The sequence below is a fragment of the Aedes aegypti genome, chromosome 2, assembly GCF_002204515.2.
Source record: "Aedes aegypti strain LVP_AGWG chromosome 2, AaegL5.0 Primary Assembly, whole genome shotgun sequence".
NCBI classification, from domain to species: Eukaryota; Metazoa; Arthropoda; class Insecta; order Diptera; family Culicidae; genus Aedes; species Aedes aegypti.
The window spans coordinates 400,055,812-400,177,707 of record NC_035108.1 but is presented as its reverse complement, the minus strand read 5'-3'; the positions used below and the strand labels follow the sequence as shown (position 1 = coordinate 400,177,707).

At 37.1% G+C, this 121,896-nt stretch overlaps 2 protein-coding genes across 3 annotated transcripts; one reads left to right on the top strand and one right to left on the bottom strand.

The window, feature by feature from the left end:
• Positions 1 to 1,459: 1,459 nt before the first annotated feature.
• Positions 1,460 to 13,264, bottom strand: LOC23687576 (DNA-directed RNA polymerase III subunit RPC2). Its single transcript, XM_011495422.2, has 3 exons — positions 13,001 to 13,264; positions 12,025 to 12,939; positions 1,460 to 3,955 (listed from the first exon to the last, which is right to left on the bottom strand). The coding sequence occupies exons 1-3, from the start codon at positions 13,067 to 13,069 to the stop codon at positions 1,535 to 1,537; spliced, it is 3,405 nt and encodes a 1,134-aa protein (XP_011493724.1). The 5' UTR covers positions 13,070 to 13,264; the 3' UTR covers positions 1,460 to 1,534.
• Positions 13,265 to 18,316: 5,052 nt separating this feature from the next.
• On the top strand, positions 18,317 to 69,724 carry LOC5577920 (chaoptin). 2 transcript variants are annotated; one of them, XM_001656655.3, is made up of 8 exons: positions 18,317 to 18,698; positions 28,275 to 28,755; positions 32,608 to 32,768; positions 51,089 to 51,411; positions 51,469 to 51,918; positions 56,198 to 57,809; positions 68,773 to 68,995; positions 69,193 to 69,724. In XM_001656655.3, exons 2-8 carry the CDS (start codon positions 28,631 to 28,633, stop codon positions 69,617 to 69,619), a joined length of 3,321 nt encoding a protein of 1,106 aa, XP_001656705.2. In that variant the 5' UTR covers positions 18,317 to 18,698; positions 28,275 to 28,630; the 3' UTR covers positions 69,620 to 69,724. The 2 variants fall into 2 exon arrangements, with proteins under 2 accessions (XP_001656705.2, XP_021702813.1); XM_021847121.1 differs by having other exon boundaries at positions 18,317 to 18,713.
• The last annotated feature ends 52,172 nt before the right edge of the window (positions 69,725 to 121,896 follow it).

The following is a 121,896-nucleotide window of genomic DNA, read 5'->3' as shown; positions in this document are numbered from 1 at the left end:
ATTCAGGTGTCAGCAAACTAGACTTCCAAACAGGGTGTCGCAATACTTGATGATGCGGTTCCATACTTGGTACACAGCAAATTTTCGATCTATCTTCCAGCAATTTCGTTTGCTGAAACCAATTCAGCAATGCACCATTTTACTGATATTCAGCACTTATGAAATTGTTTACTGGAATTCAGTAATCTAACTTGCTGGATACTTGTCAATACCATCGGAATTGCTGATTTTCATTAATATACATGACAGATGATTGATGACCAGCAATCGATTTGAAATTTTGCCGAAAACCAGCAAACATAATTACTGAACTTGCATCAGCAATTGTTTTATTTGCTGAAAACCAGCAAACAGTTTTACTTGTCAACCGATAAATATAAAACAGTCCCGCTTGTTTCATTGGCTTACCTGGCACGGAGTTTAACGAAAATTTAACCAACCAGCACATTTTTACATCCTTTAGAGTATCGTATTTGGTATGTACTATATTCAATAAAATACTAAGTATTGTAGAATTACTTAAGTGTTTATTTTTAGGATAGCAACGACAGTCGAACGGCAGGCGGTACTTTTCCTCTACCAATTGATCCTATTCGATTCCCCAACGGCGCAGAAACATGGTGTGAATGTATGGTTTTGTTAAATAAATATATATATATATATATATATATATATATATATATATATATATATATATATATATATATTTCCAATGAACAATAACTAAATTTTACACCAGCCAGGTGCAGGCGATCTGAAATTGCTGGAAAGCAGCAAGAAATCCCACTAGAATAACAAATAATCAAGTACTGATTAATCAGCAAATTCAAATTTATATTGCTGGATGGTCAGCAAACCAGCTGTCACCTTGATGAAAATTTGATTTGCTGAAAGATCCAGTAAATTTTGTTTTGCTGGATCGATTGCTGAATTTACAGCACAAAAAAAATCAGCAAAAAATTGCTGGTTTACAGCATTAAAAATTTGGTGTGCACCTCCTGTCAAGGACCTCGTCCTGTATAAGCTTAGCAGTAGCAGCAGCAGCAACGTAGAACACTGAAAAAAAAAACACTACGGGCTATGAAAAATCGACACCGCGATTTTTCCACTTCATCCAAATCCAGACTCCAGTAAAACATTCTTTCAACAATTCGAAAGCAAGTTATATAGAGTGACTTGTTGTATTTTCGGCAGCATTGTTCTCTTCGTCTTGGGTGGTTTTCTAAAAAATATTTGTGCTCAAATTATGCACCAATACTTTCACCATATAAGTGCATCTTACTGCCGAATTTCAGAAGTTTTGGTCGATAAAAACCCCCCATGACGAAGAGAACAAATCGGCCGATAATACGTAAGTTCCCCTAAGAAAATATTCCATAGAAGGGTTCTACGCAATCGAGCAGAAGTACTCAATGTAGCCCGTGTTTCTGACTGTTTCGGATAAATAAAAAACTAGTTATTTAATCTATAAATTCATTTTAGTTTCGTAAATGAACAAAGCAATCAACGGAAAGTGTAATAATAAAAGCTTACCTTAATAGTTCTTCAACTTAAGTCGGGGAACGATGTTCATGCTGGTCAGTTCTTGGAACAGCAGCTTACAAGCATAGGGCATGGAAATCTTCGACACACTGGCAGACGACCGGCAATTGTGACACCAAGACGAGTATGCCAGCCGACCGCACACGTTGCAAACGTCCACATCGAACGCATCGGAGGAAATCATCAACCGTTCCATGATCAGCATGGAAGCCCCGTAGGAAATCAAACAGTCCCGTTCCATTTCTCCGAGACGGAGACCACCTTCTCGACTACGACCCTGCGTCGGTTGACGTGTGAGTACGGCACGAGGACCACGAGCTCGAGCATGCATCTTATCCTGGACCATGTGCTTCAGCTTCTGGTAGTAGACAGGACCGGAATAGATGTACATCTCCAGCGGTTCGCCGGTAATGCCCGAATAGAAGATATCTTTGCCGAGGAAGTTAAACCCGTTCTTGAAGAGTTCATCCTGCAGGTCCTGGCACTTGGATCCACCGAAAGCGGTTCCGTAGTGGAATTTGCCTTCCAGGACTCCTGCCTTGCTGCCGAGAAGTTCCAGCGTTTTGCCGACCGTCATACGAGAGGGGAAACCGTGTGGGTTCATGACCATATCCGGCGACATTCCGAAGTCATTGAATGGGAGATCTTCCTGCTCGACTATCAGTCCGGTTACACCTTTCTGACCGTGACGGGAGCTGAATTTGTCGCCGATCTCCGGGCGACGAGTTTGACGGAGAAGAATCTTGACGAGGAACTCCTCTTCGTTGTTGGTGGAAACCATGACCTTTTCGATGTAGCTGGGTTCGGTTCCTTTGTAGGTGATTGGGACAGGGCTGTAGGTGATCGGTTGCTGTCCTGCTTCTTTTTGCTCGATGGGGTTTGTCGATTTGACTGCGGGCATCTCCTTGTTGACCATGGTTTGCTTGGAAAGGACTTTCTCACCGGGAGAAATGATGCCATCCGTATCGAGGCATTCGTGCTTGAAGATGATCTTGTTGGTGAGCGAATCTTTCATGGGACCCATGATACGATCGAACGTTTGATTGCTGTAACGTTTGATGGTACATTTGCTGTTCTTGTAAACCAGACAACGACCGTAACCGCGATCGATGGAAGCTTTGTTCAGAATCAGCGCATCTTCTATATCGTACCCGGAATAGCTCATAACGGCTACAGTGGCGTTTTGTCCGGCCGGAAGCTTGTCGAAGTTGGTCAGCTCGATTGTTCTGGAACGTACCATTGGTGTTTGGGGATAGACAATGTTGTACATCAGCGTGTCGATACGATTCTTCTGATTATAGCCAATGATTCCCATAGCTTGTTTACCCATAGCGCATTGATAGGTGTTTCGAGGACTCTGATTGTGATGGGGATACGGAACCAAACCTGCACAAACTCCCAGCAGAGTGAATGGTTCCACCTCCAAATGCGTCGTCTTCTCTGGGTCAATATCAACTTCCTGATACGCAATGAAAGAATCGTTTTCCTCATTCACATCTAGATATTCGATCAAACCATCGTGAAGGAAGTCGTCAAACTTCCGCAATCCGATTTTCAGCTGCTCGATGTGCTCCTGTTGGACCAAAGGCCTTCCATTCTGTACAATTATGTAAGGCCGACATAGACGACCTCCATCCGTGTGAATATACACACAACGCTGCGTAAACGATGTGTGAATCGACACGAACGATCCAATCAGACCCTTCCTTCTCATCATACGGAACACCTCAACCAGTCGCTTATACCCGATCGTAACTCCCAAGATGTTACCATTGATAAACACCATGAAAACCTTCGGATTATTGATGGTCTCTCCCCCAAGCAAACGGATGTCCTCCACCCCGGAATTATAAGCTAAGCGGATCACCGGCTCTTCATCCACCTCCGTCGTAATGTGGGTCATCAACGCCAGATTCTTCACCAACCCGCAAGCCTCTCCTTCGGGTGTATCCGACGGACAAAGCATTCCCCATTGACTTGGCTGCAGCGAGCGCGGCCCAGAAACCTTCCGCGTCTTCTCGAACTGAGAGTTAACCCTGGTCATCATACCAAGCGCCGATATGTAGCTCAACCTCGAAAGCACCTGCGTCACTCCGGCACGTTCCATCTTGAAACGCTTGATCGTCCAGTTCCCCGTCGAAATGGCCGTTTCCAGACCGGTGGAGATCAACGCCGCTCGCATGTGCTTCACCACGTCGAACTGGGCCGCCTTTATCTTGGGAATGTTCTTGTCGGCGATCATCTTCAGTTCCCAGTTGAAGCGCTTGAACAGATCCTCGAACATCAGCGAAAGCAGCGAACCGGCCAATTCCAGCCGTTTGTTGCCGTAGTAATCGCGATCGTCGACGGCCGATTTGTCCACCTCGGCGGCCATGACGCGACGGATCATCAGGGCCACGTAGATGGCCTTCACCTAGAATGAGAAAAGTTTTTTAGATTACATAGTAACATTTTTGGAAGACATCTCTTAATTTGTGAAGACATTTGAACAAATTCAAAATAGTTAGATGTTTTGTGAAAACTGTATTTAAATAATTAAATAACACTGCGGAACATATGTTTGTCTCAAGCACCAAAATACCGCTATTTACTCAATTAAGAGTTGCTGAATCCATTGCCGTTTTCAAAAATATCATAGCATATTGGCTGTGTTGGAAATGCATAGTTTGAATATTTCAACCAGCTTGCATGCAAGTTTTCCAGCTTGTATGGCAATCTATTTGCATAATTTCCGACAGAATTCAAACTTTATGTGTTTAACAATACCGTGATGATACAATATTTCGCGCACGCTCCTAGTTTCGCTCACTGCCATTTTATCCATATTTGTTGATACATATTCTGGCCATAACGGCATATTTGTCACATTCGACATTTTTAAAAATTTCAAGTTAATACCGGGAACAGTCATCAAATCATAAATACTTTCGATCAACTTACTGAAATCTGTGTGATTGTTCTAGAAAATTCGAAAAAAAAATACCAAGTTGTTTTGTCACATTGGCAATTGTAATCGCATAACAGTCACATAGAGCTTATACAAGAGCTTTAAAATGTAGTAGCAATGAAATTTCTATCAGAATTATTTTCTGACTATTCAACCAATCTTCTATCTATATAAATAAAAATGGAGTGGTGTTTGTATGTCACGAAATAACTTCAGAACGGGACACCCGATTTGCACAATTCTTTCACTGTTGTCTTCTTGAAGGGCTCCGACGTGTTCGTGTGACGAAAAAGTTTAGGGAAGTTGTGGGAAAGTTTGGTATAACGGGGGAGTACTAATATATCATGTTGTGTGAGAGGTTCCATGACATTTTTCAACAGCCTACTTGATGGCAAGACGAAGTTTGCCGGGACCACTAGTATGCAATATAAGCTGTACAAAATGTTAACCTCAAGTAAGCATTTTTGAGTTCTTGGTAATTTTTTGAAAATTTAGTTTCTTCCCATATGGGATGATCCGCCTAAAGGCTTCCATTACAGTCTCCTACAAGATTCACTTTTCTATGGCAAATGCAATGCTTCACAACGCCTACTTTCTACTTGTAAATTTTGAGAAAATGAAGCTGACATTAGATTATTTATACCGTTGTTATTTCTTTTTATGGCAATGTAAAAACCATATTGAAATAAAATTGTCGCCACTTATTTCTACTCAGTGAAACTACTAGTCATTTTCCTCAGAGTAATATTTCCTACGTTGTACATGATAACGATGTGTCTAGCTAGCTAATAGTAAGAGTGGCTACGGATCATTCTGGTTACCAAAAGGCAAACTGATCGTCACCAATAGTATTAATGTCCCTCTTCGAATAGATTCATTATTTGAAATGGGCATCAATTCTATCAATGACGCAGAATGTCCGTTGGATCACATCCGAGATATTAGTGCGTCTATACCATATGAATTATGACGCGGCTTTAAGCAAAAAAAAAAATGCCAAAATGTGATACCACCACTACAGGTTACGCCTTTGGTTTCCATCATATGGGCTAATGGATTATGCCCTCCAATCGCGGCAAAGTCGCATAACCAAGGGGAGGGATATTCACGTTCAAACAATTTTCGCATTTTTTTATGGGCCATACTGTATCTATGCATGAAGATACTTTTCAGAGAAATAGTCAGATGTGAAGACGAATATAACATGTTTAACTTGTTGTTGTTCAGTAAAGAACAGTGCGCGGAATTAGGGCATTATGAAAAAAGCCGTGACCTAATTCCGCGCAATACGTTTTTGGATAAAACTCAATATTTATGCTAATATTTGATAAGATTTCATAGAAGCATATCTGTAGCAAGTAGTTTAATGGAATATTGCATAACAAATAAAGCAATTTTATTATAGAAATTGCTTTTGTTTTTGTCCTACAGTCTTAGCATGGACGCTAAAGAAATTAGAAAATTTGCGTTTACTTAGGGCGAAGTAGTCCGTCATTGAAATTTGTACGCGTCGTTGATGATTGGTGCTAATTTCTCTCACGATTTCGAATCAAAGAAAGTCAGTTGGTTTTGCACTGACACAGCTGAAAAAGTATCAGCATATTTTATGCATGTTAGCGCGTACAGTGATATATTTTCAAGTCGATATAAACCATCAAGACTGAGTTTTATCACTTTGAATTGAAAGCTGAAAAGTCATCATTGATGCCAAAAGGAATGACGGGCTACTTAGCCTTAGAGGGCCTCCACTGATTATTTTTTTATACCGTGAAAAAGTGTCTTATTTGCTTTTCTTTGTGATTCAAACTTATTCTAGAAGAAAGAAGCATCAAATGGCATGAAAAGTTTGCTGCAATATTAATCTGTATTTCCATATATTCATAATTTTGTATGAAATGCGCGGAATTAGGCAATGCGCTGAATTAGGGCACTTTACGGTATATTAGGAGAAAATCGAAATAGAACTAGAAAGAACCGTTGTTCAATGTGTAAAATTTCGGCTAAGTGTCCAAAAATGATACAAGTCCTAACAATAATAATAATAGTCGCAAAACCGACAGACGTCAGTTTGACATCGATTGATCTTATTCAAATGCTTGTCGGGCAAAACCCATGAGAAGCCCAACAAATATGCTCAAAGATTGTTTTTAATTTAAGTTCAAGACACATCGACGTCAAAACTCGATTTTTAAGAGCACAAATCTCCGCGCGCGCAGAAATTTTGATCCTTTGTTTACCACCAGTGAGTGACCAACCGATCATGGTCAATTTTTTTTGATTTTCTTATTGTTTTGTTTCCATTTGGTCGATGTTCAGACAGACCGGACTAGATGATATTTTGGCTTCGAAAAAAAAGTCAATAACTCTATCAGTTCTGATTTTCAAAAGATATTTTAATACAGATGTTTTAACAAAGAGATAAGATTCAATATTACTGCAAATGATGCAAATATTTTGTTATTTCGTTTGGTTGGAGTACGTTTTCCTGAGACCACTAAAAAGCACATGGTTCAGTCAGACTTAACACTGATTTTTTGTATTATACGTTTATTTTTCTGGTGCTATAAATTGGACGCTTGATTCTTTCCTCGCAGGTAAGTCAGTCTCATTGCCATACCAGTTGTGATTGGCTTGTGAATGATATTTATCCATCGTTCTTTAAGAAGCCTTCAATAGTGATGTAGTGAGTAGTGATGGTCACTTGATTGTATTCATTTCTCCTGCGAGAGCTAGTGATGGAAACGAGATCACAATCGTTCGACGTGTAATGCGAGAGAAATATCCTGAATCCGGTTAGATGTGAGTACATCATGGATCGCAACACTGCCCATATTCGCATAACAGTCCCATGTTGACTTTTGACCAATTTGCGTTTTTTGCATAAATCAACTTAACATCGTTAGACGCTCAAGAAAAAATGATAAAATAGTAGTCTTTGTTCCTGACTTGTACAAAAACAAACCCCAATGGTGTTGTCCCATATTGCAAATAATCGCATAACAGTCACATTGTTAGTGATTCACTGAATATAAACGAAATGATACGGAATATTTTTTTTTCAAATGCCATATGATTACGATAATAAGATAATGCGACAATGCGTTGTTTCAGATATATTTTAGAAATTCATGAGTGTTTATTTTTAATTCTAATAACAGCATGTTCGATAATATGAAACAAAAAATAATTAAAGATTAATCACTTCCCGTCTGCTTCGAAGAATTTTTATGCTTCGATTTATGTTTCCTGGCGTTCTGGAATATCGATCCAAAACTTCTTTTGGTGTTCTTCGATGACTGGTAAAATTACCCTGAGAAGCGCTTGCTTGCGGGTGGGGCATATTCCAACAGGAACTTTTCGACGCGATAGGATGCTTTCCAACTCAAAACTATCATCGGTTACCGTCTTCATCTGCTTCTTGGAAAAAATACAGCAAGATGTCGACTCGACATCATCATCCAATGAGCCACTGTAGCTCATCTCGTAGCTGCCTTTTTTTAATTTGATCTTCCTTATATTTTCAATATACGGTCGAGGCTTACACTGGTTCAATAGGTATTGAGACACCGTCATTCTCAACTCGAAGAAATCAGTAGCTGCCATGTCCATCGCAATAACATTCTTCTTCGCTTTCTGGACTACGTCTTTGAATTCTGGAAACGCTGGCGATCCATGGCGCATACCTTTTTCTACGGCAGCGTGAAAGCTGTCAGCTGCCATAAAGGTATGGCCGGATTCGAAATATTTGAGGATTATTTCGTTTGATTTTACTTTTTCGGAGTTCAACAACAACGTCAAATAGAGGAATAAGTTCCAGTTCTTATTCTGACTGGAACAGTTGTCCAGCCAGAAAGTGATTTTTTCGAATTCTTGGCACCACAATACAACTTTGCCGAAACAGCTCGCAATATCGCCCGCAGATCTCCCTGAAGTTGATTCGTTCCATACACATGCAACGACCAGATATGTTTTAGCATATTCACCAACAGGTGCGAAAGTCTCATTAAAGGCTAACACACGTTGAGTGAACACAATTGATTTTAAGCCTTCAAGACGTGGTAGCTGGATAACCTGTAAAACGATGAAGAACCGAATAGTTTGATGTAATTTATTTATAGACAATTATTCAAAGAAATTTACCTTTTGCAGGTCCACTGAAAACACTATTTCTTTTGCCCGGATTTGATCCCCATCATGTTGGTAATCAGCTCGAGAAAGATTTTTCAACCGGGAATGTTCTACATGCGACTTACAAGTAGAACACACTGTAACGAAACGATCCTCTTCCTTGTGCCCTGATGAGTTTTGGTGTAGCGTTGCAGTAACACAAACCTCGCATTGTTCATGACCGAGTTTTACAAGTGAAATGTTCATCTTCGAGATCATACTGCAATAAAACTGGTAGCTGACTCGTAATGCGGGACTGGCTGAATCTTGGTATGCTTGATGCATTGAAGCCTCCGTCAAATCGGATGGAAGGTAGAATCTATGCGGCGCGTGTTCCCGACGATAACGCGAGACAGACGGATTGTAAGACAAAATGTGGGTCTTAACGGCTTCACGTTTTGCTTTGCTTCTCTCGTATTTCCCTCGTTTGGTCGGGTTTGGGTTTCCATCGAAATCATGTTCCAGGCATCGATAAATGATGTTTCTAAAAGATAAACAAGAGAATAATTACTCGTTTTAAAATATGCCATTTAAATTGAACTTACCCGCAGTTTTCTCCGTATCCAATGACAGCCAAAAAAAAACTTTCGACAGACTTTCAATTTTTCACCATTTATCAAACTGAGGTTGAAAGTATATGAAAAGTTTTTCTTAGGATGATTTGCTACGGTCCGGTACGTGCGTCTGGTTTGCACTGAGCTGCGGTGCACATTTTCCCGAATGAAATTGCATTGCTCATTGGGTTCTAGCTTCCAGAAACGGCTGTGGATATTTACGCGTTCGTCTTTGGAAAAAATCTGGTCACACTTTTTCTTGCATCCGCATTTTACAATGCGCAACTTGTGGCTGAGCCGTCGCCGTTTTGTGCGCTTTTCTTTTAATTTTTGCCGTTTTGTTTGTTTCCGCTTCCTTTTTTCTAATTGAAAAAAGCTTCCATCGGATCCCCGATCTTCCTCATCGCTGCCTGATAGATCGTCACGTTCTGTCCCGGATTCCATCTCCGCGCTATCCGATGGATGATTTTCCGGATGTCTCAGGTTGATAGCGGAAAGCGCATTCCACATCGCGGTGTGTTTTGAATTATTGGCCGGAAATTGGTCATCACTATCACCAAATCCGATGAATTCTTCATCGGAGGATTCACCCTCACTTTCACTTCCGTATACTTGTAATAATTTTAACGCGGACATTGTATAATTACTGAATTTCACAGCCTGAAAACAGCGAACAGCGAACTAAGCAACCGGTAGCCAAACAGTAGCTGTCAAACAAGACGATGATCACAATGGGACTGATATGCAATTATATTGGCATATTATATTGTATTTCTTCGCATGTCAGTCTCACTTTACTATTTGTACATTTTTAAACAGAGTTCCAGTTTTATTCAATAAAAAATTCTCAGGGTAGTTCGTGCACTCAACAAACAGTGATTATTTAAAAATATAACACATTTTAATTCAAGTGGAGACACGAGATGAAGCAAAGTTGTTTGTACATTTAAATCGTCATTTTCTCAGTTTGCCATTTTCCAACATGGGACTGTTGTGCAAAGAGGGGCAGAACACCACTCAAAGGTGAGTCCCAGATCCTTACATTATCTATGACAACCGTGGAGTTGCAAAGATATATTTGGTATCTAGGAACAATGGTTGTCTAACAAATATCCCTTCCGGTTATCAGGGAAGAACCGTACAGACGTGAACATTTGATGCCGATACCAACTAATCAACCAGAATTCCGGTAAAAATCATCACGCTTTTTGTTCGCTTGGATTTGCCCTACTAATCAATCTCAACAATATCAAAGAAACTGTTCTTGAACTCAACGTTGCAACTCGCATCTTATCTCGACACCCCTCGCATTTTTTAGAGGTGGTTGAATTGAACTCAATATGTTACTATGTACAACTAGCTGTCAATGATTACTTTCACACAATAGACATTATGTTCAAAATCAACGACTTTTCATTCCAAAGCCCAGTGCTAGAGATAATACAGGGTGTCGACTCAATTTTGAAAATAAAATTCCCTGACTTTCCCTGACCTTCCAGTCATTTTCCAGAAAAGTTCCAGACCACTGAGTTGGTTAATTTGAACCGAAATAAGTACGATTTTTACAAGATACATATTCGATGATTTTCATGATATTTATGTTATAGGTCGTATGAATAAACTGATCAAAAGCTTTTACTTCATTGAGATATATGTACTTGCCTAATTACTAATTACTAATATTTTTCAAGATGACACAGATTTTTTCCAAATTGTTTTCATTTTTTTTCTTAGAATGTCTGATAATTTTTCACGATGATTCGTTACAGGTAATATTTTAGGATTACGATTTGAATTACCCTTAGCTTTTCTCCCCGAAAAAATATCTAAATATTCTCAACGGAATGCATTCAGGGCTTGAACAATGCGCTGATTAGAAGGTTTCTAATGCTTCTCTTGAATTTGTCGTACTTTCAGCAATGCTCCAAGGAACTCTTCTAAGAATTCATCTACGAGTATCTCTAAGTAATATCACAAATTGTCAATAGATTATCAAGATTATTTCAAATGATATTCCTGAAATTTCTGCTTTTCAATGATTTTCTGGATTACTAAACGTAATCGAGGAACTTTGAGAATCGTCCTCAGCATTTCTGAAGAATTTTCTGGGTCCTGGTTCCTTAGTCGAGTGGTTAGAGTCCACGGCTACAAAGCTAAGCCATACTGACTCAGAAGATATATTGATTTAGCATGATTAATTACTTTGCAGACAATAAACTCGTTTGATGTTGTAGTATTGATATTTTTTCCCTGACCTCAAGTGAAATTCCCTGATTTTCCCTGACTTTCCAGGTCAAAAATAAATTCCCTGACATTCCCTGACTTTCCAGGTTTTTCCAGGTAGTCGACACCCTGTAATAGAGCTAGTCCAAAGTAAGGACTGTTCAAATCATAGTGATTGGTGTTTTGAATTAAACCAAGAGTTCAAACTCTGCAATGGAACGTGCTGATTTTTTACCATGATAGGAATGTAGCCGAGTGGTTATAGTCCACAGCTACAAAGCAAAGCCATGCTGAAGGTGTCTGAGTTCGATTCTCGGTTGGTATAGGATCATTTCGTAATTAAGGGGCTGTCCATTAATTAATTAATTGATTAACCCCTCCTCCCGCCATAACCCCTTACGTAATTAATGGACGGCTCCTTAGATGCGTAATTTATTTTGATTATTAAAATAATGAAAATTAAATCAAAAATCTAAAAAAATAATGGAAGAACCGCCGGGTGACTCAGGAAAAATACCAGGAGAAATTATTCACAATTCTTATAATTTTTAAAGAAATACATAAGTTATTTGACAATTCTAGGCTAAATACCTGAAAGTTAAAATTCGGCACCGGCACGTGCGCAAGGATGGTCGTCGCCAGCAAGTCCCGCGCTTCATCCGCCGTCGTTTTGTACTTGGTGGCCGCCGTGGTGAATCGTTTCGCTATCAGCTTCGAGCCCATGTACTCTAGGGCCCGCTGCTGAGTGTAAACCTTATGATTGGTCGCTTCTAGCAGCGAGGGCGCAAAGCGCTTTTGCGTTTCAGTATCAATGCCAACTAGTTGCATAATTTCCTGATCGGATGCGATTCCCATCGCCTTGAATATGATGGCAACCGGAATTTCCTCCGTCATCGAGTTGTGCTTCAGATAGTACTTGCCGTGCTTGGACAGCAGGATGGTTCGAGACTTCTTCTCGTGGGTCGAACTCGTTACCTGGCACTGGATCACATTGTTGTAGTCTTCCGTGATCATTTTGTTCCAGGAAACCTGCTCCTGAATCAGAATGACCTTTTCCGTTCCTCGAATGACGAAATAGCCACCGGGGTCCATCGGGCACTCGTTGACCTGGGACAGTTCATACTCGGACTTGCCAGTCAGAACGCAGTTGGACGACCGCAGCATGATTGGCATCCTTCCAATCAGAAGATTATTTCGAACCACTCGCTGAGTTCCCCGGGTGTATTCAATGTCCACGGTGATCGGAGCAGCGTAGGTCATATCCCGAAGGCGACATTCATGCGGGGTGGTGGACTTGGTATTGTTGAAGCCCTCCTCCACGTCCGGCATTCCGATGCTCACGTTCAAATACTTCAGATAGAAACACGGATCGGCATCGCTTTTGACCTCGTCGTTCGCCCGGACAATGTTCTTAATGTCCACGTTGATGAAGTAGTTGAACGAATCGATGTGCTGCTTGACGAGGCCCTTGATCTGCAGGAACGCCGGAACCAGCTTCCATTTGTCCTGTTCAAGATTTTCATCACATTAAGATCAAATCCAGAAAAATCGTATCCGCTAAACTCACCTCCAAGGCCTTTTGAACTTTTTTGTAGTTCTTGCCCTCCGCATCCCAGTGCTTCTCGCCGAGTCCCATTTTTGTCGAATAATTAAATCCTTTCTAGCTCGAAACCGACACCATTCACTGCTAATGCATTCCAGCACCCGACTTTAACACTATTTGATGAATTTCCGACGTATTTTTCAGAAAATACAGTAGATTTTTGAAACTGACGAAATACACGCGGCCATTCGTTCTGCAAAAGATGCAAATACGATGTGGTTTGTTGATTTCGTTTGACAGCTCCTCCTCGCTCGACCGATTGCGCGTGTGTTGGTGGTGGTGGTCAAAATGTTTGCACGCACACATGCGCGACTATGCTGCGGGTGGGTGGTGGGCGACATGTAAACAACTCACGGCTGTTGTTATGCTGGTGCAACATAAATACTAGGGTGGGTGTTAAAACATTACTGAAAAATTTGTGTAAGTTTGCAATGTGCCGCATTCTAGCAGAGAAAAGCTCCGATGTGAAATGAAATCTTTGATAAAAGATTATGTATTGCGTAATGTAAATACATATTATGAGATTGGGAGAAGAGATGTTAATAAATTTGTTTGTTATTATTTAGCTCCATATGGGAATTCAGCCCTGCAAACTGCAGAAAAAAATCCTAATAAAATGAGATCAAACTAGATTTGTTTCTTCAGTGACTTCCTTCATTGAGATTTGAATAACGAGTTTTTCTTATATCGAATTTGTACTTACATTACAGTACTAATGTGTTTGGTTCATTTTTCAATATATTTCAATATAGCTATTTCTCTCTACACATTTTATCTTCGGTATCAGTCCAATTTCTCTGAACAGCCAAAAATTGTAAGCAGGAACATTTTTTTTATTTGAGCCGGCTTCTACAACTCATGTTCCAAAGATTGTCAAGAAGCTTGAAATTTGTAAAAGTTCATAGTCGTGATCATTAAAATGAATTTCTGTTATTTATGTTCAATGCGTAAATTGAGGGGCCCAGATAGCCGTAGCGGTAAACGCGCAGCTATTCAGCATGACCATGATTCGTTGAAAATCTTCAGAAATATGACCATTTCCGTGAAACTGGTTCCGGAAAATATGGTCAGTCATGTTTGTATTACCAATCATGTAAATATTATTCGGAGCTATATCCAAGTGGCATCAGTCTTCAAAATGATGTTTCCAGCAGCATATTTGAAACCATTAGATGCACTGGCCACTCTATAGTAGGTTCCAGGTGCCCTGGGGGAAGTGGCCAATTGGGAACATATCTGGAACCATATCAATATGGGCACCATACTTCAATATTTTCAATGGTGATGCTTTGTTTACCCTAAGGAACATTAAACCAAAATATGTTTTAAATGGAAACAAATTGCAAAGGATGAGAGTGCTTTTAACGTTTTTATGTACATGGATAAATTATCTTTAGTGCTGAAAAGATGATAATTAGAATAAGTCTTTATGTAATACGTTTCTTGATCGATCTAAGAAATTCGTCATCAACGAAGTTTACCAAACTAACGTAACATGTTCTTTAGGGTTTTAGTCACCGTCTATTGTTATATTTGGAGATTGTTGATATTTTTCAGTGATTAGTAATCACTGATTACTATACATTTAAACACAATTATAACGTTTTCCTCAATTTGAGTTCGACATACGATAACAAGCCTAGGCCTAGAGTTGGACGAAACAAGAGCTTTCATGGTAGCCTGACTATCTAACATACTTCTTTGCAAGCAGATGCGATGATCTGATCTATTCTAACCATAGCCACTACCCAAACTTGAAAGGAATAAGCTTCTTACAATCTCAGCACGAAAAAGACCAGCAACGAAAACAAAAACAGATCGGTATCTCTAAAAAGTCGCCAAATGTGAAAGGCACAGAATACACTGTGTAGAACGCATAGTACGAAACCATAAAGGTGCAAATTCAAACTAAAATAAAACGTTTTTGTAATCCCACCCTTACATAGCCTCAGGATTAAGACTGAAGAAGGGCAGCCGATTATCTCGGAGAAACACAAGATTACCTGCACCATTGTTCCGGGTAGCAGAGAAAAGTCACAATACTGTGGAGGCAGCCTTGATACTCAACAGGCTTCGTTTTCGGTTTGAAGCCGCATTAATTAGGGGTCACCTGCGAGATGGACTTTTACCACCGGAACAGGCAGCCGGTAGTGTTAATTGGTCGCCGTTAAGTCAGAGGGGACCAAGTACAAAACTTGAGAAAATTGGATTATTCTCTCATTAGATGCAAAATTACTTTACCTCCGTTACACTTTGATCAGATTTGAAGAATGCTGTAAACTGCGAGAGATATGTAACAAATTTACTCTGGATGATCAATAAAAATCAATAAAAGTGTGCAGTCAGAGAGGACCAAGTGCTTATTATCATAACAGCGAAAATGATCAGCGCGCTTAGGAATGCGAGGAAATGAAAGACATTTCAGGAGATTTGTCAGATTTTTTTACATCGAATCATTCTTCTACTTATCCATCAATAGAAATTTATAAATATTACATGATTCGATGCATTTGATTTTGATTTTTGACCATTTACCATATTCGGATGGGTGGTCAGAAATTGCAACAAATTCTGTGCAGACAGAGCGGACCAAGTGTTGAAAAGCAAAAAAATGATTGATTACTGCATTTTTTGAGTCAATTTCAGAGTCCGATAGAAGTTTACGGTAGTTCTATGGTGTATGTATGGCATGTCCTACGATACGCTTATTGGACCAGCATATTTTGGTCGGTACTCAAGATTTTCACTTGGTCCACTCTGACTGAACGCATATTTGAATATTTCTGATCTTCAACGCCCTGACCCTGCAAAACCTTAATTTTCAAGCTATCGTAATGCCACTGATTTTGGTATTTACTATATGGGTTATTTAAGAATTTACGATACTGGTGTCGAAGGGCCTTGATAATCTGTTTATCTTAGAGATATGCACCCAATTTGACCATGCAAGCATTAAATGATTGTTATTTTTCAAGAAATTGTTCAGTCAGAGTGAACCAGCTCACTGAACGGTGGTCTTTGGTTCAGTCAGAGTGGACCAAGTACACATAGTCCATCAAAACAATCGTTCTATTAGAGGTTTGGATTATGATTTTTCATGATTATCACTTTACATTATATTGTTTGAAAGTAACATAAAGACGTGTAAAAATATTGAACCGAAATTTAAACGAGTTCAAAAATTACAGAGCGTTAGACTTTAAACCCATTTTTCTCAAAATATCAAAAATGTCACTTGGTCCACTCTGACTTAACGCCGACCAATTCTTAGTCAATTCAAACAATCGCTACCGACACTACTCGGCTAACTAGGCTGCTCGGGAAAAGGAAGCTAATATTGATGATTAACTCCTGACGTGCCCAAGCAGCCGTATGTATCATGTATTCTAAATACAGACAGTTTATATCAGGGCTGCCCAACGTACGGCCCGCGGGCCACATTTGGCTCGTGGCTTTGTTTGTGTGCCCCGCGAGAAGTTCAAAGGCATTTGACGTACGAACCAGGGATGGGGATGGGGTTGCATAAAGAAGAACGTTATCCTGATTTCAAAAGAAACATTTTTCCTCTAACTGAGTTTACGATACTATGAAAATGTTAGAATTGCTCGTATTCTAACAAAATTTGAACCACACCGTATAACATGATTTGACCGCTGTTCGAAATGAAATGCAGAACTGTCTAAAATAAAAGAGACAGTTCATTTGAAACAAATCTCTAAACAAAAATGATATTAAGTGGATATAATTATTATACACAAACATTATAGGGAGCCGGATCCTATTCTTATCACTTTTGATTCACCTCGGCAGTGGGGTTTTCGAATGCTACTAAGCTCATATTTGGCCACAATATGCGCCGTATTGAAGTACTTCTCATCGAAAAATTTCAGACAATTCAGTCAAGAAAAAAACCCCATGCCAAAGTGAATCATCAAGGTGCCCAAGTAGCTCTGTACCCTACATAATTCAAAACCATTGATTTGAGCAAAACAGTCTGTGAAATTGATCCTAAGATGTCAAAACTTGTATTAAAATTGTAATCATTCTTAATAGCTATAAAAATTGATTTTCTAAATAGCAATACGACTACAAATGGATCAGATAAATACTGACAATTCTTAAACGTGTTTCGGTAACTTCAACGTCCAGAACAAAAAGTACCGTTTTGACTCATACTCCGAACACTTAAGGTCAACAAGGACTTCAAATGCATCTGATAGGCGAATATTAGCTGATGTTTGTGTAAATTTCACTTTCTTCGCAGGTCTAACTGTGAACTGTTGGGTGTGCCGATAAAAGTGTTTATTGAAACTTATTTAGTATTGTATTTACGTAAAAGTATGGAAAAACATTTTGATTAAAATGCCGAACAATGTGTTCATTCTGTCTCATGTTCCGAACACCTTGATTCAAATTCCGAACAGCACGAATAAATCGTATTCAAATGAATAATTTCGCAAATAAATTTATCTGAGCCAGTTTTACTGGTCCAAAACTATAGAATAATCACTAGTCGCAAGTTAGAAAATAAATTGTAAGACGTTAAAATTAAATGGCAATTGACTGCCATTTCCTTGTTATTTGATGACATATTTCAGCGAAATATTTCAACCAAATCGCCATACAAAATTCGAGTGTTTGGAATATGAGTCTGTTCGGAATTTGAGACAAAACGGTACAAAAAGGAGACAGTATGGCAAGATGAGACGGTTTAAAGCTACTTATTGCTATTGGCTGTCAAACAATGGTCATCCTGAAATATAGGTACATTTAACGTGCATTTTAATTGTATAGTATTTTTTCAAATACTTTCAAGAGTCTAAGCCTATGTTTCGGGAGGGGGTGGTTGGCATTCCCTCCTGACCATGCTGATGGTGAAATTTCAGAGGCAATTCCATACAAACAAAAAGTTCTACAGTGAGCTCCATTTGAATCGACATTTCTGTGATCAAAGAAAAATGCTTTTCTTGAGCATTTCTTGCAAGAAATTTTCCACGCATCGAGATAGGCGATTACTTTTCTTTTCAGGTGCATAGTCCCCATGAGTTGGAAAAATTTGAGACTTTTCGGTGGAATATATGCAGCGTTATTAAGTCTCCCTTGGGAATGAAATCTACTCAGTTTCCTTTATGTTTCTTGTGTTTTGATAAATTGATAAGCACAAGTATTGAACAATAGCCGAAAATGAGTTAGATATATGTTGAAGACATAAAAATTGTTATAATTAACCAGGACAACCATCTTTCGAAAAACCGGTGATCACAAATCAAATCATTCATCTCTCTTGTTTCAAGCATTCATAACATCGCGATCACGATCGAAGAGAAGAGACCCCAAAGATCGCTTTGAAACCTCGAAGTGTCGCGTACAAAGTGTGAGAAGTAGTAGACGCAAACAGAAAAATACTCAGACAACCATACTGCATAGTCTCGTCCGATGCTTGGTCTTGGAGTTGGAGCTGTGTCTATACGTATGTTGAAAGAGTTTCTTGCTCGGCAACTATTCTTCGAAAGCCATACGCCAAACTTGCTTCGCGAGCTGATTCATAGACATTCAGTCTTACTTTCACATTCGTCGCGTTCGGTCGATCTTACCGCGGGTAGTTGGTGTTTATAACTCAAGTGCGCTGATCGTTTGATCGATTATAGATCATTTTTTTAGTGTACGTATTGGGATGGTGGGTGATCGTCGTCGTAGGTGGATCATTTGTCCGAGGCGGTCTCCCCCGCTGATAAATTGTTACATATTTCAATTGCACAATCCATCAAAATATAGGGCTTCTGCTATTTGTGTAGTGAGTGAAGGCCATGGCCTGTGGTGACTGATCGTTCGAACTAACCCAATTGAGGAAAACTATCGAAAGGAGACAATTCGAGGGGGAAAAAGGGATCAAAGTTGTTTGGGAATTGGATCACTCATTGGAAAATTCACGGCATACCAACGCAAAACGCTACACAATAATGTCATGCAATGTTTTGTAAGCGATCTTCGCTCTGGATTTTCAAACTTGCAAAAGAGGGGCTCTCGTCTCCAGTTTTAACCGTGGCGGTGATCGTTTTCACCACGCATCGATGGGGCAGGTTTCAGCCGAGAGTGTTTGGACGAATTAATTAAAAGCATCAAAAGGTGTGCATGTGAAGAAGCAAGATAAGCAAAACTGGCAAATTATGCTAAACCAACATGAAGAGTTGAGCTCCGTGACGGTGCTCGGAGGAAAATGTACGGAGCTGGTGATCATAAATGAATAATTTGTGTCGACGATCAGAGAAAGGAAAGACCGATCTAAATAATAATAATTTTGGCTCGTTTTCGATGCTGCGGAGCCAACTTTGGAGCAGTTGCCAGGCACTTGGACCGATGTGAAGTTGTGAACTACATAAGTCATGTAGGGTAGCTGAATGGTTCAGTGATTGAATTGGTGCTACACACGAAATGCGCGCATGCGGTTTGCGGGAGACTTAAATGTCAGTGGCGACGAACCTTGAATGCAGCCAAAGGAGCGGACAGTGGAGTGGATTAAGTGGAGCCGTGTGTTGATTTAGTGCTTAAAAATTAAAACACTGCTCGTGCTTTGCGACGCCCCGCACGATTAATTTTTGGGGGATATGAAGAGAGTCTCTCATTACGGTGCACGGATCTGTTTTTGTGCTTTAAAACGAGATACATATTCAGTTAATTAAACAATTCAGTCGCTTAATACATTTTAGCGGACCCATTGAGCAAATGGGTTGTTTCGAAAAAGCTATGTTGAAAGGTGTATGCGAGGAAAGCGTTGAAGTTGTGATGTAGTTTTAGGTTGTTCGGAAGTGCGGTATGTTGAGGTACATGGATTGCAATTGTACACGCCCTTGTACGTTATCGTTGAGTAAGTCATGTGAACGACCTCGGTCGGACATGTAGGTTCGATGGACCGATTATGATCGTTGATTGTAGATTAGGGCAATTCAAATTTTAAAAATGTTTGAAAATCCAATCTCCCATATGCTCCTTACCATCCTTACCATAAAAATAGTGTTCTGTGAAATTTTCAGCTTTCTAGGTGGTGATTTAAAGGTGGCCCAAAGACAATATAAGTTTATATGGAAATTACTATGAAGAAATTTAGAGAAATGTTCCAAACACTCTAGTACTGTAATGTAAGTAGAAACTTATCATCCCATATTGAAAACTCATTCTTCAAACCTCAATGAAGGATGTTGCTGAAGAAACAAATCCTTTTTGAGCTAATTTTGTTTGGGATTTTTGTACATGTTTGCAGGGCTATAATCCCATATTGAGCTTAATAATAGCAAACAAACTCATGGATATCTCTTCTGCTATCCTTCGGATTGAATTTCTCTCTTCAGCAAATTTTTTCATTATGGTTTGAAGAACGAGTTTTCAATATGGAATAATAAGTTTGTATTAATATTACAGAACTACCGTGTTTGGAACATATCTCAAAATTTCTCCATAGTAATTTCCATACAAACCTATATTGTCTTTGGGCCACCTTTAAATCACCATCTAGAAAGCTGAAAATTTCACAGAACACTATTTTCTATGGTAAGGATGGTAAGGAGTATATGGGAGATTGGATTTTCAAACATTTTTAAATTTTGAACCGCCCTATTGTAGATTGAAATATGAAAACTGTAATAATGGTTAATGACAATGCTCATGTTTTCATGATAGACATTTATCAGCAAATAAAGTTTTCACGGATTACTCTCTTTGGTTAAATTACCTATCTGGATATCTGGATAGCTTCATCCTAGAGCTTATAAAAGAGTTGCTTTCTAGTCTGTCTTAGAAGATACTTCTCAAGATGTTCAGGCCGTTTAGGATTTTCCGGACCTGCTCTACTGCATGCATCCAGATCTCTACATGCTTCCTAGCAGAATATCTTATTTCTCATTCAACATTCGTGTAAAGTGACCAGCCTCCTAAAGTCTACCAAATTTAATTTGTTGAATCATATTCGCTTTGTACACTTGATACAACTCGTGATTCGTGTTTCCGCATCATACCTGCCTAGTAATTCGTTGGCTAACAAGTAGCATCACGCCGTAGCAGAGTATGTTGTAGAGTTTCTTCTTCGATGAGATTTGGCGATACTTTCCCGAAGTTTTGAACGTAGCCGTCATCTCTACCAAGTTTCCTGAAGAATATAATTTTCACAATTCTTTCTTCTAAAATTCAAACTAAGTATATTAAACTGGTATCCGGTCAATTTGATGATAAAAGTTAGTTGGAAATTTTGCCGCCTTGGTGGCGCTGCGATGCAAACTTTTTTGTTTCTTGTCCTAGAGCTTTGGCGTCTCCGGAAAAGTTTTAGAAGGTGTAAAAATACGACAAGTTGTAGAAGACACTAAAGTTCTAGGTCTTCAAATAACAAAGTTATGGTAAAAAAATGTGTAAATCACTTAAGTTTTAATTAAACAAGATTTTAACTCATACAGACCATGCATGTTATCAAATTTAAGTGACGCATGGTGTTTAAAATGAAACATTTCACGATTTTGACGTAAACAGTATAAAAAACGTAAGTGATTTACACATTTTTTTTTACCATAAGTTTAACATTTGAAGTCCTAGAACTTTGGTGTCTTCGACAACTTGTCGTATTTTTACACGTTCTAAAACTTTGCCGAAGGCGCGAAAGCTCTAGGACGCGAATTAAAAAAAAAGTTTGTATCAGAGCGCCACCTATGCGGCAAAACTTCCAACTAACTTTTATCATCAATTTAAAGAACAAACAATTCCAAGATAAGTCTCCTAAAGCGCTAGGAATCCGATAGGCTCCTAATTCGCCAAGGAGTCCGATGAGAGATACCTCCATATATTTGGCAGGAATTCATTCTGAGGCACCTTTTTATTTATCACTATACATTTTTCTTTAGATCGTTCCAGGAATTATTTTAATATCCATTACAATGATTTATTCTTGAGAGTAACATGAATTACTACATCGAGCATTCAGCCGTATCTCAAGACATTTTTTTGCAAATCAAAATTGTTCTAGAAGTTTCATTGATTTCATGCAATAATTTCCATAAAATCTCTATAAATATTTCACATAGAATTTCTGTCAAGACACTTCCAAAAATTGAAGCATGAAATCCTGACAAAACTTGTTGTAAAGCAAAGATCATATTGGGAAACTTGCAGGGTTTCCTCTAAGTTTGATCTAATATCTCACCTTCGGGAATTCTTCTCCATATTTTGTAACTACCGACGACGCCCAAGCGTCTGTGGCGTGGACGTCCGTACGCCTTAAACCAGCTCACCTCTTCTTGATCTCAGGGCCGATAGCAACCCGCACGAAAGAAAACTTACCCATTTATTTTAAAAAATCTCAACCTACAAATTAAATAGTTGCATGCAATGAAATTACGCGACTGCCGGATATCGATGCAATTTTGAACTAAGAAACTTTGATTGAAAATACTCACTAAAATTTGTTTAACTCAACTCTCGATTTTGATGATCGATGGAGTACCGAACGGCCTGTTCAGTTGTATCTGCGGGGATTCCAGCACATGGTCGCCTGAATAGGGGTTCTCCAACGAAACCGAGCCAGAAATGGGTATTCCAGCGCCAATGCTGGAACGATGGGGATTTGGAATACTCGAGCTGACACGTGGAACCGGCCCTTAGGCTGGACAGAGACCTTCACGGGATTCACTTAACCGTATGGTGACGAACGGTTCGGTTCGGCCTTTATGAAGGCGGTAAACGCGAGAGTAACAATGTCTTTAAAATTGGTCGTTCCATCTTTCCCGATTCAATTCACGGACACTTGATCAGGATATTCCTTTAAAATTGATCCTGATAACTCTCTCGGGATTTTGCCTTTAATGACTTTATAGAGTCGTTAAAAAATGTATTTCGCTAGAAATATTTGATGAAATGCTGCCTGTGATAATTCAAAAAGATTATTCTCTTCTTGAAGTCCTTCCAGAAATTCCATTTTTTTATGAGCATGAGCATGAGCATGATTGACCGCCCGTAGATGCTACTCCGTTACTGCAAGAACAGCTGTATTTACACAGGGAACCAAGAGACGCTACTCAGGATCAGTAGCATTCTCAATGTGTAAGCACTGGTGCTGTCATTATTATAACATTATTATAATCAATCATGTGATTTCCCTAGAATATTTTTTCTCAGAATTTGCTTCAAACTGCGGAACGCGTTTTTGTCTCAAATACCAAAATACCGCTAGTTACTTAACTAAGGGTTGGTGAACAATGGACGAATTTCTAAAATATCATAGCACGTCTAGTTTTTGAGAAATCGGCTGTTGAAAATTCAAAAAATTTGACTATTTCAGCCAACACGCATGCAAGTTTGTCACAGAAGTCAAATTCATGTGTATAACAATATTTATCTAGAGGCCCAGATAGCCATAGCGGTAAACGCGCAGCTATTCAGCAAGACCAAGCTGAGGGCCGAGGGTTCGAGTCCCACCGGTCGAGGATCTTTTCGGGTTGGAAATTGTCTTGACTTCCCAGGGCATAAAGTATCTTCGTACCTGCCACACGATATACACATGCAAAAATGGTCATTGGCATAGTAAGCTTTCAGTTAAAAACTGTGGAAGTGCTCATGAGAACACTAATCTGAGAAGCAGGCTCTGTCCCAGTGGGGACGTAACGTCAGAATGAAGAAGAAGAACAATATTTATCTACAAAGTTCATAATACTTTCGATGTTCAAAAGCTATTTTTTGATGATTTAGATAAGTATTGCATATTGCCATATAAGAGAAACGAAGAATTTTGTATGGAGAATACAAACATGTTGGAAAAATTGGTTTTATCTAAATTTTATCATATAATTTAAACAAAATTATATCTGAACTGATAGTTAAAATGCTATTTTGCGTGCTTAGTTGGTTAGATCTCCAAAAAGTTTGAAAAAATCATACTCGTCACAATATTTAGCTACAGGTCGCCACAGTTTTATTGATTACATTACAAAACCCTTTTTTCTCTTATATGGCAAAATACAATACTTTTCTAAAACACAAAAAAATACTTTTGAGCGTCTATAGTATTATGAACTTTGCTGATAAGTATTTTTATGCACATAAAATTTGCCACAGAATTGCAAAAATAATTTTAAAAAAATGCCTTACAAGCTGACAAGCTTGCATACAAGTTGGCTGATATAGTCAAATTTTGCATTTTCAACAGCTAATATGACAGAAACTAGACGTACTATGATATTTTTGGAAACGGCAATAGATTCTGCCACCTTTAATTAAGTGAATAGTAGTGTTTTGATGCATGAGGCAAAAACATGTTCCGCAGTGTAATTTATTAAAGTAGATTGCTCTTTCTGGGTAAAGCCTCTATTAGCAAAAACATATAATTTATTTATGAAAATCTCTATGAACACTATCATAAAATTATTCGGCGAAATCCAGAGATTTTTTTACGAATGATTACCTCCTGGATTCCATAATTTTAACAAGGCATATTTTAAGAAAAAGAAACATCCGGGGTAAATCCCTCACAGACTATAATTTCTGAACCATTTTTAGAAGAAGTTCCTGAAGAAATTTATAAATGGATTTTTCACAAATTATTGATGAAATAGGACTTCGGCATTTATTTTTATTATTATAATTTATCTATGAGTACCTCTAAGACCACTTATAAAACATAATCTGCAGAATTCAAGGGAGATTTCCAGAGATACTTATTCTTGTATTTTATTAATTTCGGCAAGGAATATTCTTAGGAAAATTCCTGTATAAGCCCTTGAAGAATATAATGAAAGAATTTCTAAAGTATTCATTCATGAAGAATCTGTATGGATCTTCCAGGACAAGAGTTATGGGAGAAATTATGTAGAAGTCTATGTATAAAAATCTGGACGAATCTTTTAAATTATGCTCAAAAAAAATGTTAAAAAGAGCTACTGAGAAAATAACTGTTAGGGTTTACTGAAGAAATCCACAGAGTAGCTCTTATATGAATCTCTATAGGAATTTTGGTGTGGCATAATTCCAAATTTTTGAAGTAGTTGTTGGTGTTAACTCTGAAAGAATTCTATTTAGTATTTATGTAAAAAAATCAAAAGAATTTTTACAGTTTACTCAAAGATATCTCTAGAATAAGTGTTGGAGAAATCCTTGGATGATTTTCATTAAAAATCTCCGAAGATTTCAAGAATTCCAATCTCCCAATGAGTTCGATAGAAGCATCTTTGTCCGAATTGTGTCCCAAGAAATAAAAACTGATAAGATTTGGAAGAATGTTTGTTTGATTGATTCTTGAAATAAACATTGACAATATCAAGAAAATTTTTCGAAGGAATATGTTGAGCAATTGAATTTATCATCTGTGGAACTTTTAGAAAAATACTTAAAGAAATCCAGGAAAAATCACCTGAGAAATTTTCCAGTAGTTTAATGGACATTACGCTGTCCCTTAATTTTCGAAAATGTGAAATGTTATAAGTTCGTCATTGTAAAGTGTTCGTTTTGGTAAGGTAAAAATCAGGTAAAATTTGAAGTCCGTAGGTGGATGCTAAGTGGTTCCCCAACGACCCTAAGGGTATTACATGTAGATGACCCCCGTGCGCAGAATCGAGCTCGCTGCTCTCGTGCACGCAGCATGAGAACGCCAACTAGTAAAAAATTGTCCTGCGCGCGTTGATAATCAGCATAAAAGTTTGTTTTCTTTTGGATGATTCAAATATTACGTAACGCTAAATTTTCTAATTTTGGACACTCTCCCTCTCCTACATAGCAGCTTTAGCATGGAAAAAAATGAAATTTTTGTTGAGCGTAACACTAAGGAAGACCTCCTCCCTCCCTCTGTTGTGTTACGTAATATTTGAACGATCCCTTTGCAAAGCTTTGTAGTTATGAATTGTATGTCAGCGTGCAGTGTTATGAAGGTATCCACAGTGATTGATGAAATATCGGCAACGCAGTCTTTTTTTTTTTATATACTGAACATCGGAAATTTGAAATTTAAAAGCTGAAGATTCTGTTATTTTCATAATTTAGAATTCCTTGTTATGCCCTGGTTGAGTCGCGTTCGGAAAACTGTCTCTTTTATGGCACTGTGAAATAGTAACTTGATTTACACTTCTTATTTTCTGGATTTTTCAGTACTCGTCGAGATTCGAGTTTCCATAAAATAAATTTCGGAACCGAATCCTTCTTTGAAAGTTTACCGTAAATTCATAAAACTTTCAAAGCATTGTTAGCTAAAAAAATATGAAGTGATTTTTATTTATTAGCAATACAACTCAATCTGCTAATCGCTCGGTTACGAAGCTCTTTAGTGTGTTGTATTGAGTGATTCTACCCCATTACCCCGAATGCCATTAACCCGAATTCATAAACCCCGAACGATCCTTCACCCCGAATGACATTACCTCGAATCCCAATATCATGGGGAAATGTTATCAATATCATCATGTCAAGATAATTGTAAATTCGGGGAAATAGCATTTGGGGTGATGGAATTTGGGGTAATGGTACATTCGGGGTATTGGAATTCGGGGTGATGGCATTCGGGATAATAGGGTAGAATCAGTTGAAAGCCAAATGTTACAAATTTTGAAATGTCTTTGTTCTTTTTAACTTCAATCAAAGTAGAATGTATTAGGGATCATTCAAAAATAACGTCCATCATTAGGGGGAGGGGGGTGTCTACGAATGTGTGACAGTGCGTGTATAAGGTATTGGAAAAAGCGTGACAGAGGGGGGAGGGGGGTCTAGAAATCCCGAAAAACGATGGACGGCATATTTGGATCGTTCCTTAGGAAGAACAATTTACTTACCATTAGCATTTCAGCTCATTTTTGTACCAATCCCACTCGAGTTAAAATAGTAGCTCTACATCCAGCATCCTCTCACACTGTTTCTCGTACGACCAACAACGCCCCATAGTTAGGCTTCGTCTATAGTTATCGTTACTTTCAATTTCATTCAATTCTATACGAAACAAAACAAGGTTTCGCTCAAGACACTATTATTACAGTTCTCAATAGCCACCGTGGGGAATTTAGATTTATTATAGGGTAATGCAGGGCAAAAGTTTTCACCGAACTTGTCGCAGAAGATATGTATTGAGCTATAAGCATTTTTGAAGTCCGAATTGTAAGGTACATTAAACCTCAACATACTACCTTCAAAAGGCCCCATAATGAGGAAAGAGGAGACCGTAGTTCAGAATGCTTGCTAGAGATTACGAATAGATTTACAACACGAAAAATCACTGCAAGAATTCTTCACATAATCTTTGAACTTATGTAGGATAATAAATATAATGTATTTGAAAAATGAATGTATCTTGAATGCTATTCAAATAAAGATTATTTGATAATACAAGTCGGACTCGATTATCCGGAGACTCGATTTTCCGGCGACTCGATTATCCGGAATTTTAGACTCGTTAAGCATACATTTGAGATATTTTTTTATTGCAATATACAATATGAATGGTTTAGCAGTTTTGAAATTTTATAGAAAAAAGGTGGTTGAGAAAAGGTTTTTTGGGTATGCTCGTCAAAAAAAGAGATTTTTTTTTCTCAAGACCTGTAATGCTCATAGAAATAATTTCTGGCTTTGCCTCTGTATCATGTAAATAAAATAACGATAAAAGATAATATTTAAGTTCTTTAAGCGCAGATTTTATTTTTTTAGTGATTCAATTATCCGGAGGAATCGATTATCCGGAATGAAAAAAAAATATCGATACTCCGGATAATCGAGTCCGACCTATTTTACTAATAGTGTTATGGGCCTGGGTATGAGGTTATAAAAGATTTTAAAGCTGTTTTGTATAACACAATTTTACGTTTATTCACTACAGTACTTCAATAAATAACTAACGTGTAAATGCACATATAGAAAATGATTGAAGTTTTCACAGTGTAGAGTGTTCCTTAGATATTTTAAAATTTTTACTGTACAAAATTCTTTTTGGATAGTTTTTATATATTAGACCAGAAAGTCTCAAAACACAACTTCATTTATAATTTCGTGATACTTTGATGTAATTGTTGAAGTTCATATATTTGAATGACTGACCTATAATAAGGTGTCAAACCCATACGGTGTTGCCAGGATTTCGTGTACTTTGAAAGACCCACAACGAACTTTTGCCCCGAATGACGCTACGGCACCAATCCACGTGGCACTCACTCGAAATAAAAGTGAATGGTACATTATACCCGGCCTGGTAATGTGCTGCTCGCTAGGAAATAGTTTTTGTTCTCCACTACTGCAGACCGCCGACGCATGAAAAGGAACCGTTCCCAATCGGAATATGTACGCGGCCTGTCGTTTCTTCTGTGAGCATGATCTTGAAGGTCGCCGTACCGATTTGCTGCATGACTGACGACGCCCGACGAGACCGGTTTGCTGTAGCACGACGCGAGTGCAAATGAGAGACTAGCTATAGTAGGCCTGGGCAGCGTGTTGCTTGGCTTGCTGCGATTAATGTGCAAATTGGAAGTGTTATTATACGAAAGAAATACGAATAAAAAAGTGAATTAACGATAGAGTGAGAGGAAAAAATACAAGCAGGAAGCTGGCTGATTGTAGAGAAGGCGACGACTGCGGCGTGTCCTGAACCAATCGTTAATGATGTTCGGGCGACGAACCACTGCCGGTTTGTTGTGGGCTTCCGTTATCATCTTTATCGGCGTAATTCAGCTAACTAGCGCAGAGTATATTCCACCGGGGCCCAAGTACACGTGTCCGGAAAAGTGAGTATTGGCACAGTTTAATATGATTATTTACTTGATATTTTACTACAGTCAACTCTCCCTTACTCGCTATTTCGTATCTCGATATCGAGTTAGAGGACCATGGTAAAATTTGGTTTTCATGGCTGCCTCGATGGATCGCATTTGCACTGGTTTTGTGTTCTGTAACTCGATACCTCCCCAGCTCAATGGTCCCTTCAATATCGAGTTATGGAGAGTTGACTGTAATCAATTCCTAATGAAAACATTATTCGATTTTACTATTAACCCGTATAGGCCTAAGTGAACGCAAAAATACTAAGACTCTCACCACTCTGTGAATATATAAAATTGTTTTGTCAGTATAATATACACATATCTAGTTTCTTAAAGCGGCCAAAGGAACTCGGGAATGTTCCTATGGCCGGAGTCATTCCTGTGGGTCACTGGGTCCGGTCGGGTGAAAAAGGGTTATTTTTGGGATTTGCCAAGTTATCTTTATTTATTTGCAATGACAATAATTTATCAAAATCTGATTGCACAGTTAATTAATGATCTAGTTGTAGGCAATTCCCGCCTAAGGTGTCGGCCAGGGTAGACGCGAATTGCGAAGCGAAGCGAAAATTGCACGGGAAGGAATAACAATTATTAATAATGAGATGTCAAACTTCAAAGGATTTTCGCGCCGATTCGCGTGACGCGTCTACCCTGGCCGACACCTAAGGAACCTAGCTGTTATAAGGTTTTGAATTTTTTTTTTCAATTTGTACATTTGACACGTGTTTCGTAGTGTACATGTAAACTTCAAAACGTCAAAACCTTGAAATCTGATATTCAACATTTTTAATAAAGAGTTTTGGACCGTTTGTTGGAAACTAAACCGTTTCAATTCTCGAAAAGTAGATATCAAATAATATTACATAAAATGAATTCCCATAAGCTTGGCACCCACAGCTTGGTTAGAGTCCGCGGCTACAAAGCATAGCCATGCTGAAGGTGTCTGGGTTCGATTCCCGGTCGACCCAGGATCTTTTCGTTAAGGAAATTTCCTTGAATTCCCAGGGCATAGAGTACCATCGTAGCTGCCACACGATATACGAATGCGAAAATTGCAACTTTGGCAAAGAAAGCTCTCAGTTAATAACCGTCGAAGTGCTCATAAGAACACTAAGCTGAGAAGTAGGCTCTGTCCCAGTGAGGACGTTAATGCCGAGAAGAAGAAGATAGTAATTTTTTGGTGTCCCGGAGAACCCGAAAATAACCTTTGGTAGGTTCAATCAAATGCAGGAAGCATGGTTGTCAAATATAATCGGTTTTTAAAATTGCCAACACCAATACGTTTTTCTTAAAATTCTTTTACAAAGTGATCACATTATAGCCAGTTCCGCTAACTATCAGTGGTTTGCCTACCTACAGGGGCACAAAAGCACAGCACCCGTTTCACCCGACCTTGAGCCTGTTCGGAATTTCAGACAATCTTATTTAGCTGAACTCTTTTGTCGAAAATACCAATGTTGTATGTCATCACTGTACTGAGATAGGTACATATACAGAAAAAATAATTTACCACTAGCGCCATCTTGTGTTTTCCGAAAGAATAAGGTTTTAGGCGGATAGGTCTCATTTAGTTGATCAACTTTGTCCTGGACACCAACTTCGTATCTAATCACTTGACTGATATATAAGCAAACAAAAATGTTGCTCACTAGTTCCATCTTGTGAGTGTTTTCTGAACTAAAAAGATTTCATGCGAATTGGTATTATTTTGTTGTTCAACGTTGTCGAAGACACCAAATTTATATCTCATAACTGGACTGAGTTACAAGAAAATAAAATCTTTGTCAACTAGCGCCAGCTTGTGAATATTTTCCGAATTAATAAGGTTTTGAGCGAAGAGATCTCATACAGTTGGACACAATTGTCGAAGACACCACCTTTTTATCTCATCACTGAACTGTTCGACCACTAGCGCCAGCTTGTGAGGGTTTTCCTAACTAATAATGTTTAAGATCTCATATACCTAGTTGATCAACTTTGTCGAATACACCAATTTACTGAGATACAAACGAAGCAAATATTTGTACGTCAGAAAGTTGTTTCATAAGTTGCTTCTAAATGCGACATTTGTTTGAGTATGTGCGTCACCTGGTGTGCTTATTATGAATAAAAACATTTATCAAGTGGAAGTTAGCAGTCGTGTGATCAACTCTTCAAAAGACTTTTCTCCTGAACCTTTTTATTTTCAAGACATTTGCATTACAAGTACTGTCCTACTTATAGGAAGATGGGCGTTCGGGGCTTCTGTCCTATTTTCAGGACGCACGGCGGATATGGATTAATAGCTGTGGAAGTGCTCATTGAACACTAACCTGAGACGCAGTGTTTGTCCCAGCGGGGACGTAATAAAAAGAAGAATCATGATTTGCAGCACATCATGAGAGCCGGTTTATCATATCGTAATACAGCTCTGATTAAATCAGGGGATGCCATAACATAAGTCATTGAAAATATGTTGATATTTCCGTATACATTTAATTTAAAGCTTATTGACTAATTTCTACGTTTCAAGTATATTGAATAGCTTTCGAAACAGAAACAGCTATATTTTAAACGAGATAATTATAGATAGATCACTGATGGGCGTTGCATTATATTATTCAATACATGAAAATATCTAACTTTATTTGCGCCGAAATCGTGAACAACCTTTTCACTGTTTTTAAAACTCTTCTAATTTATAGAAAAAAAAGATGAATTATATAATACATGATACAAGGCAGATCGTAGAATAGATTGTTTTGATTCCAATAAAAATACCATGTAATGAAGTGTTTAACTTCTAATCTAGAAAGCTATCCAGACTATCAAAGTTACCCTGTTTTATGGGACTCTAAGAGGGATCTAGTTATTTTACCTGAAATTATGATATTCTTCTTATACAATTAACTTTCCATACTGCCCATAACTGCATATTTGTAACATTCGACAAAAGTAGGCATTGAGTAAATGGGGTACCAAGTTTGTATTTTACTGCAGTATGGGAGGAAACTAAAATTTCAAAAAATCATTAAGAATTCAAAAGAGCTTATTTGAGGCTGAAATTTTGCACAACTCATAGCGCATATTTGGTGAATAGACAGAAAATTATTCTGATGTAAATTTCGTTGCTACTACATTATAAGACTCATGTATAATCTCAATGTGATTGTTATGCGGTTACATTTGCCAGTGTGACAAAACAACTTGGTATTTTTTTCGAATTTTCTAGAACACACTCACAAATTTAAGTAAGTTGATCGAAAGTATTTATCATTTGATGACTCTCCCCGGTATTAACTCCAATTTGTCAAAAATGTCGAATGTGACTGTTATGCAGTTATGGGCAGCATACCTCGTTATTCAAGGGACCATCGTGTTAGGGAGGTATCGAGTTATTGAACACTAAATCACTGCAAATGCGATTCAAGGAATAATCGAGGTAGCCATTTAAACCAAGTTTTACTATGGTTCTCTACCCAAATATCGAGTAAGGGAGAGGTGACTGATCATTTTTTTTGTTATTGAAAAAATGTCTAATAAAGTTGAAAAAAATAAATAAAAAAACTAAGCTTCTTAGAATTTTTTTTGAACTGAACATTTTTTAGACCAACTTTTTTCATTAATTGTTTTAATATTATTTATAATATTAAATCAATTGAAAATGTTCTTGCTGAAATCGATGTAACTTTATGATTTGGAGCTAGAATATCCAAATTCATAGTTTTAAAACGATAATACGAGCGTTTAGGTTTACAATATCATCGTATGCTTTAATTGACATGTCTAAGAAAATCAATGAAAACCATAATCGCCTTTCTTGCATTTTTTTTTCAGAGCAAAGCTCATCTACCCGTGCGTGTGCACTCGAGGAACGGACGATGGCATCTTCATCAGCTGTGAGAACTCCAACCTGGCCAGCCTGTCGGTGGCATTCATCAATCTGGCCAGCCTGAATGTGCCCATCGAAGAGCTACATCTGAAGCGGTGCAAGATCAGTGAGTATTTCTGCAACTGAAACTGCTTATGCCAATAAACATTCTTGAGCGACGTTGCAAAAATTATTGCAGTTGAAATCAGTTTGGCCTATGTATTGTCCAGTCCGTGAGGCGGTGCTTTGTCTCTGCGGATTGCATATTGGATTACTAAGTCTGCTACAGTTTGGTTTTATGTTTTAAGCGTTTTGTTGCGTTTTGTCGTAATATTTTTTCAGGTAGAAAATGAGATGTGTGTATGATTGCTCTTCTGTGAGAAAGACAAGTTCCTTTCCCATCAAATTACAACTCAATACCTTTGTGTTAACCGATTTGTTCGAGCAAAGTAAGCACCACTACAAGTCAGTCAAGTATTTTTCAACTTTCTCAGTGCTTGTAGCGAAGAGTGTTGTTTTAATCATAAGCAATCTCATGGGTCGCGAACTCTTTCGACCGGGCGGTTGCTTATCATAATGAAAACAACACCCATAAAAGTCAAAAGTGGAACCTGTTCGCGCAGACACCCTCGTCATTTTTTCATCTCCGAAACTTTCGCTCGACACTATTTAGTCAACAACGAATCATGGCAGCCATGGGCGTAGCTATGATTTCCGTCAGAAGGAAGTGACCGGTCTTTAAAGAACTGGCGGTCGGGGAGGTGACATTCGAGAAAAAGTAGTACATACAATCATTTTTGACATCCCCCACACCCACTTTATAAGATTATTAAAAAAAAATGTGTGAGATTTAACATAACGAACGCTATAACGTTTTTCCAGGAAACACTGCAAATGATTCCTCTTGAAGATATTTGGAGGATCCTTGCAACAAAGCAATACGAATTTCACCACGATTTCATTGCAAACAATCATTTAAAAAACATCCAGGTTTTTCACTAGTTATTACAAATTTCTCATTTTTTTGCTGTGTACTTGAGTTTTTTTTTTAAATTGCCAAAGATTCATTTAAGCATCAGTGTGGATTTTGTCGTAAATATTTCAATGGTTCTTCGTGAATAATCTGAAGAAAGGATTTCGCATTCTTACCTCCTCTAGCTGCAGCAATTTTTTACCACAAATAAATATTTAAATTGCTATAGCTTTTTGTTTTTTTTTAATGTTTTTGTACCAATTTTTTTCAAGTTTTCAGAAATAGTTATTTATGCAACAAGTTACCAAATGATGATTTTTTCAGCACGAGTTGTACATTTATCCAACGAGGCTCGCCGAGTTGGATAAATACAACGAGTGCTGAAAAAATCGTGTTTTGCAACGAGTTGCATACAACATTTTTTGCTATTTCGAAAAATGCCGTTTCAGCTGGATGCATTCTAAAAGCACAGACAAACATTTCTAGAGAACCCACATGGGCATACAGCCATGCGTGAATCTACGCATTCAGCATTTTTCAATCACGTAGGCGTGATACAGTAGTACACAAGGCTGTCACAATTTTTCACTCTCCCATTGGTATCATTCAGTTCTATGTTCCCTATGGGAGGAAAGAACATGTGAGACAGCACATACAGTAGCTGACTACAAATGCTGGACGCTCCGATCCCACATCAGAACCGCCAGCCTGCGAAGGCACCAGATCGCACAACGGATACTCGAGTGAAGTGACTCGTCCTGGAAACCTAATGGAAAGTCACTTCATTCGAGTCGAGAATTGTCACCTCGCTAGCCAACACCGACAATTCTCACATACGCAAGTCGTAGAATAAACCCTAGAACCAGATGCAAGTGTGCTTATTCTGTGCGGCATATAAGGCGAGACGAGTCGGAGAGGTGTCAACTCGCTCCCATTTGATTAGTCGCCTCACGTCACTCGAGGTGAGAACGACTCGTCTCGACTCACACGCCGCGCAGAATAAGCACAAATGACACGAAGAGACTGGGTTATTCGATTGACGCCTACAAAATAAGTACTGAAAAGAGCTACTTTTCAGCACCGAAAAGAGTACTGAAAAGTAGCATTTTTCAGCACTATTTGTTTCGGTAGGAAAAGTAGGCCGTTATGTTCATCACCTTCTCAATGAAAAGTTGATTGATTTGCAACCGAATTGCAAAAAAAATATTTTAGTATTTGTACCGATTTGGATCATTGGTCATCTGATTCCAATGATAATTGCAATCCCACAATTGCCTTATAACCCACGTAACTATCTCAGGTTGGAGTTTCATTTCAATTATTAGTTGTTCACTTTTCCTAACAATACGTTGATGGGAATCTGCGTTGTGAAAAACGAAGCAAATTGGTGCAACCGTTTTTGAGTAATGCATTTTAATTTTCTGATTCCATTCTGTCCGTGCAAAGATTTTGCATACATCAATTGTAAAAAAAACATCACTTCAAATTTTCAAATTTCCTGGACAACAATCGCGTTGTTAAATTTTTTATAAAAGTTCCTCAATCAAAGTTTTTTTTAAAATCTACTTTTTTATATAACTTTGTTTTGTTGATACAATAATAATCTATACATTATGTTAAACCATAATGATTATCATGATCATTTCTCATGGAATTCTGACATTCAACGGTCCTTTTTTGACAAATTGACTAAAATAATGGACGGTCAAATAAATTTCAAGAATGTCGGTTTTCTAAGGAACATCAGATTGTCTTCAAAATCAATCCCCTTTCCATCTCATTCCAAATCTAGAGGAGTCTTTTAAGAACTTGTGGAAAATGCTGCAAAAGTATTAGAAACCAAAAACGTTATAGGAGAAAACACAAATTTTCGACTCTGTTGCAGCTGGTAATTGCTCTAGATATTGTTCATGAAATTCCATCATAAAATAGGAATTGAATTTCTCTAAGAATACCATCCAGAATTTCTCTAGATATTATTTCAGGAACTCTTATCAAAATTTGTCGAACGATTCTTGAAAAAACGCATTTAAGGCAATTTACTTCAGGAGCTTTTACATTTCTTATTTTTCATGGATATGTAGATATATTCTTGGATATATTTCTGCACTTAGTAGAGTATTTCTGAGAAGTTTGCTTAAAGTAATTTATGTTTGAATTATTGGAAGTATCATGAAAAATATGAAAAATTGTTGAGCTGATTGTTGAATAGCTAGACAGAGAAATTATAGTAGTTAATTTAGCGTTAGCTGAAAAAACGTTTCAAGTAATTTTGACGTGTTTCCAGGAGACAATTAGTTATTATTGATTATCATTATTATTATTTTAATTATTATTTTTTTATTTTTAATTTTGCATTCGTGTGAAAGAGGCAATCAAAATAAAAAGTTTAGTAGAATACTTTTTTTAAATTTTATGAGAAATCATTAGCGAAATTTACAGAGATGGTCAAATACTCTGAAGTCCCACATTAATTTTTGGAGGAATGCCTCCGGTATATTCTGAAAACTTGATCAATGGATAAAATTATATAGTAATCTCTAGAGGTATCAAAGTAATTCGAACAGATAGATAGTATTGAAATTTTAGAGCGGCCTAATAATAAATCCTTAGAGGAGTTCCTACCACAAACTCTAACGGTTTTTCTGCCGATATTCTAAACTAAGTTCTTGTTTCCTGACAGAGAAATGTCTGGAGTAATCCCTTCAGATATTTTTTGAGGAATCCTTGGACATGTCTTTACAAAACCGTTGCGTGTAATCTGACGACAGAAGCTTGCTTCAAGAATTACACCCAGAATTTCTCTACAGAACTTAGCCGAAAATTTATCAAACGATTCTTGATGAAATGCATTGAAGGATTCCCTAAAAAATCCAAGAATTCATGGATAATTCCATGAATTGCTCTAGAAAATTCCTATCGGGATTTCTGGTGGAATTATTGCGGATACGCATAGAAACTCTCAGGAGAATTCATAAAAAAAATTCTGAAAAAAATATTGGAAAAAATATTAGATTATTTGTAGAACAAATTCTTTCAGAAATTGTTGTAGAAGTTTTATAGCATCAAATGATGAAATTTTATAGCAATCTTTGGAGGTGTTGAAGGAATTACTGAAGAAATAATGTTGGAATTTTGGGTGATTTTCTCAAATGATCATTGAGGAGTTCCTACCACAAACTCGTTCTCGTTATCTCACAGACAACTATCAGAAGTATTCCCTTCAAACATTTCTTGATGAATTCCTGGACATGTCTTAAGAGATCTGTCAGAAACCAACAGGATTTTTTCAGAAATTTAAGAAAAATTCCTTTATTCTTTGGCGTTTTTTGAAAAATCTTGCAGAAATAGCTGGAGAGACGTCTTGTGGAATCTAAGAAAATATATAGAGCATTTTTTTCACAAATTTTCATTTGTTTTTTGGTAGATCTGTTGAGATACTTTTGGATAAAATTCCGTACTAAGTATTGGAATAGAAAGGGATAACCCATTTCGCAAAAAGACGTTTCGCATAAATCAGACTCCTACAAGAACATGATAAACATACGTTTATTGCACATTTAAAACAAAAGTATGAAACGAGCTCACCAAATTAATCGTCCATCCTTGATCGAGCAGCTGCCCAGGTAACAATGGTAGCTAAATAACAGTTTATTCAGCTAGAAAGAGGCTGTTTAAACAGCATTGTAGCAGAATAAGCTGTTATTCAGCTATCAATGTTACTTGGGGTAGCTATTTTAATCCGCATGCTCATTTCACAACAATAAAGTATCACTCCGGCGATACGAAAACCTAAACTCGATTGCACTCAGAACGCGTGAAAAAAAAGAGAAAAAAACTTTGACGACGTAAAAAAAAACGAAACCCTCAAGAGCACAAATCTAGAGAGCCAACCTGATCGATTGGTCACCACCTGGGAGGGAGAAACCAATACGAAATTTATGTACGTCAAGGTGAGCCGAGATTCTGCTGTCACGAACTGTCACTGTGAGCCCAGATCTAAAACAATGGACAAACATGATAAAAGCGCGTAATTGATTAAAACGTATTTTTGCATTTTATCAAAGGTGACAAAAAATCGATTGAAAAGCTATTCATGCTTATTCAAAAGTAATGTCACAACAGCACCTTTTATCTTGATTGAATATAAAGTGTTCAAATACGCATTATTTTACTTTTTCCAATAAAAACGAAAATGAAATGCACAGAATACTTTGGCCCTTTTTCCATGTTTGTCCAGAACGATCGAAGGAACACAACAAAATAAAACTAGCGATTCTCATCAAGTCTGCCTTGAGTGTCGTTGGCAAGCTGGAGTTTTCTTGCAATTCTAAATAACTTTGTGTCATATTTCGTGTGTAATATCGGTACCACCCTCCCAGGTCATCACCAGCGAGTCACCATTCGATCAAGCCCTCATCTCAATCCGCTGTCCAGTTTTCCAGACCCGCGCTCCTGAAAATTTGAGGCTTGATTTCAATTCATCTTCACCTGCTTTAAAAAAGCACTGCCCAGCAGAACGCGTGCAGAATAAACCATTTTGTTTCCGCTATAGACACTTTTTTTAAAAACATTTTGCAGAGGACAACACCTATGTGATACAATCAAAGGACCAAACACTACTAACGCGATTCCGCGACACTGTGCTATCGTGCTACGCGAGCGACGCGCAACATGATTGATCCTGACCGCATCACCCGCCCCCGCAGAGGCAAGCGACACGGCCAAAGGATCGAACAATACCACTGCGGAACACGGTTTTGTCTCTAGCACCAAAAAACCGCTGTAAACTTAATTAAGGATTGCTGAATCCATTGCCATTTTCATAAATATCATAGCACGTCTAGTTTATGAGATATTAGCTGTAGAAAATGCTAAATTTGACTTTTTCAGCCAACTTGCATGCAAGTTTGCCAGATTGTATGGCAATTTATTTGCTTAATTTGCCTCAGAACTCAAACTTCAAGTGTATAACAATACTTATAAACAAAGTTCAGAATACTTCCGATGCTCAAAACTTATGTTTTGTTGGTTTAGAAAAGTATTGTGTTATGCCATATAAGAGAAACGAAGAATTTTGTATGGAGACTGTAAGCATGTTGATAAAAAACTATTTAATCTAAATTTTACCGTGCAATTTCAACCAAATTGTATCTGAAATGAAAGTTTAAGTCCTATTTTGCATGCTTGTTGGATTAGATCTCAAAAGTTTTTGATAAATGATTGTAAAATTTTTATGTAAACATCAATAAAACCAGTGTTTTCTGCAACTTTGGCGACCTGTAGCTAAAAATTGTGACGTGCTGGAACATTTCTGAGAACGGCATCAGATTTAGCAGCCCTAAAATTACTAGAGGCACATAATTTGATCCTTGAGACACGCAAAAATATAATTTTTGTTACGCTGTGTACTCAGAAGAATATTTTTACAATTTTTGAGGCGAAGTCTGTTGAAATCACTAAAAACTTTCTGAAGATATTATTACTTTTGTCACAGGAAATTTTGTTGCACCATTACCACTAATACTAAATCTGTTTCTTTCTTTTTTTTACCAGAGGCGAATGACACCAGTTAAAACCTCTATAATATATAATAAATAATATATAATAATTAAACTAATACTAAATCCTTAGATCCGTGAGAATGAAAGAAAAAAAAATTGAAAAATTTAAACTTTAGAAATTCTTACAGACACAGATTTGATATTTATGAATAGCTGCGTGTTTACAAGTACTGCTATTCGAGCGCTCTATTTGTGTGGATTAGAAATAATGTCAGTCGAATGCCTGCAATGGAAAAAACCTTGAAAGAATTCTTGAATATGTTTTCTTAAATAATATCAACAATAATCTCACACAACTTACTAGCAGTGATTTCTAAAGAATCTTGATATGTTGCATGAGGTCAAAAAGAAAAAAAATAATGAGCTTAGTAAGAATTCTTGGATGATTTATAAAAGTAATTTCTGAACATTATAAACTTTTAATAAACCTTAAGTAGAATATTTTTGAGTGTAGTTATGAATAGAACTAAAATTTATACCGGAGGAAATTTTGATGAGTATCTAGAGAAATTCTAAGAGATGTTCCAGAAAATTTATAGAAGAACCACTCGTTGGATGGTGAACTCACCGGGGAAACGTCTGCACACAGACAAACAGACGTCACACTCTCATCATTGTCCATCGACCACCTTTTAAACGACCGATTCAAATATATGGTAGGTGGTCAATTCACCACCCGCAACGCTCGCATCGTTTTTGTTCGTGTTTGACGTTTACACACTACCACCATCTGTTGGCCCATCGGTCGAACACTATGATTCTGATTGCAACTTGTTATAAGTGCTACGTCTGTTTGTCTGTGGTCTGAATACTTCTCAAAATAACTAATCAGGAGAAGAACCAAAAAGAACCATATGGAGAATTGAGAGAAGAAGCTCAGGAGATAAATAGTAATATCACTTTCAAATTCCTTAACAGAAACCTGGGAAGATTGGTGGAGATTTTTTAGTGGATGCTTTGCAAGATCCATGGTGGATTTTCGACGAAATCTGTAGGGAGATCTTATGCAAAAAGCTGATGTTATGGTGGACACTAAGAATTATTGGAAAATGTCCGACGCAATTATTTAATTATGATTCCAAAATTTCGTGTTTCCTTAGTGAAGCAGTTTTTTTTTATTTCGGCCAAGGAGAAAGGTGCTCTAACTACGCCCATGATGCCAGCCGGTCCCAACATGATCTTAAGAGACACCGAATTTTGAATGTCCGGCTTTTAGGCTTCCAGTCTTTCGTCGCTTTGGTGGGATCAACAAAGAAAGTGTATCCAATTCCGGTGCTTATGCAACATAAGTACAACCTGTTCGGAATTGGTTGGCGTCTTTTGCTCTCGAACAAGCTTTATAACTTCCATCTGATGGAAAAATCGGTCTAATTCGCAAAAGCAAATCTAACCAAGCAAAACGAAAAAAAAACTAGAGAGAGGCATAATTTCATCGGGGGCAGCACTCGAGCTTTCAGTGTGTAACTATCGATTTGAAGTATGTATGGGCTGAATGCTAAATTGTTACGTTTAAGTTTGTATTGATAGATTGGTCACATCCAATGCGCTTACATAATTATTCATCGTGCGTGTGTTGTGATTGATAGTCCACCTCATATTGAGTTATGCATTCTCGGACTGTTGCATTGATTGGTTCAGCCCACCGTTGCCAATTTGATGATGTATGTAGGTAAAGGGGTTTCATTATCTGTCACCTCTTGGAATTTTGAAGATTGTGAAGAATGCATTCATCTCTCTCCATGAATGGGTGCAAGTTTGTACATATTTCATGCAGTCAGCCCAGAAGACTCAACTGGTTGCAGTCTACTAGAGAAGCGTTAAGCTTTCATGGTTCGAAGTTAATGACCCGAAATACGACGCTAATCAAAACATTCCAACGCCTAAACGATAGTTTGACGGAGCTTATGCTGGGCATTGGACTCTCAAATTATCTGATGTAACGTTCCAGTGTGACGTTCCACTGCACGTTTCGTGCTGTGAATCATTTTGTTGAATTAGCTGATGCGCAATTGACCAAATATTAGGAATATTAACTGCAATGGATGGGGTCAATAGATTGTCAATAATCATCAAAAATCTGTTGAAAAATTATTTTTACATCAATATTTAACCTCTCTAGGGAAGACTGGGTAGTAGAGTGGTTCAAAAAATCGAATTACTATGAGAAAAGTAACCAATTCATTCAATCGGTCATAGTTTTTGCCCATGTGCTCTTTGGGATTGAAGCTACGTTGATACTGTGAGATACAATTATCAGCTACAACTGTGTCGAAGACCGTTTTCAAATCGGACGCCTCAGTAATTAGTGATTGATTCATATCCAGTCACAAATTTTTCAGCAGTGCTCATTTAACTTCTTAACAGGCAACATTGCTGCATCTGGCGCGAAAGATAGCACGCACAAATCATGGCTACTATGTTTTACTGCATAAATCCAGTGATGCCTGCAGAACAGCCCAATAATTATAGCCAAAGTTTTACTACTCATTAAAAAAATTAATAACTAATTACTGGGGCGTCCGTTTTAAAAACGGTCTTCGGCAAAGTTGTAGCTGATAATTGTATCTCACAGTATCAACATAGTTCTAATCCCCAAGAACACATGGGCAAACACTATGGCCGATTGCATGAATTTCTTGCTTTTCCCATAGTAATTCCCATATAAACTTTGAAGGGCTTGTGCAGTCTCAGTTTTCATCCAAATGAGCTCAAATTTTGGGAAGACACTCAGAATTTGATCTGGAATCGAATGAGCGGTGTGGAGCAAAAACGATTTTTTGAACCACTCTACTGGGTAGCCTTGATCCACTGGAAAACAGTGATCGTAAAAAGATAGTATCAAAATTTATCAATAAAACATTTCCAATACAATACATTTCTATTTTTTATACTCAAAACGAACGAACAAAACATAATTTTATGGATTTTATTGAAACGGTTCTATATCGCAGAATTTTCTAAGGGATGTGTTTAGTTTTAAAATAACTAAAAAAGTAAATGACTTGTACATACAAAGATATCGACCGTGATAATTTTATTGTGAATTTGTTTATCGGCATATCGGTCCATTTTGCTCGAAGTAAGAGGGAGCATGGAGAAGAAAGCAATGAATACTAGATGGATAGGTACCGTAAGGGAACGGCGAGAGAAATTGGATTAGATGTTGAAGAGGGCATACCATATTAAACAGTATTACTTGAAACGTCACTTCCTTGTGGCTAACGTCCACAGTGTCATGGCTGTCTTGGTAGTGTCATTCTCAAAACACACCCAAGCCGTTCCCATAGGGGACGTTAGCCACAAGGAAGTGACGTTTCAAGTAATACTGTTTAATATGGTATGCCCTCTTCAACATCTAATCCAATTTCTCTCGCCGTTCCCTTACGGTACCTATCCATCTAGTATTCATTGCTTTCTTCTCCATGCTCCCTCTTACTTCGAGCAAAATGGACCGATATGCCGATAAACAAATTCACAGTAAATGACTTGTATAAGTTTGGCAGACTTTAGTACGTATTTAACAAAATTTTAAATATATTTTACATCTGTGAAAAATCAAATAACGTCTGTTTTACCCTTTATATCCCTATTTATCTAACGACTTTGACAAAAGAATTAAGAATGCGTCCAAAAAAGTCATAGAACTATAAAGGCAGAAGGTTAAAACATGTGCTGAAAATTACCTCTATTGCCCAATAAGACACGCTTTAGGCAAAACTATCCAAATGCATAAAATCCGTTGCTAATTATTTCAACCGTGTCGGCTCATTAGCATCGTTGCCGTAAGGCGAACATTCCATCGCGGACTAGGTGCATCCTCCTGTCAATGACGAAAAATTGGGATCAATGTTCATTCGTTTTGTTTTTGACGAAACACCGTAAGCCTTGGAGAAAAACACTCACTTCAATTTAGCACTCCCGCCATATTTCGCCAACGATGGCCGATCACACGTTTGCATGCCGGTTGATGGTAAGCTGTTGAACAAACGAGGTGCCCTCTAATAAATTTAGAAAGGTGCATTTTTACGATCGGCTTCACACCCTCGCCATATTTTGGTGTTTTCCTTTTTTGTGGTTGTACTGTAAGTTCAATTAACTTACATGGTTGATCGAGCAGTTTTTGCTATTTTTGAAGAAATAGGAAAACTAGAGAGAAGTTCCTCTGCATTTGATCAGTCTTGTTAAGGTTTTTGAATATTTTATTTGCCATTCAATTGGGTAGTTTCCTCTCTCTTGAAAAGTGACGTTGTTACTCGATGATCTCATGTTCGCAGTACTATGTAAGCATCAAACCCACTGTCGAAGCATTGATCCTAGCGAATGCAAAATTGAGCGCAATTTCTCTTGGTAAATCGTGAGCTAATAATCATTAGAATGGAACCAGTTGATGGATCATGTAGTTTATAGTCACGATCTGCTTAAAAATGTGCAATGGTTAACAGGTCCCAAGCAAAATTTAATTTGAATAATATTATATTTCAATTTGCCACACCCGGTCATAAACAGAATAATAGCGATATTCAACCCCGTAGTGTGTCATTATCATTAGTGCCTGCAGTTCTGCCAACGCTTTTTTTTTATATAAAAGTTGTTGGTTACAATCCATTGACTTGATTCATTTTTAAATTGTATACGCTTTTCCAGTAAACAATAGATAGATTGTAGTTTTGAATATTACACTACATCACGAAAACTTTAAAAATACTTCAATAGCCACCAATGTGCCACATGTCAGAGGTATTTTCATTCAACTAATTGAAAATTACGTATTAAAAGTGCCTCCAAACAACTGCTCTACGACTTGTGCACAAGCATTTTTAAAAAGATTCACAATGATCAAATGTGTCGTGAAGGTGTGGTAATTCCGGTGAAGTCTAGTCCGTGGCCTCTCCAATTGTAGTAGTACCAAAGTCCGATTCTGTTCGTATTTGTATCGATTGTAAAGTCACGATCAATAAGTTTATCGAAACTGTACATTACCCCCTTCCGCGCAGTGATGATCTGTTCGCTAGTTTGGAAAATTTCAATTGTTTCTGTGTGATTGATCTCTCAAGAACCTATCTACAGCTCAAAGTGTCTGAGCAGTCCCGTGAGTATTTAACGATCAACACACATAAGGGTTTGTATCAGTATACGCGATTACCTTTTGGTGTGTCAGTCCGTAATTGTTAAGGTGTTGCAAGGTGTCCCTGATACGAAAGACAACCTCGGCAACAAAATTATTGATAGCTTTGTAGCACACAGCTCGACTCTTGAAAGTTCTAAGTCGTTTGAATGTCCATCATGTGAAAATTATTCTCGGGAAGTGCAAATTCTTCAAGGAATCTGTTGATTTCTTAGGTCACAAATTCAGAAAAGGTCGCGTAAACGCCCCGGTTCCTAAGTCCGTTAAGGATTGTTGAATTACTATGGCAGACTCATCCCTAGATTGTCAGAGGTCTTGCGAGAGCTGTACAATTTGCTCAAAAAAGGTACCAAGTTTAACTGGAATCCTCTTTGTCAGTCCACTTTTGTAAGAAGTAAACAGTTGATACTGGATCATGATGTCCTAACTCTGTATGATCCAGATATGGTGTTGAACGTCCAGTCCTATTTGCATCTAGTACTCTTTCACCATGAGCGTATTTTTTCTCAATTACACCCAGAAGCACTTGCGATAATATTTGTAGTGACTCGTTTTCACAAACACTTGTACGGAAAAAGCTTTACTCTTTGCTCAGATTCTGAAACCCTAAAAGAGATATTCAACCCAACAAAAGGTACATCTGTTGTTTCTGCCTCAAGGTTACAGCGTTGGTCAGTTACATTGTCTATGAACTAGTACAAGTTCATCCATCGTCCGGCACGAGAGATGCGTCATGTGGACGCATTATCTGAAAACTGTCCGGTTGATTTTGAAAGCATTAGAGATGCGCAAAAACGTGATCAGTTGGTCCAGAAATTAGTCATCTGTGTTCATGATGGTTGGCCCAAGAAGGCTCCTAATTGTTTGCAAGTTTATTACAAGATTGGCAACAACTTTAGCATTGAAGATGATGCTATGCTCTCCTTTGATCGGATTGTTGTTCCAGACCTGTACCATCCAGAGTATAACGGATTGGCTAAACGAGCGGGCTGTACAGACTGTCAAAGGTGTTTTTAAAAAGGTATTTCTTGATTCATCAAACTGTCGAAAACTACCCCTATCCGAAATAATTTGCAAGTTCTTGATCACTTACAATAATACCCCCTCAACAGTGACAGGAAAAGCTCCAAACGACATGATCTATTCGTATAAGCCAAGAACACTACTAAGTAAAATAAATCCAAAGCACAATGAGAAAATGTTTAATTAAACAAGTTGTAAATCAAAAGTAATTGATGTACACAACTAAGATAAGAAGAATAATGACGAAAAGAAGATAAATGACGAAACATTCAAAATTAATGGAAAAATTATGTACAGAAATATGTTTTTAAAATTATGTTAAATGGAATCCTGAAAGAGTTGTGAAGAAAATGTAGAATATGTGCACAGAAATTAGATTAGGAAGTCTAGTTTAGATGGTAAATTTCATCCTGATTATTTGATTCAAAATAATGATTTTTTTTAGAAAAGAAACGAAAAACGAGGATACTCAGCTCAAGCATAAAAGAAAAGAAGCGAAATTCAATTCGCCTAAAAAGGTCAGAAGATCAAGTCGAATTAAGAAACAGCCTTTGAGATTTGGTTTCAAAAGTTATAAGAAATATTGATAGTCGAATAGAAGAATTTTTAAAAGTGGGAGGATGAAATATATTAGATTACTCCATTTAGATTCCATAATTACAGCAAATAGAAATTAGCTATAGATGTTAGTGTATCTTGAATTATATCTTGATCGTATATAATTATCTTGCTTTGTCCAAATGACTACGATTCTACTCCTATATAAGGCCTGCACAATTTAGACCTCCGTCCATACAGATCAGTTCCCTATTTCGCCATACGTGAGAATTTAATTGTTTTCATATAATTTTGTGTGTTTAAGTATTTTGATATCAAATATATCTTTATGTTAAAACATTCAAACATTTAAATGTGACAGTTTTCGAAAATTCACATGGTCAAATAGGGAACCACTAGAGCCTTCCCTTAAAAAAATGGAATAGAGGTTGGGTAGCTTCCATTCATTATGTACCGCTTAATTTGGAAATTTTCGTAACGCTTTTTGTATATACAATTGAAAAAAAATGTAAGGACCGTAACGCTTTATCCTACTCTCTTCCCCACTGCCTTCGAGCGTTGCGTAATTTGTGATAATGATATTTTTAATGGTCTACTTGATGGCAAGTTGAAATTTTGTCGGTACCACTTGCTAGATTATACCTAATAATTATTAGATATTTTAATGAATAGAAATGAACGTAAATAGGCCATGAATACGTGATTTATTTTTTGGACTACTGTTGGAAATGTTTTTCAGGAGTTTTTGGTGTTCCTGTCGAATTTTTGGGAACAGAAACTACAGTTTGATTCTTCTTCTGTCTTTCGTTTCATATAGGATATTTTTCAGGAATTCCAAATAATCGTAGTTTTTTCGTCAAATTTGTGTACCGTCGTCATGATTTATTCATAAACAATGTTTGCAATTTGGCATGAAATGTTCTGCTGAATATGAGAATACATTCGTGGGTGCTGGTGGACACATAATTGGAATTCGTTTGTGTTCCTCTAAATAATAAACGTATGAAAATTTGACCGATCTCACCCCTTCAATGGGGTGACAATGCACCAAACAAATTAGACATACAATATATACAATAAAAACAAATACAGAGAATCTTTCCTTCGCCTACAGCTTTTTCAATAACAATTGAAATGATGGAGATGAATGTAAGATTTTAAAATAGTATTAATTCACCTAAAAATAAGACTTTCTATGAAGCTCCAAAAGTGACAATTTAAAAAGATCTTATTTTCAAGCTTTCAAGGAGGCGACCCCCAAACATTCCTTCTTTTACACAATCTCTTCAACATTTTTGCATGACATCACGTTAAACTATGAAAGACATCCACCCTCCTTTTTTCATAGTGGGCAAAGTGAAGTGTGAAACGCAGAAGTCTGAAGATACGATTGGTAGATTTTCTATTGACCGACAATTTCAGCATAGCCAGTTATTGGAACGGGATGTAAGGATTCCACACAGTTCCTCCAAGAATTCCCTGAAATAGATTCCACCAGCATTTCATCTAATAAGTATTCCTCCAAATAATCCGACAAAAAATCCCTTCAGGAGAAAGTCTAGGGATTTCTATAGATTTTTCCATGACCTGATTTTTGTTCTTCCAAAAACTCCTCCATGTATTCTACTTTATTTTCTTTAAGTTACAATGCACGAGTTCACGAGCTCTTTTCAAATATTTGATGCTGATATTCCTCGTAAACTACCCCATACATTTCTTATTTTTATAAATTCCACTATGTAATTTTCTTAATGTGCAACAAATAAGTGTCTAATTTCAAAAAAGATTCCTTCAAATATTATCTATTGAATATTTTCAAGAATTACACTTTGAATTCATTTAAGGATGATTTTGGTTATTTTGAAGAATCAATTCAAGATTATTTACAAACAAGTCTTTTAAATTGCTGTCCTCAAAATATTTCATTAGATATTACTCTTGGTATTTTTTTCTGGGGCTTTGCTATAAATTTTTCATGAATTCCAACAAAGATTCTTCCATCAATCTATTCCCTGAGTAAATTCTCTGGAGATTATTGATAAAATTTCTATCGAGAGTGCTTTCAGATACATATCTTTTAAAATTCTTGAGGTATTGTCTACAGAAAACCTTGTTTTAAATCACCAAAATTTCTATGGAGAATAATATAGAAAATGTTCCATGGATTTATATGCAAACCCCACCGAAACAGGAATAATAAATTTCGCAGGAGCTCTTCTTGGAATTCTTTTAGGTATAATTTTAAAGAACTCCGAGGAGAATTCTTAGATTAAATTCTTGGAAAAATCTGTTATGACATCCTAGAAAACGACCTGGAGAAAACTTTGCTGAAAACTTTGTATCTGGAGTTATTTCTGGAACATCCGGGCAAAAATGCTTGAAATATACTGCGAACTTTTTTTTTAAAGAACCTCAAGGTTTACCCGCTAGCTCACCGAAGCTAGGGAAGGGAGACAATTATAGGGTCGTTTACATACACTCACGGTGGTACTCACCTACAGTAGGAGCTACACACGCACGTATGGGAAATATCCAGCCAGCGAACTAAATGGTGATAGGCGAACTACGGAGTGACTTGATAGGTTCCACGGGAAGTTTGGCAACTGTCGCTGGGGATGCTGGAGTACGACAGTCCAGATAACGTCCAGAATAGAGAGAATGGCTTCGTTGGCTTCGACAGCTTTGTAGTCGCTCTCCCGAACGGCTTGGTGGCAAGGAACAATGGCGGTTTTGGGCACAGGTGAAGACAATGGCCAGGTGACAAAGGCCAAATGCGATGGCCGAGAACAATGACCGACGCCCAGGATCGGAGCGTGGCCAATCCAAAATGGCCGGTTTCGTGCTCCGGATGGAGATTGTAGCACGTAACGTGGGCACCCTTTTCAGCGTCTGTCCGTCCTGGAAGAATGAAGATTGGTGCGCTTGAAGTGAAAGAGGGGCCGCTTTGTCCTGTGGATGAAATAACCAACGTTTGCAATAAATAACCACCAGCAATGCATAAAAGAGAAAAAGGCCCGCTTACAGGACCTACCCCCGTGATTAGTACCCTTGTGACGTCACTGTGGTTTTTAATTTGTACAATATACATGTTTTAACAATTAATATACCTTTTTCTCCGCAAACTAACACTATTTGTTCTGTTTTATGTACACGTGTGTTTTGGGCTTAACAAAAACCTATTAACAAAGAAATAACAATAATGTTTTTATCCTATTAACAATGCACCTTTTGTGTCTGAAATAGTTCGTGAGAGGAATTCTCAGAAGTATCCCGGAATGATTTTTTGTTAGTCTAAGGTACCATTTTATCGAGGATTTCCAGAGAAAATGCCTGGAAAAGGGATTTTTGAAGCAATCCTTGAAGGAGTTTATGGAATTATTATTCATGAATCTCAAGCAACATTCGAGGAGAAATTTATGAAAGAATATCTGAAAAAAAAACTTCCAGTTATTCCTGAAAATATTTAGCGGAATCCCGGGTGTACTTTCTGACCGAGTATGTATGAGTGAAAAAATTTCTTGAAAAAAAAAAATTACCGAAGATGCCATCATAGACGGATACTTGGAGGAAAACTTATTACCTTTTCTGTTAGTTCTTTGCTGGAACTTGAAATAGTTCATGAAAGAAATCCTGTTATTTGAAGGAATTTCTTGAAGGTTTTTGACGATGCATTCTAAGAAGTACCAATAGCAGTATCTCAATTGCTGACGAATCGTGCAAAAAATTCAAAGTACAATTTCTCGAAATAAAAGCTGGAGAAAACAATCAGGACGCAAATATTGTATAAATAATAATACTGAAGATGAGTTTTGAGAAATTCAAACTCGAGATTAATTATCGTGGGGAAATTATTTTCATCGGCCTGAGCTCAAAGTTCTTGGATAGAAGTCCAAAATGTTGGTCAACCCTTCATTACTGTTTCTCCAATTCCACAAACATCATCAACCTTAACGATGCAATCACTTGCACACATCTGCTTCCTACCGTGTTTTTTTCTCCTAACACTTACGTCGTGCCAATAAATCGAATGGTTCGAAAAAATTAGCACCGCTGCTTAGCTAAGCTGATTGATTTTTACTCTAGTTCACATATCAGTGGATAGGTTCCATAAGCGGAAAATGAAATTTAATTTCCGCCGGTCTAGGCATACGCATAAATACCGGCACGAGGCGTTGCCCAATTCCGAATGTACAGGAAACGATAGAGCCAACAACATGCCTGCATAGTGCACGGCCGGCTTATTTTTGCTGAACAGCATAAGATGCGTCTACCGTAAAACGGAGTGACTTTGATAGTTTTTTTTTTGAAGAAAGTATGATTATTTTTGCATTTTGTTCAGAAGATTTCTATATTATGTTTTGAAAACCTTTATTGGAATATTAGTAATCGACGGCTGTTCAAAAATTGCACAAAAATTTGTGTGTTGTGATCAATAGAATGTGTATAGAAAATATAAACAAAAATAGTTTCAATTATAATTGCTTTTAGTCAAATTTCTTGCTCGGGTGCTACAGTTATCATGTTTCTAAATACATAGATTTCCACACAAATAAACCATTTTTGGATTATGAATATATCCAACGAAATTGAATGAATTACGTAAAGTATATAAAGTGTTGCATATCTCTAGGCGATTAACTTTATATAGCAATTTGAAACTTTGATTACAAAACTGGCCCCAAAAATGGTTTTTGCTAAGAGATTTAAGGTCGAATTCAAGTTCTGTTCTACCATAATTAGGCTCTCAAGTTATCAACTCTTTAAAATATCATTAAATAATAATCATAAAACAGTTTGTTTGTGAAAGTTTGAAAAAATTCTTAAATCTCATTAATTTCCAATAATCTAATGTTCTCGATTCTAACACAAAATAGCTCTGACATGGAGTATTTTACAAATAATCTACACTTTTGCATTCGCTATGCTTAACTGATTCACTATCAAAGTTTTCCGCATAATTGAAGACACCCCGTTTTACGGTACACCTTTCTACTTAACTCAGCTGTGAATCGACGAAGCTCAAGCGATTAGCTTTTTGAGCCTCGTTCACTTTCAAGTTCAAGGCTTTTCTTTTGTCTTTCGGTGCGTCTCTGCAGGCTTCAACTATCGACTCGTTTCTATTTATGTTGAAAATATATGTCTGCGGTTTTGCTGTTATGAGTAATCACTAATCTGTTGTTTCTTTTCATCACTTCCCTCTGTAGGAAACCTCTTCGGCACTCTACTTCACAAGCTGAGCGTGAAGCGGCTTTACGTGCTTGATACACCAATCGCAAGTATCAGAGAACATGCATTTTATGGAATTAACGATACCCTGCTGGAATTACACATGGTCAAGAGTGAGCTGACGGCTTTCCCGGGAGATGCGCTGAAAATTCTAGGACATCTGAAGGTACTGAACATCGATGGACACAGGATCGAAAATTTGCCCAAAGGTGTATTCGGGGGAATGACCTTCGAGGGCTCGCTGGAGAAGTTTCATTTCATCAATGGTCTGCTAAGTGATATGGGTCAAGATATTTTCATGGTAATCTAGATAGATTTTTCTCAACGCCTACATTCTAAAAGTATTCTTCAATTTCAGTCGTTCAAGAAGATCAGAACATTGGACATTAGTGGCAACCGTTTGGTGTCCCTGAAAAAGGGTCAATTCAAGGGCCTCCGAGAGGCGGAGATCCTGGATCTGAGTCACAACAACCTTACCAAGCTGGATGCTTCGCACGTTTCCGACCTCACCAAAATGACCTGGATCAATGTGTCGCACAACGCACTGACCGAGATCACGAGAGGTACCTTCGCTCGTAACGCAGTTCTGCGGGTGGTCAATATGGCGTTCAACAACATCAAAAAGATCGATGCCAACACTTTCCGAGGAATGAGGTTTTTGCGAAGGTTGTACCTGCACGATAACATGATCTCCGATGTTGGACGAGGAACTTTTGGGTCGGTAACGCGAATCGGAACAATCGATTTGGCCCGAAATCGGATCAAGAAGGTGGACTACCAGATGTTCTTCCAGTTGAATTATGTTGAGGTATGTCATTTTTGTTTTTTTTTTTTGCAGAGATCTTAACTAAGAGGGTTACTATCCTTTTTGTTAACATGTCCTGATTTTCGACTTTTTTTTGGCTTATATTTTTATCAAATTTGGTGAGATTTGCACATACTTTTGAAAATACATGTAAGTCGAGTCTAGTATACAACACTCAATACAGCCTTACAGTTGAGCTCGAAATGCTCGCATGTGTCCAAGGCTACAAACTCTGGTGGATTTAAATGGTATAGTACTATTTGTTTGTTTTGTTTATTATCGACACTTTACACCAGTAGTGTGGTGCATTCGTGTCCATTTGAATTTAGAGTAATAATACAATTCATGTCGATAGATTAGTTATTCTAAAGGCAAATTCAATTATTAATTATCCTACCTAGTTTTACAGAGAATTATTATTCAATTTCTTACATTTCCTAGATCGGGTTATCCTCCAACCCGCATTAGGAGATTCGCATAGTTCTTCTCGTTCTTGTTCCGTTTTACTTCCCTGACCCTTACTGTGTGCTCGTTCTACATCGTTCTCATCGCTTGTTGACAGTCGCCGCTTCGTGGTGGTTTGGAATTCGTCATCTGCCGCATTGCTGTTGCCGTCGTCGTCATCGTCACCGTCATCGTTTTCATCGCCATCGTCTACGTCAATTTGATGCTGTTTTATCTGTTGGTTATCGTCGTGGTTCGCTTGCTCGATAGCAGTAGTAACAGAGCTGGGTTTCTGTTGCCGTTGGTCATCTTCTTTTTCGGTTGATGATGTACCGTTTTGATTCATATTACGGACAGCTTCAAATTCCGGACACTCTACTTTGTATGGGAAACATTTCACACGAAATGTTTCAATTTTTGCCTTTCAAAAGTTCTCAATTTTGAGGATCGTTTTAGTAAGCTTTTTCCACAAATATCTTCGAAAATTTATAATGGCCAACTACCTTAGATGTCTCTTTAGTGGTTTGACCATTTCAATTGATGATTTGACTGTTCTATTAATGATTATCAAAGGCTGTCCGGAATTCGATTCAAAGTGTCCGGAATATGAGGCAAAAGTGAGGAAGCGTCCGGAATAAGAATCATGAAAAGGCCACACATTTTGATTTATTTAAAATTATTCAGGTTGCGGAAGCGTATTCTTTACCCACCATTCGAAAGATAAGAGCTTCCTACGCTCGATAGCGCTAATGAATCATACAGAATGATTTATTTTGTATGCTTCGTGCTGGGTTATACTTCACTGAGTCCTTAAGTGTCCGTATTATGAATCAAAACGGTATTAGATTTTTCGCCTTTCGGATAGGTCACGAGCGAGGGTTGGTTGTTGATAGTGAATCCATTCAAAATAATAATTTTAACGAGAAAAATAGTAAAACGTCAACAAATTTACGTGCATTAAAGAAATTTCATATTTTATCACCCTGAAACAAGTTGTCAATTTAAAATACTATCAGCATAATCATAATATTCAAATTTATGAAATTTATAAATATTTGAATATTTGAAACTTAAAACTTATCATGAATATATCGAGTAGAAGAGGTAAAGTTGCATATGAAACTGCAAAGTTATAAATTTATCCAATACGTGGCCCTGGTGTACGTTGTTTGATGCAGTCGGAGGATATCTCGGAATATAAATCAAATAGAAAATCTCTGTCTTCGAAAAAGTTGTTCAGCATAAGCAGAGCTTTCTGATAGAGTCTGCGATGTTCCTAATTCATGACCAAAGGTTTTTTTTTTCTAAAGTAAATTCTAAAGAAATTTCTGAACGAAATCCTGAAATAATCCCTGGAAGTACCTACCTTCAAGGTAGTACCTTGAGTCCTTGATGGCTACAGCGTAGCGTCACGCCATCCGGGCGTATTGTAGAGCTCCATCTTCGTCGGACTTGGGCGAAACTTCTCCAGTTGCCTTGAACGTTTAGGGTCGCCAGGTCCTCTTCCACTGCGTACAGCCAGCGTATTCATGGTCTTACCCGAAGCCGCCGACCTCTACCTGCTTCCCGGCTTAGTATTATTTTCGTAATTCTTTCTTCCGACATTCGCACTAAGTGACCAGCCCACTGAAGTCTGCCGTATTTTACACGCTTGATAATATTCACATCTTTGTACACTTGATATAACTCGTGATTCATGCGTCTGCGCCACACACCATTTCCGAGTTTCCCACCGAGTATTGTACGCAGCATTTTACGCTCAAAAACACCGAAAGTTTTCCGGTCTGCCTCTTTCAACGTCCACGCTTCGTGCCCCTAGAGAGCAACCAGAAAAATCAATGTTTTATACAGGGCTAATTTTGTATCCGTTAGCAAGCTGCGGGACCTAAGCTGGTTACGTTGTGCGTAGAAGGCCCAATTCGCAACCACAATACGTCTTTTCACTTCGCGGGAAATGTCGTTGTCACATGTCACAATTGTTCCAAGGTGAACAAATTCTTCAACAACTTCAAAAATATCCCCATCAAACACTACCTCAGCACCTACAGCACCAAGCATGACTCTATCTCTACCTGCGTTTTGGTAGAATTAATGGTCAGGCCTATACTCGCTGCCTCCCTCTTCAGAGGCACGAAGGCCTCTGCCACAACACTGACCTGCGATCGATTCCAATTAGTAGAGATGGTCGGGTCTCGGGTTTTCAAACCCGTGTTGTATACTGAGTTGTCAAAAAAGTTGAAAATTAGCGTGACTTAATTTGTGTACATTCAAAATAAACTGTTATTGAAAACCTCAGTCAGCTGTTTTTTCAAAGTTGCTGATAAATCTAAACTCAATACTAGTTTTTTTTTCTAATATCTGCTACGTTTGCTGGCATGAAATTTTACTCAAAAGGCTATGTATGCTTCGGTGTGATGCAAACGCAATATATTGTTTTGTTGAGATGTTCTTGTGAGGGTTGAACGTCTTGCTCATGATTGATGTAAACACAAAGTGGAATAAGAAAAAAAAACTCAGCTATCACATAAAAAGAAGGCCAAGGCTGCTTCACAAACGTAAACAGAAATTTTCTAAGTCTGAATAGTAAACACTAAGGTCACGAAACGTCAAACAATTGAATTTTTTTACCTTAGCAACTGCAGCATGCAATGCCTTATAGAGGAGGATCTCATAAGAAAGCAAGGGATACCGCAAATACTGGAATGCAAATTAAAAATATAAACTACAACCAAAGTACTGTTTCTTTGTACCAATAGAATGAAGTTTCATTTTGCACTTACATGTCGTAGGTTATTGAGATTAAATTATTTTTATCTCATAGAGTAAATGGTCATAGTACTTCCCATTACAATAATAATGTGTACACTTATTAGATAAAATTGACTTTGATGCTCCTGCTGCCAGCAACGTTGCATGGACAAATTCCAGAAGAAAATCCTAAATGAATAACTGGAAAAAAATGTTGAAAGATTTTATTATTAAATTTCAAGAGAAATCTTTTGATGAGCACGTACAAACCTTTTTTGTTTTTTATTGAATTTATTGAAAAAAATGTGTTGCTGTCCAGGATCCCCGGAAGAATTCTGCGAAAAATTTAGAAAAAAAAAGTTGTTGAACAATTCTTGAAAATATTTCTGTAGACACTTATGGAGAGGTTGCTTGAAGGTGTACACGATAAAACCATTGATATATACAATTGAAAGGAAGGCTGCTTGAAGCATCCAGGAAGGATTCTCGAAGCATCTTGAAATGATTCTGTAAGCATCATTGATAATTTTTTTAAATATTCACGAATAATTCTTAAAACATCCGAGGATACTTGTTGAAGCATCATGGAAGAATCCTTAAATTATCCTGGATGAGCTTTGGAAGTATCCTGGAAGGATTCTCGAAGCACCCTGTAAAAAATATGGAAGGCTTCTCATATGTTTCTGGGACCAGCTTTCTAAGATTTTTGGAGAATCTTTAAATATGTCTGAGAAAACATGCCTCAAGAATTCTGGGAGCATCCTGGGGCCCTTCCATTTAGAATAATCCTGCATTACACAGCGTAACATATTTTTTCTCATCACATTTTGCAAAGTGATAACACTTTTATATAATGATATATTAAAATCAAATCACAGTGTAGAGTTTCCATCTTAATCCAATGACCACGCATTGTCCCGAAAAATAGTTCGTCTTTAGTATCAATGATGATACCTATTATGATCATATAAAGAGGTTAGAGTGCGCCTCAAATTGGTACTATATTTAGCTCGCATATTTCTTGCAATTGAACGATTGAAAATTGAACGTTGCTAGTGAAGTGGAATAATATTTTTTTTTCTCATTCTAGATCATCAACTTGGCTGAAAATGAGATAATTGAAATACAGAAGGATTCCTTCAAAGATCTATACCTCACACACATCAACATATCCTACAACCGGTTAGAAACCATAGAACCGAAATCGTTCATCAATTGTGCTAACATGACCGTTCTGGATTTGTCTCATAATTTGATCAAGAGCATTCCTCGTAACGCCTTCGATGAAACGACATACGCCTCCGAATGGATACTCACACACAATCTACTCACCAATATGTCGCAAATTCCTCTATCCAACATGACCGGCTTACGTGTGCTCAACGCTTCATACAACAACATCATTGATATTCCAAAGAACACCTTTCCCAAACTCTACGAACTGCATACGATCGATGTTGCGCACAACAACATCTCCCACATCTACAACGCTGTCTTCCAGAATCTGCTCTCTCTACGAATACTAAATCTGAGTAACAACGCTTTGGAGAAGATCGGGCCGTCAACCTTCGGAACGCTACACACACTGCTCGAAATGGACCTCAGCAATAACTACCTCAAAGACATAACCCGTGGAGCGCTCGCCAAAATTAGCGGTCTGCGATTCCTCAACATGGCTCACAACAAACTGGAGCGACTTTTCCAAATCCCGATCTCACTGAACAGTCTCAACCTAGCCTACAACGAAATTAGCGAAATTCCCGACAAAACGTGGCCCACCATGAACTCGCTGCTTACTCTCGATCTCAGCTATAATAAGCTCCAGAACAACCTCCAGCGTGGAAGTTTCTCCGGACTACTTACTCTACAGCATCTGAACCTGGAGGCCAACGAAATATCCGAAATTCCTCGGGATAGCTTGGCAGACCTGGGAACCATGCAGTATCTCTACCTGAAGGATAATAACATATCGACCTTGACAAAAGCAGCCTTCGGTAATCTACCGATCCTGTTCGAACTGCAGATTATGAACAACGGTCTGAACCACGTAAGTGAAAGAGCTTTCGACGGCCTTCTGCAGCTGTTGAGTCTGAACATGTCCAACAACTTGCTCCGGTCCATCCCGAATGACGCTTTTCATGGGTTGGTGTCCCTGCGGAAGTTGGATGTTTCCTACAATCTACTAAGTACTTTAGATAATAAGACCAACGGATTGCTGGACGACTGTCTGAGTTTGGAGGAGATCGACCTGAGTCACAATCGATTCAGTTTTGTAACGAAGAAGACCTTCCCCTCCAATCCGTACATTCCGTATCGATTGAGAAAGATCAACTTGAGCTACAACACAATGTCGATAGTGACCCACGATCTAAAATTGGGCACCAAAACGGTGACGGACTTGAACTTGTCTCATAACAACATCAAAGACGTTCGACAGGGAGTTTTTGGAAACTTGACGTCGCTCCAGAAGTTGGACATGTCCCACAACGAGCTGGTCAAGCTGGAAAGTACCGTGTTCAACATGCCGGAGAACTTTACCGAACTGATCGTGCACAACAATCGCATTTGGAATGTGAGTTACGATAGCTTGCTAAAGTTGAAGCACTTGAAGATGCTGGATCTGAGGGGGAATGAGATTCGCACGTTCGAAGCGGAAGTGGTGGATAAGATGAGGACGTCCAATTTGAAGGTGTTGTTTGAAGGTTAGTATGAGTTTAAATATTTCCATTGTTGTTATATAATACGTAACGCAGTCTAAATTATTTTTTTTGAGAATTTCTCAAAACAACAGCAAACAAATCAAAAACGAATTATTTGGTAAAGTTTGTGCCATAATGTAATTTGCCTTAGTATTATAGGTTAGCTACGAAATCCATGAACAATAGGCCTTGAGATCTACAAGCGTTGATCTCCCAAAGCTTTTGATCGACATTTTTACTCGTATAGGGTCATGTTCTGTGTGACAACCTGGCTATAAGTTAATGGCAAATAAAAAAAAAAAAACAAAATTTACCATCAGGACCCATCAGAACTAATTAACGAAAACCTGAAAAAAATATTACGACAAAAAATTGTGCTATTATATCAAAATATGTCATTTATTCGTTATTCGAATACCACTGCGACCAGTTTTCTATACGAAACAACTGTTGACACCCGTCTACCCTATTATAACTTATTTATTCAATTGTAATGCATGATTTGTTATAAGGTACAGTGGGGGAAGTGTATCAGTGGGGTAAGTGGATCATTTGTCAATATAAAGCCTAAATACTTGGATATGTTGAATGTTTTCGCACCATTGCTTCGTTTTAGGTTATTTTCTTACGCCCACACTGATACTATTGCAAAACTGGTACTACACGTACACTAACACAAGCAAATTTGTTAGCTGCAAAAAGTAATTGATTTGAAAATTGTTTTCCATCAATCAAAAATCCATTGTATCTCTGTCTAAAATTAAATTCTATTATTTTTTTCGACACATGGTGAGAATTTCAGTTCTAATTGAATGAATCACAATGAAAAATATGTCATTTTTATGAATAAATACAAATATATTGGACATGGTACACTTACCCCTACTTTTTAGTGGGGTGGGGTAAGTGGATCAAGAATAATTATCATTTGTTGGCAGACTGCTTAGGAGAATTTTAATAAGCTTCAATACCCACAAATGTTGTTTTCCTTTATTTTGTTCCATTCCCAGCTTGAATTTGTTAAATTGACCATAGAAAATTTAAATTAATCCACCTGAAAGTTTTTTTTAACCTTTCTGGTATAAAAAATATAAAAAGAATAATTATTTCAAAATTTACACGAAACTTTTCGTGGTTTATCTAAGCTGAGTTGTGAAAGAGCAAAATATACTAATTTTCCAATCGAAAACATAGTCTCGTACATTATTGGACCATATAAATTGTTTTAGACAGATGATACACATATAATCATAAATAAAACAGAAGGATTTCAGTTTGTTATTCAAAAGTAAATGTAACTAATATTTTTAAACCAAGAGTGGTTTTCGAAAATATCTTTACGAATAATCCTACAATACTTCTGTATAACTTATGCGTATAAATGGATGAATTTTCTCCAAATTTTTCTAGTTACAATGTTTTTTTTTTATCTAATTAGTATGAACTAATATATACATACTTTTTATTATATTTTGATTAAATAAAGATACTTTTTAATTTTAAAGTAATAAAATGTAACATTACTAGCACTAATAACAAGTGCGAGGGTAATATCATTCTTATTAAACATAATCATACTACATTTGTTTCGAGAACAGTTTTTTTTTAATGGTGATCCACTTACCCCACCATGGTGCGGCAAGTGGATCATTTGGCGCAAATTTTTAAGTTTCTCATTCTCAATACATAACCATCAGAAAAATCGAAATAAATGACGATTTGAAGTATAATAGACCCTTATTCGTTATCAACAGAAAAAAGTTTGAGTTAAACTATTCACGTTAGCTGTACATAACAGTGAAGGTAACTATTGATTTTGCTGTATCCACTTACCCCACGGTACCTTAACTCGTCCCCTTAATGCTACAACTAGATAACTCGAAAATCAAAATTTTGGGATGTTCCACTTTGAAAATATGACCGTTTCACAAGGTGACGGTTAATCGCAGAGGATATGGTTGAAAAATAAACTTTAACTTGTGTATTTTGAATCACACGCTTATGAGCTGTAGGTATTTTACAGATCTAATTAATAAAAATGTTTTGGCATATTGAAGTCAAAAATTTCAAATTTCGAGTTATCTAGTTGTAGCATCAAGGGGACGAACTAATATCCGAGACATTTCCCTCTTCCTGAAAAGCTAAGTCATTCATGGACGGTCCATTTTATAATAACAAAATAATTGATTTTGTGTTCTTCTTTCCTCAATAACTCAATAATGGCACCCTTTTTTATCGAACTTTTACCATTGTTCTTATGATGTCAAAAATCAAATAATACCCGTGATATTGGAAGTTTTTAAGGTGATTATAGAACGAAGCCATTCCTCAAATTTTCAAGAGCACAAGACTTGAGAACCAAACAGCGATACGTGTTGAAAATTTATCCCATTGGTCACCACCAACAAGCAAGTAATTTGATTGATTTTCAACGCGAACTGTTGTCAGATTCTCCAGTCTTGTGCACTTGAAAATTCAAAGTTTGGCTTCATTTCATAATCACCTTGAAGCATTACATGCCTATAGTAATACAATAATGTAGACTTCAAAATATCTAGATATATTTTGATGGAGATAATTATTCGTGAGCAATCTGGGCCATCAAGAACTTCCTGAGTTATACACTACCTGTCATAAATACGAACTCACTTAACAATGTATTGCAACACTCAGTTGAATATTGAATCACACACCAACAAGTTTAGCATCACCTCAAAACAGGTAAGTTCACATTGCTATATCCCATTATCCTTATGATTAGCAAAGAAACGTTCTCCAGCAAAGTTGTTCAGTGGATCACGGACATCCGGAAAGCAAACAAACTGGTTCGCAATTTTGCCGCAATGTGGCGCTAGTGAGCATGTAAAATTGGTAATTTTAAGCTTTCTCTATCTTTTGATCCACATGAGACAAAAAGTTCGAGCCTTCGGCAAAGTTGTTCAGCAGATCAAGTACATCCGGAAGGCAAAAAAAATGGTTCTGATTTTTGCCGCTAGATGGCTCTAGTGAGCATATAAAAATCTATAAAAATGAGCATCTATCGCATGATCCACATGAGATAGAAAGTTCGAGTCTTCGCAAAGTTGTTCAGAAAGCATGTGAAATTGACTATTTTATGCATGTCACCCACATGAAATAGAAAGTTCGAGCCAGGGTTGGGAAAAAATCTGAAAGTCATACTACAGTAGCCAAACAAAGCCAATCGCAGTCAGCGAAGCCAGTGCAACTCACGCAAACCGCTGCTGTAGGCAAAAAGCCTTGAAAATGGCAAAACACCCGTTACTAAGGGCAACCCAAAATTACTGTAGAAAAATGTTCTATTTCCCGCTGCATTTCCCACATTTAGGTCCTTCAATGACACTAACGATTTAGAAAATGCATGCACCCAACAAAGGCTACTCGATGAGATTCACGTTGTTGAACTACTGTACTGGGAAGAGCCATGTGATTTTCGCGAAATTCAAGCCTACTACTATTACCATTCCCAGCACTGGTTCAAGCCTTCAGCAAAGTTGCTGAGGAAGTCCGGAAGGCAGACCCTTAACGTGAAGATGAATCGAAGCCTAACTTCAATAATTTTCAATAAATTCAAGAGCACAAATCTGGAGAACCGAACACCCGTTTGAGCTGAAAACTTAATCGATTGGTCGTAAGCAGCTAGTCATCAATCAATTAAGTTTTCAGCTAAAACGGGTGTTCGGTTTTCCAGATTTGTGCTCTTGAAAATTTGAGGTATGGCTTCGATGCAGCTTCACCTTAAATAAAAAAAAATCTGCTTGATTTCACAACTGAGCAAATAGCATTTGAGCGCAAGTGAGCAAATGTCATTTAAAGCGAGTTATATCTTTTGATTCAGATAAGATTGGAGTTTTGAATATCCAATGTCTTAGACCTCAATCAATAGGAAATTAAATAATTTAGAGCTGAATCACTGGAATATGAAGTGAATCCGAACTGAAACATTTCAATATGATGTGAGTCAGACATGAAGAACTTAATTATGAGATGAATCAGATATGATTAAGTAGAACAATCCTGAATCTTTTGAAAATGAAGTTAATCAGTCTTAAATTATATGACTCAAGGGGAATATGCCTTGAATATGCAGTGAATCCGACATGAATTACTTGAATAAATATAAAGTGAATCAAACATGAGTCACTTGAAAATGTAGACCTGAATGTATTGAATATGCAGTGAATACGACGTGAATCACTTGAAAATGAAGTGAACAAGTCCTAAACTGTTTGAACATGAAGTGAATCAATTCTGAATCACTTGATAATGAAGTGATGTCAGTTCTTAAGATTCAAATGATTTTTAAGGTGAATTAGACTCTTGAACATGAAGTGAATCAAGCTTGAAACACTCGAATATGAATTGAATCAAACACGAATCTCTTGAATATTTAGTTAATAAAACTTACAACAGTTTAATATGAAGTAAATCAGATATGAATCACTTGGAAATGGAGCGAATCAAACCTGAATCATTTGAATATGAAGTGAATTAAACCGGAAATACATAAGTAAATCATACCTGATTCACTAGAATTTGAATCAGATCTGAAACACTTGAATATACAATGGATCAGACCTGAATCAACTGAATATGCTATGATTCTGATCTTAATCACTTCCATTTCTAAACGCTTTGTGAACAACATTCTATTTAATCAAAATTATGAGATATACAGTCATCTCTCCCTTACTCGATATTGAAGGGACCATCGAGTTAGGGAGGTATCGAGTTACAGAACACACAACCAGTGCAACTGCGATCCAAGGGACCATCGAGTTAGCCATGAAAACCAACTTTTACTATGGTTCTCTAATTCGATATCGAGATATGGAATATCGAGTAAGGGAGAGTTAACTGTAACTCCATAACTGTATATCTCGATATCGAGTTGTAGAACCACAGTAAAATTTGATTTCCATGACAATGTTGAACCGCATTAACACTGATTACATATATTGTACAGTTAATTAATTGTCATATGATCTAGGCAATTTTAGTCTAAGCAATTTTGCTGTTATAAGGTTTTGAGTTTTGAAGTTTACATGTACACGACGAAACACGTGTCAAATGTACAAATTGAAATTGAAACTGCGAAAAGAAACCACGTGCTCCGGTGGTTTGCTTTGATGTATACATGTACGCGAAGTCAAAGTGCCAAATGTACATCCCCAGACAACCAGAAATCGCATCAATGTTCACGTTATAACTCGTTTATTCATAATAATTACATCGAACCCGCAAAACACCGTGGATAAAATCGTCAGATTGATGAGTTTCCTCGCATAAAACACTTTTTTCCTGAGTTCATTTGCACATTTTGTTTCGTTCCGTACACTCGTACAAAGTAAGTCGAATCAATCCGTAGCAGCTGTCAAATCAATCTTTGTTATCATAAGTTAAATCGCATAAGATCACAGGTTAGTTCGGTAGAATATTTATACACTCGCATTGTATGGTATTATTTATCACATAATACATGCACGTATATCGCCTCCACTTTTGTACGTAGAAGGCCTTTTCGTGACATCATATAAGTGAAATTTTGCAATTTTGCGTACCTTTGGGTTGTCTGAGTCTCATACATTCGAACGAAGTTTAGACTGCGAAATGGTGATCCCATGTGCTTTGGGGTAATCGAGTTCAGTTCGCCTTCGAGCGTCGGGGTCTCTCAAGGGGCCCCACAGCTTGTAGGTTGAAGCGCCCATCTAGCGAATAGGGAGTCGTGGGTTCGATCCCCACCGGAGCACGTGGTTTCTTTTAGCACTTTCAATTTCAATTTGTACATTTGAAACGTGTTTCGTCGTGTATATGTAAACTTCAATACTTTATAACAACTGATTAAATGTTTTATAAAGGGATGATTCCCTTAATTTCAAGTTATGAATGCTAAACTTCACATTCTCACTATCTATCGATAGTGCCGCTTGACGGAAAAATTATAAATCCATTATCATTTATAAAGCTGTCTGTCTTCCGGATACCCTTGACTTTCTCAACAACTTTGCCCAAGACTCGAACTTTGTATCTCATGTGGAACACCAGATAGAACATGCCTAAAATGCTCAATTTTACACGTTCACTAGCGCTACCTAGCGGAAAAATTGCGAATCAAATTATTTGCTTTTCGGATATCCTTGATCTGCTGTAGAACTTTCCTGAAATCCGCAGCATTATAGATCATCAGCATCTCGAGATAAACTTTTCAGGTCAATTAAACATTTAGCTGAGTGTTGCAATACTTTTTCAAGCGAGTTCGTATTTATGACGGATAGTGTAGGCAAGGATGGAAATCTAGTGATCATGACAAAATAAACGATGCATCGCGGTGTTCTTTATCTTGCGATCATAGCAACAACGATTAACCATTAGTCGTCAAGTCCTAACAACAAACTCCGCTATGCGAAAAATGAATCGCTCGGCATGTGTGCTAACGATCAATTGTTTGTAAACCAAAGTCTTAACTTTTGGGGGATTTTAACGTTTTTATTCCGCGATCTGCCTTGTGGTATGCCATTTAAGATTCAAATGCCTATCGGGTATGATCTGAGTGAAAAATTATGCCGTGAACGCGTTCTGATTCATGTTAATCGCGACTTGTAACAACATCCGACAAACGGTTTGTCTCGCGACAAACAGTGCATCGGATGCTCCATTTATCCTTACTATGCACGCGTGATGAGCTGTTCGAATCATGCTTCTGCAAGAGCAACGGCCCTTTTAGACCATTCAAATACTATGTTGTTAGTCGCTAGAGGCGATTTTTTTCCATCCTTGAGTGTAGGTATTTAGGGACCTTCCTTAGACTAGTGGTAAAGTCCACGGATACCAAGCAAAGTCATGTTGAAGGTGTCTGGGTTCGATCCCCGCTCGGTCCAGGATCTATTCGTAATGAAAATTTCCTTGAATTCCCTGGGCATAGAGTATCATCGTACCTGCCACACGATACACGAATACGAAAATGGCAACTTTGGCAAAGAAAGTTCTTAGTTAATAACTGTGGAAGTGCTAAGCTGAGAAGCAGGCTCTGTCCCTGCATTCATCATGTACCACATTCCGAGAATCATACCGCAACCAGTTCAATTTAAATGGTGTTAATTTAACCCCCACTGCATGTTCGTTTTATTACCAGCATCTGTTCATATTACTACCTTTACATGTTCAGTTTAACCACATGTTTGAAACATTGCCTCTGTGAAATGAAAATTATCAATATTATAATAATGTTGATAAAATTAAATTTCCATCACATGAAATATTGTTACATGGCATAAACATCCTTCTTCAATTCTAAACAATTTTTAAAGAATCTAACAGCTCCACAAGCAAGCAAACATGAAAATTACTTAGTGTGTTCATTTTACCCCCAGTTCCCCAATTGGTTTTTGATCTACGTGCATAATAAGTGCCTAAAAAAATAATGCATTATATACCAAGAGTAATTCAATGAAGTAAATCTCATTAAATTTAGATAAGATTTGAAAACAAAAGTTTAAATTTTGGGTCACCAAAAAGTTTCGTGAAACATACAGTACCGTAATCCGGGGGCAAATTGATCACAATTTTACAACTTTTTGTTGTGTTATCCTCCGGAATTCAAATATTGTCAAATAAATTTTGGCAAAATCAGTACTACAGTTAACTCTCCCTTACTCGATATTGAAGGGACCATCGAGTTAGGGAGGTATACAGGTATACAGGTATACAGAACACATGCTTTTCAAATTTTAAACATTTAATTATTTTGACAAAACACGTTCAAAATAGTAATATAAATGTGAAATATAATACATTTTACCACATTTACCTATTTGAAACTTTTTTAACGGTCGGCAAAAATTAAACATTTTATCACCCAGGAATAGGCAGTAAACCTCAATTTTACTATCAATTTAGTCATATCATTCAAATTCTTGAATTTATTCAACATTTGGAGGACATTTGGATTTTTTCATGAAAATATCGAGTTAGAGAGGTAAAATCACTTGGGAAACTGGAACAGATAGCATCGAGTTAGGGAACATCGAGTTGGAGAGGTATCGACTTACAGAGGTATCAAAGCATGCTAAATTGAAGGGACCGCGCATTCCATCGAGTTAGGGAAAATATCGAGATACAGAATATCGAGTAAGGGAGAGATGACTGTACTAGTAATATTTAACATATCACAATAAATGTTTCAACATCAACAAATATTAACACAGTGGGGCGAAATTGATCACCATATAACAAAGCAAGTTTAGGAACAAAACAATCCCTATCTATTAAATTTGGGTCTCCTGAATCTGAAAATTATGTCAAAAGTTTTACAACTCAAGTATTTGAGCATTTTATTGCAAAATAATTTTTTGAAATTCTGACTAATACGTCTAAATGTAGGCAATATAGGCATGAAATTAGCACATTATTTGAGAATAAACGATTTTATGAGCAAAAACTATACCGTAATCCGGGGTAACATTGATCAGCGGGGTAACATTGATCGGGATGACTCATCTTGTTAAACGGTCAAATAAAGATTTATTGATGAAACATTTTCGAACCATGAATGGTGCCTCTCTTTCGTATATTCATAAGCTAATGATAATTAAGGTTTTTGCCAAAATTGCGTTTAGTTCATGCGCAAATTTGTCAACTTTTTGAAACAATGATTTCTATCATTTTCACTGACACTACCGAAAATTCATGTCTCACATGAGTTCTGCAGAAGATGTGATCAAGGAAAATGCGGGTGTTACTAAAAATGGCATCGCCGAAAACGATTCCGTTGTCAAATCTTTCATAAGTTTATTCAATTAGGCAACATTAACTAATTACTATTACGAATGTAGAATTTCCTGAGGAAATTGCCTACTTTTAGGCGTATTCCGCGGTTCACGGTGTTTTTAATTTTGAAATAACTCAAAAAGTAAATGACTTGTAAGAGTTTGGTCTTCATATTCGGCTTCAGGGGCCCTGATTTTAGTAAGTAACGACATTTCCAATATTAGCGAACATTGTTTACTTGGGTGATCAATGTTACCCCATATCAACTGAATCAAAAAATCACTTAAAACATTTATTTAAACATGTTTAAATCTTTCGAAAAACAAAATAAAGTACATAGTTAGGGGCGGTGGGTGCCAGTACTTGTTTTAAAAATATGAAACTTGTAACATTTGTATAGTGAAATGAAAAATTTAAGAAACACTAAAAAAAATGATCAATGTTACCCCGGATTACGGTACTTGCTATGCTGTATGATATCAAAAATGAGTTCAGTAGTTCATACTTAAGCTTACACAATATTTTAAACCAGGGATGGGAAATGTACTGTAGCAAACATTTACCACCTCGACATTCACATTTTTCTACATGACCACGGTGTACTAAATTAAGAAGGTGATATATTCCGAAAACTGACAGCTACTTGACGACGTCATTCCTATCCACCTCGAACAAATTTACGAAAAAATGATCTAGTGGTCCGGAAGGTATATGGTACGATAGGAGTGACGTCACATGTTTACAATGAAACTTGATATTTACATTAGTAAAGAGCCTGCCTTGTTAATTTTTATGCCGTGTACATGACCATCAATATCCAAAGCAAACCATGACCGTTCAAAATAAAAAAAAATGTCACGGCTCTCCAAAACTGTAATCTTCTTCTTCCTAACGTTTTTTCGGACCTGAATGCGAAATGACTCGCACACAGTGGTGACACGATTTTTCCGAGGTTCTGCAGTTTTGCTCGATAAAGGCAGCATGAAAATGAACTTGTTTATATGTATCGCAACGGAATGATTGTGCTCTTGCTATTAGCGTTAATAGATTTCAATTAGTTGAAAACACAAACGAAATATTAGCGATTGAATTTTTTACCATTTTTTTCAATCATTCATCCCGAGATGGCTGCTCGAAAACGATCATAGTGGAGAGACAAAAACATTCAAGCAGTGTGTGAACCGTTGGCAGCACAAAGCCTAATGGTATTGATGCTGCTGCTGCTTTGTGTTTTGGTTGACTGGCAGAATCGATGAACTGTGGTAAATAGTGGTCACAGTTCCCAAGCGTGTTTTAAACACTCCAAGTTGACATGTAGGAATAATACCAGTGGTTTGTTTAGCACCGACATTTGCAACTGTATTGCTTACACCTTAAAAATGTGTTAATATTTCTATGTAAAACTGACCCTAATAGAAATGAAATACTTCAAAATCATCATAATACATATATAAACTAGTAAACATGGAATGTCTTGTGGTGCCAACGAAACTTGCAGCATCCATGTTTTATGGTACCGACCTGATTAAATTCGCTCCAGTGATCAATTTGCCCCCGGATTACGGTACTGGACAAAATAAAGTACTCTTTCGCCGTTTTCCTATAGATTTATTGACATTTTCATAGCAGCTTAGAAATAGCTTTAAATTTACTCAGCTAGGAATTCACAGCTTTAAATACGCAAACTTTTGAGTTATCATAAAGCATCAATTTTGATAAAAATGCCCAAATTTTGAATTTTGAAAAAAAAAATCAAGAAATCGAAAATAGTACATAAATTCAATGAGCTTTATTTGTTTGATAACTGGTTGTTTGATATACAGCAGAATACGTCCAGTAAGCTCATGTATTATAGAAAAAATGTTTTACTCCAAATACGACAAAAAATTATATAATCTAGTATTTACCGAAATTTGTCAAATATATCGTTTTAAAATACTTCTGGAGTTTCATTATTACTTCTTTCGGATATTTTTTTTTAAATTCTCCCAGAACTTCTTTTAATATTTGCTGAATTTAGCAAAACAAATTGATATTATTGAATTGAAATTGTGTTCATTGTTATTCAAAAAAAAAATGCTAATTGTTGTAGGTACTACACAGAAGAACACAATAAAAAAATATGCAATTCAGCATTAATAAAATATGTATCTTCTTATCAATATGAATCCTATCTTTACAGGAAACCCTCTGCATTGCGACTGCTACACCCGTCCGTTGTTCAACTACATGAGAACGATGCCATCGCTTCCGGAAGCTTACCAGAACATCCGTTGCGCTGAACCCGCTTCCGTTTCCGGCACCCCTCTGTTCAACATCAGTGACGAGCTGCTCGTGTGTGTTCCTGCTTCCGATAAAGAAATCTATCAGCTACTGCCCGATCTGCGGTTCCGTGAAGTTTCCTAGTAAGATTAATCTTAACTGCCATTAAGGAACGATGTGCTTAAAACCGTAATTAACTAATAAATTAACTATTATGCTATCGAAAGACACCGAATGGGTACCGAATGGATGGGCAATTTTATTTTTTTTTTTCATTAATAACGGTTTCAGACACACCGGGAAGGAGCTCCTGACTCTAATGCATGTTTTCTTCTTTCAGTTTCCGCGGTCAACTGATAGTCCATTGGTACGTGACCACCACCAAAGATATTGGTGATTTCTACGTGTACATCCGAGATCGACAGAACAACATCATATTCGAACAGGTCGTGGCTTACACTAGCCGTTTAACCGCGATTAAAGGGGCTGACATAAATCCGCAGAGCTCGTCGTCCCCCTTGGAGCTGTGCGTGCTGGCCAAGAGCAGTAGCGAGGAGATCAACTTCCTCGATTCGCAGTGCGTCCATCTGCCGGAGGATCTCGACGCGGTGAAGCTTAAGTACAACGAACAATACAACTACAAACTGCCGCTTAGTTTGACGGGTGACCGAGGAGGGCGCTCCAGTAGCTGTGATAATGCTGTAAATAGATTAGTGATACTAGTAAGCGTGATAATCGGAGGATTGCTGCCCAGGTGGGTTCGATGATGACCCCGCAGCGAGAAAAATAAAACTTACAATTGTTTATATGTAATGATTTTTTGTAAGACTTTTCTGTAGAAATCACGAGATAAATATTTATTAGACAATTGATGTGATACTGCTTTTTCAATTATTGTTCCTTTTCCATTTATTGCTTTTTGACTCACTTTTTACAAGTTTACTAACTTATATTGCATTTTATTGAATTTTAACGGATTATTTTGTAGGTATCATATGGAAATCTACATATTGTTTATTTTACCACTCTTATCAAAACACTTAAGGAAAATTGTCTTGGAAGGAATAGCTGATAATATATCCTCGAGCGGTTTAGTGAAATACATATAAGTAGCAAGATTAAGGCCGTTATGAACACATTACGTGAATCCTTATTTTGAATCCACAAAATGGTAATACTTTTCAAGCAACCCTCAGATAATTTTCAAGTTTAGCCCAGTTTTGAAATTAATTGCTTTTAGCAGCTAACAAGTTTGCTTGTGTTAGTAAGTGAGCGTGTTGTACCAGTTTGCAGAAGTATCAGTGTGACCGTGAGAATATTACCTAAAACGAAACAATGGTGCGAAAACATTCAAAATATTGAAATACTAATACTTAGTATGGAGAAATGATCTACTTACCTCGCTTGTAACCTTTCCCTCATTGTACCTTAAAATTAATATCACAAAAAAATACACAATTGTCTCAATAGTTTTTATAAGCCTGTATAGAAGCCTAAAAGGTGTCGAGAGAGATGTTATCATTTGATTTAATTTTTATAAAAGGAATCGAAAGATAACATTGCATACGACAACTTCTTACCTTTTTCAGAGTCAATTAGGCTGATACAAATGTTAATTTTCTTTTATGTCACCACCCCCCTAAAAAAGTCGAAAATATTGAAGGGGATAGAAAAAAGTTCTTTTGCTTTTGTTTGACTTTATAAGGCATTCGAGGCAGAGAAGCCATTGAAACAACTACCCTATGGCAAACCTAAGTTAATGTCAAGCATGAGATTTATTTATTGTCATTTTTTTTAAGTAATCAAATAAAAAATTGTAGAATTAACTTTTTTTGCATTCTATTTTTTGTTCCTTATTTATTTTCATCCCCCCCCCTCGTACCATCCAAGTGGTCTCGGACATAAAAGAAAATTAATATTTGCATCAGCCTTAGGTGTTTCTAATTTGCAATTATGTATCATTCTTTTTCTTCGAAAAATGATACCTTCTTCTTCTTCCTCTTGGCATAATGTCCTCACTGGGACAGAGGCTGCTTCTCAGCTTAGTGTCCAATGAGCACTTCCATAGTTATTAACTGAAAGTTTTCTTTGCCAAAGTTGCCATTTTCGCATTCGTATATCGTGTGGCAAGTACGATGATACTTTATCCCAGGGAAGTCAAGAAAATTTCCATTACAAAAAGATCCTAGACCGACCGGGATTCGAACCCAGACACCTTCAGCTTGGCTTTGCTTTGTAGCCACGGACTCTAACCACTCAGCTAAGGAAGGCTCCTGTTAATGATATCCATGATACCTATCCATTCCAATTTTCACACACTGTCCTGATAACACCAATATTTGTGCTGACTTATACGCGTCACCATATTGGCTGTTAAATGTATTGTACGGAGGATTTGTTCCAAGCCAAAGTTAAACGACAAAATGGGTTTCCTCTTTGTTAGATATTACACCATTTACGTACACCACGTCGGTGTGAAACGCCGAGAAAAGAAGATTGTTTTTCCTTTTTGGCATGCCAACAACGCTTCGCATTGGTTCACCCCATGCTCGGCGTCCAATAAAAGCGCTCCCACACTAAGTCTTCACCCGATCTCCAGACGGTTTTTATTTATTCTTGGTCTTGATTAAAATCAGTCAAGTACAATTTTATTACCTGTGAAGACGCTATATTTTACTATGGACATATAGAGGTATAAGGCACTATTCTTTCGCTCCCTTCTTATAAATTTCGGTTTTCTGGATAACAGAGGAAAAAATAGCAAAGGCTTTTAGGAGGTGAAGATTAGTGCTTTCAGCCTTATAAATACGTTGCAGAACAATGTATGATTGTTTCACATTTACTAATTCTCATTCCAGTCATCAAATAGCAACTGCAGCAAATCGAGCTTCTAAATTAGTGTTTTAGCACCTTTACTAGCAGCATCATTTTTTAACAACAAAAATATTTTCACATCGCAATAACTTTTTTATTTATCAATATTTTAGCACCATTTTTTCACAAGTTCTCTAAAAACTATTATACTTTGAGAATGAATTTTCACTATGGAATGGCAAGTTTGTACTTACATTGCAGTACTAACGCGTTTGGAACGTTTTTTTTTCTCCATAGTAATTTCCATATAAATGTACATTGGCCACCTTTAAATCACCACCGAAAAAGCTGAAAATATCACAGTACTCTATTTATGTAGTAAGGATGGTAAATAAGATATGGGAGATTGGATTCTCAAACAGTTTTAAATTTTGAATCGCCCTAATATGGTTTATTCATAATATGTAAGGGTTGTTAGCGCTACCCATTAAAAATTACCAACTTTTTCATTTCAAAAGATTGCATGTTGATGATTTCGACTGATTACACTGCGGAACACGTTTTTGTCTCCAGCACCAAAATACCGCTATTCACTTAATTCAGGGTTGCTGAATCCATTGCCGTTTTCAGAAATGTCATAGCAAGTCTAGTTTTTGGAATTTTATTTGTGGAAAATGCAATAAATGATTATTTCAGCCAACTTGCATGCAAGTTTGCCAGCTTGTAAGGTGATCTATTTGCTTTATTTGCCATAGAATTCAAACTTTATGTTTATAACAACACTTATCAGCAAAATTCATGATACTATCGATGCTCAAAAGTTATTTTTTGGTGTTTTAGAAATGTATTGTATTTTTCCATATAAGAGAAACGAAGAGTTTTGTATGGAGACTGCAAGTATGTTGGGAAAAATCGATTCAATTTAAATTTTACCATGCAATTTCAACCAAATTATATCTGAAATGAAAGTTCAAGTTCTATTTTATATGTTTGGCGGATTAGATCACACAATTTTTTGACAAATCGTACTTTAAACTTCATGTAAACATGAATAAAACCAGTGTTTTATACAACTAAAAAAATTGTGACGTGCTGGAACATTTCTGAGAATGGCACCAGATTCAGCAACCCCGAATCTACTAAAGACACATAATTTGATCCTTGAGACACGCTAAAATGTCATTTTTGTTACGCTGTGTTATTGTTCACAACTTAGAATTTTTCGACATTGAATCTAGTAATAGTGATTGAAACGATATGTTTTTTTTTCTACACCCGACCCGAGCGTCATGCAAAACACGTATTTCTGGGAGATAACCTATTTCGCATAAAGACGTTCTGCATAGAGACGATTCGCATAAAGAAGTTCGGATAAATGGATGTTTCTCATAAAGTAGTTTCATATAGATTCATGTAGCATTTTGAGGAAGGCATATATTCTCTGAAGGTCGTAGACACAAAAGTAAATTTGGACAAATTGAGATGTAAAATTGTGAAAAATAGCAGAATCGTTCTGGTGGGCTTCGATCCTACGACTCCCAATACGCTAGACTGGGCGCGTTAACCAACTACGCCACAGAACAGGTATAACGATTTTGCAGCGCAATCGGCCAACATGAAATCAAAGTCCGTCACGACTCCATATTCTCCTTCACAACGCTACACCTCCTTCGGCTCTCTGAAATGCCCAATTCGACTCTCCTACGACCTACAGGTATTTTCAAAACACCGTCGGCTGGTTTAAGCCGCAATAGACATGACAACCCTAGTTGAGCATATATTCTCGTTGTGCCAAATGTTTATAATAAGAAACTTTCACCTATAAAATTTTGAGAAAAAGATGTGTGACTCGAAACTAAGCGGGAAATGCTACAGTGCCAGGCCAACTCAAGACGCAAGATCTTCTCCGGCAATCCCAGGATCGGCTAGCTACTGGGTAATCAAGGGCTTTTCGCGATAAAAACTAACAACACGGAACTTTCACTTTTCTTATGAATTTATTATAAAATTCCTAGTTGTGGTGTGTGCGTGTTGTTCTGTGTTTACAATTTCAGTGTTAATTTGTTATGTGTTACCTAGATTAATGTTCGTACCGGTACATACCGCTGCCGTTTGTTGTTAGGTGGACGAATGGCCGACACAGCGACACCAATCCTGCTGTGTGGCCGGAACTCTCGCCGGAATAGCGAAGCGGGCGGATGTACGGGATGATTTTCTATTCCGTTGACGTGTCAGCGGGCGTTGCTGGACGGTGGGGTTGCAGGCGTCTTCCCTCATGGACGATAATCGGCTTGCCGTGGCATAGCCACCTTGGAAAACCGAGAGGGGAATCTCCTTGACGCTTAGGGCCTTCGACCCGAGATATAGTCCTTTCGTAGGACTTACAGTCTTTGACGATTAGGCGCGGAAGCCTGACGGCTTCGTGTGCCGAACCGTGGAGGAAACAATGGCAAGAACAAGACACAGACAAGTTACAAACTATTTCCTTTGAATAGTGCAGGAATATTTTATTACCTGAGCTTAATGATCACCCAAGCATCCACTTAGCTCCTGGTAAGGAACAAGGGGGGGGTTCGTACACGTTTTAACTACACCGCACTGAACACTTATCCACAGCACACGTACGCCTGATATAAAAAGAGGCCGAAATTGGACAATGGCCGTCCTTTTAAAGATTTCCCACATCCATCATATTTTATCTGATTACATGCCATCTCGCTTCATATATGTATCATCGTCCCGCCATGATTAATAATTGGTAGCGGACGAAGACATTTACAGCGGCACAAACCCTAACGCTTCTGTGGTATCTTCTTCTGTTTTACACGAGAAACGTGAAGGGTCCGAAACGAATAAATAAATATAAAAACAAAAATCAACAATTTGTAACCAAACGGTTACAGACTCCCCCGAGACTCCCTTAAAAACCCCGCCGATCTACAGTGGCTTGAAACCACCACGGGAAAACTGCTCCTGCACTACCGTGGTTCGATCTAGAACAAATGTCGGTCAAAACCTCAAACTCTCTTTAAAATAGCTGGAATCATCATTTCGTCTAAATTTACAACTTTATCTTTTCAATCTGCCAATTATTCAAACTTGTAAAACAAATCACTACTGTGAACTCGTGATTTTAAGAATCACTCAAAAATGTATGTTGCTAAAAACTGTGAACCTCAGGCAAATTTATCAATAAATATCATCAATTTCATCAGTTTCAGCATGATTGTCATGTCTGTAGCTTAAGTCTGTTTTCATACTTATTTTGGTACCAAAGCAAATCCACGTAGGGATTTTTTTTTAATTTCTTTATTAGTATTATTTTAAACATTACATTCATTCATTTCTTATATCTAGGTATTCTGTGTTATTAGACAACACTATCATCCTAATTTGGTAAAACAAATTTAAGATTTTATTAACATTTTGTTAACAACATATTACATTTCATTTATCGTAGCAGTTCAGATTTTTTACAGGTAAGTTGATTTCACCTGCTTATAAGAGAAAGAAAAAACGCTTTGAATACACTTAACCTAACTTAATCTAAACATATAACGCATCAATCGTGGCAATAGAAGATTGTAACGATTTTTGCCTGATATTATTAATTATGTCATTTGACATTTGTTCCGATGTTTCAACATTGGATATTCTATGTAACTCTTTGGTACTATACCAGGGAGGAAGCTTAAGAATCATTTTCAATTTTTTTTTTGAATTCTCTGCAGAGCTTTCTTCCTGTTATTACAACAGCTAGTCCATATTGGTACAGCATACAACATGGCTGGCCTGAAAATTTGTTTGAATATCAAAAGCTTGTTCTTAAGACAAAGTTTTGATTTTCTATTAACCCCTCTACCGGCAGCTTCATTTTTTACCGCAAAATTAAAATTCAAATCGTTATAACTTTTTTGTTTTTCATTATTTTTGCACCACTTTTTCACATGTTTTCAAAAAACTCTTCTAGTTTTAAGATCTGTGTCGATATTGATCATTGGTCATCTGGTGTTGAAGAAATTCCAAAATTCCTTGAGGGACCGACCCGTAACTAGAACCCCCAGTTAATTTCTCAGGCTACAGAATTTTAATCGTATTCGGATATTCACTCTTCGGAACAATTCATTAATGAGAGTATGTTGTGAAAAAATGAAGCAATTTGGTGCAGCCGTCTTTAAGTAATGATCATTTAGGTTTCTGGAATCACGCTGACCAAATTAAGATCTTTAAAACTTCAAAAAACATCATATCGTAATTTTCAGATATCTCCAAGAATACTGAACCGATTTGTATGATTTTTTCAGAGTAGCTTCTTATTACCTGGCGTTATATAGCCCACATTTTATTTTTTTGATAAATTGATCAAAAACATTTTATAGACATTTTATATGGAAAATGTCGGTCCCCCAAGGAACATCGAAATATCTTTAAAACCAGATCACCAATAATTAATATCGACACGGACTCCTAAACTAGAAGAGTTGTTTGAGAACTTGTGAAAAAATGGTGCAAAAATATTGAAAAATAAAAAAGTTATAACGATTTAAATATTTATTTTGCGGTAAAAAATGAAGCTGCCGGTAGAGGGGTTAATAAGGGGATAGAGACATTTTACATATTTGTTACATTTGGCTTGAATGCCCTCAATGTGATTTTTGAAAGTTAAATTCTTATCTAGCACCACGTAGGGAATGAGTTTTCCGATTGTTCTATTATCATCTGGAGGCTGCATACGAATAAAATAGTTTCGTTCGACCATGTTAATAAGCCGAGATATTTTCTGTTATTTTATTTGGTAAATATAATATTAAGTACCAATTCAAATTTTAGTTCAAAGCACTTCAATACCATAATAATACAAAACAAAGTGTGAACAAGATTTTATTAAGCTATAATTCCTAAAATTTCATAGGGGCGCAGAGAGCCGTAGCAGTAAATGCGCAGCTATTCAGCAAGACCAAGGTCACGTGGTTAATCGAAAAAAAAAAAGTTCTCAGTTAATAACTGCGGAAGTGTTTTATATGAGCATATTAGCTGAGAAGCAGACTTTGCTCCAGTTGGAACGTAACGCCAGAAAGAAGATGATGAAAAACTTAGGTGCGAGTAATTCGTTCCTTCTCGGATGCCATTCATGGCTACTACGATTGCACGTACTCGCGTATCACAGGATTCTTATTATTCAACAATAATTGCACGACACTGAAGACGGCCCTACAGTTGAGGTCGAAATACGCGTATCTGTCAAAGGATACAAACTCTAGTTGAATTATTTCGGTTTTTTCATCTACTTATACACTCCCGTGCAAAAGTTTGGGTTCACCCCCTCAAAAACATACAAAAGTGTTCTGTGCATATCTCTGTGATTACACGTCCAAGCCGCATTCGAAAGGCAAAGAGTTATTCTTAATTCGTATGTTTTTTTCCAAAAACATTATTTGAACTTTGTATACTAAATTTTTACTTAAAGTTGTGACATTTTTCAAAAAACACACTGAAAAACCATATCTAATTCCCTCAGCATTGGATCGACCAAAATTTTAAATCAAAGTGTCATTAGAATCGAAATCTCATATTCTTTGAAGAGACCCTACACAATTTTGGCGGAAAAATCTGGAAAGTATTCAAAAGCAATGAAGCAGTTAGTCAAGTCATCGTGCAAAAGTTTGGGTTCATACCTCAGTATGGGGTTCGTGCAAAAGTTTGGGTTCACCTGAACTTACTCAATAACACTTTTGCATGTTTTTAGGGGGTGAACCCAAACTTATGGACGGGAGTGTAGGTATTCTACTAAACAGCTTGAAGATTTATTATCATCATGGTTTATACAATTTTTTACCTAATTTTGAAAGATAAATTTCTTCAAAAAGTTGTAGCTAGTAAAATAGCCCTTGAGAAAATGTTCAGATTCCTTTAAACAATATTTTATTGTGTTTTTTGTGTATTTCATTGTGTGAACTGGTTCTATCGATTGTTATACTTATATCCATCCGCCGGCGGCTGTTTACGTTTCAAAGATGTTAAACTGATATGCAGATTAAATTACGTGATGTTGTTTTTGTATTGCTGTGTTGCATTCGACATTTGTAATTAAATTTTATTGTTAGCCAAAAAAAAAACAGAACATTGTTTTGAGATTAAAATGGTTCAAGCATCAAAGACTTTTATCTAATTTAAACTATTGCTTAGCTATTAATCATTGATATAAAACTATCTCTTTGAATTTTGTTTCCGAAGTCTTTACAATACTGTTTTCTGCAACCTTGTAGCTAAAATTACTGTCTCAATAAGTTTACTGCTTGTTTTATAATATAGTCAATTTACTATTAATTTTATCAACTTGTCGTTCTTGCAATTGAATTGTTCAGTTTTATTTTTTGTCATCCAACGGGAGTTTTTCCTTCATGCTTTTCAAATATTATCATATTTAAGCACACATTACCCATCATTCCACTACATATATAATTATGCTGTTATCCGACGGTCACGCTATTCTGTTAGCCACGGCAGATATTTGTGTTCGCCATCCCCCTTCGTTGACAAAGCTTAAAAACGGCAGTAGAAAACAGAGTGTCTATTTTTCCAGCATCCGATTGCCCGGTCTCCACTCTCTCACCTTCTTTATCCCTTCAGTAAACTACTATACTGTTCCCTTGCAAATTGTGTTGAGTGGATGCTCCAAGAAAACTTCGTTATTATATCCCCCCATTTTGAACAACCTGGCACGAGTTTAACACTACTGATTTCCATCATTGTACTGGTCCCGCTACAAAATTTCCTCCAGCCAGCGCCCCCTCGCCTAGCCAATATTCTATTACAAAACATTTTACGACACGGCCGGGTGCAGAAGAGAATTAAATTTGTTTTATCCCTCATTCCTGTGTACGGAACGGAGCGATGGCTCAACCAATGTTTTCGTTTTTAGGTAAAAGTCTTTGGCAGCTTGGGGTTACCCTGCAAATATGCCTGGCCCTGTCGCACCCATTCGTAAAGAGTGTCCTTTTTCAGCACGTGCTCCCGGTGTTGAAATTACAACATTGCCTCTTATTGGCTATTTACTTGGAATATGCTTACTTCTCCTCCCTTATGTACAGAGAGTGACACTAATACTAGCATGACTGCGCAGGATATCGTCATAGCAACGACTATCATCTTACTGCCGAGCATCGAAACCAATACCAGCTTACAGCTTACCTTAGTTTTATGTAAGTAAGAAACATTATTGTATAGCGACGACGCGACAGGAGAACATCCTCGACACCATTTCCCTCCCACAGACCTCAAACCCCAACCAACGAACATAGAGGGGATTTAATAGAATTTGTTATGAAAATTGTCCTTCTCATTGAGGCAGATAGCAACCAACCAAGCAAACAACATAAAAGAAAAGCACAACTTGCTCCCCGTACGAGTCAAATAATGCACAAACAAGCACGAAGGAATCCAACTAGAAGTGATTTAATGTGTAGCTTGAGCCATAATAGAGACAAAATTCTAATCAAATAAAACTAATGCTCACAAATTGAAGTGTTGGATTGCCAAAGTAGGATTATAGTAAGAAAAATAATCTTTGTGAATAATCGAAGAAATATTACCAAAACCATCATCAATAAGGTGATTATAGAACGAAGCCATTTGAAAATTTGAGGTTTGGCTTTGTTTTATAATATATAAAATATAAACATATGAAGTTCCTAAAATGACACTTTAACACTAGTAGAATTATCATATCCACGGTTTCATATTAATAAAGAAAAAAAAATCATATCCACGGTGACACACTTGTATAAATACGACTTGGTCACTGTGTTTCACGTCTATGGTTTCGATAGATTTTGGCTCGCTGAATTCGAATCTGTTTTCATAAATTTCTTGATGGAAGATTCAAAATATCGTCCATCGTTTTTCGGCAGTTCTGTAAACTTCACTCAGTCACGCTTTTTTCAATATCTGATACAGCACTGTCATACTTTCATAGACCCCCCACTCCCCACTGTCATTTTTAAACAACCCATTTTATTTAGTTAACATCTAGACAGATAACAATAAATCAACAATTTCACGCCACAATACTCGATTCGTGGCTGCATCTCTCCATCCTCGGTTCTGCCGATTCGCACTTGATCCGCCCACCTAGTTCGCTGCGCTCCACGCCTTCTTGTACCAACCGGATCCGAAGCGAACACCATCTTTGCAGGGTTGCTGTCCGGCATTCTTGCAACATGCCCTGCCCATTGTATCCTCCCAGCTTTGGCCACCTTCCGGATACTGTGTTCGCCGTAGAGTTGGGCGAGCTCGTGGTTTATTCTTCGCCGCCACACACCGTTTTCCTGCACACCGCCAAAGATCGTCCTAAGTACCCGAAGTTCGAAGATTCCAACTCCAAGTGGTCGCAAGTCCTCCTCTAGCATCGTCCACGTTTCATGCCCGTAGAGGACTACCGGCCTTATGGCGAAGTAGCCCGTTATTCGTGTTGGCAGCAATGATGGCTTTGCAGCGTGCAATTTCAAAGTGATAATATTCATTCTTGATAGTTTATATATGTAGGCCCGATTTCCACTGATGATGCGCCTCCGTATTTCACTGCTAACGTTATTGTCAGCCGTCAGCAAGGATCCAAGGTAAACGAACTCGTTGACCACCTCAAACGTATCTCCGTCTATCGTAACACTGCTACCTCGGCGAGTCCTGTCGCGATCGCCCCCACCAGCTAGCATGTAGGGGAATGGCTCACCTCATTAAGGTAGAGATGAATCGAAGCCAAACTTGAAATTTTCAAGAGCACGGATCTGGAGAACCAAACATCCGTTTAAGCTGAAAACTTAATCGATTGGTAACTAGCTGGTGGTGGCCAATCGATTAGATTTTCAGCTAAAACGGATGTTTGGTTCTCCAGATCCGTGCTTTTGAAAATTTGATGTTTGGCTCGATTCATTTTCACCTTAAACCATTCCTAGAACGTTTCAATTTGTATTATTTGCCAAACGATGTTAAAATATGTTTACCCAAGAGTTGCCGCAACAATCCTCATACATTTTTCCTTTATTTTCCGGTGAAATTCAACATTTTTCACTTCTATGCCTAAATATTAAGGTTTTCCTATGGTTTCATTAAGGAATAAGCGGAGGAACTTTGTTGAACTATTTGTTCTCCATACTAAATGGCATCCATTTGGTCATTTTGAACCACTTCCTTTTTTCAACCAACTTTACCACACGATTTTAACCCGTAAACAAACTTTAATTTGAGAAATGTTTTCATTATGGTAGCTAGCAGATATTGTAAAGTTACTGTTAGGACTTCGAGTGGCGTTAAAATGTGGACCTCATTAGGAGAAAACGACACAAATCCTTAAAGTGGCATTTTGGACCATTTGACTTTGTCTTGGCCTCATCCACCACCAATCCAACCTTTGCTGCCTCGCTTTTCAGGCGGGTGTACAGGTCTGCCACCTTTTCAAATGTTCAGCCGACAATGTCCATATCATCCGCGAAACACACAAGTGGACTGGATCTCGTAGAAATCGTTCCTCGGTTGTACCCCTACCCTTCATTTCCCACCATTTTGATCGTTTTTGCAAGAAGTACCAATTACAGTTATAGAACCAAACCAATGTCCACTAGAATATAACGGCTGATATCCATAGGAATGATAAAACTTTTGTATAATAACTAGACCTCAATAAGAACAATACTCTTCGAAAAAATAAATGTTTTGAAATATTTATCTACGCTAATGTAATCGTCTTAGCAATTTGCTACAGGACTCCCTTGCCGAAATTTATAATTTTATCTGGTAAAATTACTCCAAACGATGAATGTATGTTGCCATATTGTGAACAAATACAAAACAATTGATGGTGAGCAATCTTATTCATCGTTTTGAGTTGGACATCATGATATATCCACTATGGCGATAACTAATACAAAAAATGTATTAGAACCCTGTTATAGTGATACTCTTGTTTATTATATTGCCCAGTGATCTAAGAGAAGAAAAAGTATTTTACTTCCATGACGAGATGGTTTGGTTAGGTATTATCTTCAAGTTTTGTTCTCAATTACTAGGATTATTCAAAACGTCTCCATCGCAAACGGCATCGACTTGATATCAATTTAACAATTCTGGAAAATGTTATAATCAGTCACTTTAATACTTATTAGCCTTACATTATTAAAGGTTCTAGATGGCATGTGAGTCTATTTCGTACAAATAATCGATAGTGTACCAATTATGACACTTTTCTGGAGAATAGCAGGAACGCTATTGCCATAATAGGTACAAATACAACGATTTTGAAACTATTTTTAAAAAAGTTTTAAATCTATTAAATACATCTGTTTCGCAAGGCTACAAACCAATAATTAACATCAGCAAGTCATGCTTGCGTTTTAGGAACGCTGTTATGCCATTTGGCCGAATACTATTTGGCCGAAATTGAAAATATGCAATAGTGAACATGCATTTGTAATGAATTAAAAAGCTGAATTTGAAGGAACAGTTGCATTTGATGATAAATCATCATTGATATACAGCTCTTTTGTGTTAGTTCAAGGAACAGTCAATGCTGAAAGAAGAACATCCTAAATGTAAGCAATTTTTCACTTCTCTGCGGTAATAGCTCCCAGCATATGTTTTCACATTGACATTTACTAAAACGGTTTACGACTTATTTGTTTCTCTATAGCATCGATTTGCTTCAATCATTCTAATAGTACTTAGTAAAGTAATAATTTTCTAGCAATTACAAGTTTGGCTTTTTTTATACAACGGAGAAATAGTGAGCTTCTTTAACGACCTTAATTAACTTCTGCGTTCATGAGCCCTCTCATGGCGTAGTGGTAACGCGCCCCAACTAGAAATAGGGGAGTCGTGAGTTCGATTCTCACTGAGAAGACGTGTAACTTTTTCGCAAATCTTCACATCAATTTTCCATCTAATCCAGTTGCAAATTATATGTAATGTTTAGCTTTTCGGTAGTTGTTATAAAGATCTGCCGATGACTCAAAGAAGGTAAAATTCCCAATTATGATATAACCTAAATTATTGCTAATAGTAATGAAACCAATACAAGTTGAAAGAACAGCCCATGTTTAAAAAAGGAAAAAATACTTATGAAATTATCAAAAACATTTCAAACCCTAACAGCCCAGAGACAAACCAACCATGTGCTCAGAGTCTTCACGCGAGTTCACAACTTCGTCTTGAATGAACGGATAGTTTTAATTATATCTTGGAGCGATATACTTGACGTCTCGCCACATCATAGAGATCAACAAATTAACTAGCAGATTAGTTACTGGGCCGCACTTATGAATCCTACACATCAGCATTGACTAAATTTGATTTTTTTGTTCGTAATTCGGCCAAACGACCTATTTGATCAATTGGCGTTCGGCCAAACGGCATTCGGCCAAATGACCGGTTACCAGTTGGCACTGGGGTTAAGATAGCTCTAACGGTAAACGTACAGTTACTCAGTTTCTGACAAGCCTGCTGAGTTTATTTAGATGCATTTCTGGAGAAATCAACGTAGAATAGCACGATGGGATCTTTGACGTAGTTTTGAAGAAAGTTCTACAAAATTCTATCAAGAATGAAACTTCTCTGAAATTTCAACCACATTTTTTTGTATTAAATTTGTCAGAATCTTGTATAGGAATTATGCCCATAATAATTTACCAAAAAACTAGTTCAGAAATTTATTAAGAAATAGGTTCAAGAATATTACAACAAATTTGAACATATCCGTCAGACATCTCGCGAGGACTACACCTACCATTTTATCTCTACTATTTCGAACTATTCATTTATATACCAAGCACGCGCTTTGGAATAGAAATAGTTGTTTCTAAAACACACATAGGCATAGAAATTCGAGATTTAAAGTGGTTGCATATACCTAGCTCTGTAATTTCATTTTCAATATTACATAATGTGTAGGCTTGTTTATATTTTTGATGCTTTCTCAGATATGATATGTCATATGTCAGATATGTCATGTTCATACCAGCCCTGACTTAGTTAATGAAAGTGCTTATAAGAACACTAGGCTGTCCCTGTTGGGATGTTACGCCAGAAAGATTAAGATGAATTGGTGTACAAACCCTATTTCTTTACAAAAAATCAATTTTATAAAAAGCGCTTGAACAATCAATGCTTCAAATAAACTAAATATTCCGGTATCGGTTGAATATATTAGTTGTTTAATAGATTGATGTAAATTTTGGAGTTTATGGTCCCCTATGCTTAAACGATGTCAATTATGATGAAAATGATCCTCCCAAAATTTGAAGTGATTCGGAAGAAATTTGATTGTGCACACGCTATTTGAAGTTTATATGGAAATTACTATGAAAAAGGCAAACCTTTTGTGTTCAGTCCTCTAACTGCTCGTCAAAGTTGACTGAAAAGTGAACCTTTGTGAAATATCGCAAAACAATTGAAAAGAACAGAATATTTAGTCAATTTGGAGTGAGGCGTTGACTATCAATTTCACAAATGTTGCATTTTGTTATTTCCTTCAATCCACATTGCAGAATTTTTATTTCCACCTGTCTTTCATTAAATATTTTCACTGTATTCATTTAAAACTGAGATGACAGAATATTGTTGAAATAACTTTCAATAACTTTTCAGTATAATTAAGAAGAACAGCCAATGATATAAAGAAGAGTGAATCTCCTATGAAGCATATAAATTCTTGTATAAATTAGTTCTAAAGAAAAAGTAAATGGGTCCTAAATGGGTGTAATAAAATAGTTTGAGAAATGATCATCGCATTGAAAAAATAGTAATTTTTCGGAAACGATGAAAAGCTCAAAAGTCTATGAAACCATAATTTGTGTAAACATTGTATCATACAAAAAGGTGAAAATCTTACGAAACAATTGTTGTTTGTTTATTATTATTATTATTATTATTATTATCTTTATTATCTTCATCTCCAACCTTTTTTTTTGGTCTTTCTGGGGAATGGTTATATTCTGTCAAATGGTTTTCTGGAAAATGGTGCATCTGGCAAATTGATTCTGGCAAACGGGACAATTGTCATACAACCGAATTAATTTTCTTTAATCATTTTTGGTTGTTTGTGTCTTTCCGTCTTAACCTTTGGGCTGTCGCGCTGTTGTACTTTGTACAACAGTTGTGATTTATATGCTATCATTTTGCAACAAAGATATCTATCGACACCAAACCAAAATGTATTCCTCAAGAATCTTCTTAAGAATAATGCTCGACGGTTTTTATTTGCAGTATGTCTCCATCACAAACGGCATCCACTTGATATCAATTTAACACAACAATTCTGGAAAATATTATAATCCGTCACTTTAATACTTATTAGCCCTACATTATTAAAGGTTCTGGATGGCATGTGAGCCTATTTCGTACAAATAATCGATAGTGTACCAATTATGACACTTTTCTGGTGAATAACAGGTACGCTATTGCCATAATAGGTACATATACAACGATTTTGAAACTATTTTTAAAAAAGTTTTAAATCTATTTAATTCATCTGTTTCGCAAGGCTTCAAACTAATAATTAACATCAGCAAGTCATGCTTGCGTTTTAGAATCGCTGTTATCTTACTTTATCTATATTTTTGACTTGTTGCAATCGTAATTGACACGGGTCATTTGGCCAAAAGAATAATTTGCCGAATACTATTTGGCCGAAATTGAAAATATGCAATAGTGAACATGCATTTGTAATGAATTAAAAAGCTGAATTTCAAGGAACAGTTACATTTGATCATAAATCATCATTGATATACAGCTCTTTTGTGTTAGTTCAAGGAGCAGTCAATGCTGAAAGAAGAACATCCTAAATGTAAGCAATTTTTCACTTCTCTGCTAGCGGTAATAGCTGCCAGCATATGTTTTCGCATTGACAGTTACTAAAGCGGTTTACGACTTATTTGTTCATAGCATCGATTTGCTTCAATCATTCTAATAGTACTTAGTAAAGCAATAATTTTCTAGCAATTACTAGTTTAGCTTTTTTTATACAACTTATATATTCAAATATGAAAGAACAGCCTATGATCAAAAGAAGGGAAAATCTTATAAAAAATTAAGCTAGTGTTATTAATTGTTATATAAGTATAACTATAAAGAACTGCCGATGATTCAAAGAAGGTAAAATTCCCAATTATAATATAACCTAAATTATTGTCAATAGTAATGAAACCAATACAAGTTGAAAGAATAGCCCATGTTTAAAAAAGGAAAAAATACTTATGAAATTATCAAAAACATTTCAAACCCTAGCAGCCCAGAGCCAAACCAACCATGAACTCAGAGTCTTGACGCGAGTTTACAACTTCGTCTTGAATGAACGGGTAGTTTTAATTATTTCTTGGAGCGATATACTTGACGTCTCGCCACATCATAGAGATCAACAAATTAACTAGCAGATCAGTTACTGGGCCGCACTTATGATTCCTACACATCAGCATTGACTAAATTTGATTTTTTTGTTCGTAATTCGGCCAAACGACCTATTTGGTCAATTGGCGTTCGGCCAAACGGCATTCGACCAAATGACCGGTTACCAATTGGCACTGGGGTTAAGATAAGCTCTAACGGTAAACGTGCAATTTCTCAGAAAGACCAAACTGATCTTTTCGCAAAGGAAAGATTCCCGATTTTCCAGGGCTTTTGAGTATCTTCATCATTTTATGTTTCAATGTATCGAAATTTAAATATCGGCCTAATTTCTGACAAGCCTGTTGAATTTATTTAGATGCATTTCTGGAGAAATCAACGTAGAATAGCATGATGTGTTCTTTGACGTAGTTTTGAAGAAAGTTCTACAAAATTCTATCAAGAAAGAAACTTCTCTGAAATTTCAACCACATTTTTTGTATTAAATTTGTCAGAATCTTGTATAGGAATTATGCCTATAATAATATATCAAAAAACTAGTTCAGAAATTTATTAAGAAATAGATTCAAAAATATTACAACAAATTTGAACATATCCGTCAGACATCTCGCGAGGATTACACCTACCATTTTATCTCTACTATTTCGAACTATTCATTTATATTCCAAGCACGCGCTTTGGATTAGAAATAGTTGTTTCTAAAACACATGTTGGCATCATATTCAGAACGTTGCCCCAACCATTTCAGGAGGCCTTTTAATTGAGGGTTAGAAGCAAATAGACGAAAGCAATTCTATTTTACTTTTGTTATGGTTCCGAAAAATATATAAATTACTGTTAATGTAAACATGGCTGATCCTATATTCTGGAGCCAGTTTTACAAAAATGGCCATATCTCAGAAGTATGCCAACGAATATTAGTGCGTCGGGTGTTCAAATTTCAATTAGTTCTAGTTTCTAGGATATTAATGAACGTCAATAAAACTTAACATCACACAAAAATACAAGCGACAGAAAAAAATTGTTTTTGACGTAGTCTCCCGAAATCCGGGATATCCCCAGTGCCCAGTGGCCAATATGCACGGTCAAGCAAATTACTGCAACTATACAATTCCGTCGAATGCTTCTGGATGCATCCTATTTCATAAATTTTTCAAAAAGTTATAAGCATTTGAATTTAGACAAAATTTTGCCTATCCCCTGTACTCCTATAATTGGTTAATTTAAAATCTCGTTATTATTGATCAATCAACCAGGCCACAATATTACCCAACAAAGTTATTACTCAAGTTGATCGGATTGTATGACATTTGCCAGAAAACTATTTGCCAGAATGATTTTAGCCTGAAAACCATTCCCCAGAATGGACCATTTGCCAGAAAACCATTCCTCAGAATAATTTTTTTGTAATCAATTTTCCACTTTGATATGAAATCTATTGAACGAAAAATTTATGGAAAACTTATTTCTTCCGAAGCTATTAAAAATTGTCATTTGAATATTTTTATTACACTCATATTAGGGTGCATATTTTGGGGGCTGTTTGGGCACGTCAGGAGTTAATCATCAATGTTAACTTCCTTTTCCCGATCAGCCTAGACAGTGCCGGATTTGGGCATCGGAGGGCCCGGGTCAGGTCTCTTGAAGGGGGCCCTTAGTACAAAATGAGCTGAAAACGCCATGCATAGAAAAGATAAGTTTTATAAAAATAAAATCTATAAAAACTTCAGCAAATTGTAATGTTACTCGAGTTCAACAATATTAATCACTTCATGACTATTGCATAAATAAATCAGCTGTATCAAATACTTGAAAAGACTTACTTAATAGATTATGAAATTGAATTTAGATTGAATCGTTCTCAATCCAATTGTATATATGTTATCAAATGTGAGGGGCGCTTTTTATTCAGCTTCCATAGAAATATTGTGAAGAAACCTCAACAACATTGGACTATCTGGAATGCTGAATAATTTCTTGTACAATTTGTTGTCAGAGAAATACACGAGATTCAACCAGTTGATCTACTTACAGGTTTCAGAAATAGTTACATGGGCCTTCCGAAGTCCCTTACTTTAAATTTTTTTATGTTAAAGAAATTGACAACTGTTAAGAAGAACAATGCAAACAGACAACTTGCAGATAATTCTACAGTCTCTCAGTTAATTCGAGTCAAAATTATGGCGTATTTCAAGCTTTAAGATAATTTCGCAATATTGAAACAAAGCTATGAAAATTTCAATATTTTTTTTTTTTAAATTGGACCTGCATATGGAATAAAATGTAGTGGAATATGGAAACATTAAATTTCCGGCAGAGTAAAATAGTAAATTTCCGGTAGAGTAAAATAGTAATTTCAGTATCCTAATAGTAAAATCATGAAAATGTGTGAATTACAGAGAACCTTCGTCTACTTTCATCGTTTTTATTTTTCTAGAACCTTCCAGGGCATAGATCACTATAATTTTGGCAGTATCTTTCCAGATAGCTTTGACAGTGAAGAGTTTTAAGGATTTCTATATAACCTTAGAGTTTTCGTAAGTGAATTGAAGGAATTGAACCTGAGCGGTTCAGATAAAAATCTTACTACATATTATATAAAATAATTTTATGTCATGATATCTCTTTTGTAAATTGTACAGGATTTGGATATGTGGAAGTGCTCATAAAAATACTATGCTGAGAAGTAGGCTCTGTCTCAGTTGGGACGTAACGTCAGAGAGAAGAAGATGATGTGAAACATGATTTTATAAATTTTGTTTCACATTTTTTTTTCATCCTCGGGGGGCCCCCTTGATCGGGGGGCCCCCTTGATCGGGGGGCCCCCTTGATCGGGGGGCCCCCTTGATCGGGGGGCCCGGGGCATTTGCCCCCTTGGCACCCCCCAAATCCGGGCCTGAGCCTAGATAGCCTGGTAGCGGTTGTTTCAATTGGCTAAGAATTAACACTACGGACTGCCTGTTCCGGTGGTAAAAGTCCACCTATTAGGTGACCCCTAATTCATGTGGCTTTAAGCTTACCGTGCCTAAGAATGAATGGTTAGGGGGGTCTAAATAAAACCTAACCGCAAACGGAGCCTGTGGAGTACCAGGGCGCCAGAATTATGCCCTTCCTGTGCTACCCGGAGCAATGGTGCAGGTGACCTTGTGTTTCTCCAAGATAATCGGCTGCCCTTCTACAGTCTCAAGCCTGAGGCTAAATAAGGGTGGGATTATTAATACGTTGTAATTTAGTTTAAATTTTCACCTCTATGGTTTCACATTATGCGTATTACACAGTGTAGTCTGTGCTTTTCGCCTTTGGCGACTTTTAAGAGATACCGATCTGGTTTTTTCGCTACTGGTCTTTTTCGTTCTGAGATTGCGAAAAGCTTAATCCTGCCTAGTTCGGGTAGTGGCTACGGTTAGGATAGCTTAGTTGAACCAAACTTCAGCATACAATATCAGCAACGATCAATCTTTGTAGACTCATGCAAATGGTACAGTTCAAATGGCGCAAAAACCTTACTTTTGTGAACTTTTATCTAGGTAACCTTGTTGACCCAGTTTTTGTTACTTTCAGAAACATGAAATGGCAAACTCGCGTGCCATACCTGGTGCATGCGTGCTCGTAAATAGCGCTGGCGTTGCTACACTCATTTCTGAGTTAACAACCAGAGATGTATGTGCTGTCACAATTGATATTTTAGTTGGTGACCTCAATAGGAAATACGTCTTTCGTTTTGTGGTGTATTTACCACATGATGAACCATCCCCAATGGATGATTTCAAACGAGTTGTTGTTCACTGCCTATGAAAAGGTCGTCTGCTGATTGTGGGCAGTGATGCTGATACTCATCACATCATCTGAAGCAGCTCAAATATAAATTTGAGAAGCTCCAGTCTGATGGAATGCTTAAGTAGTTCAAATCTTGGATTACTTATTTCAGGGAATTGCCCAACCTTCATGGTATCTGCTAGAGAAGAAGTGTTAGACATAATGCTCTGCTTGAACAGAATCAGTCACGAGTTGACGAATTGGCATGTATCAGATGATGAATCATCATCTGATCATCGCTACATCTCTATATGAACATATGAATGTAAATTCGCAGACTTTGCATTTGTTATACTCCACAAACTGGGAATTGGTTGTGACCAAATTCTATGAATTCTCTCCGTCCATTGGAAATCCTAGTGATTTGAATGTTTCCACTTCCGGTGAACTGGAACACACTTGTCCTTGCTTCAAGTGAATCCCACAATTGCTTGTCACTTTGTTCCTCACAACTCCCTTCGCGGAACGAGTTGACGTCTGGCTATTTGTAAAGGAATATGTAAGATAGTCAGGCTGCTTTTAAAGCTCTTGCTTCGGCCAACTCAACCAACTCAAACGCACGTCGAACTCAATTTGAGGAACTGAATTCAGTGAACTCTGTAAAACTTATATGGTTCCTTGCTATTCTTCCATTGCTGGGAATGAATTGGCTTATGAATTAGCTCGCATTATCACCTGATATGTAACCATCCAATCTTCGCGTAATTGCGATTCCAATTACTTGGTTAACACTTATTAAGTGAAACTGATTTCAGAAACCTGAATCTTCAGGACATTCTGTTATTCTTAACTCGCTGTGGTAATGAGCTATAGGCTCTCTTTACGCTCATGCGTTTTGCAGTGTCCTTTTTAGGGCGCTGTTCGAACCCATTGTGGTATGGAGCTACATACTCTCAATTCGCTTATGCGATTTTCCCTCTTGCGGGGACCTCACTCCTATTTCCTCCCATCTTTCCCTTTCCTTTCCTCTCCCATCGGGTAGATGATGGAATAGGCTCAAATATGGCGATGGCACAAAGCTCCCAAATGGCGGGGAACGTGCCTCTGGAGCCGGCCTTCTGATACCTGATAGGGTGCAGAGCTACTTGGGCACTTCCTTTGGCTTGAAACCCTCTCAGTCGAATTATGTAAAACTTTAGCATAATAACAAGTATAAGCAACGTGATTCGTCGAACTATCTTATTTAGTCTATTTTATTACAATCTTCCGTACATTGCTGTGTGCATTTGAGGTGCAAATCTTTCCTAAATGTCCTTCAAGTGCGGTTAGACAAAACAATCAAAGGACACCTAGCAACGATTACACACATCACCGCCAACCTAGCATAGAAAAGCTAACTTTGACATCGGATTGCCTGTAGAAAATCTTACCGCGTTTGGTGTTCCCGCATTTGATATTTGCGTTTCAAACGCACACAGCAATACAATTTTATGCATTTTTCAGAACGTGAAAGATATACGGTCATGTATCTGAATCATTAATAAAAAAAATAACGTTAAACTTTTGCTATCTTGAACATAATTTAAACTACATATGGTTTTGTTTTAAGATAGTTTTACATCATTTCCGACAGGCAGCCTAAAAATTCGTCAATTTTCAGTATTTGCCCTGATTGTAAGTTTCAACTATCTGGTACCGCAATCCTTTGGAGGACTGCCACCCCGAGCAAAGTCAATAACTTATTTTAAAAACACCTGAATTTCGTAGACACAAAAGTCAAATTGAGACGTAAAATTGTTGAAAAATAATAGAATCGTTCTGGTGGGCTTCGATCCCACGACTCCCAATACGCTAGACTGGGCGCGTCCACGGTGGAAACCTCTAGCCGCATTTTTTTCCTCTATTCAGTCAATTTGGAGTCAGGCATTGACTATCAATTTCACGAATGTTGCATTTTGTTATTTCCTTCAATCCACATTGCAGAATTTTTATTTCCACTGTCTTTCATTAAATATTTTCACTGTATTCATTTGAAACTGAGATGACAGAATGTTGTTGAAATAACTTTTCAGTATAATTAAGAAGAACAGGCAATGATATAAGAAAGAGTGAATCTCCTATGAAGCATATAAGTTCTTGTATTAATTAGTTCTAAAGAAAAAGTAAACATTCAAGAAAGGGCAAATCATCGATAGAATGTTGAAAATTGAGTTGTCCCAAATGGGTGTAATAAAATAGTCTGAAAAATAATCATCGCGTTGAAAAAATAGTATTTTTTGGAAACGATGAAAAGCTATGAGTCTATGTCTATGAAACCATAATTTGTGTAAACATTTTATCATACAAAAAGGTGAAAATCTTACGAAACCAAGGATGGAAATCTAGTGATCATGATAAAACAAATGATGCATCGTGGTTGTTCTTTGTCATGCGATCAAAGCAACAACGATAAACCCTTAGTCGTCAAGCCATCACAACAAACTTCACTCCGGGAAAAATGAATCGCTCGGCATGTGTGCTAACGATCAATTGTTCGCAAACCAAATTCATAAATTTTGGAAGATTTTCACGCTTTCACTCTGCGATATAACTTCTTGCATACCATTTTTGATCCTAAAGTCATCATGAAATCATGTTGCTTCAAGAGCGATGGCCCTCTTGGACCGTTCAAATACCGTGTTGTTTGTCGTTAGAGCTGATTTTTTTCCATCCTTGTACGAAACAATTGTTGTTTTGTTTAATTAAACATCGTATGCTGAAAATCATAAAAATACGCGCCCAAGTAGCAATACTAGTGAAGCTTAGTAATGAAGTAACATGATTTTCTGTGGAATGGTCTTTCTGGGGAATGGTTACATTCTGTCAAATGGTTTTCTGGAAAATGGTGCATCTGGCAAATTGATTGTGGTAAACGGGGAAAATGTCATACAACCGAATTAATTTTCTTTAATCATTTTTGGTTATTTGTGTCTTTCCGTCTTAATATGCATACAAAGTCACAAATTCAAAATCATTGATCGAAAGTTTAACCTTTCAAAGTTGTTTAAACACAGATCCAACATTTAGCTGTGATTCAAGTACACACACGCGTCAAATTTGAACCATTCAACTCACAAAAGGTACAGATTCCCGTACATCTCAAAGGTTATTACAGCCGCTTGTTTTGCGCACTTAACAAACTGTTGTTGAATTTTGTTGAAAAATTCATCCTCTCCATCATAGCGCACACCGAGCGAGAACAATTCGCTTGTTTGTATCCGATATGGTGTACTTATGTACGTACCAAACAAACTTTTTGCTTGGCACATGTACCGGAAAATTCCTTTCAACGATCCCAACCCCGTGAGTACCTGTTTCCCCCACAATCGACAACAAACCATCGAACGTAAAAAAGTAAAGCTGTATGATAAACAAGTCGTCGACTTGAAAAGGCGTTTCCTTCGTGGCTGCAACTTTTTGTGGACAGAGCTGTTTTCCGTCGATTTGACCTATTGATAGAATAAAAGTTAGACCCTTGTGTACAGACTAGTTATAGATTAAGGAAGGCTTTATATTTTCTGTCTGATTCTATGACACTACCCCGAACGCCACTACCCCGAATGCCACTACCCCGAACGCCATTACCCCGAAAGCCATTACCCCGAATGGGTCATTACCCCGAACGCCACTACCCCGAATGGGTCACTACCCCGAACGCCATTACCCCGAATGCATAAAATTTGGAACTTATTCTTGTGAGAGAGTGGGGAGATAATTGTACGATTCCTTATGAGTATTTAAGGGGCTGTCCATTAATTACGTAAGGGTTTATGGGGGGAGAGGGGGGTCTGAGAATTATTACGCGCCATACAATTTATTTTTGATTTTCATACAAAAAATCTTACCATGGGGGGAGGGGGGGGGTTGAAAAACCCCGAAATTTGTCTTACGTAATTAATGGACCGCCCCTAACAAGTGGCTCAACAATTTATATTTCAAACATTAGAAGATATAAAAGCAGCTAGTTTTTTAGCTAATAATTTTTGAATACTAAGTTTTATTTCGAATTGTCCTCTAATTTTGGTGAGATTCACACAGCCACATTGCAATGCTCTGAAGAACAGCCTATTTCGAAAAGATGGGTGAATTTATTATGCAAAGGATAGCTTACTTAATTATTTGGCTTTACATCAATTATCTTGATAAAGCCTCGCCAACAATATTTCGCCAATTCCCTCGGTTCATGGCCGCTTCTCTCCATCCTCGACTGTGACCCACGCTCTCCAGGTCCTGGTGTACCTGGTCAATCCACCTAGCTCGCTGCGCTCCACGCCTTCTTGTTCCGACCGGATTCGTGGCGAACACCATCTTTACAGGGTTGTTGTCCGGCATTCTTGCAACATGCCCTGCCCAGCGTATCCTTCCAGCTTTAGCTACCTTCACGATACTGGGTTCGCCGTAGAGTTGAGCGAGCTCGTGGTTAATCCTTCGCCGCCACACGCCGTTCTCCTGCACGCCGCCGAAGATCGTCCTTAGCACTCGGCGTTCGAAAACCCCAAGAGCTTGCAAGTCCTCCTCGAGCATAGTCCACACCTTATGCCCATAGAGGACTACCGGTCTTATGAGCGTTTTGTACACCGTGCATTTGGTGCGGGGGTGAATCTTTCTTGACCGCCCATAGTAGGCACGACTTCCGCTGATGATGCGCCTTCGTAATTCCCGACTAACATTGTTGTCAGCCGTCAACAAGGATCCGAGGTAGACGAACTCGTCCACCACCTCGAAGGTATCCCCGTCTATCGTAACACTGCTTCCTAAGCGGGCCCTGTCGCGCTCAGTTCCGCCAACCAGCATGTACTTTGTTTTCGACGCAAAGGATAGCTATAATATGCAAAAAATTAGGATGTAGTATAGTTTCTTATTGGACGTCGGAACCCACTTCCTTTACTCATTGTAGGTGTCGGGCTACTAGCATTAAGATCTCCTTAAAGATTTTGTTTCGTAAACGGTGGTAATGGAAGATCACCCTGAGATAATCGCTGCAAGTGTTCGTCTATGGAACCCGCTTAAAAACCAACCTGATAGACAACCGTTCCACTAAAGCAAGGAAACGTTAATACACTTGTACATGTTAGAAAAACGGCGGCCTTTGATTGCCGCTACAGTAAAAACTTTCGTTGGTTTGTGGGATCATTAATTTGTATTTCAATGAGATAATCACAATTTTTTCCGATTCAGCACAATGAAGAAATGATGATGACAGCAAAGCGGTGAGCAAATTTATAAGAGACCTGTCTGTTTCAATACAAGAAGATGAAAGAAAGGGAAAATTACTGATTATAGTTATAGGAGGATTCACATGAGTTAATGTCTTCAGGATATATTTCTTCAAAAAAGCTGTTCAATATGGAAAGGTTAATGACTAGCTTGTCCAACGAAAACATGAAAGAACAGCCTATTTAAGAAAGAAGGGGAAATTTCTGGTGAAATGTTTGCAGCTATGACGTGAATGATCACTGTAACAACGTGATATGTAACTATATGATATGTCATATCATGCTATGCATATATACACAAGAAAGGAAAATATTTGCTTTAAAACAAAATTGAAATATGGACACCACCAAGAAGTTCAAATATCTGTGTTCACGCAGCTGTTCAGCAAGACCAAATTTCGTAACGCTGAGGGGGACAAAAAATGATATCCATACAAAAAGTGGTACGAACGGGTGGGTAGGTGTCAAAAATAGAAATTTTTGGCGTTATGAAATTTGTAAATGAACTCTTGAACTGCGAAAGTGCCCACTGGGCTACCGTCTTCGAAAGAATGAGAAGAGTTGCCAACAATATATTTCGAAAGAAGAGCTGACATAAAAAAGAAGGGAAAATATATGATGAACATTTTACGCGCCATTAATTACCAGTTTTCATTAGAGACGCTCTTTTGCCCGCAAAACAATATATTTCACTGTATCTCATACTATTCGGGGTAATGGCTCATTCGGGGTAGTGGCGTTCGGGGTAATGACCCATTCGGGGTAATGGCTTTCGGGGTAGTGACCCATTCGGGGTAGTGGCATTCGGGGTAGTGGCGTTCGGGGTAATGGCGTTCGGGGTAATGGGATGGAGCCTTTCTGTCTACCATATGCTGCTGTGACCATAAACTGCAGTTTGAGAATCTGATTTTTTGTTCAGAGGAATTTTCAAAAGATTATTCAACTTTTTCGACTGCTACACAATGGTCTGAATCGACAATTTAGTAGGCCAATTTTTTTCTCTGTTTTCGTTGATTTAAGGTGTATGAACTTCAGAAAAGTTGTTTGTAATTAAGTTTTGCTTTTGGGAAAAATATGGATATAATGATTACAGTTTAAATTTGACATAGAACCTCTTTTGTTCGAAGAAGTTTGAGGTTGCAAACTTCAGCAGAATTTTATAAAACGTTAGTATGAATAATTTTGCCAAATATGCTTTTTTAAATACTTCATTCAAGCCAAGTAAATCGATTCTTAAAATTTAAACTTAGAACAACTGTTACCGTAAGAACGGCTATAACGTATTTTTTTTTAAATTAAGAATATGCGCTTCATTTGTCCTTATAACTCGAAATTTTCCTGTAACTCACAAAAATTTCAATGATATATCTTCAAAAACGTTCTTTACTAGTTAACTAGTTACCACAAATTACATTGATATTGATGCTTTATTAGTAAAAAAAACAGCATGGTCCGGTCAATCGGTCAATTTCGCTCGGATTTACATAATCTTTACTTCGTCTATAACTTTTCTAAAGATACAGTAATACTAAAAACAAACAAAAAAAAGTTAGACTAAAATCAACTCATATTTTGGTCCAACCTAAGTATAAAACTTGGAGAATCGATCTATTAAGATCAAATGAAGAGTTAGTCCAAAGGTGTCTTTGTTAAAGTGATCATAATAACATTTTATAGAAGTTTTCTATAGAATGCAACAAGAAACTTTCTCAAGCAAACAAGTTTGATTCAATTTTAATAAGAACCACTCTACCCAACTCTGCTGAGAAGATGAAAAACTCAAACAACTTTAAAGACTTAATGTGTAGACGCATCAACGAGAACAAAGAAAAAAAAACTTTTGTCCTACTAAATTGTCGATTCGGACCATTGTGCGTTGCACTGTAACTAGGTATCTTCCAGATTTCTAGTTTTGTCCAACCGAAATGCACCCAACCGAGCGATTAATGGAGTGACATTAAACCGAGCGAATTAATATCATCCCGCAGTCGTTACACAGTGGGCCTTCTCGGCATGTAATCCATATGAGTTGTATACCAGTTCCAGTTTCACCGGCAGAAGCAACGCCATTGATCCGTGGCAGTGAACCGAAGAGTAGCAGCAGCAACAGAGTTTCGCTTTAAATACAAATTTTACGCTCGATTCACTTTTCATCCAGGGCGAAATCCATGGAATTGTTCTTGATCCCCTCTCCATCCAGCCAACTGCGGCCGATGACGAATGAGGAAGGGAGCGATAATCTTATCCTACTTAACGGGGCAGAAGTGGGCTCTTAGAGCCAGGCGAATTTTCATTCATCTGGTAGACGTCTCCCAAAGGTAATACGGTGGTGGTTGGCTTTGAATTGCGATTTGTGATGCGCCCTTTCATATAAGAGGGATTAGGGCTTGGTAGGGATGAGTGAAATTTATATCGCAAATTACGGCACAATCAATCGAACAACTTAATTTAGATTTTGTTTCTTAGTGTTCATTCTAAACTAAAATTGGTGTATAACAACAATTTTTTTCATGTCATCCTTGATATTCATAATTTCTTGTGATAGAGTTATATTAGTAAGCATTATCAACAATGTTGTACAAATTCGTATGTGGAACGGTCCTAGAATGTTGTATGAAGGTTGACTCATAGACAAAATTATGTCATCCTCCAACGGTCCTGGGCATAGGTGTCAGCTTTGGAGGAGTTGAAACACTCTTTGCTTCCTCAATAATTTATCAGAGGAGCCAAATATTATTTCACCCCTCCATAAATCAGTCAAAAATATCGAAAATAAACGTATGCTGTTAAACAGCATTTTAAAATCCCGCAAAAAATACATACAATCATAAGCATAAGCATTGATGACCATAAAATTCACAGTTGCTACTCCGTGATTGACCGGAATAATCAAAATTATACATGGAACCAACAGATGCAGCTTGGAAGTAGCATACCATCTTCAATGTACAACTTTGAGAATTCCAAACTTAGTAATGTCAACAACTGCGCCGGCCACGTCCTTACGGTCGTCGGGGAAGATAAGGAATGTTAGTTAGCCCTCGCAAATAAAGACCGAGATCACCTATGCATCTCCATGGTTTTCACAGGAAGGAGTTGATGAGTGATGCAATTCCTGTAGCCTCTATTTAAAAACTTATCTATTAGTGCACCGACATAATTTCGAACTATTCAAATGTTATATCTAGTAATTGCAACAAATAAATAAAAAAAAATAGGTCCGTGTATCTATTTTTATTATAAAACAGGTTTAAGGGCTTATGCCGACAATTAGTGTTATCACAAGGATGGAACGTGCTCATCAGTTGGTAACCATCCTCGATCTTGGCATCAACACGCAAAACCTGGGATAGAAAATTACTCCGATGACGTGCGAAAACGAACGCAAAGCACTGCCCAGCAAAATGTAGAACCGAGGAAAAAACATTTTGGGCTTTACGAAGCACTCTTTTTCACCAAACGCACTGCCGACAGAACACGAAAATGAAAAAAGGAAAAAAAAATTCACTTCAGCTTAAGTTTGCTTATTTGTACTTCCGTTAAATGAGGGCATTTGTTTTATTTTCCCTTTTGTTTTGTTTTTATTTGTTCCCTTTGCCATTAGGGTTGTTTTGTTGGGCAAATCATCAAAAATTCAGCTGTAACCTGTGCTTATTTTCATATTAAATAGATGCAAATTTCAAGGCAAAGGTGATTTTTGTAAACTCTCAGCTAAAGGGAGAAAAAAATTGTAAATAGTATAACTTTGCTTAGTAGTATTGAAAAAGAATATTTAGAACCTAAGGCAGACAGACATACACGCTGAAGTCATTCAGTGACATTTTTTGAACTTTGCCTAGTGTTTTTAGCAATACAAATTACTGACATTCTAGCACGATTTGATGAATTAAAAAATGCTAATTATCAGTCGAATTAGTTGAAAAATTCAAAAACTAATTTGAAATTTCATAGAAAATGGCTGAAAAATTAAGTTTGGCATAATTCACTCCTCCTTGACGAAAAATCTTTTCCAAATTCTTCACGAACACTCTAAAAAGGCATTGTGGGTTGTTTTTCCTCAAGGGTGTATATTACACCAGATTCCCTTAAGTCTTATTCAAAACATATATTTTTACTTCAAGGGTTAACTTAAGATTGATTGCATGTGAACTGAACTCTGCAACCGTTGCTTGCGTATAGCAATAGGGTCCTAAGACCCTGTCCCAATTTTAGTGCCAAACGCTTAAGTTTAGGCCAATAACACATGTTTACTCAATTTTCTAATGTTTTCCGTTGGTTTTTGGGTCCAAAAAACATGTTTTATGTTTTTTTAGATTTTATCACACCCCTTGCCTTAAACTCAAATTTTGGGTGTGTTTTGTTTTCCGTGTCCCTGACGAAATTTCAGATAGAAACAACCCCAGTGTTAAAACTAAAACCCCTGTGGCGTTTTTGTCGACTAAGCGAACGTCAAACATGATCAAAAGTGTCAAGGTTTATTTATGGACCCAATTTTTGAATTAAAGTTTAAACATGATATAGCCGTTATTTGAGCGGGAGAAATTGCTAAAGTAGTTGCAGTAAGATGCTCTTTCGTGTTATTGAATAAAAACAAGATTTCATTGAAAATTTTAAGACCCAATTAACGACTCGGTGAACACTTACGTCAAAGAAGCACACTGTTTCTCCGTTGTGGAAAGAAGAAGCCAAGGCTTGGTGTTGGTAGAACCTAGGATAGGACGTGACAGCCCCGTTGTTTTTCAGTCGATAACCTTGACGATACAAAAGTCAGTGCTACCAAATTTAAACATTAAAGTCCATCATTTGGATGTTTCTTGCATGCTTTATTCATTTTGTGTAATAGATGACGACTGAGGGATACGGACTCAAACATTTTGGTCTTTCAATTTGAACACAATATTTTCCATCAGTGCTAACCGTCTTTAGTTTGATGTTGGTAATTAGTCCAAAAAATCGGATGAATCAGATAGTTTCTGACCATACATTAGTAAGAAATGTATTTCACAAGAGTTTTGATAAACTAATGAATAAATAAGACCAAGTATAACATTTCTTCAAAAGTTGGACATTTTTGTTTCACATAAAATGTATCACATTTTTAGCGTGTATAAGTAATGGCCGCACACTCCTAAGGGGACACGGAAGACCGTGTTATTATCCCTATCTTTCGTCTCACTCTAACAATAATCATCAAAACTTTGTGGAAGCAAATCTCGAGTTTTAGTTAACCGATGAAGCTGAAAATTTATCGGGTTGTGCACTACATATATAGAATCATAGTGATACTTTTTCGCATCGATATATGGAGTGGTTCTTGGGATTTGCTTCTTGAAATGGATAGGGTGATTATGATGACGTCCCGTGCGGCCCTAAGCTTACTCGGATAATTTTAATGATTTAAAGCGGATAATTTTAATGATTTAAAGCCTGGCTGCTTGTTGATATTCAGTTCGCACCCCCCAGGAAGACGCTAGCTATTTTGAAAACCAGGTTTATATGCAAAACTGATGATATATTTTGAGTTTCTATTATATGATGATAAAATGATTTTTTTTTTAAATTAAGTAATGCAGGAGCTCATTCATGACATTGCCATCGAATTTAAAAAGATTAAAAATAAAAATATTTAATGAAAAATTCCAAACTTTTGCTGAAACACTAATTTATGCACTAGCAACACGGCCGGGCAACAAAATGCCCTGTTGCAATCCAACTCAACGATATAAAAGTAGGCCATTGCCAAAACGACCATTGGGAAGTGTTTTTTTTTTTTTTTTTGACAGGCAATAATTGCCAATTATTGGTTTCATTTTTGTACTTTGACCTGACACGTCTTGTATTAGGCTAGAACTATGACATAGGGGAATTAGGGGCATAATGGATCAATGCACGTGTTCACTAATTTGACGTTTGAGCGGTGTCGAATTCATTCATTGCCATGGTCACGTAAATAACACGGCACCGCTCAAACGTCAAATAATGAACTCGTGCATCGCTCCATAGACACGTTAACCAAATGTTCACTTTAAGACCATAAAATGGCAATGTTTTTAATTAATCCCCCGCTAGTAGTGATAAAAACCATATCAGATGTCAGAAAAACGAGATAGAAAATTGGGTCGAAAGAAGGCTGGTGAAAAGGTATCGGGGCAAAATGAACACTTGCGTGAAATTTAGTGAATCCAATTTATTTAATGACTGTCAATCGTTCCGATATGTAAAGAAGCTCTCCCTCAATCATAATAGCTATAAAGAATGTTCCTGGGTTCACTACTTTCCTAAAAAAAAAAAACAGATTCTTCCACCGCCTTGCTTATATGCCAATTTGAAACTGAGAGAAACTTGAAGTCAAATTTCAAAGAACAGATGAAGTAAAAAATAAGCTTTTATTCCGTCAAACATTCCAAATGCAATACAGATTTCATGCAGTGTATGAAGTTTTGATGTAGTATCCATATTCTCAGAGATTGAGGGGGTGTCCATTTCGCTCCGTGTGTTCATTATGCCCCTAATCCGCCTACATATATTACTTAGTGTGATTCGAGGGTTCAAAGCAACAAGATCCAGAAGGGCGAATAAGTCTTAAACCGTTTTAGTTACCGTCAAAAGCTAACTACAAACGCGATGCGAAAACATCTGCTGGTGGCTATTACCGGTAGTAGAGAAGTGAATAACTGCTTACACGTAGATGTTCTTCTTTCAGCACTGACTGTTTCTTGAACTAAAACTAAAAAGCTAATTATTTGTGTATGATGCTAACTGTAGTTCACATTTTTTTAAATTTCGGCCAACCGACATTCGGCCAAATGAACCGGAACCCTGAGAATGTATGCCTACACTGAGAACAGCGTTGCAGTTGAAAATACTATATTAGAGGTTTAAATTAAATACACAACGCCACTTGTTTTGTGCAGACTAAATTTGCATTTATTTCAAATATTTTGTGCATTCAATTTTACCATGGTACCATTTCGTCAGTAAAAATTACTATATCATGGTTAAAAACTTGCAGCAAGCCAGATTCGAACCGAGGATCTTGCTATTGTCAAGCGCGAACGCTTACCGCTCGGCTATCGATGCGGTTGGATTGAGAGGGACCAAATCGCATATAAAAAGCGTTCTTGATAGCTCAATCGTGATTGGAATAGTAAATTTAAGAACTTGTTCATGGTTCTCATTACTTCAACGCTTGTTTCAGTGTAGTTATTGCGAATGCTGCGTGAAATCTGGCGATTCTCAGTAAACTACTAAGATTTCAAAGTCGACCTGTGATTTTCTAGCCTAATACTGTGGGTTTTTAGTGGTATTTTGAGTATATCTGGTGAAATCTCGAGGATCCTGAGTCAGGCCGGATAAAGAACCGATCAACTTCCTTTTCGGAACAGTTCAATCATGGTAAATGGTGTTTAAAAACCTCAAGTTCATGTTTTCAGATGAACTTAAGTATCCTTGAGTTCTCCGGAAGATCAGCAACATCCGGAAAAGCAGACATTTCCAGAAAATTGTTATTGTCAGCTGCGATTTGTTTCAAACGACTTCCAGTTTCGTTATTCCATCGTTGCCTATGCAAGACCTTGAATGCTTATTTTTTAGTCCTGCGGAAGTTCCAAAGCATACGTTAAAAAAAAGACATAGCCTGACTATTAGGGTGCAGCTTATTTTTCGAAAGTTATCAAAACCAACAATTCTGAATTCTGGATTCAAGTCACATAAAAAGAGAAATCTCAAAATTTGAGTCAAAAATATTAAGATTTAGAGCGACTTCAAGGTGAATTTTCAATTTATTAAATATGACCTTCAGTGAAGTGTTCATAACTTTGTTTTTCACTAACCAATTTTTAAGCTCTTAGCATTATTCTCTTCGAAATGAAATTTATGAAAAGTTTGAACAATATCAAATTTATCTAAAATCAAAACTAGTCCTGGTTATCAGTAGTTTTCTCTAAATTTTTCCTCTTTCTACTAAAAAATTCTTCTCGGTTTATGGCAGTGGCAGTATCAGACTATGGTTATGGAATTGTTGCAAAATGTTTGGAAGAAATTGCAGCTCTTTAGGTCAATTGTCAGACAATGCCCGTTTTAACGGATGATTCGAATCTTCTGAAGCACCAAAAAGTGGCCATTCGAGATAATGTGGAGGCAATGCTTGAATAACCACGCGGAACTCAATCTTTACAGGCCTTTAAAAAAATCGCAGCTACCAGAGCAAATTGTCAAGAAACTTCCACTCTTCGAGATGTTCCAGATCTCCCAGAGGACTACAAAATAGCCATTCAAAGCCAGGCAGTGGCAACGACATTGATACGATTCCCCAGTCCCACAGCTCTGTGGGACAATTGTAGGCAAATGTACATTATTACGGTTGTATGGATCCAATGGTCATTGGAGATCATATCGAGGTAACTGCAAGTCGTTAAAAAAAATTCCCTGCTCTCTAGGTTAAGAAGATGAAAAACCGAATTTAGTACTATACCATTTAATTCCACTAGAGTTTGTAATGCTTGTGTCCTGCGGAACAGATACGCGTATTTCGACCTCAACTGTAAGGCCGTCTTCAGTGTCGTGTTGTACTAGACTCGACTTGAAAAAAACCATCGTATGCACACATTATATATTAACACTGAGTATAAACGTATTTCCCTACCCATTATTATTTTTTTTTACTTGAAATTTATGAGCTTTAGGTACATTCCATCCCTCTTTTGTTGAAACTTTAAATGCTGAAAGGTACATCACAGGAACGATTAGTAGGTACCAAGTTGAATAGCCATGTATTGCCGTTGCCGTTGTCTCTGTTGAGTAGCGTCGTAGGTACCTGTGTGCAAATTTCCAGACTCTCCGCCACATCCAGTTTCCAAGGAGAAGAAACATTTCTCAAAACTTTGATATCGGCCGTCGTAATTGAATGTCCTTCTGAAAAGATATGTTCTGCCACCTTAGATTTGAAATCGTATGTCATCCCCTTGTCTATCGTCTTCTGAGTTTTTCCTATTTCCGCTGTGTTCCTTGAATCTAACCTCGAGAGACCGCTTTGTTTGACCAACGTAGACCTTGCTGCAGTGAGAACTGATTTTGTAAACACCAGCCTTGTTTAGTGTGTTTACAGGATCCTTGGAAGAGCCTAACGAAATTCTAAGTTGGTTGTCTCTGCTGGAAAATACCAAATCGATTCCGAAATTCCTTAGCTTTGGGCGGAGCTGTTTGCTGATGTGTACGTCGTATGGGATGGAGACTCTTTTCATGGGTTCGGTGATAGGGGTTAGTGTCGTCAAAGCATTCCTAATTTGCTGTCTTTCCTTTTTGTCGATGATGGCTTTTATTGTCCTTTCCTTGTATCCGTTGATCCTTGCTGTCTCGTAGATATATTCCAGTTCTTTGGTCTTTCCGTCTTCGCTGAGGGGTTGAGTCTGCATCCTGTGAATCATGTGGTGAAACGCTGCCATCTTATGCTGGAACGAATGATTCGATGTGTAAGGGATAACTCGCTGGGTGTTTGTAGGCTTCCTGTAGATTTCGAAGTTGTAAGTTGAACTTTCTTCCTTGGTGACAAGTAGATCCAAAAATGGTAGTTTTCCATCCTTCTCCTCCTCGTGCGTGAACTTGATATCCTTGTGTACGCTGTTGATTGTATCCAAAATTTTAGCCAGATCGTTCCGCTTGATAACGCTGAAAATATCGTCGACATATCTCCACCATTTATGCGGTAATACTCCTAGTTTCTTTAAATTTTCCTCAAAATTCGTCATGAATAGTTCGCACAAAAACGGGAGAGAGGGTTTCCCATGGGGGCTTCTTTCGTTTGTTTGTAGGAATTTCCTCGAAATTGAAAGTAGTTTTCGTCCATGCACAATCTTGCCAACCTCATGTATGTCCTGACCTTTCTTTTCCATGCTGCATCCGTCCTTTGGGGTAATAACCAGTCCTCGAGAAGATTTAGGGAATCCTTTACTGGAACGCTGGGGAAAAGAGCCGCTACGTCGGAAGAAACCATCATCTCGTCATCCTCGATGTGTCCTGACTCTAATAGTTTCTGGGAGAACTCCTGGGTGTTTTTAACTGACCTAGTGGGGAATGGATTCGGCATACTCTGGAATTCCTTGACTAACCATTTCGCCAGTTTATGAGTGGGGGATCCGTCGACCGAGATGATTTCTCGCATTTCCTTTCCTGGTTTGTGAATCTTCGGTAGTCCTTTAATCCGTGGAAGAATGGGGTTTGACTCTTTCAAACGAGCCTCGCCAATAATCACCTTGCAGTCCTTCAGGGTTTTGTCCGTGAGCTTGAAGAGTCCGGGTAGTGGATCCACTCTCAAATGTCGGTAGGGGCCTTCGTTGATATTTTTCGCCATTTGTTCGTCGTAATCTGTCTTGTCAACGATGACGACTGCGTTGCCTTTATCCGCCTTGACTGGTTTATCCTTGAGTTCTTTCACGATCCTCGTCTCGTCCTTGTCTGCTTCGTTGTCCTGTTGTAATGGCCTTGGCTACGATGTTCCTCGTTGTGTTCTGGTCCTTTATTGGTACGTTTTGGATGATTGCTGTTTCCATGTCTACGATGATTTTCTCCACGTCAGGCTTCGTAGTTACCGCATATCCTAACCCCTTGTTGAGGTGTGTCAATTGCTCTACTGTGAACTGCTGCGTCGAACGGTTAACTACGAAATCTTAAATGGGTTCTATAATCGGAGCAGGAACGCAGTTAACTTCCGTCGTCTTGGATCCCATGGATGCTAGTTTTTTTTCCGATGTAGCCTGTTCTTCCTGTCGGCTTCGCATTCTTCCGCTCGGGAATCCTTCCGGATATACCTAAGCCAATTTTAAATGCAGAAAATAGCACTTCGTCGTCAGCTTGTCCAGTTTCGCATAGAGGGATTTAATCGATGCCGTGATGTACTCTTTCTCTGCTGTCCTCTTGATATGTTGTGGGATATGGGGGCCCATCTTAATCCTATGGCTAACGGGTGTTAACTTTTCCTTCAGACATTTCTTCAGAAATGCCACGTCCTTTTGGGTGCTTACGATAGATCTCTTCAGGTCGATGAATATGCTGTGCTCCGTCCGCTTGGTAGCCATAATGATGCACACATTCTAGTACACGACACAGTCTAGTACACGACACTGAAGACGGCCTTAAAGTTGAGGTCGAAATACGCGTATCTGTCAAAGGATACAAACTCTAGTGGAATTAATTGGTATAGTACTAAATTCGGTTTTTCATCTTCTTATAGGTATTCTGTTGAAAGGCTAGTCCGCTAAGACCACGCAGATCCTAGCGAAGCTAGCCCGTCCACATCCGATTGCAAATCATAAAGAAATACAATACAGTAGATGTTTCCTTCAACTGGGCAGCTAACTGACTGATACCTCAATCAGCAGCTGCAACTCTCTTTATTCAAACCAGGTATACATTTTTACAATTCAACATTCTACACAAATATCATAACTCTATCAAACGAACTTCCACACTTTTACCTACGACGACGCATTCTTCTCAACCGACGATTCTTCTACCTGAGGTGCGACACTACCTCTATTCCAAAATATTCTACTAAACAGTTCGAAGATTTATTATCTCTAGGTTAATTTTTAGGATTTGTCCACTTTTTCGGATGTTCCAAATCTGCCAAAGAACCAAAAATAGGCATTGATTTTTCGCTCGGAGCAGCAACTTAAATCTTCCGAATAAAGCATAAAGTTCATCTCTGGGACTATTCTTCATTTCTATATCAACTACTTCGTTCAGTTGATCCACTACTGGAACACGACAGCAACTACTAGTGCCAGGGAGCAAATTTTTTTAATTAATTAAATAGTAATTCACTTAAAATACTACCTCTACACTTCATACCCATCGACATCTCCACTGCAGGCTGTGTGATGTACCTGCTTTCCAACACTATTTTCGTTTTGGATACTTTTCTGGATTATCTGAATCTTTAAATTTTTGACCCTTTGAGCTTTGAAGTTGAAAAGTGTTGCATTTATGGTCTCTATCTTAAAACATGTCTGATGCATTCATACATTTGCTCAATTAGACTCTTGCCACAAAAAGAGCACCCCTATCGACCATGGTTGTTCATTTTTCAAGTTCACACTCACCGCCACCACTGCCACGAATCTTTTCTCTTACGGTTAGATAGAGAAGAACGCTGGTAAAGCCCTTCGTACAGGATTGCACTGCGATCAACAACAAACACAACAATTGAAGCTGGAAAGCGGCTTCCGTCCTCTCGTGACGATGAGGATTTGCCCAAATGGGCATGAATGAAAAACCAAACAGGCGCGTAAGTTTGAATAAAGATTTTCATAAATCCGGGCATCATATGGTGAGTTTTGCTTTTTTATTCGCTCCGTCCCATTACAATTCACCCCGACCCGGTCCGTATCTGCACATAATGGCACGTCAGAAAGTACCACTTGAAAAATTTGCTATAGCCAAGTTGAGGGCGAGGGAAGGACGGGCGGTATCCGTTACTGTTTGCCGAAAGGATCTGAAGTTTAACAAAGAGCAATTTTTGATTCGCTACTCGAATAACATTTTTCTTTGTTTGATGCAAGGTTTAATAACAACAGTTGGTTTAGAGGGCTTAATTGCGGAATAATTTCTTATATTATGTGCAGAAGTTGTTTCAAGAGTTGGTAAGTGGTCGACATTTGAGTAGACGATCTCTATTTTTTTCTTAAATGTCTCAGAAAATTCCAATAGGATGATTATTTCTGAATATTATTTGGTCGTGGTTATACTATACCTAATACTTGAATGAGCAAATAAAAAATATCATTCTGAATGGTGCAATTGGGGCGGAATTGAAAGGTAAAATACTCAATCTACTTTTGAATTCTGCTCAAAGGGTTCGAATACGTAAAAGAGTGAAGAAAAAACTATAGTATAATGGTATGAAAAATTGAAATCGCAAGTCGTCTATTTGATGCACATATGCATAAAAACATCTAATAATCCGCATGGAATTATCCTTTCATATGCTTCTGATTGTCACATCAAGCCCATCCTGGCGCACGATTAAAGTAATTTATGATGTTTAATTTGGTGACAAATATGAGCAGTGATCACCATATTCCCTGCCGAGGAGCAATTGTTTAACCAGAACATGTGCAAAGCTCTAAAACTACTTTGCAACCACGTCGCACCCTACCCTTAACGTGTATTGCGAACAGCATCCAGCTTTCTTTCCGAAAAGAAGCGATTATCGCCACCGCAGCAGCAATACAAAGCAATTTAGCCGTCATAAAACAAATATGAAAATAAAGTAAGTATTTAATTATAAACATCCTCCTCTATTTATGCACGGCACATTATCCGCTTTATTCGCACTTTTCCTCCCCCTCGTTTGCACTCAAGCAGCAGGTCACCCGCCTGGTAACCCGACTAGCTGGCACTATCAGAAATCAGAACTTGATGCGTTATTTAGTTACGGTCTTTTTTTTGTAATGAAGTTTCTTATAAATTAGATACATGATGTTGTCAAAGTAATTTAAAATTTGCACTAATGTATATCAAAATTCTAACTTATTTTGATTCAAATACCATTTTGGTTAAAAACAATTAGGGTACAAACTATAAAATATTTACTAATTTATGGGTAAATGATCTTAAGTGTGTAAGTCAATTTTTTTAGAATGAATAAAACTAAATATAAAAGCTTTTACTTTAGGTTAATAAATCTTCGAGCTGTTTAGTAAATGGAAACCGAATTCAGTACTACACCATTTATTTCCACTGGAATTTGCATCTTTGTCAGATACGCGTATTTCATATGTAAGGCAATCTCAGTGTTGTGTATTATACTCGACTTGTCGACTCGAAACACGCGTTTATATCAAAGGATAATAACTTCAGTGGAACTGAATGGTATAGTGCTAGATTAAGTTTTATATTGTTAAAACAACCAGTCTCTTTCGTGCATTGAACCGATGCATGTACCAATCCATCGGAAAGGACCTACCACCCCTACCATTGCACTATGGTCCAGAAATCAGAATAGTGCAGAATGAAGCATTTTGGATTAAAAATGATAATTATATCTCAATACAACAAATTTAAGACAAAATTTTGATATGATCTGCCAGTCGGGAAGGCACTACATATAGGCATTGTCCTCCGAGTTTAGAGCAACAGCTTCCGGAGATGTAGGTCCGCCGGAGAAACTTGGAGGGGTTGTCGCCCCGGGTAACTAACCATACCTATCCATACAATTATGCTTTTCCTGCAGCACGCAAGGGATTGGAGTGGGATAATGGTGAAATATAAATGAGACTTATAACATTAAAAATCTATTAATATTGCCTGAGGCTGAGGACGACAGCGCGAACGAAACTACAAGGGAGTGAAACGGATAAGGCGAAAATAAATAAGTGTCATTCAACGTATGGTCCTTCGGTTTGGATAAATTATTCCGCAGCGGTATGTCGTGAATTTGATTATTATCTTTATCATTTTTTTAAAAGCTTATTTGTATGATTACAGTATGAACCAGTTCTCATTTGTGCCGAGAATTGATTATTGTTTCAAAGTAAATTATGGTTTACAAACGTCCACAGCAACTCAAATTTTGATGTTTCTTGCACAATTGCTAGATTCCACAACTTCACAAATAACATTTCTTTTACAACGTTTAGATTTTTTATCATCCATTTTTGTAACAGAAGGTATACCAAATTGCCACAATTTTTGATTAACTTTGACATTGGGTTTTCCTGGAAGTCGCATAAATTAGTTACAAGATTCCTCATAAGCTAAGGAGACCAGATGTAATTTACTCCAAAGCGGGACAAAATTAAACATGGTTTCATAGAATGTGAAGATAATTCGTAAAGTTCAAGTTTTAAAATTGAGAGTATTAACGAAAAAATGACTGCAACTTGTCAATAATTACAATAATGTGCTTGGTGCTACGAACTCACATTTTAGCTCGAAACAAGCAATCGGCTTATTTTTCATAAGTTCTTAAAACCAAAAACTCATGTGCATTTCTCAATTCAAATCACTTTAAAAGGTAAATATCAAATTTTGAGCCAAAACTATTAAAATTTAGAGGTGTCACAAGCGACTTAAAGAAGAATTTTAATGTTATGAAATATGACCTTCAAAGAGTCTTCATAACTTTGTTATTTTCTAACCAATTTTAAAGCTCTTAACATCATCTCCTTCAAAATTAAATTCATGAAAAGTTTTCAGCAAATCGAATTTGTCAAAAATCAAAACTAATATTGGTAAAAAGTGGTTATCTCTATTTTTTTTCCTCTTTTTACAAGAAAAAATCATCTATGTTGAACCATAACTTCATAAAAACATATGCGATTCCAGATCTTTTTACATGCTGTTGAACCTTATTCAGTTGTTTTTAACCTGTGTATAAACAAATCAAAATTGCTTCGACTTAGTTATTTAACAATAACTAAAAAAAATTTTTGGAATGTCTTTTTTTCGCCACTTATTACATTTTACTTTTGTTTAACTGAAATTAATTAAGCATCTTGTTATAAAGACGATTAGAAAACTGCATCTTTTAAATATAACAAAATAAATATTAAATCTATTAAAAATTGCTTCTGAGACCTTTTTGAAGGCTTGACAAATGAGAACGATGAGTTTTAGCTTAACTTTTAATGTTTAACGACAAAAATGATAAAAATATTGCCTTTTCCGTTGAAAATCCATGTTTTTGGGCAGTTTCTGGTAAATAACTAAGTCAAAACGATTTTTAAAATAAATTGTTCTACTCACAGTTTTAAACCTACTAAATTTGCTTTAAAAACAAGTAAACAGCTTTGGAATATATTATTGACTATCCCAGTGAATCTCCGGAGCTTTTATACACACAAACATTTCGGAGCACTTCAGGAATTTAACTATGAAAAATATTTCAAAATCGAATAGCCAGTTCTCAAGCCATTTCGTGACATACAAACACCATTCCATTTTTATTTATATAGATAGATATATTAATGAGGTTAGGTAAAAAAAATGAATTTTTTTTTAGTAAATATAAGGAAAAAATGTAGAAAACAAATTTTCCATAAATTTAATTTTGAAGCAAATGATGTTAAGAGCTTTAAAATTTGTTAGAAGTTAACAAAGTTATGAAGGCTTCACTGAGGCTTCACATATTTCATAACATAAAAATTCACCTTCAAGTCACTTGCGCCACCTCTAAACCTTAATATTTTGGGTTAAAAATTTGAGTTTTTCATTTGTTCCATCGTATTTCATATGATGTGTTGTATAAATCTATTCACAAAATTGGTAGTTCATCAGGCATCGATAATGTAAATTTACAAGTGTCTGGAACAACGAAAGCTGAAGAACATAGGCCTATAAATATGCTACCAGTTTACGAGAAAGTGTTAGAAGTTATAGATAAAGATCAATTACTTGAGTATTTAAATGAGCAAAAGATATTAATAAGTGAACAATCTGGATTTAGACAGAACCATTCGTGTGAATCTGCTTTGAACTTACTTTTGTATAAATGGAAACGAATGATAGAGGAAAAGAAAACGATAATTGTTTTATTTTTGGATCTTAAACGGGCATTCGAAACTATATCACGCCCAGAAATGTTAAAAGTTTTGAAAAAATATGGCATAGGAGGACAGGTTCTCAAATGGTTCGAATCATATTTATCCAGTCGCACACAAATATGTCAGTATAGAAACTCTACTTCAGTTCCAAAGTCAGTGCCGTTTGGTGTTCCTCAGGGAAGCGTTTTAGGTCCGATTTTATTTATTTTATACATCAACGATATGAAGAAGGCTATAAAGCATTGTGACATAAATTTATTCGCAGACGATACCGTGGTATTCATTGCAGAGAAGAACGAGAAAACAGCAATTAGAAAAATAAGGGATGACGTGTCATTGTTAAGCAAGTGGTTGAAAATTAAAAAGCTTAAGTTGAATGTGGAAAAAACAAAATGCATGATTATAAGTAACAAAAAACAATTAAATTATACTGAGCTAAAAATGGACATTGAGGGAATTGAAGTTGAGAGAGTGAATGTTTTTAAATACCTAGGGGTTTATATTGATGATAAATTAAAGTTCAAAGAGCATATAGATAATGTAATCAAAAAAGTAGCAAGAAAATATGGTATGCTAGTTAGATTAGGGAGTCAATTGACTTTTTGGAGTAAGATATTCTTATATAAAACATTGGTGGCGCCACATATCGATTATTGCTCTTCTGTTTTGTTTTTAGCCAGTGATACGCATTTGAGTAGGTTGCAAAGGTTACAAAACAAATTTATGCGGTATATATTGAATTGCAGCAAATACACGCCCATATTAGGAATGTTAGATGCTTTACAATGGCTTTCAGTAAAGGAACGTATTGTTTTCAATGTATTGACAATTATTTTCAAATTAACTAATAATCAAATGCCAGAATACTTGACAAATATTATTGAACGAGGACGAAATATTCATATGCATCAAACTAGACGAAATTATGATATACGTGTTGTGCCGTTTACTATGACTAGTACACAAAAATCAATATACTATAGAGGAATAAGAATTTTTAATGAATTGCCAAGTGAAATTAAACACGCACAGAGTATCGCTGAATTTAAAAGGAAATGTTCAATTTGGATTAAAAACAGATATAGATAATAAGATGTTTTTGTACTCCGTATTTTAATTTCTGTTTGTAAATTGTAATTATCAAAAGATAAATAAATGAACTATTATTATTATTATTACTAGGAAATGTTTGTGTATGAGAATTATGGTAAAATTTTACAAAAAAAAAAAGAAAAAACTCAAAAATAAACAATGGTGCAGCAAGCGAACTATAGTTTCTTCACATTTTTCGCGAACCTTTAAATGTTTCATATTAAAATTTATGAGTCATTCGATGTATTTGTCTACAAAACGTCGGGAACAGATATGAACTGCTAGTAAGTTGACGATAGTGAAGCAGTTGCATTCAATAGTGACAGCTAAACTGTTAAAATTGAAATTCCTTTACGTATAGCAAGATAGTGTCGGATTCGTATAAAAAACAACATCAAACCGTGTAAAGGCGTAGATTTCGCAACATTTTTTTAAATATATGTTACTATTTGTTTCTGTAGAACAAGCGTATAACCTAGTTCATACTGAAGATTGTTTTTAGACACGCTTTTAATTTTTCTATAAGTGTTTATAATATGACTTTTTTTTATTTATTTTTATTCATTTTTCTTACGCAACATTTTTTGGCGTCTTACGTAGTTATATGGACATTACTTCAATTCTTTTTTTGTCTTTGTAAACGAGATTTTTAACCCTGGGCTAGTTCATCTCGAGACCAACAGGTTTACTTCCCTTCCAAATGAAGTCGCCACTATAACTTTTTTAGTCATAAGTGACTATCACCGGGATGGGATTCGATCCCAGGTCCTCGGTGTGTACGGTTAGCGGTTAGACTACACCAGATCCGTCCCCACATCAATTCGGTTCGAAGATTTTACTAGATAGACTGGGACAAAAGTGTGAGTGAGACAAGATTTTGTTTTTAAGATTTCTAGCTCGATTCAGATCAAAGCTAATAAAAACTAATAATCCTTTATAAGAGAGATTCGCGGAAGCTGACATTTCTGTCAAAGTGTGAGCCAATCAAGCAGCGAGAGCTGTCAAAGTGTGAGCCAAACGAACATGCGTTATGTTTGTTTTGAATTTTTCTTGAAGAGTAATGTAATCCGCTTGAAATTATTTCGATAAAAGTAATTTTGCATGAAGCAAAAAAATGAAATATTTTTCTTTTTAAAATTTTTGTCAATGCGAGTTTTGGTTGTTGATTTTATCGGCGGTTTATTAGTATGGATATGCAGCTTAAAGATCTATAACGAAACAAAACACACTTTTTAGCTATGAGGAGGTCATGTCCGTGTTACAATATTATTCTCGACGCCGAGCAAAATCAGCACTGCTGGTCTGTTGCCAAATCATTCCATTTTACTTCCGCTTATCTCTCTATAAAGGATCACTAATAAAAACCATAGTGTTCAAGAATAGATTGAGATTTGGAAAAAATATTACTAATTGTTGTTTTTTAACGTAAAAATTATAATTTTTGGTCAAACTTTCATTGCATGGAAATGAATAAGGATAAAATCTTCTTTGATTATTTATGTAAGGCCGTTTTTAGGCATCATAAGGATGCTTTGAGGTATATTGATAGCTACATAATTGCTTGGAATCAATTTTTGGCCCATAGTGTGGCAAAGGTTCGAATCAGCGGGGCAAAAGTTCAACTCATATAAGCTTACAGAGAAATTTACAAATTACCCCAAATTCACATATTATCTTTAAGTTTCACGAAATTAGTCTGATCGTGCAAAAAAAGTCACCAACATTTCACATTTTCACTTAGTTTTGCAAAAAACTGCTTTTTTCGGCTTTGGGCAATTTTTCTTCTCAACTGCTATTGTTTTCTATCCTGCTTTCTTCAAACAACTGTTATCGTACGAATTTGCTGACAACAGCTTTATTTAAATACAAAAAAAAAACTTTCAATTCTTCAATATGATGGTAGCCAAGCAGCTTTAGGTTTTTAAGTTTTTAACTCTAAAGAGGTATTATTCAATCCTATGTTCAAATTTTGATTTCATGAGGTTTAGAGAAATGAATCGTTCGCTACAGAAATTCTGAGCAACAATAATCCATATTTTCAAACTAGCAAGCGTTATTTTTTTTCAAAGGCTTGGTTTTTTGACTTGTCTGCTTCAAAAGGTTTGAATTTCACATTGATCTTGAGCCTTGATTGAACTGATACATTTAAATCTTTATCTTGTTTTATAACTTTGAAAAAGTTCTAGTTCAAATCTAATTGGGAAGGTAAATCCTGATTATAATCTGTTTTTTTTTTTTAATTCTTGTATTCTATTCGAGATCATTAGATTGGGTTGAAATCGTCATCTTGGCAATATAAAACGATAAAAAAGATTTAAAGATGAAAGTGACATTTGGTATCTGAGAAAGTTTTGGACGATTTTTAGGTTTTGATCTACCGTAATCCGGGGTAACATTGATCATTTTTTTTTAATGTTTCTTAGATATTTTGTTTGAAAATGCAAATGTTGCAAATTTTATATTTTTAAAATAAGTACTGCCACCTATAGCTCGTGACTATATACCTTATTTTGTTTTATGAACGATTTAAGAATGTTTAAAAAAATGTTTAAAGCGATTTTTTGATATAGCTGGTATGGGGTAACATTGATCACTTATGTAAACAACGTTCGATAATATTCAAAATATCGTTGCTTACTTAAATCGAGGCCTCTGAAGCCGAATATGAAGGCCAAACGCTTAAAAGTCATTTACTTTTTGAGTTATTTTGAAATTAAAAACACCTCGAACCACGGAATACGCCTAAAGGTAGGCTATTTCCTAAGGGAAATTTACATTCTTAACAGTAATTCGGTAATGTTGCCTAATTGAACATACTTATGAAAGTTTTGACAACGGAATCGTTTTCGGCGATGTCGTTTTTAGTAAGAATCGCATTTTCCTTGCTCATGTCGTTAACAGAACTTATGTGAAACATGAATGTTTGGTAGTATCATCCTTAACCATTAAAATCATTGTTTCAAAAAGTTGCCAAATTTACGTATAAGGTAAACGCAATTTTCACAAAAATCTTCACTTTTATTAGCTCATTAAAATATGAAAGGGAAGCACCATTCATGGTTTGGAAATGTTCCATCAGTAAATGATAATGCGAACTTTTTAAGAGATGAGTCATTCCGATCAATGTTACCCCGCTGATCAATGATACCCCGGATTACGGTACCTCTGTATGAAAGTGCGCGACTCGGTTCACAAATATTATCGAAACAAGCATTGTTAAGTTATCTAAATCCCTTATGACTTTTATCTCTCATGAGAAGGGGCCGTGGCCCCCTCAAGTCTGATGGGTGTTTACGCCCATGAACACTAACCTCACGGCCATGAAGCCCACTCAATAGCCACTCACGGTACAGCCACCGCGCACGCAATTTGGCCACCTTGTTTTGCTTGTCAGTCCGGTTTGGCACCTTCCTGACCTTAAACACACGTAGCTCAGCCCGCTTCATGGTCTGCTGGATGACCCACTTCGACGAATTGACCTTTTTGGCCATGTCTTGGGGGGGAAGGTTCGGGTTATTCTTAAAGCACTGCCTTATCTTCCACGCTTACTCTGGATATTCAGTTTTCGGATTTCGGCCACTTTCAGCGCGCCGCTCTATGGTCTCTGTCTCCTGGAACATCTTCACTACGCGGGATACTGTAAAATGGTGAATTCCAAGCATTTTTACGATCCATCTGTGCGACTGACCAGGATTATCGATCACCGCGCCCAAGATTTGCTGGCGTAGCTCTTTTTGTTTCGAATGCAACTTGAAAACTGCTTGACAGACCGCGATAAAATGTTGCACACATAAACACAACACTCTAAGTACTACCCAAAATTTCATTAATTTTTACCAACTCGTTAAAAAATTACACCCAAAACAAAGTGTCGCATTTTTTTTCGAGTTTTTAGTTGACTATAAGTGATTAAGTAATTCAGAAAAAGTGCTGAAAAGTGCTACTTTCCGATACTGATATTAGTGCTCAAAAGTAGCAATGTTCAGCACTGTTTCATTTGGTAGGAAAAGTCACCCGACCAGACGGAAGAAACAAAATTATAACAAAATGTGTTCCCTTGATATGATTGGTTTATATCACCAGTTGTTTTAAAACATATACCGTTAGTAGTTAAAATAACAAAAATTGTAACAAACTTTGCACCAAATTCAACTAAAATATAACAAACCCTGTTACAATTATATCAAAATCATTACAGAATGTGTTGCAAGGATGTTACAAAATAACAAAATTATTGCAAACTATGTTACTGTTTATGACATCGGATGTTATTTGCAACAAACTTATAAATGCGATGTCAAAAATATAACAAATGTTGTTATAAATGTGTTACTAAAAATATAACAAGTTGAGAACAAAGCCATCTTGATAACAAAATTGTATCAACTTCTGTTGTTTTGAACTGCTGCTGATAGAAATGTGTTATAATCTTGTTATGTGCTTCTGGTCGGGAAGCTATTCTCTATTCCATTCTCTTGATAAAAAAGCTGATTTGCAACGGAATTGCAAAAAATGCATGCTGATCCTACTGACGCATACATCGATTATGCAAAAATGGACTGACATTTGGGATTTTTCCCAAAAAAAAAAGTTTCAAATTCTATGACTGTTTAAGGGAAACAAGTAGGCTAATGCTACATTATTTGTCAGGAATATGCACACAATATGGAAGAATCATCACAATCATCTTATTTGTCCTTAAATAACACTTTCAAAAGTTCAAGTCATTTTTGCAAAATTTTAGGGCCCTAATAATGTCTTCTTGTTAGATGTTTCCTACATTTACCGTACAATGTCGGAGTACACCTGAGCCGCGTTCGCGTATAAGTAAATGTTTTTATTTTATTTGGCTTTACATCAATTATCTTGATAAAGCCTCGCCAACAATATTTCGCCAATTACCTCGGTTTATTATGGTTAAATATGGAAGAATCATCACAATCATCTTATTTGGGACTACTTTATATAATTCCTATACAGTCCTTAAATAACACTTTTATGGTAGAGTAAGAGCACTGGTTTTGGCCAGCCTAAGAGCAAATGTCAATAAAAATTAAATGGCAAACCTAAGACAAGACGTGTCAGGTCAAAGTACAAAAGTGAAACCAATTGCCTGTCAAAAAAGACCACTCCTCATTGGTCGTTTTGGCAAAGGCCTACTTTCACATCGTTGAGTTGGTTTGCAACAGGGCACTTTGTTTCTAGCCCGGCCGTGTTGCATGTTCATAAATTAGAGTTTTCATCAAAAGTTTGGAAATTTTTCACAAAATCTTTTTGTTTCAATTTTGTTTATAATCGATGTTAAGTGCACCACATGTGATCTTACAATACTAAAATGAATAAAAAAACTGAATTGAGAGCAAAACAATGGAAGTTTTGTCAATTTTCTCTTAAAATTATCGTCTGTTTTGAAAATAAACCTGAATTTTGAAAGAGATAACACCCCCAATTGCACTAAACGAATAAAGCGTGTAAGAAACGATCAAATTATGACTCTTGATATCTGAATTTGTTCACAGGATTTGCTTGAAAAGAATACTGGCAGCACTGGCTCTTGTATCGTCAAGGTTATCGACTGAAAATCAACGGGGCAATCTTAGTTGAGCTGTCACGTCCTGTCCTAGATTTATACTACAAATATGTCAAATGCAAGCTTTCAATCCATATTATGTGTGTAAATATCAAAACTGAGCTATAATCATTTTTTCGCTTTGAAAATCCCGTTGGTCAAAATAGGCCAACGGAACCAGTTTCGGCCAGAGATTTATCTTCAGTTCCTAAAATGGCCAATCGCATTGATTTCTCATGAGAGTGGCCAAATTAGGAGTGCCCTGGCCAAATTAGGTGTAAGAGTCAAAATTATAAGGAAAATTAATTGTTTTTTTTATGTTTTGCATCAATTTGGACGAGTAAATGAATGTAGCTCTATCATGTGAATGTGATATACTAAACACAAAAGGTTTCATGCTGATTGGCTATGCAAAACGGTGTATAATCCCCTATGGCTACAACTGGCGTATGGCCACAACCGGTGCTTCTACCCTACATGTGTTCAAAAGTTCAAGTCATTTTTGCAAAATCTTAGGGCTCTAATAATGTCTACCTGTTAGATGTTTAGTACATTTACCGTACAATGTCGGAGCACACCTTAGCCGCGTTCGCGTATAAGTAAATGTATTTATAATAAATTTATAAGGTATAGAAATTAGGGTAGAATCGCCAGTTTTGGCCATATCGCTAGTCGTAGCAGCAATTCAGCATGAAACATTTTGTGTCCAGAAGACTACATTCATATGACAGAGCTATATTAATTTACATGTCAGAATTTATCCACAAAAAATAAAAGGAATGATTCGTTCGTTGATAGGGTGCAGAGCTACTTGGGCACTTCCATGATTCACTTTAGCATGGGGAGTTTTTATTGGCCGAATTGTCTGAAACTTTGCAACAAGAAGCACTTCAATACGACGCATATTGTGGCCAAATATGAGCTCAGTGGCTTTCAAAAAACCCCACTGCCGAAGTGAATCAAAAGTGCCAAGAATTGGATCCGATTCCCTACTTATAATTCTAACTCTCTAGGCTAGCTGTTCCCTAATTTAGCCAATTTCATAAGAAATCAATGCGATTACGTATCTGGCTGAAACTGGTTCTGATTGCTTTTATTAATCAACAAAATTTTCAATGTGACAACTGGTTTTTGCTCGATGGTTTCTGCCGATATTTTTAATACATAATAGGGTAAGTGTACCAGTTATGGCCATAGTGGTTCCCTATTTCGCCATACATAACAACTTGAATTTATTCACATTTTGAAAAATTTGGTGTGTTTTAGGAGTAAGATAAAGGATGTATCTTGATGTTAAAACATTCAAAAATATTAAAAATGTGAAAGTTTTCGAAATTACGCATATGGCCAAATAGGGAACCACTATGGCCATAACTGGTACACTTTCCCTATAGATTTTTTAAGACACTGACACGAAGGAAGCACCACACTAGACAACGGACTAACATGCAACGGCCAGGTGTACAGTTGTAATACATTTCTCACGAAAAGTTTTGCGGGCTGAAGCGGGAAACAAACCCACACTCCTTGACTAAATGCGGCTAAATGCTTGATAACACTAATCGCACGGCCACGAAGCCCACCAAAGCTTTCATATGACGTATTTACAGTGAATATAGATCATCCAATATACTTTTTATAAACATTTTCTTTTAGGCTGGCTAAACCCGGTGTTTCTACTCTATTTGGAAGCAGAATGGTGGGCTAAATGTGTGGAATCAAGTAATGCTCTGAACACATGATGGTAGACAGTATAGTTCTTTTTTTCAAAGTGTTCATAAATTTTCAGTTTATGTGATTTTGTCGTACCTATATCGATATCGCGTTATATGTAAAAGTTGATTGTAGATTGATGGTTCCTTGCATCGAATTGCACTATTATTCTATAGTTCTTCAACTCGATATTTCTCCAACTCGATTGTAGTTCAGTTATGGAGAAATGATATGAGATATCCAACAGACAACTATATTCAAAAAATTTGTTCGATCCCTTAAAATTTTTCTAGTTCTTTAACATTACATTATTAGCATTATATCGCATAGCTCTCTTCAATTTTGTTTGAAAATAGAAATGTTTAATTCTCATATCATGCGTAAAAACTTTGGAAACGTTTGATTGGATGTGTACAATGGAACTAATCCACTCCGCACAATGTCACCATAACCACGCGTGCACTAGATTAGTGTTTTAGCAAAAATTTCCACGCTGATTCCTCCATTGGAAGCCAACAACGCCGGTTTCAATCACTGCTCTATCGTATACCAACCTAATACACACAAAGGAACCGAGGATTTCCGCTCTGTGACCAAACTTCCCCATCGATTCAATTCAAAGCGCACAAATATTGGGTTCGATTCGAATGGTGTACGCTTCGTTCGGTACCGACCGAGTTCCATTTGCTAGCATTGTTTAGAAAAGGCATACGAATACAACATAAGGGTCATTCCATACCAAGTGTCCACGTGTAATCGACCATCAACGATTTAATCGAGCAAATTTTGGCCAAACGTTTATTAATTTGAAACATGTTAAAAGCCCAATTTTCATGCCTATCGGACCATTCCTCGCCCCATGGGACTACCCCCCTGGTTGCAAATTTGACAAAAATCCCATGATTTTGCATGTCGTCTTTAATTTATATCTTCGAAAGTATTATACAAAGAGAAAAATTAGCGTCAGCACTGTTGAAGGAAATTGTTTAACGAGTCTAGAAACAAATATTCCATAGGAAAAACAGTATTCAAGATTGCATTTTTTTCTGGACTCCTCAAACCATTTTTTTTTTTCAAAAACACAAAAGAACATGAAGAAAGTAAGCAAAATATTGAGTTTTGGTCAAATTTGCAATGACGACGGGTAGCCTTAAGGGCCAACGGCTGGTCCGATAGGCTTACCAATTTGTCTTTTTTCACAAATCAAGTGAATGAACATGTGGTTAAAATTTGTGATGACGGACCATCACGTTTGTACAATTTTTGTGGACACTTGGCATGGAATGACCCATAAGCAGTCACAAAATGCAATATCTCCCCGTTTTGGAAAATGGGTCCCTGCTTGCTGAATAGGATGCCGACGATATGCCGCCACACCACAATGAATTGTAAGCTGAAGTTCGGTTTCATCGATCCTATTCTTCGGTCCGGAACGGGACACGTTTTGGCGGCTGGAGCCCTGAATTGGAAAACGGAACCTTCCTCCGGCGCACATTTCGTCCTTCTCATGCCAACCCCAGAGCATCGAGTATTTGGCGCACACACACAGTCTGTGAGTGGAGTGAGGTGATCAATTTATTCTATTGCCTACAGTTAGTACACAAAAGCGACTTCATTCGAGTATTTCCCAGCCATATTGATACACACATAGGGTATCAATAGATGATGATGCCGGATCGAGACCAGAATACTAGAAATGTGCTTTCGACATTGGCTTAGCTAGGATTTTTTTCCTGGGGGTGGCCTAGAGAGGGCATAGCGAATTCAGAATTTTTACAGAAGTAATGTCGGTTGCAATTTCTCGATTTTCTCAAATTTCTACTCCACCAGTTTTCACTGAGTTCCTCCTGAGATTCCCATGGAAATCATTCCTGGGTTTAGTAATTATTATTCAGCAGTTTTTTTTTCTGAAG

What these genes read in the sequence shown, in the direction of transcription:
- LOC23687576 (XM_011495422.2), bottom strand. Translation starts at nt 13,069, where the DNA reads ATGGGACTCGGCGAGAAGCACTGGGATGCGGAGGGCAAGAACTACAAA. An exon ending in AAGTTCAAAAGGCCTTGGAG is followed by an intron (nt 12,940 to 13,000) that starts GTGAGTTTAGCG and finishes AATCTTGAACAG; the next exon opens with GACAAATGGAAGCTGGTTCC. An exon ending in TGCCGAATTTTAACTTTCAG is followed by an intron (nt 3,956 to 12,024) that starts GTATTTAGCCTA and finishes TTCTCATTCTAG; the next exon opens with GTGAAGGCCATCTACGTGGC.
- LOC5577920 (XM_001656655.3), top strand. Translation starts at nt 28,631, where the DNA reads ATGATGTTCGGGCGACGAACCACTGCCGGTTTGTTGTGGGCTTCCGTT. An exon ending in TGGGTCAAGATATTTTCATG is followed by an intron (nt 51,412 to 51,468) that starts GTAATCTAGATA and finishes CTTCAATTTCAG; the next exon opens with TCGTTCAAGAAGATCAGAAC. An exon ending in TTTGAAGGTGTTGTTTGAAG is followed by an intron (nt 57,810 to 68,772) that starts GTTAGTATGAGT and finishes CTATCTTTACAG; the next exon opens with GAAACCCTCTGCATTGCGAC.